At 46.7% G+C, this 118,859-nt stretch overlaps 1 protein-coding gene, 3 non-coding genes and 3 pseudogenes across 5 annotated transcripts; 6 read left to right on the forward strand and 1 right to left on the reverse strand.

Moving 5' to 3' along the window:
- Positions 1 to 32,677: 32,677 nt before the first annotated feature.
- TRNAL-CAA lies at positions 32,678 to 32,786 on the forward strand. The gene is made up of 2 exons: positions 32,678 to 32,715; positions 32,741 to 32,786. It is a non-coding gene; the product is annotated as a tRNA-Leu (tRNA).
- Positions 32,787 to 33,350: 564 nt separating this feature from the next.
- On the forward strand, positions 33,351 to 33,422 carry TRNAE-CUC. Its single transcript has one exon. It is a non-coding gene; the product is annotated as a tRNA-Glu (tRNA).
- A 3,279-nt stretch (positions 33,423 to 36,701) lies between these two features.
- Positions 36,702 to 82,571, forward strand: LOC102942718 (L-amino-acid oxidase). Of its 2 annotated transcripts, none has more exons than XM_037913562.2 (7): positions 36,702 to 37,155; positions 70,620 to 70,828; positions 72,280 to 72,392; positions 73,740 to 73,941; positions 74,687 to 74,755; positions 75,847 to 75,983; positions 78,167 to 81,672. In XM_037913562.2, exons 2-7 carry the CDS (start codon positions 70,826 to 70,828, stop codon positions 79,026 to 79,028), a joined length of 1,386 nt encoding a protein of 461 aa, XP_037769490.1. In that variant the 5' UTR covers positions 36,702 to 37,155; positions 70,620 to 70,825; the 3' UTR covers positions 79,029 to 81,672. The 2 variants fall into 2 exon arrangements, with proteins under 2 accessions (XP_037769490.1, XP_027676740.2); XM_027820939.3 differs by lacking the exon at positions 36,702 to 37,155 and adding an exon at positions 68,243 to 68,302 and having other exon boundaries at positions 78,167 to 82,571.
- Positions 47,618 to 47,726, forward strand: TRNAL-CAA. Its single transcript has 2 exons — positions 47,618 to 47,655; positions 47,681 to 47,726. It is a non-coding gene; the product is annotated as a tRNA-Leu (tRNA).
- Positions 82,572 to 99,183: 16,612 nt separating the features above from the next.
- LOC102942497 lies at positions 99,184 to 100,078 on the reverse strand (annotated as a pseudogene).
- Positions 100,079 to 105,824: 5,746 nt separating this feature from the next.
- On the forward strand, positions 105,825 to 107,736 carry LOC102942283 (annotated as a pseudogene).
- A 1,702-nt stretch (positions 107,737 to 109,438) lies between these two features.
- LOC102942058 lies at positions 109,439 to 118,011 on the forward strand (annotated as a pseudogene).
- Positions 118,012 to 118,859: the final 848 nt, after the last annotated feature.

Here is a 118,859-nt window from a genome sequence, read left to right on the forward strand (position 1 = left end):
AGGTTGTTAATCCTGTAGTTTAGGGTTGCCAATTTTGGTTGGATGTATTCCTGGAGATTTCATCACAGGACATAATCTTTAATTAAAGATTAATCTTTAATTCCTGGAGATTCCAGGCCAATCCTAGAGGCTTGGCAACCCTAAGTTTAATACTAGTAGTGTGTGCTACTGTGTTGAGAGTGCAACTCCTGATTCTTGGGCAACTCCATGGGAGGGAGCAGGAGGAAACAGCTCCACACTGCTGCAAACAGCAGTGAAGCGAGGAAGGGCACCCCTGCTTCAGAGGAGTGACCTGGCTGGTCCTGCTGCTCCATCCGTCTGACCTCTCCAGACACTGCTGAGCCACCTCTAAGCCCGCCGGCTGTCAGCGGGTCAGATGGGTGGGAGAGACCACCACAGAGCCCCTGACCACCAACACCCTGAACTATTGCCCAGCCCACAAGGGGGGCACCCAGCTCCGCTGGAAAGGAGCAGCTGCAGGAAGCTTGCACCAGGCCCCAGCTGCTGGAAGGGGCTTGGTTTTCTTTTTACCCTGCTTTCCTTCATTCCGGGGGGGGCGGCGGGGGGGGGTGAAAGCACGCCTCCGCACATCGCCAAGATATCTACCTACTAGTAGCCAGGTGCACCTTTCAGCCCTTGTCTTGGCCTCATTCAGGCAGCTGCCATTCCGTAAATGCCACAATGGTGGTCAAGGAGCAGCTGAAGTGATTCTGGTGGGATTTGAGCCCACAACTTTTGAATTATTGTTCCATGCGATACCATGTCTAAGGCTGCTTTTTAAAAGTCCCAGACACCTTCCACTGCGCCACAGTGCTCTCTGCGTGACAGAAAAGCTCCTCTCCACTCTCTACTTTGCAACCCTGCTATTGCTGTGGTAAAAGCAGGGAAAGATGCAAGGAAAACACTACGTTGGCTGGGAATTCAACCCAGACCAACTGCTTGGAATGCAGCCATGCTAACCGCGACACTACCAATGCTGCCCTGATGGGGCTCCTCATAACTCAAGAATGTGGACTATCTAGTGTCACACGCCATATGCCAAAGCAATACCCTGGCACCCCCATTTTTACCATGGGTGATATAGTTATGAAATGATTTGTACAAAATATGTCTTGTGAGGTATCATTCTAAAAGCCTTGATGAGATGGACATTAATGCCCTGCTGGATTGTCCAGCCGGTGGAGGAGGCGAGCAGGGCAAGGCTGCCAGGACGAGTGTCTGGCCACCTTCTCTATTCTCCTCTCTGTGGTCCTGGAATGAGCTGGTGGCCGAACGGGCCTGGGGCCCAGGGTCTGCCACTCTCCTCAGCTGCGTCCCTGACTCGTGGGAGCACCAGCCTGAGCTGCTGGGCCGGGGACTAAGGAGCAGGGCTGCCAGCTCAGCCCTCGGGACACAAGAGGTTGACCTGCTGGCCGCAAAACAGTGGGTTTTGCTTCAAGTGCTGAGGAAATCTGCTCAGGAACAAGAGCTAGTGCAAAACTTACACTGGTCAGACTTCTGAGCAGGGCAAGATGGTTCCAGCTCTGTGGTCCTAGGCTGGGGAGTTGGGGGAATTGGCTGCAGCCTCTCTAGTGTTGGTTCATGAGTGGCTGGCAAAAGCATTCATATAATGCAGCTGGATGTGTCCCTGCCTGTGGATGTGTGTGTAAGTGCAGGACATGGAGGGGTTTGTGGCTTGTCAAAACATCCCAGTGTGAGAGGGAGACAGGCTGGTAAGGCAGAGGGCTGAGCTGTACCCCATTTTCAGATTGCACCCCGGGGAACCTGTCACAATGTGTCCCCGCACCGCTGAGGCGCAGGCAGAAGCTTCGACCTACTGGTAACCAGATGCACCTTTCAGCCCTGGTCTTGGTCTCAATTGGCTGCCTATTGTGTAAAAGCCACAATGGTGGCCAGGGAGCAGCTAAAATGACTCTGGTGGGATGTGAACCCACAACCTTTGAATGACTGTCCCATGCAATACCCTACCAAAGGCAAGTGTTTAGAAGTCTAACACGCTTTCCATTGCACCACAGAGCCCTCAGCAGGATGACAGAGCTCTTCTCCTCTCCTCTCCCAACTTTGGAATAATGCAAGTCCTGTGGGAAAAGCAGGAGAAGACCTGAGAAAAGGATGACGCGGGCTGGAAATTGAAGCCAGACGAACTGGGTGACAAGTGTAGAACTGGTCAATGAAATTGCTTTTAATTGTTCACTTTATTAATACAACTTCATAAGTAAAGTATTATGAATGAAACTACATTCATTCAAAAAACCAGGTTCCCCAATAACTGGCTAATTGAGTTTCACTTTCAATCCAGTTGCTGCTTAAATCACTGAAACTTGCACTGCTTCAACATGGTAACTTCTGCTCACCGTTTGCCATTCCTAACACTTGTCCATGTTGTAACCCAAACTCCATTTTAACTTCTCCCAAACTCCATTTTAAAATGCTCACTTCATTTTTGCAAAACCCTGCTGTGATCTTATTAGTGTAGTTTAGATGTGTGAATGAGGTATGTATGGATGATGGAATCAACCTCCAGCCCCAGCCTGCCCTGATGAAATAAAGTGAAAACACCAACGGCTGAAGATGCAGACAACAGCCCTGACAAAGCAAAAGGAGTCCACCCTAAAAAGAAAAGAACAAAAGTACAATTGAAGAAACACCAAAGCCAGGTCCTAGGCTGAAAGTCATGTCTGCAATTGATGGGTGATCAATCACACCGAACCCAGAGGCAGCGTGACACAGCAAGACCTATAGACTCTGGATTCAAACTAAAGCCTACAAAAAGGATGGGTGAGATGGAAGACAATGCTAAGTCTAAGAGGTATGGTCCATGAAAGTACACACCCATCTAGGTTGCTGCTTTGCAAAGGTGCCCTTGAGGATGACACAGATCTTTCAGTGGCCCAAGTTGAATGGCATCTTAACCTGGCATGCACTGGTACTAGCAGTGTGTATACTCTGTGTATACTCAGCCAATTTAGACTAGACCTGCGTGAGATTTTTGGCACAAAACTTTTGTGTGTCTGAAAAATGTGGATTCATTGACAGAGAAATGTTTTGCAAAATTGTGCTGATTTTGCTAAATTATACTGGTTAAAAAGACCCCTACACCCAAAAAAAATATTTTGGGAGGAGTTTATTTGGCTTTATTTTTTCTTTTCAGTTCAAAACGACATTTCATTTCAAAATGTGCTTTAATTTTATTTTTAAAAAATCAAACATGTTTTACAATGGTGGAAATGGAAATGTTTTGCTATGAGTCAAACAAAGCATTTCCTTTGATCTGAAACAATGTTTTTCCCCGTGTGACTTGGGATGCTTGGGGCAGCAGCCCGCACTGAAAATGCCAAGGTCAGGGCAGGCTGCAAAAGGGAGAGCAGATACTCCCAAAACTGGTGGTTAACACTGAAGTTAAACTCACTGACCAGTCACAAACTGTGCTCCTGATCCCCCACACTAGAAGCTGAAAAAGAAATCACATAGTCACCTTTATTGCGTTCCAGTTCTCTGGCTCCCAGTCAGCACCTAGGTCCAGTACAGCGAGAAGTTATTTAAAAACTCTGCTCACTACACGAAATATTCTTCTGACCCCAAAGGGTCAGCCACATTACCAGCCAATATTAGTTTGGATCTCACCCAAAATACCACGCTGCCAGCCAATCCTTTAGTATCTAAAACTAAAGGTTTATTATAAGGAAAAAAGAAAGAACAAGAAGAAAGTTGTTAAATGGTCAAGCAATCAGATACATACAGAGACTTCAAAGTCCATATATCAGGTTCTTAGCAGTATTGGTGAGTTGCTGGCTTGAAAGTCCCCCTGGATTACGGTTACCATATTTGAACATTCAAAAAAGAGGACACTCCACCAGGGAGGAGGGGCGTATTTGATTGTGCCCCCCCGTCCCGGGCCCTGCCCCAACTCCACCCCTTCCCCGCCCCCATTCCAACCCCTTCCCCAAAGTCCCCGTCCCAACTCCACCCCTCCCTGCCCCATTGGACCCCTTCCCAAATCCCCGCCCCTGCTCCGCCTCCTCCCCTGAGCGCGCCGCGTTCCCCCTCCCAGCCACGCAAAACAGCTGTTTTGTGGTGCAAGCGCTGGGAGCTAGGGGGAAAAAGAGGACACTCACTCGGGTGATCGACATTCACTCTCTTTCTTGAATGATCAACTCTTCTTTGGGGAAAAATAATAATGGCAAAATCCCAGACGTTTTTAGATATTTTAAAATTCCTCCTGGATGGTGATTTAAGAACCAAAAAGCCAGACATGTCCGGGAGAATATGGACGTATGGTAACTCTACTCTGGAACACATCCACAGCTTGGATGGATCATTCAGTCCTTGTTCAGAGCTTCAGTTTGTAGAAAAGTTACTCCATAGGTAAGAAGTAGGAATGAACACAAAATGGAGATAATGCAGCTTCCTTTTATATTCCCTTTGCCATGTGGCTTGTATTTCCTGTGTCCCAAACATAGGCCTGGAAAAGCCTTAGAGTTCTGTCCATAGGCATGCCCTTACTTGCCTTGCTGAGTCATAAGGTGTAGTCCCTAGCTTTTCAATGGGTTCATTGTCCAGCTGATGATCCTTGATGGGCCATAGAATCATAGACGATTAGGGTTGGAAGAGACCTCAGGAGGTCATCTAGGCCAACCCCCTGCCCAAAACAGGACCAACACCAACTAAATCATCCCAGCCAGTGCTTTGTCAAGCTGGGCCTTAAAAACCTCTAAGGATGGAGATTCCACCACCTCCCTAGATAACCCATTCCAGTGCTTCACCACCCTCCTAGTGAAATAGTGTTTCCTAATAACCAAACTGGACCTCCCCCACTGCAACTTGAGACCATTGCTCCTTGTTCTGTCCTCTGCCACCACTGAGAACAGCCGAGTTCCATCTTCTTTGGAAACCCCCTTCAGATAGTTGAAGAGTTCTATCAAATCCCTCCCCACTCTTCTCTTCTGCAGACTAAACAAGCACAGTTCCCTCAGCCTTTCCTTGAAAGTCATGGGCCTCAGTCCCCTAATCATTTTCATTGCCTTCTGCTGGACTCTCTCCAATTTGTCCACATCCCTTCTGTAGTGGGAGCCCCAAAACTGGACACAATACTCCAGATGTGGCCTCACCAGTGCTGAATAGAGGGGAATAATCACGTCCCTTGATCTGCTGGCAGTGCTCCTACTAATGCAGCTCAATATGCCGTTGGCCTTCTTGGCAACAAGGGCACACTGCTGACTCATATCCAACTTCTCATCCACTGTAAGCCCCAGGTCCTTTCCTGCAGAACTGCTGCTTAGCCAGTTGGTCCCCAGCCTGTAGCGGTGCATGGGATTCTTCCTTCCTAAGTGCTAGACTCTGTACTTATCCTTGTTGAACCTCATCAGATTTTTTTTGGCCCAATCCTCCAATTTGGCTAGGTTACTCGGGACTCTATCCCTACCCTCCAGCGTATCTACCTCTCCCCCCAGCTTAGTGTCATCTGTGAACTTGCTGAGGGTGCAATCCATTCCATCCTCCAGATCATTAATAAAAATGTTGAACAAAAACGGCCCCAGGACCGACCCCTGGGGCACTCCGCTTGATACCAGCTGCCAACTAGACATCAAGCCGTTGATCACTACCCATTGACCCTAACAATCTAGCCAGCTTTCTATGCACCTTATCGTCCATTCATCCAATCCATACTTTTTTAACTTGCTGGCAAGAATACTGTGGGAGACCGTATCAAAAGCTTTGCTAAAGTCAAGATATATCACGCCCACTGCTTTCCCCATATCCACAGAGCCAATTATCTCATCATAGAAGGCAATCAGGTTGGTCAAGCATGACTTGCCCTTGGTGAATACACGTTGACTGTTCCTGATCACCATCATCTCCTCCAAGTGCTTCAAAATGGTTTCCTTGTGGACCAGCTCCATGATTTTTCCAGGGACTGAGGGGAAACTGACCAGTCTGTAGTTTCTTGGGTTCTTCTTCTTCCTATTTTTAAAGATGGGCACTATATTTGCCTTTTTCCAATCGTCTGGGACCTCCCTCGATCGCCACGAGTTTTCAAAGGTAATGGCCATTGGCTCTGCAATCACATCAGCCAACGCCCTCAGCACCCTTGGATGCATTAGATCTGGACCCATGGGTTTGTGCGTGTTCAGCTTTTCTAAATAGTCCTTAACCTGTTCTTTCACCACTGTGGGCTGCTCATCTCCTCCCCATACTGTGTTGCCCAGGACAGCAGTGTGGGAGCTGACCTTGTCTGTGAAGACCAAGGTAAAAAAAGCATTGAGTACTTCAGCTTTTTCCACATCATCTGTCACTAGGTTGCCTCCCCCATTCATTAAGGGTTCCACACTTTCTCTGACCTTTTTCTTGTTGCTAACATACCTGTAGAAACCCTTCTTGTTACCCTTCACATCCTTTGCTAGCTGCAACTCCAGTTGTGTTTTGGCCTTCCTGATTACACCCCTCCATACTCAAGCAATATTTTTATACTCCTTCCTAGACATCTGTCCAAGTTTCCATTTCTTGTAAGCTTCCTTTTTGTGTTTAAGCTCACCGAAGATTTCACTGTTAAGCCAAGCAGGTCGCTTGCCATATTTGCTATTTTTTCTGCACATTGGGATGGTTTGTTCCTGTGCCCTCAATAAGGCTTCTTTAAAATACAGCCAGATTTCCTGGCTTCCTTTCCCCCTCATATTAGCCTCCCAGGGGATCCTGCCCACCAGTTCCCTAAGGGAGTCAAAGTCTGCTTTTCTGAAGTCCAGGGTCTGTATTTTGCTGCTCTCCTTTCTTCCTTTTGTGAGGATCCTGAACTCAACCATCTCAGAGTCATTGCTGCCCAGGTTGCCACCCACTTCTAGTTCCCCTACCAATTCTTCCCCGTTTGTAAGCAGCAGGTCAAGAGGAGAATGGCCCATGGTTGGTTCCTGCAGTAGTTGCACCAGGAAGTTGTCCCCAACACTCTCCAAAAAGTGCTGATGCCAATCTGTCTGGGGGTGTCATCCAGATACACAGCACAAGTTTGGAAATACAGCTATACCCTACAGATCTATAACTCACAATACTAAGGGGATACAAACATATAAACAAGATTATCATACAGGGCAAATCATAGGATTTCCACAGATATCTTACACAGCATATCTGGTCAGATTCCTTGCAATTTTATAATATTGTTATTAACAATATTATAAAGTGTCTCCCATATTCCATACAGCGTTATACCCCAACTTTCCAATTCACCAAAACGTCAAACTAAAAATTCATTTTCTGTTCTCCTCAAAATGATTTTTTCCCCAATATTTCAGAATTGTGAGGAACCAGCAAATCCATTATTTGCTCAGATCTAATTTATACAGCCTCTGTATGGACAGCTTGGTTCTCCTCGGCAACTTTCCCCAGGAGCTATAAAGAGCTCTCTGACATAGGGAGATGTACTTCCCCTGGGTGGTGATGGAGTCCAGGGAAGAACACAGACAGACCTATACTGAGTATGGTGGAAGTCAGAAACTACACTGGGCAGAAAGCTAGCGGAGGTCTGAGCACCATTTTGTCCTTGTGGATATAATATATGGAAGATCATCCATCAGGGCTTGTGACTCATTAGTTCTCCCTTCATTTCTGATCTTATTGCAATGAAGAATGCCAATTAAAAAAAAATGTTTTCTAGGGATGTCTCTCCAGAGAGGCCCCATCAGCCATCTGAAAACTAAATTCCAGTCTCAGGATGGGGGAGGAAGGGTGATAGCTATGCTGCTTTGGAATTGGAATCAGTATGGGAGAATATATTTCTTCCCTGGGCAGGCTGGTGGGGAGCTGAGAGACTTGCATGATGAACCTTCAGTGGATTAATAGATAGCCCATGGGCCTTCACATGAAGCAGAGCCTCCAAGGTCGCTGGGATCCTTGCTTGTTTTCATTTTGCTTCAGGGAGAAAACCTTTTCCACTTTGGAAGGTAGCATTTCACTGTAAATTGTTTTCTGCACATAGATCACACCCTCTCTGAAAAGGAGCGCTTTCACCTTTGATGCTCAGCAATTTAGCCTGGTAAGGGGCACTGGCCCTTTAAGGCCAGAAGAGGTAGCTCAAGAGGCCAGTTACCTTGTCCCATGTGTGTGGAAAAAACAAAATGGACTGTGGGCAAGAGGTAGATGGTCCTGAGGAATAGTTATTGTCTGGGAAGGGGAAGGTATAGGCAAACCCCGTTATCGTTCCTATAAGGGCCCTCGTAGAGTGGATGGGGCAAAGTACCCTTTTTTCAGCCATCCCAGACAGGTATTTGGGGTTATTAAATCCACCTGAGCAGGAAAAAGGCAGTGGTCAGATGACTGGGCAGGTGGCTCTGCCGGACACAATCCCAGAAGGAGGGCTGTGGAGACCTGGACCTAGGGGTGGATAAAAAGGGGGCTCTTTTGGGAGCTGGACTATGCAAAATAAATCAGACCCCAAGAGAAGGGGAATATGGTTTTTAAAGACTTTTGGCTGTGAGTGGATTATTCCCAGGAACCAGAGGAGAAACAGAGGCAGGGGACTGCAGAGACGCACTATGCCACAAGGGGGCAAGCTTGGAGACTGCATCCTTCCTACTATCCTCAACACTGCCAGGTGAAGTGTCTCCAGGCTGGGGTGAAAGACTTGCCGGTTCCTCTAGGACAGGAGGTCTGGAGCTAGTGGCAGTAGGTATGCTGACCTTGATCCTGTAGGGAACCTGGTGTGAGCTACTGACTACAAAGCTGGTGCATGGGGACTGTGTACATGGAGATCATTGTGGATCTGGGGCCTTAGATTATAAAACCGCTGGGACAGGGACAAAAGCTTTCCATGTCTTAGGCACGTAGGCCAGGAAGGGTCATCAAGTCCAGTCTCCTGCCACCCCATTATATAATCCCATTCATAAATTTATCAAGCTCCATTTTTAGGTTGTTTGCCCTCAATACCCCTACTGAGATGATGTTCTGGAACCTGGCTCATCTGATGGTTAGACACCCTCTAAGTTCCAGACTAAATTTATTCATAGCTTGTTTATTCCCATTTGTTCTTCTGCCAAGATTGTTCTTTAGCTTGGACAGCTCTTCTCCCTCCCTGGTGTCCCCCGCCCCCCCCCCCCCCAGATGTATTTAGAGAGAGCAATCAGACCCTCTCTCAGGCTTCGGTTTGGTAGGCTAAACAAGCCATGCTCATTTAGTTTCATCTCATAAGATTTCCCTTGATCATCCAGGTAGCTCTTCTTTGCACCTGTTCCACTTTGAATGCATCTTATTTGAACATGGGTGACAAACATAGCGCACACATTGCTGCGAATTGCTTAGAATTGCTTGTGATGGGATCCCTGGGGTGCAGCCTGGGACTGTGGGACCACCGTGCCCCCTTAACTCTCTTCAGCCTGGGCTGTCTCTCACAGTGCCTTGCTAGTGACCAGCAGCCAACCCCTCCAGGTGCTATTATCACTCAGCACAACCGCATGTGTCACCCCCCACCCCCAAATAGATTGCATGAATCACACAGAGAAAGGCTCTGGCAGAATCCCCCCAGCTCCCTGCACTGTACCTCAGGAATATACCATCTGCACTGCTCAAGACGAGCAGTGAAAATTTATTAATTGGTTCACCACTTCATCAATGAAAAGTGGACATTCACCAGCCTTTGCAAACCTGAGCAGATTTGCCACACACTTCAGGCAAACTCACCGGTAAAGATAAACAGTTAAACAAATTTATTGACTACAAAAGATAGATTTTAAGTGATTATGAATGAGAGGCAAAAGGTCAGAGTTAGTTACCAAAAGAAATAAAATATAAGCACTCAGTCTAAACTCTCAACCTTATTAGATTGGGCAACAACTAGATTAAGCAGTTTTTCTCACCCCATTGGATATTGCAGTGCTTAGTATACAGAATTCACCCTTGAAATCTGGGCCAGTCTCCTCTGTTGGAGTCTCAAGTCTTCAGTGTCCTTGTTGCTTGCAGCATAGATGGGGGCAGGAGAAAGGTAAAGCATGGGCCTGCTGTGCTCTGTTTTACACCCTCAGTCCCATGTGCTTGGGGAACACACAAGTCTAGACATGTCTGGGGGCATTACTGAGGGCTTGTCTACACTGGCACTTTACAGCATTGCAACTTTCTCGCTCAGGGGTGTGAAAAAAAAGCCGTGCTTCCAGCGCTGGGAGCTACGCCTCTCGTGGAGGTGGGATTTTTAGAGCGCTGGGAGAGCTCTCTCCCAGCGCTCTGCCATGACTACACAAGCCACATTAAAGTGCTGCATTTGGCAGCGCTGCCTTGGAAGCGCTTTAACGTTGCAAGTGTAGACTAACCCTGAGTCTCCAGGCAAGGTTGAGCAATTCCCCTGTTGTGGCTTCATGCAGGTGAGTCATTGCATTATACCTCCCTTGCTGGACAATGGCTGTTGATGGGTTGTTTGACACCCTGCCTGGGTGTTGGTTACTTTCCTTGCTGTTGCCTCTGGGGAGCTAATATCTGGCTGATTCCCCAACTTACAGCTTGTTTTACTGACAACCATATAATACAATTCTCATAACTTCATAGACATTAATGATATACATGTATGGATAGAGAAATGACTTTCTGCAGATCATAACCTTTTCCCTGATACCTCACATGGCATGCTTTATATGCAATATCACAATTGTATACAGATGAGGAATATGGGGGTTACAAGCCGCTCCCCCAAGGTATGTCACAACACTTTTATAAAAGTGAATAATAAGGGAATAATAATGTGAAGCCTGAAAAGGGGGTGCAGTCTCCTAGGAACAGTTTGTAATGGACCTAGAACCAAAGGGAAAAAGCTTGATAAACCATATACATAAAAATAATGATTATAAATGGACTAAAATAAGAACAGCCAAATAAGAATGGACCAGTTGTAAATAACAATCAGCTAAAACATAGCTGGAATCTATTATAAAATAATAAAATAATAAAAATGAATAATTAATAAATATAATTAATAATAAAGCAATCTAATTGTCCTAACCAGCCTGCCACTGCCCAATCAGCAGGAGGCATATTACCATCCCTTTAATTTCCATAAGGGAGGAAATGGCCCAGGGTTGCCCATTATGAAATGCATAGGTCTGTACTGATATCATCCCATTGTGACCAGCTGGGGGCGTGGTTCCTGCCAGCCAATCACTGGACTCAGAGTCGGCCCCTCATTTGAATGTCTGTCACTGTATATGAGTACAGCAGGAGGGAGGTCAGCGGCATTTCCAGGCCAAGGGGCTGAGCTGAGCTAAGTGAAAGCAGAGCAGAGCAATGGCTGCTGCCCAGAGAGGGAGGAAAAAGGCCCAGACTTGTGGGAGACAGCACTATGGGAGGAAGTCCCAGGCCAAGCAGAGGAAGTCCCAGGACAAGCAAAGGAGGCAGGCCAGGCGGAAGCCAGTGGGGAAGTGTGGGAAAAGCCCCCATGGGAAGAAGCCCTCCCCCGCCTCGTACAACACCAAGATGCTGAGGCAGTTGCAACGGGACACCAGGCGCTTGTCAAACAAGGCCAAAGGGCTGATGATCTCCTTCATCAACAACATCTACAAAAAGGTGTCCACACAAGCTGAGCAGCTGAGGAAGCAGAGCCGTCGCCCCATGATCGGCCCTTCGCAGATGCAAGCCGCCCTGCAGCAGGTGATGCCGAGGAAACGGGTCAGGCGCTCGGCCACCCCAGTCTCGAAGAGGTGTCACTAGAGCAACATCCCTCCCCCTCTCCCTTGGGTGCCTCCTGGCTGGGATCAGAGAAAGAACAAGAGGGGAGAAGGGAGAGGAGCAAACACCAGCCTGAGACACCTCAGCACCCTCCTGATTAAAGAACTGATGTTGCTTTAGACATGCCAAAAAAACCCCAAACAACCTGCATTCTGCCAGAGGGACCAACCTCTCCCCCAGCAATTCTTCACGAGAGACTATGAGAGACTGAATCAGTGCGAGACTTTCCATACCGGAGCCTGATAGACCATTCCACTGCAGCCTGATTCAGTGAAACCATCACAGTTTGGAAGAGGAGACTCTTATCTCTGGACTGAGCCAGTGAGGCAATTTCCATCACTGGAAAAATAGAAACCAACACACTGGCTGTGGATTTAATGAACCAGACACTTTCCATCACTGTAAATGAGAGACTGGCTAGAAAGAGCCGGCCTCAGTTGAACTGAAAGGACTGTATGAGAGGCGCTGTCCTAAGGGAAATGAAATAATCGTCTTGGCGTTATAATAAAACAGGATTTTAGCAGCACTTTTTGGTGTCATGGGTTTCCTCTATCTTAAGGAGTAAGGATGGGATAGACTGCGCTTCCCAATTTAATATACAACTAATGACTAAGAATTGTGGGATTTTCTTGTGTTGAAACAAGGAACAATTTTATTAACTGCTTTAAGGCCTTTCTCTTTGCCACAGATTAACAGTGAATTAACCTGCATCTGACGAAGTGGGTATTCACCCACAAAAGCTTATGCTCCAATACGTCTGTTAGTCTATAAGGTGCCACAGGACTCTTGGCCGCTTTTACAGATCCAGACTAACACGGCTACTCCTCTGATACCTAGCTAAAATGTTAATCCATTTAGGCCACCACTTTCCCCTGGGAATTGAGGGTTTATTAAGGGACTAATAAAATACCCAGATTTTAAATTAATCAGACAAAGTGTGGGCACAACCAGTACATACACAGAACAGCTCCATATTTAATTTCCTTCCAGTATTTTCCTACTCATACCTGTATTAATCTGAAGCCAGGTGAAACTCACCCAGGATCCAATCTCTGCAAGAAAAGAAGGGCAAGGTCCTCAGTTCGATTTAATTGGAATAGGTCTATTAGCTTTAGTGATGCTCTGTTGATAAACCCCTTCATTTTCAGTTTTAACTGATTTTTACCACTACACCCAGAGAAGCTACCAGAGACAAAGAGGGTCCCCTCCCACTCCCCTGTCATGGAGGCCGGCAGGAACCCCTGCTCCAACAAGGTGCAGACAGTAAACCCATGGGCGTGGGGAAATTCCCAGGGAGAAAGGAATTCCCCAGCCCGCTGCTAAGAGGAAGCACAGAACCCACCAAGGCAGAGAAGGAGCTCTGCCACAGTATGTATATGCAAAGCTGCCTCTTGAAATAAGACTATGTATTAGTCTAGAAGATGCAACAATAAACAAACAGGCACTCACGCAAGCTCTGAAGTGTGCGCGCATCTGAACGTACTGATGAATTGCACGCCCACCATATCCACATTTCAAGCAGATAACAGATTAAAGTTTTGACACACTAAAATGGGAAGAAAATGAAAATCTGTCCTTCTGTCCATCAAAATAAACCCCGATGTTTACCCAGAAAAATTATGAATAGTTTTTGCCAGATTTTCACCTGTTTTTGTTGTTGTAGTAATAAACACAGATAAATTCCCCCCAAAATTAAACAAGATAAAAACCGAAAATGAAGGGTCCTATCTGTTGATTTACGCAAGCTGAGGACCTGATCCTGAGAGAACGAGGAGGAAGAAGAATTTTAGTTTGACCAACAGGAGAAGTAGAGTTGAGTATCTCTTGCATTCTGGCAGTTTGTTCAACCCCAAACATCTCCCAATTTCCTCTTCCGTCTTCATAGACTCATTAAATAAAAGGGGTCAGAACATGGATCCATGCTGGAGACCATGAAAGGGATGAGTTAGTTGCAATCCTGTGAGACCTCCCAGAAGGTAAAGAATGGAGCCATTGTCATTCAGTTCCCATTGCTGCTGCCGTGTCTCATGGAACAGTTCTAGTGATGCCTGGTCATCCATACGAAATGCTGCTGAGAGACTGAATGAAGTGGGTAGGGACACTTGACCTCTGTGCATCTCCAGGAGGAGATCATGAGCCAAAGACCTCATTGCAGGTCGTTGGCCATTCCTAGGACTAAAGCCAGACACATTAGCAGGCCAGACGTACAAAGGTATTTAGGTGCCGAAAGATGCAGACAGGCAAGTTCAAAAGCACCCAAGCAGGTCAGGGGCCTAATTCTCATTGATTTCAATATGAGTTAGGAACCTAAATGGCCTAGGTGCTTTTTCAAAATCCTATTGCGCACCTATCTTCATCGTGATGTGCCCGAACAGCTCTGAAAACCTGGCCCTTCGTCTCTCTGTGCTTCCTCTTCCTCATCTGTAAAATGAAGATTGTCATTGCCTTGTCCACTTAGATGGGAAGCTCTCTGAGGCAGAGATGTTCTTTTCCTGTGGACGTGTGCAATGTCCTGCACAATCTCGGTGAGGGTTTTGAGGTGCTAGTGAAGCACAAAGAAGATATGCTAGCAGCAAAAATCATCTCACAGTGTGTTGGAAGGAAAATGGTTTGGTCTCCAGCTATTTCGTCAGGAGGAATGCTAGGAATTTAGGCTAGGGCTACCAACTTTGTAATATTTAAAAACCAGACACTCCAGCAGGAGTGCTGGAACCACCCGAGCCCCGCCCCTTCCCCCTGAGGACCCACCCTGCTCCACCCCTTCCCCCGAGGCTCCACTCCTGCCCTGCCCTTTCCCCCTGAGGCCCTGCCCCCATTTGCTTCTCTTTCCCCCTCCCTCCATCTCTCACTACTTTTCCCCTCTCACCCCCTCCCTGGATGGGTCGGGAGGGACTCACCTGTAGAGCCGGGCCTGGGAGCTGCAGCCGCCCGATGCAGGTAGGAGGTGGCCGTGGCTGAGTAGTGGCTGGTGTGGATGATGACTCGATGCCTCCCACCTCTGCAGTAACTGGACTTTGGGTGTCCAGTGGGTAGATATGACCAGACACTATCAGGTCCCCTTTTCAACCAGACTTTCAGGTAGAAAACTGGACACCTGGCCATTCTAATTTAGGCCCAAATTTTCAAAGGTATTTAGGTGCTTAACTCCCACAAGTTAGGCTTCTAAATATCTTTGAGGATCCGGGTTTTAGTTAGCTTTAAACCGGAGGTGGAGTTTTTCTGAGGGTGTGACTTGCTCACTTGTTATGTATTTTGGGGGGATTACATTATGCATATATGCATTTTCACAGAGAGCTTTGATGGGTTCAATTGGGACATCAGAAATAAATTTACAATCCTCAACCCTGTGTCTTCCTTAATATTTTGCCACCCCTAACTATTGTGTCTCGCCAAAATTGTGGGCCCTGAGCTTGTAAGGAGCTCTCTGCAGAGAGGCTTCTGTGCCCATGCAGATCCCCGATGACTCTGCATGTTGCCAGGGCCTGCAGAAGTGGAGCTCAGTGCAAAATTAGTGTCTTCCACTGCAAGATCTTGGGGGCTTTCGGTGGATTACTTGGTACTCTTTCATAAAAGAACAGGGCATAAGTAATAAAAATCCTGAAGACCTGGCACAGTCCCTTAGGGATTTTTTAAAGCCAGTGGCACCAATGAAGAAAATATGTACTACCAATAATAGGCCAGGTTCTCAGTGGGTGGAAGTGTAGTTCCGATGGAATCAATGGAGCTGTGTCAATTTATAGAGACAAGGCGGTGGGAGGTAATATCTTTTATTGGACCAACTTCTGTTGGGGAGAGAGACAAGCTTTTGAGCTTACAGAGAGCTCTTCTTCACGTCTGGGAAACTAAGGCCAAGTCTACACTACAGACCTATAGTGGTATAACTATGTCACTCATGCGTGTGAAAAATCACACTGACAGCGTTGTCTACATGGGGTGGCTAAGGTCGGTAAAATTACGTCACTGAGGGGTGTGGATTTTTCACACCCCTGAGCGAAGTATATCGAAGAAAGTGTAGCGTACACCTGGCCTGTGACTGGAGGGGTGTTAACGGGCCATTTCACCTTGAATGGTCCCTTGAAATGTGTTAATTACTTATGCTAAACAATCTCTTTCGCCTTGCATTTAGCAGTGACAGTCTAACCCCAGATCTACACTACAAGCTTTCATCAGTATAACTACATTGCTCAAGAGTTTGAAAAATCCAAACCAATGAGCGATGTAGTTATACCGATCTAAACCTTGGTGTTGACAGCACTATGTCAACAGGAGAGCTTCTCCCATTGAAATAGCTATTGTTTCTTGCAGAGGTGGGTTAACTATGCCGGTGGGAGAAGCTCTCCTGTTGGCAGAGTAGTAAAATGCTACAGTCACAGCAATGCTGTACATGTAGACATGCCATGAGTTGTTTCCCAGACCTGAAGAAGATCTCTATGAAAACTTGTCTCTCTCACCAACAGGAGTTGGTCCAATAAAAGTTATTACCTCACCCACCTCGTCTTTCTAATATCCTGGGACCAACCTGGCGACAGCAACGCTGCATGTGTCAATTTATGTCAGTGGAGATCCTGGCTCAATAAATACACAGCAATGGCTCATAAAAATAATGCCATGATAAAAATGAATAAAGAAAAAATGTAATGATATTTATTGGTGGTAGTAAAATAATAACATTTACAGTAGAACCTCAGAGTTTTGAACACCTCAGAAATGGAGGTTGTTCGAAACTCTGAAATGTTTGAAACGCTGAACAAAAAGTTATATTTTTTCCCCAAAAAAGTTCACAACTGAACATTGACTTAATGCAGCTTTAAAACTTTACTATGCAGAATAAAAATGCTGCTTTCCCTGTATTTTTTTAGTAGTTTACATTTAACTCAGTATTGCACTGTATAGTATTTGGGCTTTTTTCATCTCTGTTGCCTGATTGTGTACTTCCACCTCCAAATGAGGTGTGTGGTTGACTGGTCAGTTCGTCACTCTGGGGTTTGTAACTCTGAGGTTCTACTGTAAATATTAAAATAATAAATTCTATTAAACAATCAGCTAATTGGCAGCTTGCCCCTAATATACTCCACAAAAATTGCCATAGCAACTTAATTGCCGTACTCATCCTACCAAAAGCCGGTGAGCACGTGGAATGCTACAATTTCCTTCATTTTCATATGAAAAGGAGTGAATTCGAGTCCCTCATTACGAGGATCACCATTACAGTGTGGCTAACAAGGCCATTGTCCTAACGAGCCAATCACTGGGCACAGGGTCAGTGCCTCATTTGAATGCCTGTCACTATATAGGAGTACAGCTGATGCGAAGCCACTGCAGGCTGAGAACTGAGCTAGAGAGACCAGGGTGGAGAGCAATGGCTGCTGCCCAGACAAGAAAGAAGAAGGCCCAGATCCGGAGGAGGCAGAAGACCCAGCAGACGATGCTTCAGAAGCCACAGCCCAAGCGGAAAACGTCCCAGCCCCAGCAAGGCAGGTGGAAGCCGGTGTTGAAGCGATTGAGGAAAAGCCGGGGGAAGAGGCGTTTTTCTGCTTTGTATATCTCTGAGATGATGGGTCGGCTGCAGCGGGGAAATCGGCGCATGTCGGCCAAAGCCAAGGGACTGATGAACTCCTCCATGTGCAGTCTCTACAGCGGAGTATTCACGGAGGCTGACCGCAGGAGAAAGAAGAGACGCGGGTCTTTCATCGGCACCTCAGAGGTGCAAGCCGCTCTGGAGAAGGTGATGAAGGGGAATGTTGCCAATTATTCCACCACCTCCATCCACAGCAAGTCTCGTTAGAGAAACATTCCCTTTCCTTTCGCCCTAAGGCCCTACACCATGGCAGGGGTAAGAGAAAGAGCAAGAAGGGAGAAGGGAGAGGACCAAACACCAGCCTGAGAGATCCTAATGCCTGCCTGATTAAAGATCTATCATTGCCTTCGAGATGACCAGAAAAGCTGCACTTTGCCCTTTGCTGAGGGACCAGCCCTGCGTACAGCAATTCTTCATGCAGGAAGCTGAGCTAGAGCAGAGATGGAATCAAAAGTGGAATCTCCATGATTATGAATGAGAGAGGGTCATGCAGCATCCTGACACAATGGGATCATCAAACATTGCGAAAAATACCGTTCTTCATCAAAAGAAAAGAGTTTATCCTGAACCAGCACCAAAGACTTTTCACACCTGGGAAAAAAAGATTCTCATGCTGCACCTTGAATTTGCAAGCGGTACTTTCCGTGATGGATGGAGACTGTCTTCTCTGCATTGCTTCGCTGAAAGAGTCTGAGGGAAGAGATTTGCGAACATTCTAAATGAAAGGATTGCCAATGAGATGTTATCCTAAGGGGAGAAATTAAGGTCATCTTGGCATTATAATAAACAGGATTTTAGCAGCAATTTCTGTTGCTAAATGTTTCCTTTATATGGGAATGGGGGGAGTGCTTTATGTTTTAGCTAACTGGCTTCAAGATGGAGCTTGCTACATTTATGGAGGGGATGGTATGATGGGACTATCTACAATGGCATGATGTAGCCAGTATGCGACTGCTAGGAGCAAATATCTCCAATGGCTGGTGATGGGACACTAGATGGGGAGTTCTGAATTACTGCAGAGAATTCTTTCCCAGGTGTCTGCCTGGCAGGTCTTGCCCACATGCTCAGTGTCTAACTGATTGCCATATTTGGGGTCAGGAAGGAATTTTCCCCTGGGTCAGATTGGCAGAGCCCCTCCCTGGGGGTTTTTCGCCTTCCTCTGCAGCACGGGGCATGGGTCACTTGCAGGTTTAAACTAGTGTAAATGGTGGATTCTCTTTAAATCATGATGTGAGGACTTCAGTAACTCAGCCAGAGGTTAGGGATCTATTACAGGGATGGGTGGGTGAGGTTTTGTGGCCTGCAATGTGCAGGAGGTCAGACTAGCTAGATGATCACGATGATCCCTTCTGACCTTAAAGTCTATGAGTCTATGAGCATTTAAGATAAAGTCTTAATGAGCTGTAGACTTCTGCTAGAGTGAACACAAAGGGCTTTCAATGCATCCTTTTTTTTTGATCAGTGCTTAAAATAAATATCCAGCCACAGATGATAAAGGCATATAGGCCTCCGTTTTCAGCTTGGAAGGATAAGAACTCAAGATAATAAACCATTAAGAAAAGAGTGGATATAGGCTAGCCTTTCAGCCTAGAGAACTGTAACAACCATCTCCAGTTCCTCCAGATTTATTCCTCTTCCCAACGACTTTAGTATTGTCCAAATTACGCAGAAGATGCTAAGATGTTATGTCTTACAGTCTCTCACCTCTAGGGTCTTCATGTGTACAATAAACAGGTCCCTTAAGGAGGATGTGTCATAGAATCATAGAATCATAGAATATCAGGGTTGGAAGGGACCTCAGGAGGTCATCTAGTACAACCCCCTGCTCAAAGCAGGACCAATCCCCAACTAAATCATCCCAGCCAGGGCTTTGTCAAGCCTGATCTTAAAAACTTCAAAGGAAGGAGATTCCACCACTTCCCTAGATTCATAGATATTAAGGTCAGAAGGGACCATTATGATCATCTAGTCTGACCTCCTGCACAACGCAGGCCACAGAATCTCACCCACCCACTCCTGCGATAAACCTCTCACCTATGTCTGAGCTATTGAAGTCCTGAAATCATGGTTTAAAGACTTCAAGGTGCAGAGAATCCTCCAGCAAGTGACCCGTGCCCCATGCTACAGAGGAAGGCGAAAAACCCCCAGAGCCTCTTCCAATCTGCCCTGGAGGAAAATTCCTTCCCGACCCCAAATAGGGCGGTCAGCTGAAGCCTGAGCATATGGGCAAGATTCACCAGCCAGATAACGCATTCCAGTGCTTCACCACCCTCCTAGGGAAAACGTTTTTCCTAATATCCAACCTAAACCGCCCCCACTGCAACTTGAGACCATTACTCCTCGTTCTGTCATCTGCTACCCTGACAACAGTCTAGATCCATCCTCTTTGGAACCCCCTTTCAGGTAGTTGAAAGCAGCTATCAAATCCCCCCTCATTCTTCTCTTCCGCAGACTAAACAATCCCAGTTCCCTCAGCCTCTCCTCATAACTCATGTGTTCCAGTCCCCTAATCATTTTTGTTGCCCTCCGCTGGACGCTTTCCAATTTTTTCACATCCTTGTTGTAGTGTGGGGCCCAAAACTGGACACAGTACTCCAGATGAAGCCTCACCAATGTCGAATAGAGGGGAACGATCACGTCCCTCGATCTGCTGGCAATGCCTCTATTTATACAGCCCAAAATGCCATTGGCCTTCTTGGCAACAAGGGCACACTGTTGACTCATATCCAGCTTCTCCTCCACTGTAACCCCTAGGTCCTTTTCTGCAGAACTGCTGCCGAGCCATTCAGTCCCTAGTCTGTAGTGGTGCATGGGATTCTTCTGCCCTAAGTGCAGGATTCTGCACTTGTCCTTGTTGAACCTCATCAGATTTCTTTTGGCCCAATCCTCTAATTTGTCTAGGTCCCCCTGTATCCTATCCCTACCCTCCAGCATATCTACCTCTCCTCCCAGTTTAGTGTCATCTGCAAACTTGCTGAGGGTGCAATCCACCCCATCCTCCAGATCATTAATGAAGATATTGAACAAAACCAGCCCCAGGACCGACCCTTGGGGCACCCCACTTGATACCGGCTGCCAACTAGACATGGAGTCATTGATCACTACCCGTTGAGCCCAACAATCTAGCCAGCTTTCTATCCACCTTATAGTCCATTCGTCCAGCCCATACTTCTTTAACTTGCTGGCAAGAATACTGTGGGAAACCGTGTCAAAAGCTTTGCTAAAGTCAAGGAACAACACGTCCACCGCTTTCCCTTAATCCACAGAGCCAGTTATCTCGTCATAGAAGGCAATTAGATTAGTCAGGCATGACTTTCCCTTGGTGAATCCATGCTGACTGTTCCTGATCACTTTCCTCTCCTCTAAGTGCTTCAGAATTGACTCCTAGAGGACCTGCTCCATAATTTTTCCAGGGACTGAGGTGAAGCTGACTGGCCTGTAGTTCCCCGGATCTTCCTTCTTCCCTTTTTTAAAGATGGGCACTACATTAGCCTTTTCCCAGTCATCTGGGACCTCCCCCGATCGCCATGAGTTTTCAAAGAATGGCCAGTGGCTCTGCAATCACATCCACCAACTCCTTTAGCACTCTCGGATGCAGCGCATCCGGCCCCATGGGCTTGTGCTCGTCCAGCTTTTCTAAATAGTCTCAAACCACTTCTTTCTCCACAGAGGGCTGGTCACCTCCTCCCCATTCTCTGCTGCCCAGTGCAGTAGTCTGGGAGCTGACCTTGTTCATGAAGACAGAGGCAAAAAAAGCATGGAGTACATTTGATTTTTCCACATCCTCTGTCACTAGGTTGCCTCCCTCATTCAGTAAGGGGCCCATACTTCCCTTGACTTTCTTTTTGTTGCTAACATACCTGAAGAAACCCTTCTTGTTACTCTTAACATCTCTTGCTAGCTGCAACTCCAAGTGTGGTTTGGCCTTCCTGATTTCACTCCTGCATGCCCGAGCAATATTTTTACACTCCTCCCTGGTTATTTGTCCAATCTTCCACTTTTTGTCAGCTTCTTTTTTGTGTTTAAGATCAGCAGCGATTTCACTGTTAAGCCAAGCTGGTTGCCTGCCATATTTATTATTCTTTCTATACATCAGGATGGTTTGTTCCTGTAACCTCAATAAGGATTCTTTAAAATACAGCCAGCTCTCCTGGACTCCTTTCCCCCTCATGTTATTCTCCCAGGGGATCCTGCCCATCAGTTCCCTGAGGGAGTCAAAGTCTGCTTTTCTGAAGCCCAGGGTCCGTATTCTGCTGCTCTCCTTTCTTCCTTGTGTCAGGATCCTGAACTTGACCATCTCATGGTCATTGCCTCCCAGGTTCCCATCCACTTTTGCTTCCCCTACTAATTCTTTCCGGTTTGTGAGCAGCAGATCAAGAGCAGCTCTGCCCCTAGTTGTTTCCTGCAGCACTTGCACCAGGAAATTGTCCCCTACACTTTCCAAAAACTTCCTGTATTGTCTGTGCACTGCTGTATTGCTCTCCCAGCAGATATCAGGGCGATTGTATTCTCCCATGAGAACTAGGGCCTGCGATCTAGTAACTTCTGCGAGTTGCCGGAAGAAAGCCTCGTCCACCTCATCCCCCTGGTCCGGTGGTCGATAGCAGACTCCCACCACGACATCACCCTTGTTGCTCACACTTCTAAACTTAATCCAGAGACTCTCAGGTTTTTCTGCAGTTTCATACCGGAGCTCTGAGCAGTCACACTGCTCCCTTACGTACAGTGCAACTCCCCCACCTTTTCTGCCCTGCCTGTCCTTCCTGAGCAGTTTATATCCATCCATGACAGTGCTCCAGTCATGTGAGTTATCCCACCAAGTCTCTGTTATTCCAGTCACATCATAATTCCTTGACTGTGCCAGGACTTCCAGTTCTCCCTGCTTGTTTCCCAGGCTTCTTGCATTTGTGTATAGGCACTTAAGATAACTCGCTGATCATCCCTCTTTCTCAGTATGAGGCAGGAGCCCTCCCCTCTCACGCTCTCCTGCTCGTGCTTCCTCCCGGTATCCCATTTCCCCACTTACCTCAGGGCTTTGGTCTCCTTCCCCCGGTGAACCTAGTTTAAAGCCCTCCTCACTAGGTTAGCCAGCCTGCTTGTGAAGATGCTCTTCCCTCTCTTTGTTAGGTGGAGCCCGTCTCTGCCTAGCACTCCTCCTTCTTGGAACACCATCCCATGGTCAAAGAATCCAAAGCCTTCTCTCCGACACCACCTGTGTAGCCATTCGTTGACTTCCACGATTCGACAGTCTCTACCCGGGCCTTTTCCTTCCATGGGGAGGATGGACGAGAACACCACTTGCGCCTCAAGCTCCTTTATCCTTCTTCCCAGAGCCACGTAGTCTACAGTGATCTGCTCAAGGTCATTCTTGGCAGTATCATTGGTGCCCACGTGGAGAAGCAGGAAGGGGTAGTGATCCGAGGGCTTGATGAGTCTCGGCAGTCTCTCCGTCACATCGTGAATCCTAGCTCCTGGCAAGCAGCAGACTTCTCAGTTTTCCCGATTGGGGTGGCAGATAGATGACTCAGTCCCCCTGAGGAGAGAGTCCCCGACGACCACCACCTGCCTCCTTCTCTTGGGAGTGGTGGTCGTGGAACCCTCATCCCCAGTACAGTGCATCTCATGCCTTCCAATTGGTGGAGTCTCCTTCTGTTCCCTTCCCTTAGATGTATCATCTAGTCCACTCTCTGCATTAGTATCTGTGGAGAGAAAATGAAAACGGTTGCTTACCTGTATCTGCATGGCTGATACATGGACGCTCCCCTTTCTTCTTCTGGAGGTCACATGCTGCCAAATTTCTTCACCATCCTTCCGTCCCCACTGCGCAGCCTGCTCTGAATCTTCAGAACGTTGTGTCCGTAGAAGCATATCCTGATGTCTGTCCAGGAAATCTTCAGTTTCTCTTATGCAACACAGGGTCAATCCTTGTTTCTCCAGACCTTGAACCTACTCTTCCAATATGGAAACCAGCTTGCACTTTGTCCAGACAAAGTCGCTTCTGTCCTGTGGAAGAAAGACAAACATGGCACATCCTGTGCAGGTCACAACAGCTGAACGCTCACCATCCATATTACCTTCCTTCTACGAGCTTCCTCAGGAGTTGTAGTAACTACTCAGAGAAGCCTGCAAGATGAAAGCCTCAGTGGGCTCTCCCCAGGCGAACTCCCAGGCAAACTCCCTCTGTTAGCCTCTCTGCTGTTCGCTGCTCAGCTGGTTCGCAGCTGACTGGCTTTTTATAACTGGCTTTTTATATCTGTCCAATACAACTCTGTGGAATCTCCAAGAAAGGAAAGAATGGAGTTGTTTTAAAGCAGTGGTTTTCAACCAGGGCTCCGAGGCCCCCTGGGAGGCTGCGAGCAGGTTTTAGGGGGTCCGCCAAGCAGGGCTGGCATAAGACTCACTGAAGCCCAGAAAGCCGAAGCCCTGGGCTCTGAGCCCCACCACCTGGGGCTGAAGCGGAAGCCTGAGCAAGTTGGCTTCGTGGGGGCCCCTGTGGTGTGGGGCCCTGGGAAATTGCCCTGCTTGCTACCCCCTAACACTGGCCCTGGCTTTAAAAGGCAGAAAAACAGTTGCTGTGGCACAGGTCGGCCATGGAGTTTTTATAGGATTTGGGGGGAGGGAAAGGTTGAGAACCCCAGCTCTAAAGCACAAATTTTAGTTCCTTTGGGTTTCCCCCCCTTATTTACAATTAGAAGTGACTCCATCTGCCTCTGCCAGGTCTCACAACACCTCATGATCAACCATATCAGAGGCTGATGGTAGACATGGTAAAGTCTAAAATGGACACCTGACCTTGGAGCTTCACTAGGAAGAGACCCTCAACAACCACAACACCTTATCCAGCACCAGGTCTATGTGACATTCCATTTCATATTATTTATGGAAATATGCTTATGATATGCCATAATGGAGATATACTTTATGCAAGATAGCTCATGTAAGATATCATTGGAAAAGTTATTATGTACTGAATGTGATTATCCAATGTGTATGCCTGTATCATTTCTGTATCTGAAGTTAGGAATATTGACTATGCATCTGTATTTCAAATGGGATACTTTGGGTGTCACCCCCAACTAGCCCTTCAGGTACAACAATGAAAAAGCCAGACAGGGCTGATGGCCCATTAGCAAAGACAATGGACTGTGAAAGAGCTTAGTCTTCCAGTGGATGCTCCAGACGCCCTGCTAGTAATGGCTGTCACAGCCCTGCAGAGACAGGGGTCCGAGTCACCTGGTATGGGACCCACCCACTTTTTGGAATGCTAGTGTTTTTCCACTGCAAGACAAAGGGTTCCCGCCTTACACAAGAGCTATATAAGGCAGGGAAGTGACATCATCGAGGTTCTCCTCTGCCTCCCCACCCAAAGAGAAACTGAAAAACACCTGGAAGCAAGAACTGAACTTGGGGGAGAAGGGTTGAGCCCAAGCTGGAAGGGTGTCCAGCTTGTGAGTAATATGGGACCCCTGCAACTAGTGTGTGCTGCGGACCTGTGGGATCGGTCGACGCTACGCATGGCTCATGCGGCGCCTCATGGTCTCGGACACCATCCGATGTCCAGGGACATCTACATCGAACACATCACCGGCCACCGACAGTACCAGGAGGGGTGAGCTGGTACGACATCATGCATCAACTATGGGAAAAGGACTGAGAGACTTTTTCCATTGGAGCATATGAACTGGAACCATAAACTCACTGAACATTAAATCCCACCAAATGAGGGTGAATCCATCCTCATCATCGTATCCACTCATTATACTCCACACCTGAACATAGCCATTATATGAACAACATACCCCCATATCTCAATGTCTGTACTTTGGCCCGTTAAACTTTTACCCCCAATCGGGGAGATTGCAGTTTATGTATTCCTTATGCCACCCGTTTCTAAACCGAATTTTGCACCCCTTGATAATCTGTAAAAGTAGGAAAAACTTTTTCACTAGGAGTGTGGTGAAACACTGGAATGCGTTACCTAGGGAGGTGGTAGAATCTCCTTCCTTAGAAGTTTTAAGGTCAGGCTTGACAAAGCCCTGGCTGGGATAATTTAATTGGGGATTGGTCCTGCTTTGAGCAGGGGGTTGGACTAGATGACCTCCTGAGGTCCCTTCCAACCCTGATATTCTATGATTCTGTGATTCTATACCTTATTCCCTGATAACCAGAGACTTCTATGCTTAAACTCTGTACCGTTTTCTTTTTACTTCAACATCATATTAATAAAATTATTATACCTGAGGTCTCAAGCGGCAGGCCAGTGCAGCTGCCTTTCAAGACTTTCTGTAATCTGCCTGCAGCAATATCTAGGGTGAGAAATTACTATTTGTAACCAGTTTCTTTAGTGAAACAAGATAGTTTGAGTGTTTTGTTTTATTTTCTTAGTAATATATTTTTGTTCTCTTTGCTATCTCTTTAACCACTTAAAATCTATCTTTTATAGTTAATAAATTTATTTCTTGTTTATAATATAACCCAGTTTGTGCAATTCATAATTGGGGGTGGGGGGCACATTGAGGGAGGTAGGCACCTGAGTGCTGGGGCAAGTCCCTTTAGCTGAGTCTTCCCAGAGCTGATCTCAGTGTCTGTGTCGTTCTGCAGTTGGGTGTGGCCCTGCCTGTGTGTGTTCTGGAGGATGCTTAAGAGCCTGGCTCAGCAAGACAGGTAAAAAGGGGACCTATGCTGGCAGAACAGGCGGGCTCAGTGGTATCGCAGCACATCAGGTGGCATCTTAAAGAGGGGTGACCTACCACAGACTAGACCGGGGTTGATAAGGCGTTCATAAAGAAGAAGTATTAGGTGTAGCTGAAGGTGGTTAATTAGAATCTGCTTGGTAACTGTTCTCAAAAGAGAGGGTAAAAATTGATGAGAATGTTAACAGGAAGAGATGGCTTCTTTGGCAGAACCTCGCTACTGCTTGCTTCCGGGGATTAAGCGACTGGGTCTATAAAGGGCAGTAGCATCATTTCCCATCAATAATAATAGCCCCAACACTTCCTTTTAATAACCACAATGGGCAGGTGTTCATCTTGTTGGTGGTTGTGAAATCTTATCCTAAAATTTGAGAACATCCAACAACACTGAGAATGGAAGGAACTCAACAGAGAGAAGTGGTCTGTTCAGACAGCCCAGCCCGTTTTGAGTTCCTGAGAGACTGTGACAGATCTGAGCAATCTTACCTGCAAAGCAGTTGGAAAACTACTGACAATGGACCAGATTTGCAAAGGTACTAAGGTGCCTAAAGATGCAGGTGTTCAAAAGCCCCTAAGCAAGTTAGGTTCCTAACTCCCATTGATTTCAATAGCAGTTAGGTGTCTAATATGTTGAAACACTTTTCAAAATCTTACTAGACCTGCTGGCATTGTGAGGGGCCTAAATACCTTTGAAAACTTGGTCCCAGAGTCCCTGATACATCAAAGCACTTAAGCACATGCATAACTTTAAGCACATGTGTAATTCCACTGATTTAAAGGGGACTATGGACTTGCTTAGGTGTTCTGCTGGATTGGGGCCAAGGAGACTGTCTTCCTGTCTTGTAGCATATAGGCTCTGATTCATCTCCCATAGCAGTCAATAGGAAACTCCAGTTGACTACAATGGGAAACTTCCATGATTCCAGAGGAAGTTGAATTAACCTATATGATCTAGTTTACAAAAATGCCAAGCGCCTAAAACTCCAGTTGAAGTCAATGGGAGCTACTAGTGCTAGGAACCTCTGAAAATCAGAGTCTATGTAATGTTTTGCACTATCTGAGGAATGAAAATATCTTGCCATTTCCAAGATCCTATATCATCCCAGATATTCTCCTGTCACACTCTGTTCCAGGCCTCTGTCAGCCTGGAATGGAAGACTGTATACAATAAGGGCCCGATCTCACCACCATTTACTACTGAGCAAAGCGCTTGTTTACTGCAGTTAATTGTCTTATTGACTTCAGTGACAATAAGCATTTCACTCGGTACGAAATGTTTGATTTGTTGAGTGTAAAGCATCAGATCCTGAAAGGTATTTACACACATTTCTGGAGAAAACTTGAGTTGGTTAAAACAGACATAAGCATCTCTCTGTGTCACATAACAAGGACTTTCCATTTCATTGCCAGCTATTTTCTTGTGGCGAATAGTCGGAAAGCAACTTGGCTTTGATCATGAGAGGGTCATTTCTGGAGTTAACAGTTATCCATTTGTTATGTGCATTGGCTTTAGAACATACATACAGTGCTTAGAGAGAACTCGGATGGGAAGGTTTTATACATTACAAATGAAAAAACGTACAAACCCTGAAGCAATAGCTCATTCTCTAGGGGCTTGTTAAGGCAAGGGAAGCCTTCACCATTGAAATCAAATAACAAAAACATGGGAAAATTCTGTCCAGTTGCTCTGCACTTAAACCAATGTTATGTGAGAGAGAAGAAGAAATAACAATGAAGGGTGGAACCTAAAAACAAAACAATGTGCCATCTTTTTGTGCTGTGTTTGTATAGCAGCTAGCACAATGGGGTCCTGGTCCATGGCTAGAGCTCCTCGATGCTACTGCAATAATAATAATAATAATAATTAATAATAAATAATGTATTATTAATACCACTGCCTCAATTACGATGTAATTCATAACGTGAAATAATAAAAAATGAATGAGAAAAATAAATCCAGCCCAATAAAATAAAAGATTGGTGCAATAATATTAATATGTGACTAATATAATTTTAATATGCAAAATCTCTAAGGGTCACCTCATTGGCCAGAATGACCAGCCAACAGCCAATAAACACCTAGGGTTTTAAAAGCCTGTCATTTGCATAAGGAAGGGAAAATGACATAGCCGCACACAAATGCACAGTGGGGCCTGTACAGCCCTAGTCATAATGCAATTGGCTGGAGTGGCAGCCCGGTTACCCAATCAGCAAGCCCAGGGTGGGCCCTCATTTGCATGCTAACTGTTATATGGGATCTCAGCTGGCGGGAGGCTGGTGGCATTTGGCTGGGGAGAGCTGAACTGAGCAGGAGCAGAGTGGAAAGATGGCAGCTGCCCAGAGAGGGAAGAGGAAGGTCCAGATTAAGAGGACACAGAAGGCCCAGCAAGATAAGCCATGGACCTCCCCCAAGCAGGGGAAGCGCCAGCCCCAGCTGGGGAATCAGATGAGGCAGAAGCAAGTGGCAAAGCAGCTGAAGAGCTGCCAGGGGAAGAAGGGCCTGGGGAGGAACGGTGTCCCCGCCCGCTACGCCTCCCGGATGCTGCAGCAGATGACAAAGGTGCGCATGTCGGCCAAGGCGAAGGGGCTGATGAAATCCTTCATGACTGATCTCTACAGCCAGGTATCCACCGAGGCCGAGCACTTGAGGAAGCAGAAACAGCTCCCCGCCCTGGGCTCCTCGGAGGTGCGAGCTGCCCTGCAGCAGGTGATGCCAAGGGAAGTGGCCAAACACTCGGCCACCCCCATCTGCAATGAGTCTGTGTAGAGAACTGTCCCTCCCTTCTCCCTGGGCACAAGCCCAGCTGGGGGGAGAGAAAGAACAAGAGGGGAGAAGGGAGAGAAGCAAGCACCAGCCTGAGAGACCCTGACACCTGCCTGATTGAAAATTGCTGGAAAGATGTCTAACAAACCTGCATTTTGCCCCCTACTGGTGGACCAACCTCACACTCTTCTGCATGCCAGATACTCAGATAAAGGAGAGAGACTCCATCCCATCACCTGAAACAAGGGACCATCATGCTGCAGCCTGAATCAATGAGAGCTCCTTAAGAGGCCTGTATGCTACAGCCTGAATTCCTGAGAGAATTTGCGTTATTTTAAAGAAGAGACCGTCATCTCCCGGCTGAATCAATGAGATAGGCTTTCTGTTATTGGCCACCAGGCGGCAGACCGAATGAAGCAGAGACTTGCCATCCTTGTAAACTCAGAGACAATCGAGACCGAGTAAAGAGATTGGCCACCATTAGAAATGAAAGAGTTGTAGGGGAAGTGGGAAAAATAAGAGACAGTAACATCACCTCGGCATTATAATAAAATTGGAATGTTAGGAGTGGTTTGTTGTGTGTTTCTTGTTTCCCAAAGAAAAAGAAGAATGGGATGGTTTGTGGTTTGGGATTTAATGTCTTTTAGACCTATTTTCAAAGGTATTTGGGCACCGAAGGATCCAGATAGGCATCACGTAGGGTTTTCAAAAACACCTGAAGCAGGTTAAGTGTAGACTCCATTTGATTTCAACGGGAGTTAGGTGCTTTTGAAAATCCCACTTAGTGCCTATCTGAATCTTTAGGCACCTAAATACCTTTGTAAGTCTGGCCCTGAGCTTGTTGTGCCAGCAGCTGTATTTTATTATATGTCTGTACAGCATAATCACACCCTGAGAGGGCTGAGACCTTTAGAAGTAGTTGTATCTGTCTTTCTACATAAAATAATAAAATAAAGTGCAGATAAAAGTTTTGCAATCATGGGTGGTGGGTGAACCACTCCTTTGGGGAGGCTAGCACACCAGCCCCGCCCCTTCTGCCAGAGGCCTCCCCCATCGCTAGAGGAGCCCTGCCCTGCCCACCCCAGCCGCTCTGGCTGGCCTGAGCTGCCGACTCCAGCGCTGGGCCACTGGCGGGCCCGAGCTCCAGGTCGCTGGCTGGAGCTGAGCCCTCGCGGGCTTCAGGGGAGGAAGGCGGGGCCTTGGGGCAGAATATGAGTGGGGCCATGGCCTGGGTTATGGGAGACTTAGCCTGCCCTGGCCTTTGATACTCGCCACCCATGGTTGTAGTTTCTGATATAGTGAGTGTAAATCAGAGTTGGCCAGATCTAAAGCCCACTGAAATCCCTGGAAATGTAACTGTATATGACAATGACTGTATTTAAAAACAAAACAAAAAAAACCAAAAAAAAGCAGCAAAGAAGGTTCTCTTTTAGGGATGTCAGATAACCCCCCCTAAACTCTTCCTACAGAGACAATTATGTTTTCTAATATAGGGCATGTACTTGCAGCCTAGAACAAGCATAAAAAATCCAAATCCTTCTGTTTATTCTTTTTGAACTGTTTACATTCTTAAAAGAGACAGCTAGTGAGTTTTCAATTAGTTTTGAAAATGAGAAGAGTGGGAGTGATCTGGAATGGGAGAGCTGCTGGGGAGTGTATGAGGGTTGAACTGAGATAGGTTCCCCAATTTCCCAACGTGACAATCATCTTGGCGTTACAATAAAAGTGGAATTTTAGGAGCAGCTTTTTGTGTGTTTCTTGTTTCTTGATGAATAAGAATGGGGTGTCTTTTGGCTTTAATCTGAGCTATTAAAGCTTTGAAAGAGACATACAGATGCCAGTGGTCTCCAGTCTGAGGTCTTCTCTACACTATAAACGCTTTGCCGGTATAGGCACACCGATCTAGCGATACTGGCAGAGCCCCCTAGTGTAGATGCAGCATATGGCGACAGAAGGAGTTTTTCTGTAGCCTCCCTGACTGACATTAGCTATGTTGGCAGAAATGCTCTTATGTTGGTGTAGCTGCACCTACAATGGGGGTTTTGTCGGCGTGGCTATCTCGCCTAGGGGTTTGTTTTTTTCACACCCCCTGATCAACATAGCTACGCCGACAAAACTTCATAACTGAGGCCTGCTCTGCACATAAAATGTAGAGATCTAAGTCACTTAGGGGCGTGAAAAATTCACACACTCCTGCGAGGCATAGTTAAGCCGACCTAAGCCCCAGCGTAGACTCCCTCTCAGAGAGGTGGATGTACTACAGTGATGGAAAAAACCCCACCGCTGGCTGTAGGAAGTGTCTACACCACAGCACTGCTGCTGTAGCGTTTCTCATGTAGATTTAGCCTAATTTTTATAACAAATCTCACAGAGACTGGGACGTGACATCACAATCACCTTGTTAAACTAGTCTAGCCACAGGACTGTTGATATCACATTCCTCTGTGGCTGACTCTGGCATCTAGCCCCTGTTGCACTTCAGTGTAGACACTAGCTATGCTGATAGGTAATCCACCTCCCCAAGAGGAGGTAGCTGGGTTGATGGAAGAATTCTTCTGTTGACCTAGTGTTGTTTACACCAGGGATTAGGTGGGTATAGCTATGTCTCTCAGGAATGTGGATTTTTCATGCCCCTGAGAGACGCAGCCATCCATGCATCTGATTAAGTGGGTTTTAGCTCACAAAAGCTTATGCCCAAATACATTTGTTAGTCTCTAAGGTGCCATAAGGACTCCTTGTTGTTTTTGCTGATACAGACTAACACAACTACCACTCTGAAACCAGCTATCCTGATGAAAGTTCCTTGTGTAGACAAACCTTCAGTCTCTCGTGATTTCAAAGGATTTACACCTGATTCACCCAGAGTGGCTGGGGCCAGGTCTACACTAAAGAGTTAGCTCGACCCAGGAGCACCAGGTGGGGGGGAAGCCCCCACCCCAACCCTATTTCCCCAACAGGAGCGTGGGGTGGGGCCCCCACTTGCTCTGGCCCCAGGCTTTACAATCCTCTAATCCACCTCTGCCTGTCGCTGTAATGAGTGTCCACACTGCACCCCTGTACTGGTTTAAAGGTATACCTAGCCTGACAAGGGAATCAAATGCAGTGATTCCCAGAGAGGAGTAGGGGGTGAGTGTGTGTGTGTAAGTAAGTCAATCCGGCCGAGCAACTCTAATCGATTGTGTGTAAGAGAGAAGAAGGAAGGAAGGAAGACTGTGGGCGCGACTTTGCTTTTCTGACTGGGCGTAAAGATGTGTACTATGCACCAGGCGGCAGCGGTTTGCACTGGGTTGAGGGTGTGGACTGGAAGGGAGACAGTGTAGCAGCAGCGAGTACTCTCGCCTTGCCACTGAGCAGGCGGCATAGGGAAGTGGATTGGATAGATTAAAGCATGATTGCAAACACCACCAATCAGGGATCACTGTTTCTCTCTTTTGAGCCAATGAGAGAGTTTAATCCGAGCCCAGGATATACTCAGGGCGGCTAGCTGAACGGTGAAGCCCACGCCTGGGTGGCTTTATACACTTTGACTCTGTCCTGGGGAAGGGAAACAAGTGAGAAGAGGGAGGCAGGAGAAACTGGGCAGGTTCCCTTGGAGAAGGGAGAGAGGGGATATGGGAAAAAAACGGGGCCGGGAAGACGGGCTGAACCCTGATAAACACTGTGCTAGCCCGTTCCTGGCAGGGAGCTGCTGTGTTGAGGACTGGGAGCGGGTAGCATTCAACCGGAGCAGCCGGTGTAGTCCAGTTTACAGCCTGCCTAAACCAGCGGGAGTAGTTAGGTGCGTCTGTGATCCTTTGTGTAGAGCAGCAGCAGTCGCGGGTCTGTGTGTGTCATGGAAGGTGAGACCTGAGGGCTCTGAGGACAGAAGAAAAACAGCGTGAGGGAGAGCGAAGGGCGGACACTTCTGCAGAGAGATTGTGAGGCGCTTGTTTCAAAGCTTGCCCCGCCAGTGTCAGGATGGCCGAGTGGTCTAAGGCGCCAGACTCAAGGCTCTGTCTTTCCCTCTCCTGGGTGTTCTGGTCTCCGTATGGAGGCGTGGGTTCAAATCCCACTCCTGACACGATCTTTTTAAGTAACAATAAATTAATTTTGCTATCTCTCAAAGGAAGTTTTAATCTCATTAGATTAAAATGGGAAAATAAGCCAAGGATTCTTTCCTTCCTTCCCTTCTTTCCATTCACAGTATATTTAAAAACATGTATGTGTTTTGTTTCCAGGGCTCTTTTCCATCAGATCTTTATTTGCCCTGTATTATGGAGGGGCTCTAAGGGGTAAAGGGGAGATTTGGGGGTGGATCAGCTACCGCTCTGATTTTAGCATTGTTCAGACAGCCTTGAGAAGAGCCGTAAAACCTATAACCCGCCGCACAGACAGCTCTTTCAAAGTTTAAATTAACTGCGGGGGGGGGGAGCAAACCAGTCTCTGCTGATTTGCACAAGATTTGTGTCTGCTGCAGAGTTCCGTGTGCAGTCTAGGTGCTTTGCTCAATTCAGGGACGTGAAATGATTGTGTGTGATTGCAGTGAAGGCTTTTGCGTTTCCGCTTTGGTCAGAACTAGTGGGGAAAATACTAGCTCTGTACCTGCGAGCAGGAGTACAGCCTACAGTAGGTTTCTATCAGCTCTTCCCTGGTGGTCTAGTGGTTAGGATTCGGCGCTCTCACCGCCGCGGCCCGGGTTCGATTCCCGGTCAGGGAATGACATTTTTAAATTAAAATATCTGTAATTTTCACATGGAAGGGGCGGGGAAGAGAAAGAGATTCTCCCATTCTGAATATGGATTCGGTATTTTTTTTAAAGTTTGTGCTATAGTTTCAGAAGGACAGATTTTTACACTCTACTGCAACCTGGGAAGAGAAATTAACATTGTTTTTATGCTTGTGAATGATTCAATTGCTTCCTCAGCCCTAGGGGGCTTAGAAATCTGCTAGATAGATGAGGATCTGGGAGAGACATTTGTGAAGGCTGATTGCAGGAAGCACAAATGCCCCTGAGTAACTTTACCCACAGAAAGAAAAGGAGTACTTGTGGCACCTTAGAGACTAACTAAGACTTACCCACAGAGTAAGCCATTGAAACCATGGGGATAGTGGTGAATGAAATTACTCATGTGTGCAGAGAAACCTTACTGTTTCTCTTAGCGAAGTTAGGAGCCATAGGGTATATTTCTTAGGGCGTCACCAAATAATCAGATGCTAACACTTTTTGTCACTTTCTGATTTTATTGACTAGTAGAAGGACCTTCAGCAACACTGTATCTGGGAGGCTGGGGAACAAGCTGACTTTTCTCTCTCCTTTATTTGGCAGCATGGCCTTGGAGTAGCGCTGAAGACAGCTAGATTCCAGTCTTGGCTCTCCTGAGTGACCTGGAGCAAAGTCCCTGCTCCGTGCCTCAGTTTCCCCATCTCAAAAATGGAGATAATGCTGGTGCCTTCCTTTGCAAAGTGCTTGGAGTTATGCTGAGGAATGGTACTATATGAGAGCTAAGTATTATGAGTCATTCTACAGCCCTCCAAAATCTCAGCCTGAAAGCAGGTGCTTCCTGTCCCAGCCATAAGCAAAGTTATTTGGGGCCAGATTCTGCCACATGAGTGGCCCCATTGAAATCACAGGGTAAATTGTGTGGTAAGGCACCACTTTGTATGTAAACGAGAGAAATAAAACTCAATTCTTAGTTTAAAGGGGCAAAGTGTGCTGATAAAAAAAATCTGCACTATTCCAGCAGAGTAAGGGGGGTATTTTGTAAGGTGCAGCCAATCTGGGATCAAACTTTTTTTTAAAAGACTAACCAAATAAAGAGTCCCCTTTATTTATAGTAAATATTGCCTTACTCTCTGAATGGTCCCACTAAGAACCAGGAAGCTGATGGAAGGTTAAAGTACTAATCAGCTGGAGTAAGCGTGTCAGAATCTAACCCTTGCTAATTATTATTGATTAGTATCATAATTATCATCTCCCCAAACTGGAAATCCATTAGGAATTGAGGCTTTACCGTTATTGTGCTCATCAAAGCTTGCTTTATTTTTGTTTTAAAAATAAGTGTCAGGTTTATGGGAAAGAAACAAAGGATGAAAGCAATTATCATGGTTTAGTAGCTAGATCACTGCACTGAGAGTCACAAGACCTGGGTTTCATTCCCAGTTCTGGCACTGACCTGCTGATTAACCCTACACAAGTCACGTCACTTCTTCGTGCCTCAGTTTCTCCATTTGTGACAGTGACCGCCGTTATAAAGTGCTTTGAGATCTACTCATGAAAAATGCTGTAGAAGAGCGAGGCAGTCTTAAGCACAAATCCCCACGTGACAACAAGAGCTCTTACAGTTACCAGGCCGTGTTTACGGAACCTGTTAGAACCTTTCCAGCATTTAAACACGTATTGCTTTACACTGATGAGCAATCTTAAAGTCCCTTATAGTATTAAAATGTACTGATACAGCCAGAGTCCCACCAGTGCCACAACAAGCAGGGCAGTTGCCTGGGGCCCCATGCCAAAGGGGCCTCCACAAAGCTACATTGCTCAGGCTTCAGCTTCAGCCCTGGGTGGCAGGGCTCAGGGCCCCGGGCTTCAGCCCCAGGCGGTGGGGCTTTGCTTTCTACCTTGGACCCCAGCAAGTCTAATTCTAGCCCTGCTTGGTGGACCCCCTGAAACCTGCTCGCAGCCGTCAGTGGGAGAAGCTCTCCCATTGAGATAGCGCCATCCACACCAGGGGCTAGTTCAGTCTCTCAGAGGTGTGGATTTTTCACACCCCTGAATGATGTAGTGACACCGATGTCAGTTTGCAGTGTACACCTGGCATCAGTCACAATCCTAATCTAGGTTTCAGAGTAACAGCCGTGTTAGTCTGTATTCGCAAAAAGAAAAGGAGTACTTGTGGCACCTTAGAGACTAACCAATTTATTTGAGCATGAGCTTTCGTGAGCTACAGCTCACTTCATCCTAATCTAGGCAAGGTCTAGATACGTATTTCCATTTTTGATACTTACAGCTGTCTTGTTTATGTCTTTGATCTGCATTTGCGAAAAGCTAGTAACTAAGGGTGCACAAAGAAGTGTGTTCTTAACTTGGGTTAAAATAGCAGTGAAGACACAGTAGCTCTGTTTTTAACTTGGGTTAGCAGTTAAGCAGTTAGCAGGGAGCCTGGTGGTTGAACTCCAGATGCTAACCTAAGTTAAAGTGTCTTCACTGCTCCTTTAACCCAAACTAACTAACCTGAGTTAAGAACAGGTTTCAGAGTAGCAGCCATGTTAGTCTGTATCCACAAAAAGAAAAGGAGGACTTGTGGCACCTTAGAGACTAACAAATTTATTTGAGCGTAAGCTTAGTGTACAGTAGAAGTACCCTGAAAGCCAAAGCATACAGACACTAGCCTATGTAGTGCTAGCTAGTGTGAATAGCCCCTGGATTTCAACAGGGCGATGCACAGAAGTCAGAAATGTGCTTAACAGGAAATTCCTGGCCCTGTATTCTGAACAGTATTTGTTTGTGGTGAAGTATCTTGCCGGCAGGTATGAATGAAAACCAAGGCTGAGAATTGCTGTAGTGGAAAAATCCACTCTTCTCTAAGTGTCTGGGTGAGGAAGGCAGCCTGCTCTGTATGGGCCTGAACCAAAGCCCATGGAAATCAGTGGGAAGACTCCAGTGACTTGGTGGGAGTTGGATCAGACAGAAGCGATTGCAAAAAGAAAAGGAGTACTTGTGGCACCTTAGAGATTAACAAATTTATTTGAGCATAAGCTTTTGTGAGCTACAGCTCACTTCATCGGATGCATCCGATGAAGTGAGCTGTGTAGCTCACAAAAGCTTATGCTCAAATAAAATTGTTAGTCTCTAAGGTGCCACAAGTACTCCTTTTCTTTTTGCGAATACAGACTAACACGGCTGGTACTCTGAAAGAAGGGATTGGGAAGCTAATTGAAATATATTTGCTCCGAAAAGTCTGCCCCCACAGTAGGGCTTGCTGATTATAGCCTTTAAATGGCAATACACAGGAGGCCTCTTGTTTTCTTGGGAAAAGTGGCAGTTACAAGGAAAAAATGGATTTGGATTTGTAACCCTCCCCCCCAACCCCCTTTTTTTTTTTCTTTTTCTTTTTTCTTTTGCTTCTTTATGATGGATGAAGAAAATCCACAAGGTTTGTTTCTTCCTGCTTGACTTTTGCATTCTGAATTCAGGCCTCTCTTGTGTTCCTGGAAGATTTGTTGGCCACATGTACATACAATGAGAGCTTGATGAGATTCCCCTTTGTTACCAGAGTACCAGTGGCGGGAGAACAAAGGCTATCACCAGGCCCTCTAACCCTGCTAAGAGCAGGTGTTATCAACACAGCAGTAAAGCCCTCTTTATCTTAAAACTGCTATCGGGCAGATCCGGCCCCTTCTGATTTAACAAAGACTGGATTCTGGGTGAAAGCCACATGACTTCAGATCAGGTAAGACTGGAGTAATATTGGAAGGAACAGGTCTAACTAGAGAGTGCGGTGACTTGTCTGCATATGTAGTGGCTTTGCCCATCTTTTGGCTGATTGATTTAAAATCTGGGTCTCTTATTGGTCCCTTAAACTATTCCTCAATTCTCAGGTGGTCTAAAGGGTTAGTGCTGACTCCGTGGGTGCTCTGGGGGCTGGCGCACCCATGAAAAAATAATACTGGGTGCTCAGCACTCACCAGCCACCCTTCGATCAGCTGCTTGGTGGGCGCTGCTGATCGGCAGTTGGGCGGCGGGTGGGAGGTGCTAGGGGGAGGCTGGGGAGTGGGGGTGGGAAGAGGCATGGCAGGGGCGGGGCCCTGGGGCAGGTGGTGTGGCAGGGGTGGAAAGAGGTGGGGCGAGGGTGGGGCCTTGGGGGAAAGGGCAGAATGGGGGTGGGGCCTTGGGGCGGAGCAGGGGTGGAGAATCCACCTGGAAAGGAGAAAGTTGGTGGCTGTGGTCTAAAATGTTTTAACATTTGAGACAGGGACGTTCACTTTTAGTCTGTGAGAAGGAAGAATGATTGGCGGTGGTGGATAAACATCCCCCTTTCTTCAGTAAAGCAAAATCCAAAACTTCTAGTCAAAAGTTTTTTGGGGCAGAGATTGTCTTTTTGTTCTGTGTTTACACACAATGGGTTCCTGATCCATGATTAGAACTTCTAGGCACTATACCAGTGGTTCTCAATCGGGGTACACATACCCCTGTCTGGGGGAACGCAGAGGTCTTCCGGGGGGGGAACATCAACTCATCTAGATATTTGCCTACTTTTGCAACAGGCTACATAAAAAGCACTACTGAAGTCAGGACAAACTAAAATATCATACTGACAATGACTTGTTTATACTGCTCTATATACACTGAAATGTAAGTGCAGTATTTATATTCCAGTTTATTTATAATTCTGTGGTAAAAATGAGAAAGTCAGCAATTTTTCAGTCATAGTGTGGCTGTGACACTTCTGTATTTTTATGTCTGATTTTGTAAGCATGTCGCTTTTAAGTGAGGTGAAACTTGGGGGGAGGCAAGACAAACCCCCTACCTTGGGGGTAGGCAAGACAAACCAGTCGTCTGGAAAGATTCACACCCACTGCACTATACTACTACTAATTTTATATTAAATTGTGAAGCACAATCCACCCCATCATTGCCCACTACACTAAAGGAAACATAACACCAGAAATGCTGCTAAAATCCTGTTTTAATATAATGCCAAGATGACAATTTTATTTCCCTTAGGAAAGCACCCAGTCCTTTCTATAGTTTCTCATTTGCAGTGATGAAAAGTGTCTGGTTCATTAAGTCCACAGCCAGCAGGTCTCTTTTTAACTAGGATGCAAATTCTTTCTCACTGGCTTAGTCCAGAGATGATGGTCTCCTCTTCCCACCAGTGATGGTCTTACTGAAGCAGGCTGCAGTGTGGAACGGTCTATCAGGCTTGGGCATGGAAAGTCTCTCACTGATTCAGTCTCTCATAGTCTCTCGTGAAGAATTGCTGGGGGAGAAGCTGGTCCTTCTGGCAGAGTACAGGTTGGGGTTTTGTGTATGTGTGTGTGTTTTTTTTTGGCATGTCTAAAGCAACATCAGTTCTTTAATCAGGAGGGTGCTGAAGTGTCTCAGGCTGGCGTTTCCTCCTTTCTCTTCTCCCCTCTTGTTCTTCCTCTGATCCCAGCCAGGAGGCACCCTGGGGAGAAGGGGAGGGATGTTGCTCTAGTGAGATCTCTTCGAGACCGGGGTGGTCGAGCGCCTGACCCGTTTTCTCGGCATCACCTGCTGCAGGGCGGCTTGCATCTGCGAAGGGCCGATCATGGGGCGGCGGCTCTGCTTCCTCAGGCGTTCAGCCTCGGTGGACACCTTTTTGTAGATGTCGTTCACAAAGGAAAACATCAGCCCTTTGGCCTTGGGTGATAGGAGCTTGTTATCCCGTTGCAGCTGCCTCAGCATCGTGGCGTCGTATGGGGCGGGGGAGGGCTTCTTCCCCTGGGGGCTCTTCCCACGCTTCCCCGCTGGCTTCCGCCTGGCTTGCCTCCTTTGCTTGTCCTGGGACTTCCTCTGCTTGGCCTGGGACTTCCTCCCATAGTGCTTTTGTCTCCTTCGAGTCTGGGCCTTCTTCCTCCCTCTCTGGGAAGCAGCCATTGCTCTGCTCTCACACAGGTCAGCCTAACCCTTTTGCCTGCAAATGCCGCTGGCCTTCCCCCTGCTGTACTCATATATAGTGGCAGGCATTCAAATGAGGGGTCATCTCTGAGCCTGGTGATTGGCTGACTGGAACAATGCCCTGGCTAGTCACAATGTGATGATGTCGGTACAGACCCATGTGCCTCATAATGGGCAACCATGGGCTGTTCCCTCTCAGGGAAATGTAAGGGTTGGTAACATCCCTGCTGCTGACTGGCTCGTGGTGGGATGAGTAGGGGTGTTTCCCCACCCCCGTGTTTCCCCATTGGCACCTAGTCCAAGTTTCCTTGCCCAGTCAGTACCAGTCTCCACCCCGCATACATCTCCCTATCTCAGTCTGCCCCCCAGCTCTTGTCAGGTCTCCTGTCCAAACTTCTCCCACAGCTCCTTGTCATCCCCCCCACACTCGCCACATCACCTGATCAGATCAAGGTCTGGCCCCCTCAGCATTCTAGTTAATGGCTTCTATCTCCATGCTGCTTTGGTACCCAGGGAGGGTTGAGTGCACAGGATCAGCAGGCCAGAGGAGCAAAGTGCATGGAGAAGTCCTGTTCAGCCCCTGCAGCTCCAGGCTGGAGAATGCTCAGTGCAAGTGGAACCATAGCAGATATTAGCTGCCAAACTCTTATCAGTTCTCTACTGAGCAAGTCAAATGGCAACGTGTTGAAGGCTTCAAACTTAGCCAGTTTTGTGTGTGTGTGTATAGGGGAGTTCCACATGGACGGGAAAAGGAACATCCCTGATGGGGCCACACTGCCTGTCCATTTCAGGTCCCTGCTCCAAAACACTCGAGCTTTTCAACCAAATGCACTGTGCGAATTTTTTTTAGCCTGGGTAAATCCACATATTGTCCCCTAATCTTGCTCTCACAACAGCTTACCTGTTTTTGCTGACACTTATCGAAAAAAGACATCCTAAGGCAGGCACCCGAATGGAGAATGTCAGCCCAAACACCAAAAGTTTGCGAAAGTTTTAAGCAACTGAAAACAGGGTCTTATGATGGGATGTGTCTAGAAACGTTATCTACATTTACCTCTACTGGGTCCAACTATAATTCTTGAGCACCATCTATTGGCACCTTATCTACTAACCAACTAACTAACTGTATGTACATAGATAGCCTGTAGGGACTACCACAGTACAAATACATAAAATAAGAATACTGTGGACAGTGGAGACTAAGTAGTGTCTCTACTCCTATTGCACCTATTTGACTCAAATTATTATTCTTAATCATGTTTATTACAGTAGTGCATTAGGAGCCACCAAGAGTGTGGCCCCCTTGTGGTAGGTGCTGGTACAGACTCAAAGTAGTCAACAGTCCCCCCCAGGAAGAGCTTACAATGTAAATGACCAGCTAGACCAGTGGCTCTCAACCTTTCCAGACTACTGTCCCCCTTTCAGGAGGCTGATTTGTCTTGCATACCCCAAGTTTCACTTCACTTAAAAATGGCTTGCATACAAAATCAGACATAAAAATACAAAAATGTCACAGTCACACTGTTACTGAAAAATTGCTTCCTTTCTCATTTTTGCCCTATGTCAAGGTTCCTTCCCCACTCTGAACTCTAGGGTACAGATGTGGGGACCTGCATGAAAACCTCCTAAGTTTACTTTTACCAGCTTAGGTTAAAACTTCCCCAAGGTACAAGCCATTTTACCCTTGGACTTCCACTGCCACCACCAAACTTTATCTGGGTTCCTGAAAAAACGTAGTTTGGAAACGTCTTTCCCCCCCAAATCCTCCCAACCCTTGCACCCCACTTCCTGGGGAAGGTTTGGTAAAAATCCTCACCAATTTGCACAGGTGACCGCAGACCCAAACCCTTGGATCTTAGAACAATGAAAAAGCATTCAGTTTCCTTACAAGAAGACTTTTAATAGAAGTAAAAACAAGAATCACCTCTGTAAAATCAGGATGGTGAATACCTTACAGGGTAATTAGATTCAAAACATAGAGAATCCCTCTAGGCAAAACCTTAAGTGACAAAAAGGACACACAGACAGGAATATTCATTCTATTCAGCGCAGCTATTTTCTCAGCCATTTAAAGAAAGCATAATCTAACACATACCTAGCTAGATTACTTACTAAATTCTAAGACTCCGTTCCTGTTCTGTCCCCAGCAAAAGCATCATACGGACAAACACAGACCCTTTGTTTTTCTCCCTCCTCCCAGCTTTTGAAAGTGTCGTCTCTTCATTGGTCATTTTGGTCAGGTGCCAGCGAGGTTACCTTTAGCTTCTTAACCCTTTACAGGTGAGAGGATTTTTCCTCTGGCCAGGAGGGATTTTAAAGGGGTTTACTCTTCCCTTTATATTTATGACATCCTATAATTATAAAATAAATCACTTGGAATATAAATATTGTACTCACATTTCAGTGTATAGCATATAGAACAGTATAAAGAAGTCATTGTCAGTATGAAATTTTAGTTTGCACTGACTTTGCGAGTGCTTTTTATGTAGCCTGGTGTAAAACTAGACAAGTTGATGTACTAGATGAGTTGATGTACCCCCGGAAGACCTCTGAGTACCCCCAGGGGTACATATAGCCCTGGCTGAGAACCGCTGAGCTAGACACATGGTGGGGGAAGGGGTAGAACACACCCGCAGAGTGAACAAGGTGACGGCAGCAATGTGATGGGAGTTGCACCTTTTTTTGGATGGGATTAATTAGGAGGGGATCAGCTAAAGGGAAGGGAAAGAGGGTGAGGGGGACAGAGCAGGGGCGAGGAGGATAAGAGGGGAAGGGGGGTATGACAGCTATGGCAATTTCCTGCCATGGCCTTGGGAGATCTTACTGAATTAAGTGTAAGTCTCGCTGGAGTCCATTGTATTAAATGCAAAGCTGTGGGCTGGGATGGTTTGTAACCTCTCCAAGGGGGAGATGTGCTGTGAACCCTGGGAAGTGTTGTGGATTTCAAAGGATAAGGATGGACTTTGGGGACAAACAGTGTCAAGAGGTTTACCAGGGGAATCTCTAGGGAGAGGCACAGGTGCCGACTTTCCAAAGTGCTGGGGGGTGCCCGATCCCCGGCTCTGCCCCAGGTCCTGCCCCCACTCCACCCCTTCCCCCAAGGCCTCACCCCCGCCCCACTTCTCCCCGCCCTCGCTCCGTCCCCACCCTGCCTCTTCCTGCCCAGTTCTGCCCCCTCCCCTGAGTGTGCTGCCTCACTCCTCTCACCTCCCCCTTCACCCCAGCCTCCTGCACACTGCAAAACAGCTGATTGCAGTGGGCAGGAGGCGCAGGGAGGGCGAGGGAGGTGCTAATCTGCAGGGCCCGCCATTGGGCGGGAGGGGGAGGTTGACAGGGAGACTGCCGGTGGGTGCTGAGCACCCACCATTTTTTCCCCGTGGGTGCTCCAGCCTCGGGGCACCCATGGAGTCGGCACCTATGGGGGGAGGGGAATGCCAATTCCCCACCTCCGGTGACGCAAAAACCCGTCCTTTTCCACCTGTGTCCCAAGGAGTGGGGCTTTGCTGCCATGAGGCCAAGACCCAAGCTGTAAAAGGAAAGACTAACCTATTAATGGGTGTGCGCTCTCTGAGCTAAGCCTGTTAACCAACTTGTAATCACAAAAAATCCCCTTGGTGGAGGCTGGAGGACTGACTCCGACCAGAGGCCTTGTTGGAGTTGGGGGGTGATCTCTGGTATGTTATTGCAATCGAGGAAGGTTTTAAAATTGTTTTTAATGTGGTTTCTCTGTAACGCTTGCACCGTAAGACTAAATGCGCTGGCCTAGGAAGGGCTGTGTGGTAACTCGTAGGTGTGGGCAGTTACAGCCTTTGGAGGGAAAGCAAAGTGCAGAGCCTGGCCTGGAGAGGCAGTCTGATTTGTGGGATTATCACTGTGCAGCCTGGAAAACCCCCTGGTCAGGGAGGAGAGAGCTGCGAGTCTCTGCCTAAGAGAGGTGCGGGCTGAGGAGCCGGGAGCCAGAGGGAGTGCCCTGGAGGGTTGATGGGACGGGAATACAGGGCCAGTTGCTCTGAGCTGCGATGGTGAGGAGTAATGCAGAGGTGATGAGAAAGGGGGAGTGGGAGGAACATAAGAACGGCCACACTGGGTCAGACCAAAGGTCCATCCAGCCTTCCCCCGGTGCCCCCCACCAGTGGCCAGTGCCAGGTGCCCCAGAGGGAACGAACAGAACAGGCAATCATCAAGTGATCCATCCCCTGTTGCTCACTCCCCGCTACTGACAAACAGAGGCTAGGGACACCATCCCTGCCCATCCTGGCTAATAGCCATTGATGGGCCCATCCGCCATGAACTTACCTAGTTCTTTTTTGAACCCTGCTATACTCTTGGCCTTCACAACATCCTCTGGCAATAATTTCCACAGGGGTTGACTGTGCTTTGTGTGAAGAAATACTTCCTTTTATTTGTTTTAATCCTGCTTCCTGTTAATTTCATTTGGTCCCCCCTAGTTCTTGTTATGAGAAGGAGTAAATAACACTTCCTTATTTACTTTCTTCACACCAGTCATGATTTTATAGGCCTCTATCATATCCCCCCTTAGTCGTCCCTTTTCCAAGCTGAAAAGTCCCAGTTTTATTAATCTCTCCTCCCCCTCCTCCTCCTCCTCCTCCTCCCAGTTTTATTAATCTCTCCTCCTATGTTCCATACCCCTAAACATTTTTGTTGCCCTTTTCTGAACATTTTCCAGTTCCAATAAATCTTTTTTTGAGATGGGGTGACCACAGCTGCACGCATTCAAGATGGGGGTGTACCATGGATTGATAGTTTTATAGATTTATACCATGGCTGGAGAAACAGCCCATCAACACAGGTCAGAGAAAGGCCTGTTGAAACTGTAGCATGTTCTCTGAATGTCCAAAAGACCAGAGGTCCCTGCTTCTGCTCTCATTGGCTGGAGCAGATTGGCCATCCTCTATTCTGTCCACACCTGGGTAGGGGAGGCAGTACCTGGGCGGCAGTGGCCTCTTAGTGTGTGGAGGCGGGGGAGTGTCTCCGCAGCACAGTTCTGCATCTGGGAGTTACTCAAGGGCGGGGTGGCTATGGCTGGGCCCTATTTTACCCCCTTTCTCCCCACTCTGGCTGAGTAAATGCTTGGGAGAAAAGGAGACTTGGTTAGAAATTCAGCACCCCCCAAACCCATCGATCAAGGAGGGACAGCACCTGACGCCACTGCAGCTGACAGCTCTGGAGTCCCCCCATGGTGGCTCGGAGCTCCAGGTCCTCCTGTTGCCCATGGCAACTGAGAGCTGTGCTCTTCCCCCCCCCCCGCCACGCCCACAGTGGCTCAGAGCTCCAGGTTCCACCACTACCCATGGCAGCTGGGAGCTGTGCTCTCCCCTCCTCCCCCCCGCCCACGGTGGCTTGGAGCTCTAGGTTCCCCCCACTACCCATGGCAGCTGGGAGCTGTGCTCTCCCCCCCACACCCACCCGCGGTGGCTCGGAGCTCCAGGTTCCCCCCACTACCCATGGCAACTGAGAGCTGCGGGGGACCCCTGCTGCCCATGGCAGTTTGGGGCTCCAGATCCCCCTCCCCCCGCTGCCTCTGGGTGGAAGTGGAAAATGTCGCAGAGGTCTCTGGACGTCACAGAATCCGTGACATAATCTTATCCTTCATCATGAAGAGGTGAAAGAGGGCGCAGAGATAACTGCATTGTCTTCACCTTTCCATTGCACCCTTAACACATGCAAAAAAAAGGCAGAGTTTGTGTCTGCCTATTCACGGGCCTGCAAGAGTGTTTGAAGAGAGGCTGCCTGGGTGATTTTTGTTGTTATTATTTGTATTGTGTTAGTTGCAAGGTCATAGGCATTGGAACAGTTTGTACAGTGGGGGTGCTGAGAGCCATTGAACCAAACTGTAAACCCTGTATAGGATGGAAACTACTTCAAACCAAGGGGTGCTGCCACACTTCCAGCACCCCTAGTTCCAGCACCTATGTGCAAGGAGCCTCAGGCATGGACCAGGACCCTGCCGTGCTAGGTGCCATTCAAACACAGAACAGATGAGAGGTGAAAGCTGGCTGTGCATATGTGACCTGCCTGGAGAGATTTCAACAATGGATTTCTCATGTCCTTTGGTGGGGGAAGGGAAAGGTGTGGTGGGGAGGCAGAGATGAAGAAAAATGGTGGAAGCTGGGAAAGGGGAAAGAGAAGGAGCATGGGGTTCTGTAGCTAATGTGTGTCATAAACTTTATTCCTCAGGAAACTGATTTTCATCAAAGCACTGGGGATAGCCACAGATCTCTCTCTATACAGCTAGTCCTTGAGTCTGTCTGTTGGCATAGCTCATGTCATTTGGGGAGATGATGTTACTACACCAGCAGAAAAACTCCCTCTGTTAGCATAAGTTGTGTCTACACTAGGGGTTCTGCTGGTTTAGCCGTAACAGAATAGCTCCATCGGCAAAACATTTGTAGTGTAGATAAGGCCTAAGTGTGAGAAAGAGCAGCCTCCTCCCTGATCTGGAGCTGTGTGCCTGGACCTATCAAAATAGCTGATTGCAGTATCACTAACCCAGCGTTTGAAAATCATAAATCAGAGCCCCCAGTCATGACTGGCTTAAAATTCATGAGATCCCCCTCTCCCCCGCCAAATAATAACTTTTTTCTTTTTCTTTGGCTTCTGGTCTTTCGATTGCACTTGCTTCACATTTCAAAGGTCTTTTCTTCCCCCGAGAGAGCTACACTTTTTTTTCCCCCCATGAAAGCTGAGATTCTCATTCCATCTCTTGGTTCCAGCAGCTGGGCCTTCGAGTAAACCGCCAGCTATTGTGAGACGCGTGATGTAAATTGTGAGAGATAGCGCTGCTTTGATTCTTTTCCTGATCTTAGCCGTCCTCTTCTTCCCCTCGTGGCGATCACTTGACTGTGAGCATTAAGAAATCAAAGTGTTCTAGCTGAAGAACTAGATCATCCTCTCTCTAATGGGACAGAGAGATGCAGTAACACTAAAGCCTGGCATTCAAAGGCCTCAAAAAATCATTAGGGGGGCTTAAAAATCATGATATTGCATTGCATAGTACATTTGGGGTTCTTTTTCTTTGCCTTCTGGTTTTTGAGCCATTAGAATTCATTCAGGGCATGTTTTCAAGCTTTTCTTTGCACTGGGGACTAGAAACTTCTTAAAAAACAAAACAAAGCTGAAGGTCATAATCATATGACTCCTGGAGCTGGAACTTTAAGAAAAACACCAGCTATCGCAAGAGTTGACAACACTGAGGGCTTGTCTACATTTGAAAGTTAATGCAAATTAAGAGAGATTGTGAACGTAAAGCGCAGTAGCTGCTCCTGGACAGTGGACACTCGTATTCTTGAACAAGAGTGTCTTGTTTTGGCATAGTTTAACTCTGACAGTTGGTTAAACACAAACCAGGCATTCTTGTTCTGGAATAAGAATCTCCACACACACTGCTGATCAGGAACAACTCTAAGGGCTTGTTTTCAGTGTAACAGTTAGTGAGAGTTAACACACTCAAGGTACTGCGTACTTGACCTAGCCTAGTTGGAGTGAAAGCGACTGACCACACTTCAGCACAGCACTCTGGCTGCACAGGGTGATATGGCATTAGCAGGGGGATTGGATTAGCTGTTACATCCCCCCCGCCCCGCATTACTTGCTTCAACCCACCCTCCCAATAGGCTAGCGAGTTCAAATTTAAAGCACCACTTAACTTGAGCTACAGATTGTTATGTATGGACAGGAATCAAATTAGGGGTAATACTCAAGTTATAACTCGAGCTAACTGTGCTGTGAAAACACATCCTAGTGTAGGCAAGCCCTGAGCCTGCTGAAGGTAGAAGAATCGTTCCCAAAGCTATCTGCTTTGCGACAGGTTTCAGCCAGATGTCCACCAGGGGTAGGGTTAAAGACGACAGGGAGTTGGGGGTGGCGGCGGCTTGTAAAAGGGAGGTGGATCTTTGGCCTTGGTGTTTTCCCGGCTTGCTATATTATTGATCAGTAACTGGCTGCATCCGTTTTCCAAGCGGTGCGCTCACCTCTGCCTGATTTGTAGCGTAAACACCAAACGTGGACGCAGAGAAGCGGAACCCCAGACTGGAGTGAGTCTGACCCACTCCCCTTTCCCTCACCAACACAGCGGGAGCGGCTGGCTCCATTGCGCTCTGTCTGCCTGTGGGTCTGGGTGTTTTGCGGGGCAGGTTTTAGGGGTGTGTGAACAACAGGAAGAGAAAACAAACTGCAGAAGCAAAATGAATTAGAAACATGCATTGTCAGAGAAATGAGGATACATTTGTTTGAAATATTAGACCATCAGTGTCAGGATGGCCGAGTGGTCTAAGGCGCCAGACTCAAGGCTCTGTCTTCCCCTCTGCTGGGTGTTCTGGTCTCTGTATAGAGGCGTGGGTTCAAATCCCACTTCTGACACATCTTTTTTTCCTTTCCTGTTTGAGCTTTTCTTTCAAGAAGGGAGATTTAAGTTACACTGAATTAAAAAATGGGAAAACACAGACAAGGGAATCATTTCTCTCTCTAAAAAAGAACAGGAGTACTTGTGGCACCTTATATAATGACAGGTTTCAGAGTAACAGCCGTGTTAGTCTGTATTCGCAAAAAGAAAAGGAGGACAACAGCTCACTTCACGAAAGCTTATGCTCAAATAAATTGGTTAGTCTCTAAGGTGCCACAAGTACTCCTTTTCTTTTTGTGGCATCTTAGAGACTAAGAAATATATTTGAGCATAAGCTTTCGTGAGCTACAGCTCACTTCATCGGATGCATGCAGACTCTCTCTCTCACATCTCTCTCTCACTTCTAATTGTTTCTTTCTTTCCATGTAGGATGTGATGTTTTGGAGAGAAGTCACCATTATATTCTTTTACGCTGCAAAATAAAAATCCTGTAAATACAACATATTAGAATAATTAACCTAAGAATAATCCAGGCAATTGTCCCTCGCCTCTGTTTGCCAGAAGCTGGGAATGGGCGACAGGGGATGGATCACTTGATGTTTACCTGTTTTGTTCATTCCCTCTGGGGCACCTGGCATTGGCCACTGTCGGAAGACAGGATACTGGGCTAGATGGACTTTTGGGCTGACCCAGTCTGGCCGTTCTTATAAGAATTCTGGAAAAAAATGGTTAGTCACAGGTATAATACGTTTTCTTTGGGACATGACATTATAATTGTCAAAAAAAAAAACCCACAAAAATCTTCACTGGTTTGCATAGGATTTTGCCTTGAAGAGTCAGTACTGCAGACCTGGTGTCAGCGACAAAGTGTGCCCCTGTGTCCACACCTTACACATGATTGCCATAATCTTTGTATAAAGTATGTCTTGTAAGGTATTGTTTGAAAATTCATAATTTGCTGCTCATTACTGTCCTGCTAAAATGTGTGTGGCGATATTGTATTTGAAGTTATAAGATTCCACTGTATGGTGTTATTAACACATGTTCCAAGCTGACCATGGCAAACAGCCCTGGAATGTGTGCCCTGCTTAATTGGTACTGAAGCAGTAAACAGAATCATCAAGGAGGAAGGGTAGACAAAGAAACCTCAAACAGGTGAGGAAAGCAGCAGGGAACACCCTTTCTTATAGACTCTGTCTACTGAATCTCATCTGGAAATGTTTTCCAAGGCGGGGACTGACACTATAAAAAGGGGGACAAACACCCTAAGGCACTCCCACCTCTTCCCCTCTCTGTCCATTGATTCACTACACCAGAAGGAACAAAGGAAGGAACCATTAAAGAAGAGCAGAGGTCCAAACCTAAGGACTGCTGAGAGCTTTAGGTGAGAAAACCTCTGCTTTGAATTTAATGTAGTTTGTTAAGTTAGGCACCAGTTGCGTTTTATCTTTATTTTTCTGGTAACCATTTCTGACTTTGTATGTCTCATTACTTGTATTCGCTTAGCATCTCGCTCTTTGTGCTTAATAAACTTCTTTTGTTGTTTTCACTAATCCAGTGTGTTTAAATCAAAGTGTCCATATCATTTCTCTTAATAAAATAATGGATTTTATATAAGCTTGTATTGCTCAGGAGAGGGCAGTGCAGTACAAGTCATATATTTTTTGGGGGAAATCTAGGACTGGGGGTGCATTGGCATCAACTTCTTCCAATATAACCAAGGCTGGTGAGAGCCAGGGTGTGGCTGGTTGGTTGCAACACGCACACAGACATAGCTGGGAGTGACTTGCATCCTGGAGGCTGTCTGTGAGCAGTCCAGCAAAGCTGTGTAATTGTCACCCCAGGTTAGATGGCAGGGGACAGAGCGAGGAGCTGGCGGCTCTGCGGAGCTGGCGGCCCTGCCTCTTAGGCTATGTTTACAGTACACAGCTTTTAGCGACACGATTGTGTCACTACAGCCATGCCGCTGAAAGTTGCGCAGTGTAGCTCTCCTGCCGACAAAAACCTTGCACCCCCAACGAGCGGGGTTAGCTCTGTCACAGGAGAGCACTCCTGCTGCCAAAGCACTGTTCACACTGGCGCTTCTCCTGTAGAGAATTAAGGCAAAAATGGGGAGGAGAAAAAAAACAAAACAAAGTCACCTTCCAATGGCTGAGGCCTGGTACAAGCCTTCTGCGGCAGCTCCTTTCTGGTCCATCTGGATGCCCCCTTCTGGCCTTACTGGGATTTGGGCACTACTCCTGAGCGGTGGGCAGATGGGGTCCAGCAATCCCTGGCCTGGCACTGAAGAGGTCAACGTTTAAGCCTCTCCCCTAATGGGATGTGTCGACTCTTAAGCCTCCCCACCTTCTGCTGCAGCTGCAGTCTTAAACCTTCTTGTGTGGCTTCTCCTGCAGGGGACCATGGGCCCCGCTGGGCTCCACCTGAGGAGGAAACCTCGGCTGGAAAGAATTGCAGCCGGCGGGTCAGTGTCTTGCGTCCAAAGGGCAGAGCTGGTGGGCCTGCCCCTTAGTCCCCGACCCAGCAGTTCAGGCCAGTGCTCCCATGAGTGGGGGAGGAAGCTGAGGAGGGTGGCAGGCTACCTTTAGCCTTTCGGCTCCACGGAAGATTTCTGTCCACCCTCAGCTGGCCTTTATATACTTGGGCTAAGATTTGTCTGGTGTAGCACCCCAGTCAAAGTCCCCATGTGATGCTGTCCCCAGAGTGGGAGGCAGCCGGGCTGCATCAATTACTTCGAGCCAGCCATCAGAGCCCCACAGGGCTTGCCCCTGGCCTGAGGGAGGAAGTGAAAAAAACAGCAGAGTTGATGACTCAACCCCCCTGGCTGAAGACAGGTTCCAGCAAACGTATATTCTTGTTTCTTGAGGACCAAATGATTGTGGTGGAACTGCTAGGCAAGGCTAAGAGCTTCTTAACGAGGCTTTGATACGTAAGTCCTTTATCACCCATCAACCCTTAACCAAGGGGTAGGGCTACTCAGGAAGACCAGGGCTTTAAAAAGCCTGCCCCTAAGCAACCAGAGGAGCTAGGGAACAGGGAAGTTTTGTGATGGAGTTTACAGGGCTGGTGTGTGTGTGTGTGTGTGTGTGTGTGGGGGGGGGGGCGGTTAGATAAACTTAACATTCTTTAAACTTAAAGACAAAAACACCCCCTGATAAAAACAAAACAACAACCAAGGAATGAGCTTCACGAGTAAAAAGATAACACAGGCAGAAGTCAAGCAACAGAGTGGGGGCTATCCAGTTTATTGCACCCAATGCAGCATGTATGATTACCTGCCCTATGGGCAGGTGGTGTATGTATGCATTCGGTGCAAGGAGCTCCTGGCCCTCAGAGACCATGTATGGGCCTTGGAGATCAGAGTGCTGAATTGGAGGAGCTAAGGGAGACAGAGAGGTACGTAGATGAGACTTTCCGGGACACAGTAGAACAGTCCTACCCCCAGTCTCACAGCCTCTGTGCTGTTGAGGGGAATGAAAGCCTCAGGGAAGGAGCATCCAACTGGAGCAGAGGGAAACGATTGCATAGTTGGGACCCCCTGTGATGGGTTCAGTCACAGAGACCCCCTTGGGTCTGACACCTGACATGCTGAGCCCGTTTTCCCTGCCAGCTTGGGACTCCAGAACCCTGCCTTATTGAGCCAGACACGCTAGCCTGCTGCAACACACACCCAGGTCTGGTCTATGCCCCCAAAGCTGCAGATTTTAACTGAAAACTGCTCAGCAGGTCACCTATCTCCAGCTCCCAATGGGATCCAAATCCCAAATAAATCCGTTTTACTCTGCATAAAGCTTATACAGGGTAAACTCATAAATTGTCCACCCTCTATAACGCTGATAGAGAGATATGCACAGCTGTTTGCCCCCAGGTATTAAGCACTTACTCTGGGTTAATTAATAAACAAAAGTGATTTTATTAAGTATAAAAAGTAGGATTTAAGTGGTTTCAAGTAATAACACACAGAACAAAGTAAGTTACCAAGCAAAATAAAACAAAAACATGCAAGTCTAAGCCTAATACATTAAGAAACTAATTACAGGTAAAATCTCATCCTCAGAGATGTTCCAATAAGCTTCTTTCACAGACTAGACTCCTTTCTAGTCTGGGCCCAATCTTTTCCCCTGGTACAGTCCTTGTTAGTTCCAGCAGACATCTTAGGTGGAAACTAGGGGTTTTTTCATGACTGGCAGCCCCTTTTGTTCTGTTCCACCCTGTTTTATAGCTTTGGCACAAGGTGGGAATCTTTTGTTTCTCTGGGTCCCCACCCCTACTGCTAAATTGAAAAGTTTAAGATTGATTCACTATCAGGTGACACGTTCACATGTTCTGAGACCCCAGCCTCCATTCTTCCAGGGCTGGCCTGCAGGTACCCAGGAAGGCTTGCAAATAAACAGAGCCATTTACAGGTCATTGATTCTGAAGCACCCGTAATGGCTTCCACTTAATATGTTTACATCAGTAATACAAGTTTATATCTTATTCTCCTAACTGCAGACATAGAAATAATGCATTGCAAACAAATAGGATGAACACACTCAGTAGATCATAAGCTTTGTAATGATACCGTACAAGAGACTTTTTGCATAAAGCATATTTCAGTTACATCATATTCACACTCATAAGCATATTTCTATAAAACATTAAGGAGTGCAACGTCACACCCTCCTTCCAGATGATGTTGTGGTAATCTCTCACACTGAGGATCTCTCTCCAGGGGAGAGAGATGCATCCGATGAAGTGAGCTGTAGCTCACAAAAGCTTATGCTCAAATAAATTGGTTAGTCTCTAAGGTGCCAGAAATAGAATCATAGAATATCAAGTACTCCTTTTCTTTCTCCAGGGGAGGGAACTCCAGTTATTAGGAAGAGACAGGTATTAGTAATGAGTGAGTCAATTATTAGAAACATAGATAGCTGGGTTTGCGATGACTGGGAGAACCGCATGGTGACTTTCCTGCCTGGTGCGAAGGTTGCGGATCTCTTTAGACATCTAGATAGACTTATGTGTAGTGCTGTGGAGGAGCTGGTGGTCATGGTACATGTAGGTACCAAAGACATAGGAAAGGATAAGAGAGAGGTCCTGGAGGCCAAATTTAGGCTCCTAGGTAAGAGATTGATGTCCAGGACTTCCATGGTAGCATTCTCTGAAATGTTTCCAGTTCGACATGCGGGGCCAGTTAGACAGGCAGAACTGCAGCATTTCAATGTATGGATGGGACGATGGTGTAGGGAGGAGGAGTTTAGATTTATTAGGAACTGGGGAAACTTTTGGGAAAGGGGGAGCCTATACAAGAAGGATGGGCTCCACCTAAACCAAAATGGAACCAGATTGCTAGCACTTAAAATTAAAAAGGTCATAGAAAAGTTTTTAAACTAAGGGCAGGGGGAAAGCCGACGGGTGTGGAGGAGCACGTGGTTTGGACAGCCCTTAGGGGAGGATCTATTAATGGAACTTCTCTATGTCCTAGTAAGGAGGAGAGGATGGAAGATGATAAAATACAGGTAGGATCTGATGAGAAACAGTCAAATGAAAAAAGTCCCGTTCAATTACATCATGTAGTGGCAGACAGCTAAAAAGTGACAAGTTTTTAAAATGCTTGTATACTAATGCTAGAAGTCTAAATAATAAGATGGGTGAACTGGAGTGCCTTGTATTAAATGAGGATGTTGATATAATAGGCATCACAGAAACTTGGTGGAATGAGGATAATCAATGGGACACAGTAATACCAGGGTGCAAAATATATCAGAAGGACAGAACAGGTCGTGCTGGTGGGGGAGTGACACTATATGTGAAAGAAAACATAGAATCAAATGAAGTAAAAATCTTAAATGAACCAAACTGTACAATAGAATCTCTATGGATAGTAATTCCTTGCTCTAATAATAAGAATATAGCAGCAGGGATATATAACTGACCACCTGACCAAGATGGTGATAGTGACTGTGAAATGCTCAGGGGGATTAGAGAGGCTATTAAAATAAAAAACTCAATAGTAATAGGGGAATTCAACTATCCCCATATTGACTGGGTATGTGTCACCTCAGGACGGGATGCAGAGATAAAGTTTCTTGACACCTTAAATGACTGTTTCTTGGAGCAGCTAATCCTGGAACCCACAAGAGGAGAGGCAATTCTTGATTTAGTCCTAAGTGGAGCACACGATCTGGTCCAAGAAGTGAATATAGCTGGACTGCTTGGTAATATTCACCATAATATAATGAAATTTAACATCCCTGTGGTGGGGGAAACACCACAGCAGCCCAACTCTGTAGCATTTAATTTCAGAAAGGGGAACTACACAAGAATGAGGAAGTTAGTTAAACAGAAATTAAAAGATACAGCACCAAAAATGAAATCCCTGCAAGCTGTAGGGAAACTTTTTAAAGACACCATAATAGAGGCTCAACTTAAATGTATATCCCAATTTAAAAACCTAGTAAGAGAACCATAAAAGTGCCACCGTGGCTAAACAACAAAGTAAAAGAAGCAGTGAGAGGCAAAAAGGCATCCTTTAAGAAGTGGAAGTTAAATCCTAATGAGGAAAGTAGAAAGGCGCATAAACTCTGGCAAATGAAGTGTAAAAATACAATGAGGGAGGCCAAAAAAGAATTTGAAGAACAGCTAGCCAAAGACTCCAAAAGTAATAGCAAAAATCGTTTTAAGTACATCAGAAGCAGGAAGCCTGCGAAACAACCAGTGGAGCCACTGGACGATCGAGATGCTAAAGGAGCACTCAAGGACGATAAGGCCACTGCAGAGAAACTAAATTAATTCTTTGCATTGCTCTTCATGGTTGAGAATGTGAGGGAGATTTCCAAACCTGAGCCATTCTTTTTAAGTGACAAAGCTAAGGACCTGTCCCAGATTGAAGTGTCATTAGAGGAGGTTTTGGTACAAATTGATAAACTAAACAGTAATAAGTCACCAGGACCAGATGGTATTCACTCAAGAGTTCTTAAGGAACTCAGATGTGAAATTGCATAACTATTAACTGTAGTCTGTAACCTCCCATTTAAATCAGCTTCTGTACCAAATGACTGGAGGACAGATAATGTGACACCAATTTTTAAAAAGGGCTCCAGCAGTGATCCCGGCAATTACAGGCCTGCAAGCCTGACATCAGTACCGGGCAAACTGGTTGAAACTATAGTAATGAACAAAATTGTCTGACACATAGATGAACATAATTTATTGGGGAAGAGTCAACATGGTTTCTGTAAAGGGAAATCATGCCCCACCAATCTACTAGAATTCTTTGAGTGGGTCAACAAGCATGTGGACAAGGGGGATCCAGTGGATATAGTGTACTTCAATTTTCAGAAAGCCTTTGACAAGGTCCCTCACCAAAGGCTCTTAAGCAAAGTAAGCTGTCATGCAATCAGAGGGAAGGTCCTCTCATGGATTGGTAATTGGTTAAAAGATAGAAAACAAAGAGTAGGAACAAATGCTCAGTTTTCAGAATGGAGAGAGGTAAATAGTGGTGTCCCCCAGGTGTCGATACTGCTACCAGACCTATTCAACGTGTTCATAAATGATCTGGAAAAAGGGGTAAACAGTGAAGTGGCAAAATTTGCAGATGATACAAAACTACTCAAGATAGTTAAGTCCCAGGCAGACAGCGAAGAGCTACAAAAGGATCTCTCAGAAATAGATGGCTTGGCAACAAAATGGCAGATGAAATTCAATGTTGATAAATGCAAAGTAATGCACATTGAAAAACATAATCCCAACTATACATATAAAATGATGGGGTCTAGATTAGCTGTTACCACTCAAGAAAGATCTTGGAGTCATTGTGGATAGTTCTCTGAAAACATCCACTCAGTGTGCAGCAGCAGTCAAAAAAGCAAACAGAATGTTGGGAATCTTAGGAAAGGGATAGATTATAAAACAGAAAATATCATGCCTCTATATAAATCTATGGCACGCGCACATCTTGAATACTGCATGCAGATGTGGTTGCCTCATCACAAAAAAGATATATTGGAATTGGAAAAGGTACAGAAAATGACAACAAAAATGATTAGGGGTATGGAATGGCTTCCGTATGAGGTGAGATTAATAAGACTGGGACTTTTCAGCTTGGAAAAGAGACAACTAAGGGGGGATATGATAGAGGTCTATAAAGTCAAGACTGGTGTGGAGAAAGTAAATAAGCACGTGTTATTTACTCCTTCTCCTAACACAAGAACTAGGGATCACCAAATGAAATTAATAGGCCGCAGGTTTAAAACAAACAAAAGGAAGTATTTCTTCACACAGTGCACAGTCAACCTGTGGAACTCTTTGCCAGAGGATGTTGTGAAGGCCAAGACTATGTCAGGGTTCTAAAAAGAACTAGATAAATTCATGGAGGATAGGTCCATCGATGGCTATTAGTCAGGATGGGCAGGGATGGTGTCCCTAGCCTCTGTTTGCCTGAAGCTGGGAATGAGCAACTGGGAAAGGATCACTTGATGATTACCTGTTCTGTTCATTCTCTCTAGGGCACCTGGCATTGGCCACTGTCAGAAGACAGGGTACTGGGTTAGATGGACCTTTGGTCTGACCCAGTATGGCTGTTCTTATGTTAGCATGGCTGTTTTCTAAGCAGTCATTGAGTGTTGAATACCAAACCACCTCTTTCCCTTCTCTTTCTTGAGCAATGCTGTCTTTCAAAGTAGAGAAAGCTGTGAGATATAGCTTTGAGGGGCTCTTTGGTGATCAGAGAGTTTATTGGCTTTCTAGAAGGCAAAAGTTACCCTTGTTTGGTTGTTTTAAATTCTAGACTTTGAAAGGTTGCTTGTTCCAATACCACCATCCCCTCTTTGGCTGTTCACTGTGTGAAAATAGAGGAGATTCTTAATGTACAATCTTGTGGCTTGGGTGCCTTCTGTTTCAAGCATCAGTGATGTAGTGGGTATACACCACTGTGAAAAAGTACTGTAATGCTGGCCATTATAGGCAAAAAGGCATCCTTAAAAACATGGCAGTAAAATCCTAATTAGAATTATAGGGAGTGGCCCAAACTCTGGCAGGTTGAGTGTAAAAGTATAATAAGGAACGGCATGCAAGAATTTGAGAAGCAACCTGCTAAAAATGCAAAAACTAACAGTAAGGTGATTTTTAAGTACAGCGGAAGAAGGGAGCCTGCAAGCAGGCTACTAGATGCACATGTTGTAAAAAGGAAGACAAAGCTATTGCAAAAAGAAAAGGAGTACTTGTGGCACCTTAGAGACTAACCAAGGTGCCACAAGTACTCCTTTTCTTTTTGCGAATACAGACTAACACGGCTGTTACTCTGAAAGCTATTGCAGAGAGGCTAAATGAAGTCTTTGAATAGGTCTTCACTGCAGAGAACTTGGAGGAAATAGCCCCATCAGAGCTATCCTGCTTAGGTAACGAATGTGAAGTACTTTCCCACAGTGATGTGTCAGAAGAAGAGATTTTAGAAGAAATTGAAAAATTAAACAATAAAAAGTCACCAGGACCAGATGGCCTTCACCCAAGAGTTCTGATGGAATGCAAGTATGAAAGTGCAGGGCTACTAACTGTGGTATTTAACCTACTGTTGAAACAAGCCTCTATACAAGTGTCAATAGCGCAGCCCAGTTGCACATTTGCAGAATCTGATCAAGTACGGGTGTGTTTTAGCAGGTCAGAGGGGGTGATTTTGAGTCATTGTCAGCCCTGTGAGTTGGATTGAATTGCAAATTTTGCAGAGCTTGTTCTGACTCTAGACTTTGCCTTTCCAAATTCCAAGTTGCTTCTTAGGCTGTGTCTGCACTCGTGAACTTACAGCGGCACAGCTGCGCTGCGGTAAGGTCTCCTGTGCAGCTGCTATGCCAACGGGCGAGAGCTCTCCCGTCGGCATAATTAAACCACCCCCAATGAGCGGCGGTAGCTGTGTTGGCGGGAGAGCATCTCTCGCCGACACAGCGCTGTCCTCACCGGCGCTTGTGTTGGTGTAACTTATGTCGGTCACGGGGGTGTTTTTTTCATAGACCTGAGGGACTTAAGTTTTACCGACATAAGTGCTAGTGTAGACATAGCCTTAGACTCCTTGCTAATGGCACTACTGTTTCTAAAGTTGAGTCTACATTACCTAATTATGGTGACCTAAGTTACAGTGTTGTACAGCCACCGCAGTAATTAAATCACTTTTGCACGTCCATACTACACTCCTTGTGCTGGCAGTGCACGTTCTCACCAAGAGTGCTTGCACCGATTTAACTGCCAGGGTGGGGCATTGTGGGAAGGCTTCTCAAAGCCAGCGACAGTCAATGTAAGCAACGCAGTGTCTACACTGACACTGCGTCCACTTAACTGCATCGACCTAGTGCTACGTCTCTCGCAGAGGTGCAGTTATTACATCGGAATAACAGGCGAGTTACATCGGCAGGAGTGACATTTTTGTGTAGATGCTTAGAGTCAGGTTGGCGGAAGATGCCTTGTCCCAGGGCAAGTGGAATGGATGTTCCCACCCTACAAAACCTATGTAGGTGAAAAAAGTGTTAGCACCTATGTCCTTACTCCAGAGATGCACCAAAGTTTGTTTACCATCCAGCTCCAGTTCCAAAGCACGATTGGAGCGGTGCCTGCTCTCCATTCCTCTCCCCTTCATCTCACCCCCCACTTGGAGCAAAAGCCACTCAGCATCACACCACTCCTGGACCTCAAGCGCCTCCCAGGATCAGGGTTCCCTCTTCATTCTCAAGGAAGAGTGCCTGTACTCCACTCTGCTGCAGCAGTGTGACTGAGGAAGTAGATTGGGTGGACGCTACCCCAGTGGACGGGCCTGGCCCATCTACTTTTTGTCGGGGCAGTAACCGTTTTTTTCTTCCTCTTGATTCTGGTTCAGGTTCAGTAGATAGACCAAAATTATGGTGCAGGTTTGGTTCTGGTTCAAGTAAAAAATACCGGTTTGAACTGGATCTCCAGTTTTGTTCTGGTTCACGTAGAAGACTTTTCCTTTTCAACAAAATTACCCTCTCTCTTCTCTCACTCTCAGAATTGTCCAAGCGTTTATTGAACAATTTAATCTTCTGCTAAACAAGTTCTCACAGAGTAACAGCAGCTGATATTTGGTTACTGGTGCCAGCGAGAGAGCAGGAAATGTCAAACAAAGTCCTGATATCTTGAATTACCCCATGGTCGACTCAAAGAAAGGCAGATCTGCTGAAGACCTATTTTATGCGACACGGAGCAAGGTATGCAGGTTGTTGTGTTGTATAAAACGGCCTGATGCTGCCAGGTGTTGAGAGCTTCCTGGAGCTGCCGCTGATCTCAGGTTGGACTCAGATCAATAGGAGCAGAGCATGCTCAGCACCTAGCAGCAGCAAACCTGTAGAGAGGGCTAATTATGCCGCAGGTACACCGGCTTTGCATCCAGGACGTGCCCCAAAGCTGTCAACGTGTCTCAGTCAATCTGGCCCACACCACACCTGTCGTGAATCTCTAATAGGGACTGAATGTGCTTTCATGGTACTCACAGTGCTTTTACACTGACATAACTCTAACGAGCTCTGGGTAGTTCGAAAGCTTGTCTCTTTCACCAAGAGAAGTTGGTCCAGTAAAAGCTATTCCCTCACCCACCTTGTCTCTGCAATACCCTAGGACCGACACAGCTACGACTACACTGCAAATAACTCCAGTGGGTTTTGAGCACTTCAGCTGAGTCTGAGGACTCATCAGCCCAGTCTCCAAGCAGATTAATGAGCTCCGCTGAGTTGCAGTAGGGTCACCGGACAGGCTGCCTGATTGGCTAGGGGGAGCAAACAGGCTTGCTTTTAAGCTCAGCAGCAGCAGCAGATTGCTGGCTGGGCAATGCTTTGGCTTCTACCTCTGATGGCTCTTGCCTCTGTCCTGCATCAGCTCAGGTTGTGCTCCTTGTTCTTATTGCTCACACGGTGTGACTCTTTGCCCCCCCTCTACATATTGCTTGGATGAGTTGGCTGATAGCTTTGATCTAACAGAGCTGGTTCTTTTAGCCACTGCAGTGGGATTACTTGCTAAATTGCTACTCATTGTGAGAGAGGCTGATAGAATTTGTCCCATGATGAAGGAGTGGTTCCATGCTTGGACCTCATGAATGCCTGGAGCCTGGGTTACGGATGGAGGTTGAGGGGTACCATTAATTAGGCACAGCAGTTTCAGTTACTCTGCTCCTGCACTTGGCGCATGGATTGATGAAGACAGTGGGGTTCAAGAAACCTTTGTGCTCCTCATACTTTTGGGCATGATTGCTTCTCCCATCAGCTTAGATGTGACATTCTCCAGGGTACAGTCTGGACAGTTAAACAGCTGTATCCCCTAAATTCTTCAGCCCAGGGTGCCTCTTATACGGCTTCACTGTGAGAACAACCCCAGCATGTAAATCACTCCCAGATATATTGTATGAGTGTTATAGCCAACAACTCACAAGTTATATTGTACAGCAACATCAGCAAACTCCCAGTCCCAGATTTCCCCCCAGAAATGTACATCTTGTACTGCCCAGCTCTCTCCTTCTGGACAATACAAGCCCATTAATAGAAAATGATATGCACGAATCCTGTTATCCCAAATAGAGGTTCCCAGATAGATCAATCCAAATACACTGATTTAGATAAAACAACCAAACAAGTTTATTAACTAGAGAAAGAAAGATTTTAAGTGTTCACAAGTAATGAGGCTAAAAGTCAGAATGGGTTACAAAGAAATAAAAGGTAAAACACTACTACTACCTAACTTAACAAGCGAAATGAATTCAAAGCAAAGATTTCTCTCACCACATGTTTTGCAGTGTTATTTGCTGGATGCCTTTCAGTCAGGACCTTTCCCCCAGTCCAATGCTCCTTGCCTTTTCCTTCAGGTGTTGTTGATGCTGTGAGCTTAGAGAAAGGGAGGAAAAGTACCTTTGGGATGTTTGCCTTCCCCTCTTATAGTCATTTCTTTTTAGCAAGAATCATCTCCAGCTGAGGTTCAAGAGAGAGAACGTCTGAGGGGACAGAAAGCCCCAGCTGCTTATTTGTCAAAATGTAGATTTCTCACGCATACCCTTCTTCTTGCCAAAGAATGGCCACTTGACCATGTGATAGACCATTTGATCTTGTTGATACCTGACTGAGGCATAAGTCTGGCTCTTGTTTCTGAGCAACTGGTTTGTTGCTGTCTCCCCAGATTTGGAATATGTCTTAGTAACAACATACAGTAGTGTTGTTACATACAATGTTGTTACATATAATGTTACATACAATGTTGCTATGCATATTTTACCAGGACAATAATTATCAGCAAATTATGAGTTTTCAAATGATACCTCACAAGGCATACTTTGTACAAAGTTTATCATAGCCTTGTACATAGGTGAACATAAGGGTACAGACTGTCACAGTAGTTAATCCACCTCTCGGAGAGGCGGTAGATATGGGCAAGTCTATACTTATAATGGCTTCATTGGTGCAGCTGTGCCGCTGTATCGCTTTAGTGAAGTCGCTCTGTGCTGACAGGAGAGAGCTCTCCCGCTGGCGTAGTTAATCCACCTCCCTGAGAAGTGGTAGGTATGTCAGTGGGAGAAGCTCTACACCTGGGGTTAGGTTGGTATAACTACTTCGCTCAGGGGTGTGGATTTTTCACACCCCTGAGAGACACTGTTATACTGATATAAGTTTGTAGTGTAGACCTTATTCTGTTTCCCATGCCCCATTATAGGCTCTTGGCAGGAGAGATAGGCATAGTGTTGTGCATTCTGCATCACATCACTGTCAATATCTCCAACATGCTCCCTTCACTTGTAGGGCCAATGTAAATCTCTTAAACCAGGTCACTACCAGTTGAGAAGTCTCCTGTGCAGGGGACTATTCTCAGAGGGGCATTTACAACCACTTCAAGCTCCCTTTACCCTACTGGAGTAGTGTGAAGGGACCTGAGGCCATGGGCGCCAATCCCGTGGGTGCTCCGGGGCTGGAGCACCCACAGAAAAAAAACAGTGGGTGCTCATCACCCACCAGTCACAGCTGTTTGGTGACACGCCAGATCAGCTAATCCAGGGTGCTGCCAAACAGCTGATAGGCTGTTTGGCAGCTTGGGGAGTGCTTTGGGGGAGGGCGGCGAGCGGCGAGCAGGCGGGGCCTCGGGGAGGGAGCACAGTGGGGGCGGGATGAGACAGAGCGAGGGTGGGGTCTTGGGGGAAGGGACGGAGTGAGGGCGGGGCAGGGGTAGAGCACCCTCAGGGGAAAAGTAAAAGTTGGCGCCTATGCCTGATGTTGTGTCTTCACTGCAGCTGGGAGATGCTATTACCAGTTCACATACATGTGCTAGTTCTGCTCTGTGAATTCTTCACAACTGTGTTCAAACATGCTAAAAACTTGTAACATACACAAGGCCAGAATGGGAACCACCCCTCAGTGAGGTCATGGTAGTTTAGGAGAAACTACTGAGACAGTCACAGGGCTAGTGGAAACCACACAGGAAAGGAAACTTTCAAAATTACTAGCACTCCAGATTGTTTTACGAGCCTGCGTGCTCACTCTTGTGTTTCACTGGCATAAATGGGAAGCAAAGAGGTCTGGGAGGTGCTCAGACTCATAAACTCAGAAGGCAAGTGATGTAATTTGGTTGTTATGAGTCTATGTAATCTCTTCTTTGGGCCATGTGATTCTAAGCTGATTTTTTAGAAATAAAAGTAGTAGAAGAACTGAAAGTAGTTGAAGGAGGAAGTGGGGCCCAGGCAAGGGGAGAAACACCAGCGATTACAACATATATAAATATTCCAGTAAAGTGAAATTCTGACTGTGATTGCAGATCAGCAGGTTGAGAGCATGTTACATTTCAAGAATCTTAGGACCAAAAAAAAAAAAATCCAAACAGCCTCGCAAAACCTTGAAACAAAACATTTAAAAATCTGGGGAGTGCCAATTTAAAGTTACACTTCTCAGATGAAGTGAACCTTAAATTACTTATTTAGTAGCATGGGCGGCGTGTGAATCTTCCCTTCGGGGAGTCTAGCCCCGAAGGCCCCACCCCTTCTGCCCGAGGCCCCACCCCTACACCCCTTCTACCCCCCTTCACCCACCAGAGCCCCAAGCCCCCACCCACCCACCGCACCCTGGCCTGAGCTCCGGCTAGCCCACCCCAGCTGCCCTGAGTCCCAGGCCACCGACCGCCTTGAGTCCCGGCCCGCCAGCCGGCCTGGGCACCAGCCCACCCGCTCCAGCAGCCCTGAGCTAGAGGCCCCTGGGTCAAGCTAAGCCTCTGCTAGCTTCAGGGGAGAGGGGGAATGAGGGCGGGGCCTTGGTTGGGGTGGAACGTGGGAGGGGTCCCAGCCTGGGTTAGGGGAGGTTTAGCCACTCCTGGCCCATTATATCTGCCACCCATGATTTCCTTGGGGGGAAGGGGGTGGGGAAGAAAAACAGTGAGTAAACCAGGCTCATCAAGGACAAAGACCAAGATCCTCAAAGGTATTTAGGCTTCTAGCTCCCATTGATTTCAGTGAAAGTTAGGACCCGAAATACCTTTGAGGAACCTGCACCAAACCCAATGAGGGCTTGTCTACAAAGGAACCTACATAAACTAAAGTGTGAATTTAAACTGATCTATTGATATCAATATAACTGCCCCATAGTCACTCTTATTACAGAATAAGGTAACCCTATCCAGTTTAGTGCTTTGGAAGGGGTTTAAACTAAACCATAACAAGCCATTCTGATTCTGGACTCAGTGTGTCCACTTGAGAAGTTATACCAGTATTACTATTTTGATTTAAACTATACTGGTATAAATACATTGGTATAACTGGCCAAACTTTCCCATACCTACAAGCCCTACGCATCATGTGAGGAAGACTGAATTTGTGATTAACGCTTCTATGTGTACGTGTATACTGTAGCTGGAAAGTGCAATTCACAGCTTGGGAGACATTCCCCCTCTGGCTGGCCACCTGAGTACAGTTCCTCCTGACACCTGGATATTTATGTGGGTAGCTAGTCCAAGCTGCTGCCTTTGCTGCTGTGGCCACACAAGTGCAGAGATAGAGAATGTATGTCTACCCAAACTGGGAATGATGCCTTCCAGCTGCTGTGCGGACGTACCCCAAGATTCAAAGGCTGATGGCCCCCAGTGATACTAAGGCCAGGTCTACCATAGTAGGAAGGCTTGGCTGGTATAATTATACCTGCATAGCTTTCCTAGCGTGGAGACAGGTCTACTGTCATAACACCACTTACGAAGGGCCTTGGTGGATTGGAACAATTTACCAAGGATCATGGGCGATTCTCCATCACAGATGATTTTTAAATGAACTTTGTGTGTTTTTCTAAAAGGTAGGCTCTAGGAATTATTTTGGCGAAGTTCTGTGTCCTGTATTATACAGGAAGGCAGTGGTCCCTTCTGGCCTCAGAATCCTGAATCTATGAATTTCAGCGTAAGAGCAGTTATGCCAATATAATTGAGTTTACTCTAGGGTTTGTGCAGACATATAGCTATGTTGGTAAAAAAATATCACATAGTTAGAATAGAATAGCCCCACTGACTTCCATGGGAGTTCAAATTAAGCATATTCTATAAAACTTTGCAAGATCACAGTAGAGGCAGCTGAATTTCAATGCTGGATGTAAATGGCCCCTAAATGTAGAGTGACATAGTTCAGGGCAACTGCACCTATATCTCCCCTTAGTGGTTCAGTGAGGGCACCCACTTCAGGCTCTCTTGGGTGGAGACACACGGCTCTCTCCCTTCTGACTGGGGTATCTCCAGGCTGAACAGTTCCCTGCCTTCACTGTGTTATCCCCAGATGGCCTGAGCAAGCTTCTCTTGCCATCTCTTCTGAGACTACTAACAACACCCTAGTGAGACTGTGAATTCACCAGCAAAGTCCGACTGCTGAAACAGGGCTGCTTGCTTTCTCCTCTGTCAAGGTTCCTTCCCCACTCTGAACTCTAGGGTGCAGATGTGGGGACGTGCATGAAAAACCCCCTAAGCTTATTTTTACCAGCTTAGGTTAAAACTTCCCCAAGGTACAAACTATTTTACCTTTTGTCCCTGGACTTTATTGCTGCCACCACCAAGCGTCTAACAAAATATAACCGGGAAAGAGCCCACTTTGAAACGTCTTTCCCCCCAAAATCCCCCCCAAGCTCTACACCCCCTTTCCTGGGGAAGGCTTGATAAAAATCCTCATCAATTTGCGTAGGTGAACACAGACCCAAACCCTTGGATCTTAAGAACAAGGAAAAAGCAATCAGGTTCTTAAAAGAAGAATTTTAATTAAAGAAAAGTAAAAGAATCACCTCTGTAAAATCAGGATGGTAAATACCTTACAGGGTAATCAGATTCAAAACATAGAGAATCCCTCTAGGCTAAACCTTAAGATACAAAAAGACACAAAAACAGGAATATACATTCCATTCAGCACAACTTATTTTATCAGCCATTTAAACAAAACACAATCTAACGCATATCTAACTAGATTGCTTATTAATCCTTTACAGGAGTTCTGACCTGCATTCCTGCTCTGGTCCCAGCAAAAGCAACAACAGAGAAAAGGAGTACCAGTGGCACCTTAGAGACTAACCAATTTATTTGAGCATAAGCTTTCATGAGCTACGACATCCGATGAAGTGAGCTGTAGCTCACGAAAGCTTATGCGCAAATAAATTGGTTAGTCTCTAAGGTGCCACTAGTACTCCTTTTCTTTTTGCGAAAACAGACTAACACGGCTGCTACTCTGAAACAGACAGAGAGAACCCTTTGTTTTCCCCCCTCCAGCTTTGAAAGTATCTTGTCTCCTCATTGGTCATTTTGGTCAGGTGCCAGCGAGGTTATCTTTAGCTTCTTAATCTTTTACAGGTGAAAGGGTTTTTCCTCTGGCCAGGAGGGATTTAAAGGTGGTTAGCCTTCCCTTTATATTTATGACATCCTCAGAGGCTGTTCTAAGGTACCACACAGCACTTCCTAGGCAAGTCTATTTTGTTCTTATGGTAAAAGCACTACTGAGAACACATGTTAAAAACAATAAAAGAACCTACACGCCTGCTAATAAGATTACCAGAGATTACCCCAACTCTAACATGGGTTCTGGCAGGAGCAGTCCTTCAAAACCCCACAAAGGGGTCTCTTTTAATGTCACAAGTTCATAACGGCCTCAGATGAGAACTTGCACCCAGTCTTATATGGTCTCCATAGGCTAAGCCCTTCCAAGCCTTCCCTAGGTACTGAGGCCCTCTGTGGACCAAAGGTCCTGTCTCTTTGCTGCACAAGGGAAAAAGGCCCTGAGCCTGTTTAAAACTAGGCTATTTAGCCAAAAAATCCTTTCTTTGTCTGTTGGTCTTTGGAGAATCCAGTTTGAACTAGTGGCACCGGAACAGGGGAGGGGAGACAGGGGGCCATGGCCCCTCCACTTTTTACCGGCTGTAAGGGTAAGCAGTGGGGGGAGGGGGCAGGGTCTTGGGGGGAAGGGGCGATGCAGGGGCAGGTCCTCGGGGGAAGGGGTGGGGTGGGGGTGGGGCCTCAGGGGGAAGGGGTGCTGCAAGGGCAGGGGCTCGAGGGAAAAGGGTGGTGCAAGGGGGTGGGGCCACAGTTTGGGCACCGGCGGCTCTCCCACTGGAATTACATTAACATAACTCTTTCCTCCTAGAGAAGTTACATGCAATCTCACAGAAACAATTGCATTTTTAATACAATGAACTCCAAAGATGTTGAACTTAATTTAATGAGGTTTAACTTAATTCATTAAAGTTTGCCCAGGATATTGCAGGGTGTTGTCCTCTGTCACACAAAGCATGTGTCCTTTCTCCTGCGAGTGGTCCCTACCCAGATGAATAGTTTCACTGAAGCCGAAGAGATGGTTCACATGAATAACGAGTACTAGACGGGAACCAGTCATGGGATTAAGGGTTGCAGATATTAGTTATAGTCTGTGAAGGGTTCTGAGATCCTTTGGAATGAAAGTTGTTATGGTGGTTGGGTTGGCTTTTTTTTTTTAATTCTTAAGTGCTAACAAACATTTTCATGGACATTTTGAATTTCCATGAAAAGATGAGGGCAAAAGATCTTATGAAATTTTCTTGAAAATTCTCCCAGCTGTAAACCTGGCTGAAAATATTTCAGTGGAAAATGTCCTGGATTTTTTGAATTTCAACCTAATTTTCATGAAATTCCCCTCTGCCTTCTCCCAGGTTTTGTCCATCTGTAATAAGTATTGAATACTGTTAATGATAATTTTAAAAAAATGTAAATTAAGACCTTGATCCTGCAAACACTTACAGTCGGGTGTAACTTGAATTTAGTGGGACTACTCACATGCGTAAAGTTATGCACATATTACTGTTGCTGTAGTGCATAGAGGGCTAGTCAGAGACTCATAGATTTAAAGGCCAGAAGGGCAGGGCTTGATTTACATCTTACGCACCCCTAGGCACAGCATCTTCAGCGCCCTCCCCCACCTGCCTACAGCTGACCTTCATGTTTTCCATTAAAAATGAAACAAAAAGAAATATAAGCACAGCCTCTTCGGGAAGGCACGAGACCATCCACCACGCATGGCGCTCCCAGCCCAAGCTGGGGCGCAGCTGTGGATTATAGAGAGCTGTGGTGATATCTAAATGTCAGCACGCGGCTCTGACCGACCCATGATACCAGCCTCCTTGCCTACTTGTTTTCAGAGAAGCACCTGTGTGCTTTTTCCCATTCTGCTCCTTGTGTTTGGTAGCAGCTCCTCAAAAACATCCACAGGGCTATCTCATTATCCTCTTTCAAAACCCTCCTTACAAATTTCCTTTGCTGTAATGCCTAAAAAAAAAAAAAAGCTGACAATGGTTAGACAGCAGCCTGACATGCTGACCAGTTCCCTTATTTTCTTGCATAATGACAGGTTTCAGAGTAGCAGCAGTGTTAGTCTGTATTTGCAAAAAGAAAAGGAGTACTTGTGGAACCTTAGAGACAAACAAATTTATTTGAGCATAAGCTTTCTTGAGCTACAGCTCACTTCATCGGATGCATAAGCTTTCGTAGGCTAGAACCCACTTCATCAGATGCATAGAGTGGAAAATACAGTAACAGGTATATATACATAGTACATGAAAAGATGGGAATTCTTTTAAAGTACTATGTATATATACCTGCTACTGTATTCTCCACTCCGTGCATCTGATGAAGTGGGTTCTAGCCTACAAAAGCTTATGCCCAAATAAATGTGTTAGTCACTAAGGTACCACAAGGACTCCCCCTGTGCCTTGCACAGATTTCTTCAGATTTAGGGGGGCAATAGGCAGAAAAATCCAAATTACAGAATTACAGAATTAGGCATTGTACTATGTCTGCTGAAAGGAAGACAGATAGATGTATGACCTGCATGTATACATGTGTGGGACTTACCAGAACAATAAGTAACTTGTGTTGCAGTCAGTTGGTGTCTCCTGATCAAAGGGTGGGACAGAAAGATACACATAATTGTGTCAGACTGGAAATTCTTTTCCCCTAGAATAATTAATTACATCTCTCTCAGTATTTGGAACATACTGATTGGCTGGAAGTTTTGAACCACTTTTTTTTTCTGAGACCAGCTGGTTCAGGCTATAAAATGAAAGTGCTCACTAGATGACTAGTGCTGCTGGTGGAAACATGAACAGATTCTGTAAGTGACACTGCTGTGCTGGGAGAATTGCTTTGGGGCTAGGAAAGGATGTGTGTTAGTCCATCTTCAGCTGCTTTCTTGTTTTGCATCTTTCTCTTTATTTTAACCTCTCACTTTTTTTTGCTCTTTTTTAGATGAATGTGTCTTGGGCTTTGTTTTTCAGTACCCCTTTCTGCTCCCTTGAAGTTGATTCCCACTGATTTCCATGAGCCTTGGATCACGCCTTCTTGGTGGCAATGTGATTTTTAAAAAAGAGAATCCATACCCACCTTTGTGGGTATTTTATGGGAAAATTTGGTCACACTCAGGGCTTGATCCTGAATGATTGAAAGCAATGGGAATTTTGCCTTTAACTTCAATGGCAGCAGGATTAGACTGTAGGACTCTAAATGCATCGATTGCTGTTAATACTGTGTAACCCTCTGAGAAAGTGCCATCCAATAATATGCTGGGGGTGGGGTGTGGGGGGTCCCACTTACAACTGTTCAAGGCTGGGGCATGGATCAGGGACACTGTTCCAGTGCCAACAATGATTCCATGAGATTCCTCGTGTGAGTCAGGCTTGTAGGATCAGGGTTTAAAGCAAGTCACGTTGTCCAAAGGAAATTTTTGGTACTGTTTAGTTTGTTGAGTGAAACTGATGCCTGTTTGAGAAGGGAAGAGAAAAAACATCTTATTCTGTGGTTCTTTGGGTAATAGCTTCCACCTGAAACTAGAAACTCTTGAATTGTGTTTCTCATCACTGAGAACTGAATTTATATGCATTGGTGATGCATCTGTTTATAGTTTAAAGGATTGTCCTGAATGGGCTCGGCTCTACCCTGCTGTTTCTCAGGGCATTTCTAGAAAACTAAATTTATTTGAGGAGCACAGAGAGGTCTAATCACCAATATTTCCAAAAGAGCCAATGGAGTAAAAGCACTGTAGAGGTGTGGAGATTCAATTACTTTAGTGGGAGCAAATTTAGGTCAACACTGAGCGCTTTTGAAAATCTCACCCACTGCGCCTTAAAGTTTTATTTAAATGGCTTTAATATTCCTTGTTATAAAGTTCCTTTTGAACTTTAAAGTTAAGTAGCACCCTTCACTACAATTTTGTCCACACTGGGGAAATGTATTAAAAGATTCAAACTGGTTTTAAAATCAGTTTGAACCTAGTTAGAACCCCAATGTAGACAAGGCTCAAGCAGCCAGCATCATTCTTACAACTGGTTTTCTTAAGCCTCCTGATAGCCAAATTATTTAAACTGGTTATAAATATGATTTTGGCCAACAACAAACTTATCGACTCTGTGGCTCCAACTGAAACTGGTTTGAATTTTTTGGGAAAAGATCTGCAGTGTGGACAAGACCTTAAAGTTAACAAAGGCTGTGATCTTCCAGTCTGACTCCTGCCTAATGCAAGACACAGAATTTCATCTTGTAATTCCTGCATCAAGCCCATGTCTTGTGGTTTAGCTACAGGGTAAAGAGCAATTTCAGTGTGCCCCAGCTGAGGCGTCTTAAAGGGGCTTCATTTTTCAGAAAAGGCTGGACACCTGCTTTCTGAAAATCAGCCCTCTTTCAAGTGTCCCAAGTTGGTCACACAACAGCACTTCTGAAACTCTTGCCCATTATGTTCATTACATTGCAGCTCCTCTCCCCAGGTTGCTACCCTGTCCCTAGGGCTCGGGTATGGCACATCACGGGTGGGACTGACACACACTCTGCCAGAGATGAGTTATATGTTTGAGCTTCTCTACCTAGGCTGTCAACGATTCCATGTGCGGTGGATCTAAGAGGTCTCACCCAGGCCTCTCACCTTCATTGTGCTAGGCACTGTGCAAAGATGTTTTAAATGACAGCCCATTCCCCAAAGATTTTATAATCTGAGGGTAGCCATGGTGGTGTGAGCAGCAGGAAGGGGTACCTGCCCCTAATATGGTTCTGTCCAAGATCCTAGGAATATACTCTTCCCCGCCCCATGCTTCCACTGCTGTGGATACCATTCTATTTTTAGCATGCTAGCTCAATAAGAGGGAGCACAGGTCTGTCTACTCAAGCTGGAAATGACACATGCATCTCCAGTGTAGACATACCTTAAAATGATCGTCTCTGTACACTGGTAATGTTAGGAGCTGGTTTGCTCTTATGTATCGTCTGGCAATACTCAGGGCTGGTTTGCTGCGCACACTTTTATGGATTTTAGCTCTGCTGTGGGTTGATTGGTGTCATTTCAGGGATGCTACCTGCCATCTGGGTTTCAGAAAATGAATTTGCTTCCCTGACTGCATCATTCATTAACTACACCTCACTTCTCTTTGTCCATATGTCCCCAGTGCTTTACAGGCTGTGTTTCCTTGTGGCTGTATTACGGCCTGAGAGTTTCTCTAGCTTGCCTTGCCTTGATGATCCCGACTACAATGACCTAGTGAAGATTGCTGAAAATGGGCTCGGAAAGGCAACTCATCCAGTGGAGGTGGTCATTGTGGGGGCAGGCATAAGTGGACTCACTGCTGCCAAACTGCTCACAGATGCTGGTCACATGGTAATTCTATGCACAGAGAGATGTCAGAGCAAGGCAGGGAGTCAGTGCTGGCTTGAGTATTTTTCATTATTTCTTGTCTGAGGAATAAAGGTTATTAGGCTAAAGAATGGATAATAATGAAACAAGGGGAATTTCCAAGAAAGAAAGAAAAGGCTTGCTGACAAAGGAAGAGATTTTTCAAAGGCAATAATGGGACTTTAGGTGCCCAACTCCCATTGTATTTTAATAAGATTTAGGCTCCCCTGTTCTCATTTCTGTCCTGGAACATTTCCCTGAAACTTCATTAATTTAAAGCTGGAGAAGTTACAGTAACTATCATCAGAAATAGAAAGGGGAACTAACACCCCAAAAGCTACAGTTTCAAAATAACCCTATCCATTAGAAAGTGGCAAGTTACAGTTATCTACTTTCAAATGTCAATATCTGTACAGGGCATACATTCTTTTGCAGAAATCTAAGCATGTGAAAATTGATATGCTATTGGTAGCCTTCACTCTGCCTTCTTTTTATGTTCTTTGCATGCCACAAACAACAGAGGTGAATTTCAGCCCAGTGGAGGCATACCTTTAAATGATCTTCATTTCTGTGTACAGGGGAGTCAGTGCAAGACTTCTGAACTATTTAACTCCCACATAAATCCATTTGTCTTTCAGGCATAGAAGCCTAGGGAGTTGAAAATCCCAGTCTACGGTCTTTGTGAATTCTGAGGACCCTGATGCTTTGGAAAACATACAGACAAAATGTTCAAACTTGGGTGCTTAAAGTTAAGCACCTACAGGAAGGTTTTCAAAAGCACAATGATAGTTAAATGCAGCTAGAGAAAATCTTCCCTCAAAATCCTTATGCCAGCATGTAAGGCTCAGACCTTGCCTACACTACAAATTCTTTGCCAGGATAGCTATTCCAGCAGAGCTGCCTAGTTTAGATGCAGCTTATGATGACAGACTGAGTTTTGTCTGTCAGTATGGTAACTCCACGTCCCCAAATGACATTAGTTGTGTCAACAGAAGCACTCTTGTGTTGTCCTAGCCATGTTTACACTGGGGGTTTTGCCAGCATTCTTATGTTGCCTGGGATGTGTGGTTTTTTTTCATACCCCTGACAACACAACTAGGCCAACAAACCTTGGGAGTGTAGAACTGGCTCTCAGATTTTCAGGTGCACTCAAATTTGGCATCAGTCTCCTCCCATTGACTGCAGTGGGTGCAGTTCAACCAAGACGGAGTGCTTTTGAAAATCCCACCTTAAATGGGTGCAATTTTCAGAGGTGCAATGTACATAATGTTAGGAACTGGTGGGTGCAGAGCCATCAGGACACTTATTCAGGTGCCTGAATGTAGATTCAGTTACCTAATTTTAGTCACCAAGGTTTGAAAGTTTTGTCCTTTGCGCCTAAAATTGTGCATGTGCCACATAAGTGAGTGGAAATGATGTTCCATGCTGGTTCCTAGGTTACAGTTCTGGAAATCAGTGGTCGTGTGGGAGGACGAATCAGGACCTATCGAGATGAGACACAAGATTGGTATGTGGAGTTGGGAGCCATGCGTTTGCCAAGCACCCACAGGTAATACAGTTTCCACTCCTCAGCCATGTAAGTAGTTTGGTAAAGGAACAGCCCAGTTTTGCAGAATTCTGCTGTGGTTAGGGATGAGATCAAACACCCTGAAAGAACTTGCTGCTAGATGTAATATTTCCTGCCATGACTAGTCTCAATGACCTGGGTGGGATTATGGCCAATAGTAAACAATGAACTGAGCAATAAGTTTTTTCAGGATCGGGGCCTAGTTATGGAACTGGCAGCTTGTGAGTGAATGGTCAAACTTCCAATGGAAACCAATGGAAAAATTCCAATTTATGTTAACGGAAGTTGTATCAGGCTCTGAGTCAAAGGAAAGCCAGACAATAGATATGGGCTCTTCATTAGCCAAAGTGATTTGAAATGAGTTGCATTGTTTCATAAAACACTGCACCCAATTGTTTTGTGAGGAAGTATAAGAACTAGAATAGAATAGAATAGAATCTTTTTCAGCACAATTATATGGAGCAAAAGCTTATTAAAACAAACAAACAAACAAACAAACACAAAAACAGTACCATAAATGTACCCTAACTTCAAAGGAAACTACCATGAACTGAGACTACAATTTAGAAGCAGAACAACAGATGAGGTTATTATATACAACATCTGTGGTAACCAGTCAATATTCCAAGCCCTCAGCTACTATATAGCTGGTAGTCCCCTTGTAGTCAATGGAACTACATCAGTTTACATCAGGATCTATCTATCTATCATATTCCTACAGCAGGGGTGGCCAACCTGTGGCTCCAGACCACATGCGACTCTTCAGAAGTTAATATGCGGTTCCTTGTATAGGGACTGATTCTGGGGCTGGAGCTACAGATGCCAACTTTCCAATGTGCCGGGGGGTGCTCACTGCTCAACCCCTGGCTCTGCCACAGGGCCTGCCCCGACTCCACCCATTCCTGCCCCCTCCCCTGAGCCTGCCGTGCCCTCGCTCCTCCCCCCACCCCACCCCCAGAGCCTCCTGCATGCCATGAAACATCTGATTGGGAGGTGCGGGGAGGGAGGGGTAGGCGCAGATCGGCGGGGCTACTGGTGGGTGGGAGGCGCTCAGAGCAGGGGTGGGGAGCTGATGGGGGGTGCTGACGTATTACTGTGGCTCTTCGGCAATCTACATTGGTAAATTCTGCCTCCTTGTCAGGCTCAGGTTGGCCACCCCTGTCCTACAGCATTAATCACATTAGTTGGAATCAGGAAAGTTCAAAAAGGGAATGACATAAATAACATACTTAGAACCGTATTATTTGTATAGCCAGTAGAGCGTATAATTTATTTTCTTATTTTTCACTCTCTCCTTTCCCCTTTCCCTCCCCTTTCTTTCTTTTGCAGTATTGTTCGTGAATTTATTAGACAATTTGACCTTAAGCTAAACAAGTTCTCTGAGACGGATGACAACGCCTGGTATTTGGTTAATGGTGTCAGGACAACAGCTGGGAAGGTCAAACAGAACCCTGATATCTTGAATTATACTGTGGCTCCCTCAGAGAGAGGCAAATCTGCGAAGGAACTTTATGTAGGAATTCTGAAGAAGGTATGTTTATTGGTTGATTGTATAAAAGAAAATAAATCACCAGGCCTGATTCTGAGAAATGGCCCTAACTTGTACTGCAGTACAGGAGGTCTCTTCTTCTGCAGTATGTGCTGGTCTCCCCTGCTCCTTTCCCAACACATCCCTTCCCAACACCGTTCCAACCCAGAATACATCCTGTGTCAGGGGAATCTTAGACTGCTGCCTGCATGTAGCTATAATACTCCTTGTGGGGGATTTACCACAAGATCTGGCCCCGGTTTTCCTTTCACTTTTATTCATGTGATCCCCCCAGAGCTGTGGGTGCTCAGCACCTCTGAAAAGAAACATCTGTTTTTGTTTCCTAAACAGTGAACTCGGGATCAACTCCTGCCATTTAACAACAGCAGGGCTGGAGACTATGCCATGCACCTCAGTTACATTCAGTGGGGTTTCATGGCTATACAGAGGAATTAGGGTCTAGTAGATAGGGCATTGCAGTAGGACTCAAGAGATTTGGGTTCAGTTGCTGCCATAGCTATGTGCTCTGTAAAATGGAGCTGATTCTTCCCTACCTCAAAGGAGTATTTTGGGAATAAAATCCATCGGCAATTATGAAGCCGGCAGATATCATGGCGAGGAGGGTCATGCAAGTATAGGTACTTGCATAGATGGTTAGTTAGATAGGAGAACAGAATTTGGTCCAGTGTTTTTGTGAACATATTTCTCTTTCTGGCTCTGAATGTTTCCATGCATGGTTCCAACACAGACCCTAAAACGGTTCCAGAGTTCAGGTTGTGAAGAGCTGCTGGATCAGTATGACTCCTTTTCCACCAAGGTAATGGATATGGACCTTTGAGTACCTTTAAATCCAAATGTTTATGGAAAGCCTGAAATAATTGCTCTGAGAGAGGTGTAAAACGCGCCTGTTTATCCTGATGAAACCTAATGATGCCAGTTTTCATGTTGAGGTTGTCCTTTATTCAAAGCACCAGTAAAGGAATGAGGGAAAACATCATATTATGAAGCTCTGCACAGCCTATTGGGATTGCCTTCTCCTTTTGGCAGCCTGAGTGGGCAGGGATTTAGTTGTGGCCAAGAGTATGGAAAATAAAGGACCGAGAGCCAGACATATGTCATACTTCCTTCAATTATTATTGTAATGTTGTTGTGCTGGAAGGTGTTAATGGTTGCAATCAAGCATATCTTTAATACATACATTATCCACAGACCTGGTTAAAGTGGATGGGCATGCTAACCACCCTTCATTCAGGATATATGGAAGAAGCAATTAAGCTCCTTTCTGGAGTAAGATAGCTAGTGGCAGTGTAAGCCACTGCCCAAGGCACTACAAGGCCAATCAGAAGCTAAGCTGTGTGGACTGAGGGGTTTCCCTATGGTTGATTGCAAACACAGGGGCTAGAGGTTGAATGTCTGCAGCTGAGTCTGTGTATGTGAGAGAAAGGAAGCAAGAAGAAAGAGAGAGTTGCAGTGGTGAATATGGGCCCGAGAGGAAACAAGGGAGGGAGCTTCTTTTGGTCACGGTATTTTCTGGAAAGGCAGACTTGGATTGCTGAGCAGGGACATTGCTTCCTGTTAATTGTTACTACTGTGTTCAGGGAAACAGGATGTTATGTCCATTCTTTTTAAATAGACAGGATTGAACCAAAGAAAGACCTGACTCACATCCTCAATCTCTCCTTCAAACAGAAAGAACCAGGCAAGGCCTTGGATATTGGCAATGGCTCAGGCCAAAAAGGGGCAACAATATCATCACAATATAAAACTTGAAAATAACCCTTTATCTTCTCCTTCCTCATGGAAGTCAAATCTTTCCCCAATGATGCCTCCATGCCTCTTATTTCCAGCATAAATGTCCTTCTTGTGCCTAAAGAGAGAACAACTTTACTCACTTTCCTCCCCTCCCAGGAGTACTTGATTAAAGAAGGGAAATTAAGCCATGGGGCTGTACAGATGATCGGAGACTTGATGAATGAGGATGCTGGATTCCACATGTCATTTCTTAACTCTCTCATGGAGTTTAATATCTTCTCTCATGAAGACGGGTGAGAAACGAATGTACTTAAATTGCAAGGTCTCTGGGGCGTGGCTATATCTTTTCATTCTGCATGTATGTACTTTACCTAGGACTATGGGGCCTTTGATTGTTGGCCTCTAGGGGTATGTCTGCATTACCAGTAGGCTGCCCATGACAGTGAGTCTCCTAGGCCAGGTTGAGAGACTTAGGCTAGTGGGGATTTTACTAGCACTGTACAAATAGCTGTGTAGACAGAACTCCGAAATTGCAGCTTGGGCTGGAGCTCAGGCTCTGTAGGCTAGGGAGATGGGTGGGCTTGAGAGCCCGAGTTCCAGCCCAAGCCACAACCTCAAAGCACTGTCTACACAGCTATTTCTACAGTGCTCCTGCGAGACCCGCTAACCCAAGTCTCTCAACCTGGGCTCAGAGTCTTTCTGCCGCCAGCAGTGTATATGTACCCTTTGTGTGACTGCAATGCTAGTAAATAAATAATACTATCCTTCTTCTCGCAGCTGAGAGGGGAAGAGACAGACACTCCATCTTAGCAATGTGAAACTCCTCTGGTGGAAGTTAGAATGTGCAGAGAGAAGCAATCTCTATTAGCGAATGGGTCGTATTGTCAGCAGGATATATTCCTGTTTTACTTAATCTGGGCCATAATTTCGACTCACCTTGTGCAGCTCAATCGGAATTCCCCAGTATTGGCTGAAATTCACCTCCGGGCCCCAGGCCTGTGGGTCACTTAAGCCCTATTTTGAGAGATTTCTGTGGGGCTCTTATTGACTTATGTGACTATCATCAATTGCAGCTATAATTTGCTCTTTCTGAAATGGTCACACTCTGTGCTGTGTTCTGGCAGGGCTTGGGTTCAAACCTACAGCGGGGAGGGATTGTTTGCTATCTTTCTCTTGAGATACATAGGATCCGTTGTTAAAACCATGGCTTGGGTCTTAGGAGATCTGGATTCAGTACCCAGCTGTATGACAGATTTCATGTGTCACCTTGGGCATGTCACTTGCTTTCTCCATGCCTCAGCTCCCCCTTCTGTAAAATGGCAATTATAAACCTTTCTTAATAGGGGCGTATACGGGGGGGGGGCAAGCAGGGGCATGCCCCCCCAGTAATTGTTGGGGGCACAGAACTTCTCTGGCCCTGGGGGCAGGGAAGAGTAAGCTCCTCCCAGGGCCAGCATAGGGGGAGGAAGAGAAGAGAGAGTTCCTGCTGGGTTAGAGGGAAGAGCAAGATCCTGCCAGGGACAGGGACAGGGGCAGGAGAACGAGCTCCTCCTGGGGTCGTGGTGGGGGGAGGCACAGAACCTGCCCCACCAAAAGGGGTCAGATTTAAATTCCTGCTCAATTCTCCTCATGGGCAGCACATGTAATGGGCAGGGGAAGGCTGAGCCTGCCCAAACAACCCCCCTGGCCCCGCCCACACTCTGTCCAGAGGCTCCCCTCCCCTCTTGTTGCTAATTGACCCCAGCCCAGGTAGGCTGCTCCTCTTAGGAAAGGAAGCCTGCTGGGGCTGGGGCTTGGGTGGCTGGGACTTGGGGTAGCTGGGCCTGCCAAGTGCCAGGGGTGCCCTGGCACTGGGACAGCGCCACTCAGTACTCCAGGGCAGAGGGGCGAGGGGGGGGGTCTGTGTGTCACCCACCACTCCAGGGCTGCGGGGGTCCACGTGCCTCCTGCCCGCCTGGGGCTTGGAGCCATGCACTGTTTGGTGCTCCAAAGCTGGGAGAGGGGGCTTGCGCCTGCCCGGTGCTCTGGGAGGCTGGAGGCTGCGCACTGCCCACCCGCCTGCCTGAGACTGGGAGGTGGGGGAGCTGCGCACCGCCTGCCCACCCACCCAGTGCTCCGGGGTTCGGGGGGGGGGGTGCACGCATGTCCAGTGCTCTGGGGGTGGGGAGGCTCATGGCTGGGGGGGGTGGGGTGAGATCTGGGCTTGGGAGGGAAAGGGGGAGGAGGGAGGTTTTGGGGCCTCAAGCAGAAGGGGTGGGCCGGGGACTAGCCTCCTCAAGTGGGTGGTTCACCCACCACCCACGATGCCCCTGTTTCTTGGTCTGTCTTGTCTAGCTGGAGTGTAATCTCTTTGAGGCAGGGTCTGTCAGACACAGCCCCTACCTCAAAGGGGCCCCACTTTATTGTTGTCCCTAAAAGCAATCGTGATACTGCTACTAATGTAATTCTTTCACTCGTCACTTCTTGTTTCTTTCAGTTTTGATGAGATCACAGGGGGATTCGACCAATTGCCCCAGGCCTTCTACCGGTCTATGCCTGGAGTTGTCCAGCTGAACTGCACAGTAGAGCAGATAATATCCAATGGTAACAAGGTCCGAGTGTTTTATCGTGCACCCAACACACTGAGCCCCTCCTTAGTGACGGCTGACTATGTCCTTGTCACAGCCTCAGCAAAAGCCACGAGACATATCAAATTTCTGCCACCGCTTTCCTCCCATAAGAGCCATGCCCTGCGCTCCATTCACTATGCCACCGCCACCAAGGTTGCCTTGGCCTGCACCGAAAAGTTCTGGGAGAAGGAGGGGATTCGAGGTGGGCCGTCAGTCACAGATCGCCCTTCCAGATTCATCTACTATCCCAACCACAACTTCTCTAGTGGGGTGGGGGTGATTGTGGCTTCCTACACGTGGAACGACGACGCTGACTTCTTTCTTCCCCTGAGTGATGAGAAGTGCATTGATGTGGTGTTGGAGGACCTGGCAGAAATCCACAAGGTATCTAATGTATCTAAGGACGATCTCCGGTTCATCTGTGATAAACACGTGATACAGAGATGGAACCTGGACAAGCATTCCATGGGAGCATTTGCCTCGTTCACCCCCTACCAGTTTGCTGACTATTCTGGGCCTTTGTTTCAGAATGAAGGGAGGGTCCACTTTGCAGGAGAACACACAGCCCAGCCTCATGCCTGGATTGACACCGCTATGAAATCTGCTGTGAGAGCAGCAAGGAACATCCACGGGGATAGCTATCTGTCATGGGGGCAACATCAGCTGCAGAAGCAGCAAGAACAACAGGAGCAGGAAAGGGTTAACTGGGTTCAAAAAGTTGAACTTTAATTGCTTCATGGGTATTTAGGGAAGGCACAACTGTACTGGACACTGAGGGCTGGTCTACACTAAAGCTGTAAGTCGAGCTAAGTTATGCTACTTCAATTACGTAAGTTATTAACTGAAGTCGACATGAGTTAGGTCAACTTACAGTGGTTTCTACACCGCACTGTGTCAATGGGAGACGGTCTCCCGCCGACTTACTTTACGCTTCTCAAGGAGCTGGAGTACAGTCGTCAATGGGAGAATGCTCTGACATCGACTCAGTGGGGCTTCACCAGACCCGCTAAATCGACACTGCTGCATTGACTGCAGCAGTGCCCATTTAGCCATAAGTATAGACATGCCCTCTGAGTAGGGAATTAGAAACTGCACTGCTAATCTCCTTCACTGGGACAGATCCTCAGCTAGTGTAAATTGGTCTATTTCCATTGAAGTCAATAGAGCTACACCAATCAACACCAGTAGTGGATTTGGCCCCATATCTGTTGTAAGTAAACTGAGATTGTACTTCTCCTTTGAAATATTAGATAGATAGATCTATTACAGTATAGGAACCTCCATAGAAATAGTTTGTTTCATTAATCAAAGTTATTACTGATCAAATACACTGCACTAACCTGATCTTTATAAAGAGAAAAACAATTGTTCTGTAGCATCCTATCAATAAAGGAAGAGATGGAAATAATTAAATATTGCTCAGTTTCAATGAATTGCTTTTATCTTGTTTATAAGTTGTAAACCATGATATTTTGCAGTGGTGATGCTATGGAACAGGGAAGGCTGAGAGAACAGCTTATTCCGAAACAAACTCCAATCAGTTACACTTTTCTAAACATGTTTCTGACAATGCAAATAAACAAAACCAGGCATGCGCTGATGGCCTTAAATCCTAGGCCCTGACTAGACTAGAATTATTGGTCATGTTGTCACTCAGGTTGATTGACATGTTGGGTGAACTCACATGATGCTGAATGCAAATGTAGATACTCCACAAATGTTTGTTGTTGGTCACGGGTTCAAGTTAGGGCTCAGGAACCAGATTGGGAAGCAATATTTGTGCCACTGAACAAACAAGGGCAAAAATTTTGGTCTTGGCAGGGCCCTGTGTGATTTCTTTTCAAAGAAAATGTGAATTAAACATTTTCAGATATTGCTGAAGTACATAAGGGTGAAATAAGCTGTTTCTCTGCCACTGTGGGATTTGTTTTGAGGGTGTCTTTGTTGGTGACACTGGGCACTACTCTAGATAACTCGGGAGGGTGGAAGACCACAAGTGTCAATAAAGCCCTCTTGCTCTAGGCCCAAATAAACTAAAGCCCCTCTGCTCCTTAAACTTTCTGTGACCCTGCACAACTATGAGGAAGCTAGCACACAAACAGACAGGTTTGCATACGGCTCGCCAGCCAAGGCCAGCTTCGGCCTGGAAAACATATAAATAAGGCAAAAATGTTTAGCAAAAACCAGTAACAAATAAACCAAATAAGGCAAGGCTTGGGCAATGCTACTGAGGAAAAACACAACTGGCTGCTTTAGCTAATTGGCTACGGTATTGTACGGGGCAACAGGTAATTGGTTGCATAAGCTTGTGTAGTAAAGTAGGCAAAGGTATAAAATGTATACTGTAACCTGCATTCGGGGCTGCAGGATTGGAGACAGCTCAGTCTCCCTGCGCCCTATTTGGAGCTCCAAATAAATCTCTCTGCTTCTCCACCCCGTTGTGGTCACTGGTGCGACGCATACCGGGCAACGAACCCAGCTGTTGCTTGCCGCGGGCACTCTATGCCGGCAACATGTTCATCCTGAAACTGGGCATGTGATTTGGCCACTCATCCTCACTTGGAATAGTACTTCACTCTGGGCCTGATTCTACCACACTTCCTTATTTTATGTAATACCTAAGTCCTGGTCTGCTCTAGAAAATTAGGTCATCATAACTAAGTCACTCAGGCAAGTGAAAAATCTACACTCCTGATTGGCCTAGTTAAGCCAACCCAAGTCCCCGAGTAGACAGCGCCAGGGTGACTGAGGAATTCTTCTGTTGACCTAGTTACCGCCTCTCGGGGAGGGGGTTTACCTACACCAATGGGAGAATCCTCCCGCAGGCGTAAATTGTGTCTACATAGAAGAGGTAAAGAGATGCTGCTGTAGCGTTTCAAGTCCAGACAAGCCCTTTAGCTCTGATTAGCCCCATGGGGTACAAGAATGAGCAGTTACTTACATTGGACAATGGGATGTTCTGATAATGGGCTCTCTCAATCTCTCCTGTTGAAGCTGTTCCATTTTAATTAAATATTAAGTGGGCCAGAGAAAGAGTGAGAATCATGAGTATTGGTAAACAAGTATTTAGGGCACTCACCTGAGAGGTGTGAGACCCCTCTTCAAACCTATTTTTCTCATCAGGCCAAAAGGGGAATTGAACAGGGTTTTCCCACATCCTGGTGAGCGTGCTAACCACTGGGCTAAAAGTTGGGAAAAAGCTCTCCCCCAGCCTAGCTGTTTTGTTTGGATTTGTGTGTGGTTGGAGCACACCTATTGGATTGAGGAATGCCTATGTTCTTAGTAAAAAGAAAAGGAGGACTTGTGGCACCTTAGAGACTAACAAGTTTATTTGAGCATAAGCTTTTGTGAACTACAGCTCACTTCATCGGATACATGTAGTGGAAAATACAGTGGGGAGATTTTATATACACAGAGAACATGAAACAATGGGTGCTACCATACACACTGTAACAAGAGTGATCAGGTAAGGTGAGCTATTACCAGCAGGAGAGTGGGGGGAGGGAAGGGGAGGAAAGCTTTTGTAGTGATAATCAAGGTGGGCCATTTCCAGCAGTTGACAAGAATGTGTGAAAAACTGTGTGTGTGTGAAATAAACATGGGGAAATAATTTTACTTTGTGTAATGACACATCCACTCCCAGTCTTTATTCAAGCCTAAGTTAATTGTATCCAGTTTGCAAATTAATTCCAATTCAGCAGTCTCTCGTTGGAATCTGTTTTTGAAGTTTTTTTTGTTGAAGAATTGCCACTTTTAGGTCTGTAATCGAGTGACCTAAGAGATTGAAGTGTTCTCCAACTGGTTTTTGAATATTATAATTCTTGATGTTTGATTTGTGTCCATTTATTCTTTTATGTAGAGACTGTCCAGTTTGACCAATGTACATGGCAGAGGGGCATTGCTGGCATTGTTGGTCACTCGATTACAGACCTAAAAGTGGATACAGACTTAGTCATACTTCTTGTTCAGCCAGTGGCTGAGTGGACTTGTAGGTGCTAAAGTTTTACATTGTTTTGTTTGAGTGCAGTTATGTAACAACAAAAAACTACATTTGTAAGTTGCACTTTCATGATAAAGAGATTGTTTGTACAGTACTTGTATGAGGTGAATTGAAAAATACTCTTGTTTATTTTTACAGTGCAAATATTTGTAATAAAATATAAAGTGAGCACTGTACACTTTGTATTCTGTGTTGCAGCTGAAATCGATATATTTGAAAATGTAGAAAAACATCCAAAATATTTAATAAATTTCAATTGGTATTCTATTGTTTAACAGTGCGATTAATTGCAATTAATTGTTTTAATCATGATTAATTTTTTTGAGTTAATTGCATGAGTTAACTGTGATTAATCTACAGCCCTATAAAGAATTTAAAGAGGGAAATATAATTAATGCCAGTCAACCTGGGTTTATGGAAAACAGATCCTGTCAAGCTAACTTGATATTTTTTTTGATGAGATTGCAAGTTTGGTTGATAAAGGTAATAATATTCCTGTAATATACGTAGAGGTCTGTAAGGCATTTGACTTGGTACCGTACAAGATTTTGATTTTAAAACTAAGATTAGACAAAATCAACACAGCACACATTAAATGGATTAAAAACAGGCTACCTGACAGGTTTCTAAATGTTGCTTGTGCTATTGTTGCAGCCGGGTGAGTCCCAGGATATTAGAGAAACAAGGTGGGTGAGGTAATATCTTATGTCAAACCAACTTCTGTTGAGGAGAGAGACATGCTTTCAAGCTTACACAGGACCTGAAGAAGAGCTCTGTATAGGTTGAAAGCGTGTCTCTTTCATCAACAGCAGCTAGTCCAATAAAAGATATTACCTCACCCACCAGTTGTCAAAATGTAAGTGTAAATGGGGAATCATCATGAAGCGGGTGTGTTTCTAGTGGGGTCTTGCAGGGATCAATTCTTGGCAGTACACTACTTAACATTTTTATCAGCAACCTGAAGGAAAATGTAAAATTATCACTGCTAGATGTTAGGGGGCTTATTCCTTCACCCACTTACTTCCCTGGTCCTTCTCGCATGAACAGAGAGCAACAATACCCGAAGTCCAAAGGTGCAAACAATTCGATGTTTATTGGGGTGAACTTCCAGCAAGCATGATTCCAGTTTCCTTCCTTAGTATCCTCCTTCCCAGCTCTGACACCACAGAGCTTTACACCTCTGTCCCTGTTCCCATTCCTGCCCTTAGCCAAATATGATTCTAATTTCCTTACCCCCATTCCCTGTTCCCATCTCCCCCTTTAGCAAAACATGATTCCAATTTCCTTACCCCCATTCCCTGTTCCCATCTCTCTCTCTCTCTCTCTCTCACACACACACACTTCCTCATTGACTACAGATTATATAGTAAAACTTGAGTTCTGCTTAGCTATACCTTAACCAATCATTTTCCTGAAATTTAACTAACCAATCCTAACATATTGTAACATGATTATGTAACCAATTATATCCCACCACCTTAATTAGTATACAGCAGACAGGAACAATCACAGAACCAGACAGAGATTATACAGACAAACAATAGCAAAGTGGGAACTATAATGACAAAACAATACAGAAGTGAGGATTTCACATCCCAGCTATTGATAAGTGAGTTCTTGCCAGACAGGATGCCACCAAACTAAGTTTCCTTTTACATTTTCTAGGCACTTCCCTTTCTCTGGAGGTGATAGGCACTATCAGGACAGGATTGTATTCCTAACAGCCCAATAGCACCTTCTTTCAATGTGACTAGTTTGGAATGTGAGGATGTGACTGGTCGATTCCCGGCTTATGGCTGCCTCTGCTGCTTAGCCAAAGGCCTGAGCCTAAGAACAGGGCCTCAGACGGTCACAGTAAGAGAAGGCCCTTACACTGGCAGACAGTGATTTTGATTCTTTCTTTTATACCTCTATAACTAGCCAAGTGATAAGAATACACGTAAATTCTTAGAGTACAAGGCCTTTACAGACAGGTCTGAATATCTATATCCTAACACTAAAGTTTGCAGATGACACAAAGATTGGGGGACCAGTAATTAATGAAGAGGACAGGTCACTCTTACAGAGCGATCTGGATTGCTTATTAAGTTGGTCCCCAGCAAACAATTTGCACTTCAGTATGACCAAATGTAAACTCATACAATTAGGCAAAGAATGCAGGCCATAGTTATAGGATGATCACCCAGTGGGATTTGTGCCAGGGAGAGGCCTTCATAAAAGCTCCCTCTGTGGCCAGCTGAGGTGTGGACTTTCTCTGTTGGCTGGAACTAGCCCCTTAAGACAGCCTGGGCTCTGTCAACATCAACTCATGAACCAGAGACTCACAGGCACCAACTCTTCCTTTTCCCCAGGGGTGCTCTACCCCCGCTCTGCCCCAAGGCCCTGCCCCCACTGTGCCCCTTACCCCAAGGCCTTGCCCTCACTCTGCCTCTTCCTGCCCCTGCTCCACCCCCTCCCCTGAGGCCCCACCCTCACCCTGCCCCCTCCCTCAGGGCCCTGCTCTCACTCCATATCTTCCCACCCCCACTCCGCTCCCTCCCCGAAGCTCTCCCCCAGGCCCCTCCCTGAGCTGCCAAACAGCTATTTGGTGCCACCCCCCCATCAGCTGATGAACGGGGGCAGCGAACAGCTGTGGTTGGTGGGTGTTGAGCACCCACTTTTTTTTTCCCATGGGTGCTCCAGCCCCAGAGCACCCATGGAGTTGGCCAATACGCAGAGACTCCAGGGGATGAAAGAGACCCAGGGGAAAGGGCTGGGGCTGGGCAGGGAAGTGACTGTGTACATACGGCCCCTCCTTGTCCCAGCTCTGCTCCCGGAGCTGCTGCCCTCACTAGCATACATGGGCTCTCACACTGCCATTGGGTCTTGCAGGAGCTGATCTAGCTATGGGACAGCAAATCCCCTCAGTCTCCTGGATAGAGGGGAAGGAAATAGAAAGGGATGCAGGGAGGGGGAGAGAGAGAGAGAGACTGGCAGGGGCAGAAGGAGCAGTAAATGGGGAGGGAAGTTCCAGGGTCCCAGCCCTGCCCAGCTCCATTTGTGCATCTTCCTAGGCAGATTCACTTTCCTAGGAACAAGGTGCGGAACAGAGAGGAAAAGCCAGGTCCTGCCTCTGCCAAGTCCCTGTATTGCTGAGTCAACCTGCTGCCCTCTGGGACAAAGTCAGGGGAATCCCCCAAAGCAGCTCCTTTGGCGCTACACTTTTCTAGCATTTGGTTCAGAGGGTTTAAAAATATCTTTGTGGTTTAATACTGGTGGGAGGGACCTTGTGCTGTAGTAAAGTGACCGAGCATTTTTGCTGCATCACAGAATCTAGAACGGGGTAATCAATTATTTTTTGTCAAGGTCCAGACTTCAGAGAAAGTAATACAAAAACTATAAACAATCATGATAATAAGTCAATAAAAAGATTTTGCAATCCGTTCAAAAGCATCTGGCAGTCTGGATTTGGCCCACAATCGGCCTGTTGACTACCCTGATCTAGAATCTGTCTGCCAGGAAAGATCCTGGGGGGTACTGGGGTGTGAAATGGATGGAAGCCCCTTCTGAAGTCTCCCTGGTTGCCCTTCCTGCCATGATGGGCTGCAGAGTAACGTTCACACTTCGCTCCAGATCATCCCAGCCTCCCAGGGGATGGAGAAGGGAAATGGCTGCCTGGGAGCTGGTGACCTCTGAGGAGGTGTCTGTATTTCACCAAGAGGCTGGGGACTCTGTTGGACCTGGGTCAGGGAGCCTTCTACAGGGATGTCAGACAGCAGAATTATGAGGCTGTGACTTCACTGGGTAAGGGATTCCTGTCTCCTCAGGTATTAGAAGTTGGGTGGTTTCTGAAGCATCTGGGTCAGATTCTGTGCAGTGTTCTTCACTGGACCCCCAGATTTCAGGGGGATCAGCCCCTATATTCCCCAGATACTGTGTAAGAGAGACTGTCCTCTCTGCATACCCTCCCATGGGAGAGGAGATTCAGGGATATAATGATGGAGCTGTTCTTGCCATAACCAAGGCTTTCAACTGGAACAAACTCGCTGTCTGCCCCCATGTCCTTCCCAGGGCAGGTTCCAGCCTCTGACCGCTCTGCTGTCTCAGACAAGCGTCTCATGGCTCAATTCTGCCTATGTCCCTAGTGGCCAGATTTGCAAATGCGCTTCACCTCCATCTTCCCAAATTCCACCTTGGCCAGCTGTGTTCGTGGGAGGCCCCAGATGTTTTTGATTCTCTTCCACCAGCCAGGAAAGGCATGGACCAGGGAAATGGGCCTGGGTCTCCTTACTGTTAGTGCCTTCTTGGCTACCCCTTGTGCCAATGTTCTGGATTCTTGGAAGGAGGGTGTTTTTCCTGGTTTCTCTTCCTAGCCTCTGTGATGTGATGGTTCCTCACAGTGAGAGGGGCCGGGTTCTGGGGCTGAGTGAGAGTTTATGAGGTAGTTGGCTGAGACTGCAAAGGCCTTCAAGTCAACTTGAGGTCATTTCTGTCTGTAATGCCACATCCAATCAATTTCAGAAAATATTCTAGGTAGGCATCAGTGGTCAGAACCTTATTGATTGTGGGAAACACTGGAAAAATATGAAACAGAAAATGGGGACAGATGCAGCTCAGGCCATGTGTTTAGCACAGCCTGATTTTCATGCACCTCTGCAAATATCTGTAGATCATATAGCTGTCTAAGAGCGGCCTGGGCACTTTTCAGGATAACAATATCTCATCTTTGTTCATCCTTCCAATAGCTTTTAACACAACACTCTGAATGACTTATCCCACAGACAGAATAGAAATAAACAGGGTGGGATGAAGAGGGAAATTGGAGGTTATGACACTATGCATCCCTGTAGTCACAACCTACATACTACTGTAATAATCTTTGTACCAAATATGCCTTGTGAGGTATTACTTGAAAACTAATAACTCACTGATCATTAATATTCTTGTGTGATGTTTGAATGCAGGGTGTATTAAGCATAATGGTATCTGCTAAAATTATACCTGAACTGTATGTAAACCAGGTATGTTGGGGAGAGTTAAACAGGTCTGTTTAGACAAAGGAATGGGTCTGTGATTCTGTGACCAGCCCAGCCATAAGGCAGAGACAATGAAGGTCCATTTTTAGATACAAGGTAAACAAAGCTATCAAGCTAAGAAGGGGGGGTGGGGGGGGGGGGGGAGAGAAACAGTGTGGTTTCACCCTAGCAGAGAAGAGAAACTTTATCTGACCTATAAAGACAGGGGGAGGGGTCTGAACCCCAAATAATAAGCAACTGAATCAGCTGATTAAATACAACATTAATGCATCATGTAAGGTCTTTTATGACCACATAACATACTGGTGATTAATATCATTGTGAAGAGTATGTATACACACTATGGGAAGAATTATGAATTGATATTATGTTTTAAACATGGGCATAGTTTCAGGGGACAAAGGGGTGTTGACCCCCCAAACTTAGTCTCAGGCAGGCACAGAATTCACCGCCACCCCATGTACGGCCATTTTGGCCTGACTGGAGCTGATCCCCCAAATATAGAAGTCAAACTACACCTATGGTTATGCACGATAGGTGTAATAGACCCCTTCCCTGAGGCCGCCACCATCGTCGCTGCCTGGCTGAGTCCCTCCTCTCCAAACCCTTCTCCCAGAAGTCCCTGCTGCTCGCTGCATTCCTCCTCCCCACCTTCCCTGAGACTTGCATCGCCGCCAGTTGCTGCTGCGCCGCCAGTTGCTGCCACAGCTGCATCTGCTGTTGTGCAGCCTGTTGCTTCTGGTTTTCCAGCAGCCATTTTAGGAGCTTGTCCATCTCATACATAGGGGTCCTTCTAGCAGGCCCTGGTTGTTCCGGCATTCTCCACCACTTGTGACAGGGTTAGGACTCACCACTGCTGGCGCCTCCCACTGGTTGCTCCAGGAATTAGCTCTGTCCAGTCATGGAGCATCTTATTCACCTGGTGTCTTGCCCCTCATCTACTCTGCTGCTTCGGGGACCCTCATTGCTCCCCGCTCAGCTGCATCCTCTTCAGGACACTGCCCTCCAGCAGTGCCTACTACCCCGGTCTCACCCCCTTCCCAGGGGTGTGGGGTTATCAGCAGACCACAATCTGCACTTGTTGTAGTGGCCAGCTGCAGCCTCTAAGTCTAGCCCCTTATCGCAGGGCCCAGCCACAGCCTGGATCGGGCCACACTCCTCTTCTGCCCAGTGTAGCACAAGGGGAAGGGGGGGGGACCCAGACCCACCCACTACTCTGGGTCCTAACCAAGGAACCCTCTAGCAGCAGCCCCTCTGCCCTCCTTCTCTCCCCTTACCCTGCTATTGTCCCTGGGCCACTTCCCCTTCAGCCCTATGCATCTGCCTGGCCTAGGCCAGCAGCCTGGGGTTTTCCTTTGCCGGAGCTCCCCAGCTCCTTCTAGCCTTCCCCAGCACTGCTCTGTCCAAGGTGCTTCCTTCCAGCAGAGGAATCAGTCCTCCTCCCTTGCCCACCAGGGAGAGACTACCCACTCCCTTCCTGGGCAGTCTTTATATATGGCTGAGTCTGGCTCTGATTGGCTGTCTCTAATGCAGCCTCTGATTGGCTCCCTCGCAGTCACTCTCTGATTGGCCACCTGTACCGCCTCCCTGGCCCGCTGAAGCCCCATCTAGGATAGGAATGGGGCAGCCACTCCACTACAGTGGTGGCTCCATGCTTGGTCCTGTACCCTGTCCAACTCCTCATAAAAGGGTCGGGATGATGATGAGCTCCCAGTGGTGCGGTTCTCATCCCCAGCTTTCCAGTAGTCAGTCTTCCCTTTTCTGCTCCCTGTGCTGGTCACCAGTCCAGTGACTCCCCAAGCTGCCAGCTTGTACCAGCGAATAGCAAACACGTGGTCAGTCCTGAAACTCTCCCTAAAGTCAAACTGTTTGCTCACCTTGCACAAGAGATTCACCAAAATCTGGCTGCACTCCCCTGTGTTTGCCAGCAGTGCATTTGCCATGGCCACTGACATGAAGACATCCTTTGCCAAATATGGGAGAAGTTTCACGGTGTTTGCAGCTCAGAGGTCAAAATAAAATGGAAAGGTTACATATCCAGCTCCAGGACTTGAACAAGGGGGCTTGCTTCCTTTACCTGGGAGTCAATTGTTAGTTTGTCCTGGGATAGAGAGGACAAAGAACACTGGCCCATGGGATTATGGGACAGCATTGGTGGACTTTCAGAGTCTGACTCTGGAGCTGTGTCCACACTGCAAAACAATGGAGTTTGGACCCAAGTCCCAGCAGGGCCCTGGCTCAGGCCCAAGTCAGATTTGTGTGTAGACAGAAGGTTGGTTTGGGCTCAAGTCTAAGTCTGACCCTGGGTTTACACTGCAATGTAAATATACCCTATGGGTATATAAGCCCAGGGTTTCTGGGTTTGAAAACCCAGGGCTTGGGATCTACACTGATTGCCAACCCTAGGGTAAGAATTTGTTAACCCAGGCTCAAAACTGGGCTGTGGTGTCCACACTGCAGTATGCCCCAAACTTCTTAGCACCCTGGCAAAATGTTGCTGCTCTAGCCCTTTGTTCATGGTGCAATGTGGAAAAACTTGACTATCCACTGCACACGTGACAAGAAGTTTGACCAGTCTGCCAACATCCTGCCAAGCCATCATTTTGCTCTGTGACCTCCCAGCAACCGGAGGCAGCAACATGGAAGAGGCGTGATTGGAAGAACTTCTTGCTTGCTCAGTAATGTATTAGCTGGGTCCTGAGGCATGCGTTCCCCGAGGAGGTGCTAATGTAAATGGGGCACCCAAAGATATGGTCTCCCTCCTAATACAATGCAGAACCTCAGCTGCACTCTAACACTTCTCTGCCAACATATACCATGCTGCATCTGGACACACATCAAAGCTGGTGTTGCTGGGGCTGTGATAAAATATTTGGATTGTACTAAGAGGAGATTAATGTACTCTGTGTGTCTGGATCCATGACCATGCAGAGTCTGACTATCAGTGCAAACATGCTGAGTGGGTATTATAATGTGGCTAGAGTTGTCTTGAGAGCAAATTCTGTCTTCCCTTTTCTTGTGTGCTTTGTTTCTCAGTGGGTGTGTGGGTTCAAATCCCGCTCCTTACATGTTACTAGAAAGCAGTGACTCTGAAAAGGTTTCAGGGGTCATAATGGACAAGCAGCTCAACAATTTTTATCCCTCCTCCTTGTAACAATCTTTTATGTACTTGAAAACTGTTATCATGTCCCCTCTCAGTCTTCTCTTTTCCAGACTAAACAAACCCAATTTTTTCTGTCTTCCCTCACAGATCATGTTTTCTAGACCTTTAATTATTTTTGTTGCTCTTCTCTGGACTTTCTCCAATTTGTCCACATCTTTTTCTGAAATGATCTTCCAATTGAGGCCTAATCAGCGTGGAGTAGAGCAGAAGAATTATTTCTTATGTCTTGCTTGTGATTCACTGTTACTGCCAGATCCCTTTCTGCAGTACTTCTCCCTAGGCGGTCATTTCCAATTTTGAGTGTGTGTAACTGATAGTTCCTTCCTAAGTGGAGTACTTTGCATTTGTCCTTGTTGAATTTCATCCTATTTACTTCAAACCATTTCATCAGTTTGTCCAGATCATTTTGAATTTTAATCCTAACCTCCAAAGCACTTGCAACCCCTCCCAGCTTGGTATCGTCCGCAAACTTTATAAGTGTGCTCTCTATGCCATTATCTAAATCATCGATGAAGATATTGAACAGAACTGTACCCAGAACTGATCCCTGCAGGACCCCACTTGATATGCTTGACTGTGAACCACCGATAACTGCTCTCTGGGAATGGTTTTCTAAGCTGTTATGCACCCACCTTATAGGAGCTCCATCTAAGTTGTATTTCCCTAGTTTGTTTATGAGAAGGTCATGCAAGACAGCATCAAAAGCCTTACTAAAGTCAAGATATATCACATATACTGCTACCCCCCTATCCACAGGGCTTGTTACCTTGTGGAAAGCAAAGGGGGAAAAGTTTCTTCCTTTGTGGAGGGTGGAGGTGGAATGGCTGCCTGCTGATTTTGATCGGCAAGATATCAAGGCTATAAGAAGACCTCAATGGGGAGTTATGCGGCTCAGGAACTATTTAAATACTAAGCCACAGTAATGTGTGTTGCTATAGTGTACTCTGCCTGGCATTGTTTTTTTTGCACCATGGTATGAATCTTGTAAAGAACGATGTGTGTAGTACTATAACATTGCAAATGCACCTATTGCTATTATCTGTGAATGATGCTAGCCGCAGCCAGCATACATTGTGAACTAATAAAGATGAATTAAGTTTCCATAAATAGACTTTTATTCCAAACCCAGGCAAACAGACATATTTATAACTGAATGAAACTTTATAAATACAGGAAAAAGAACCTTTGGAGGGGAAAGAACTTTCCTTTCCATGTCGCAAACACATATACCAACCGTGTCTCTCACAGGTCAGTGTATGTGTGCCTGTATTGTGGGTGGAGGGTAGGGGTAGTGCAGCAGTCCCGGATGCCATGTGGAATGGCAGGGGTGGGTTTAGGGAGGTCCCAAAATGCAGTTTTCTAGACAAGAGTCTCCAGAATATCTGTTTGCTGCTTGAGAAGTGCTATCAACTCCTGCTGCACATCTCTCTCCTTTTCCTGTGCTTTTCTCCTCTGCACACTATCCCTGTCCATTCTATCCACATGGATGATCCTCCAAGCCCTGTGCTCAGTATCTGATGCACCAGAGGGTTGCAGGATCTCTTGGAACATGTCATTCCGCGTCCTCTTCCTTCTCCTCTTGATCTGGCTGAGGCGCCCTGCAGATGTGGATGGAGAGACCCGCAAGGCCACATTTCCAACTGCAAAAGATATAATGCACAGCGATACTACTGTGAGTGTTCACAAGATCAATGGAAACTTCATATGCTGAACTCACTCCCCTTTAATGTTTTATCAGTGGAGGTAGTAGACAATAACCCTACTGATATGCTAATTGGCAATTATGTCTTCCATGTAGCTTGGGCTGTTAAGGGGTCTGCTTGCAGCAAGAAGGAGTATTATACTGGGACCCTAGAGCGAAAGGGTAAAGTCCCAGGAACTGATGAGGGAATGGGAAAAAGTTTTCTTGATTCTTCTTCAGCAGTGGGAAGCTGCATGCTTCCGGGGGGGTGGGGGGGGGGGGGTGATTGAGACCAGCTTCTGCCCTGCAACTGAAGGCAGGTCTCCTCAAGGGTGGGAGGAGAGTGTATTGCCTGTTAGGGAGAAAACTGTCCATGTTGTTTCCTGACAGCTGGTTGCAGATAGATCAAGGACAAGCCCCACTCTAGGGAGCATAGGGAGATGTGTCACCAGATCACCAGAGAAGGGTGATGGAACCACTGAGGAGGTGGGTGAGGGTTCCTTTACCGCTGCAGTTGGGGGCAACACCACCTCAGGAAGGGAGGGGGGTGTAGCGCCTGGCTGTGAGACAACTGTCTAAACTGTCAGCTGTGAGCCCTTCATGGCTGAACAGGGGATAGATCCCACTCTAGAGAGCATAGGGGTATGTGCCTTAGAGGGGGTCCAGAGGAGGAAACTGGGGAAGAAATAGTGGGAGTACAGGAATGTCTCCTCACTGATCACAAGGGGGAGGATGCCCAAAACAGAATGGCTGATTCAGCATCTGTGCACCCAGGCACCCAACCTGTGGCTCAGGTTTTGAGAGGCAACTGTGTAACTGACTTCCCGGCGGGGAGTAGTCACACAACTGACCTCTCGGGAATAGAGAGAGGGGTGACGGACGGTACCCCAATCTAGGTCCCAATTTTTCAGGACTTTGTTCCTGACATGCTTGTGGCAACTAACTCTGTCTCTCTGAGACAAGATGCAGATCCTACTGAAGAGATGGTTGTCTGTGAAAATGCTGATGACCCACTTAACAGAGGGGAGGAGGAAATTCTCTGTGCTGGTAAGACACAGGAAGCAGCTGTGAAAGAACTGCTGGGAGAAGACACACCTCTTAGCCCAGGGAGCACAGATCACAACCCTCTAGGAAAGGGAGTGGGGAAGGTCCCAGTGCTGGGAGTGTGGGTCTCAGGGAAACCCCAATGGGTAGTGGTGGAATTTTTGCATGGGCATAACCCTGGGGTTGGGAAGTAGCTCCACAGAGGGCTAGTCAACATGCAAAGTCCCCTTACATCCTTACCTCACCAGACCCTGGAATACCAAGACCCCAAAGATGACCTTAGACTGGGATCCCATTGTGACACTATACCCAATATTCTTCATAGAGATATTGTTATGATATGAATATGTTATAACTATTAGATGTTTTATGTAAGATGGTCATGTGAGATATCATTGGAAAGGTTATTATTTACTAAATGTGATTATCCTATTTGTATGCCTGTATCATTTCTGTATATGAAGTTAGGAATATTGACTATGTAACAATTGCAAAAGTGTTTGCACCTGGGGAATGCCCACCAAACAGTAGGCAATCAGCCTGAATGGGCCATTAGGGAGAACAATAAGACTTGGAAGATGCTAATCTCCCACTTTCCTGAGAAGTTTCATGAGATGCTGCTTTGACACTTCAGGGTCATGTGATCATGTCACCTGGTACTGGACACAATCTTGGACTGCTGATATTATTCCACTAGTAGGGGGTGGGAATCAAAGGATTCCTGCCATATGTAAATGCTATTTAAGCCTGGAGAGTGAGTTAATCAGGGTCGTTTTTTCACTGAATCCCTGCTGAGGATGACTGCTAAAAACACCTAAGACTGAGCTGGGGAAGAACTGGACCAAGGCTAGAAGGTGTCTGGCCTGTGAAAGGAATATCTGGAACTCTAAGCTGCAAGCAAAAGAAGCTGGTCTTCAACAATCACTGCAACCTGCTTAACCCAACATTTAAGGTGAGAAATTACTACTTGTAACCAGTTTCTTTAGCGTATTAAATTTAGTTTGCATGTTTCCTTTATTTGATCAGTAATCCCTTATAATCACTTAAAATCTATCTTTTGTAGTTAATAAACTTGTTTTGTTTTCTTGTACAATTCATAACGGGGATGGAGGTGGGAGGTGGGGGAAGCTGTGCATATCTTCCTCCACATTGAGGGAGGGAGAAAATTGCATGAGCTTATGCTGTACACTCCAGGGGGGTGTGCACTTGCGTACTGGGCAATCCCTGAGCTGAGTCTTCCCACACAGAGCTGATCTCAGTGTCTGTGTCTTTTTGAAGCTGTGTGTAGCCCTACCTGTGTGTGTGTGTGCTAGAGGAGGCTTGCGCGCCAGGACAGGATGAGGAAGCCCAGGCTGGTAGAACTCAGTGGGACCCCAGGACATCAGGTGGCACTCTGGAGAGGGTGGCAACCCAGCACATCCACACTGAAAGGGACACTGAGGGGAAAGGAAAACCAGTAACTGAACACATGCTAAGGTTCAGGGAGGAGTTGAAAGACACAATGGGTATTGAACAAACCAAACTGTCCAAGCAGAAGGCGTGGTATAATAAAAACACTTGGAAACGCCTACCTGTCATAAAAGATTTGGTGTTATTGTTAAATCTCATGATACAAAGTTTGTTGCTAATGGTAAGTCTTATAACAAAGAATTTGGTACTGATGATAAATCCTATGAAAAGGTGTAACATGCATGATTTTTGGGAAAAGCTTTTGGACATTCTAGGACTGGTATCTAGGAAGCCCTATAATAATACTGCTTCTCAGTAAATACTGAGCTCAACCCACACACACCCTGTCCACCGCTTGCTGTCGCCACTCGCTCCTCTAGTCTGCCAGGAGAGGAGCAACTCAGCAAGTGGCGGGGAGTGTGGGCTTCAGGGGAGGGGGTGGAGTGGGGGCAGGAAGAGGAGCAGTGTGGGCAGGGCCATGGGGGAAGAGCAGGAGTGGGCCCTCATGGCGGAGTGCAGGTGGGGCCAGAGGCCAGGCATCCATTCTCTCAAAGGTGGCAGATCGGCGGCTGTTTGGGGAGGCTTAGCCTCCCCTACCCTGTTATACCGGCTGCCCATGGGTGCCTGGCCTAACTCTGCCTTGATGTGTGGCATGGGAAAGTGTCCTACTGCAGTGGAAGGAATAAAGCAGCCCTCCCCAGAAACCTTCAGCAGAGGATTACAGACTACCTTCCAAGAAAGTTTCCTTGAGATCTGTACGGAGGATTCACGGGACAATCCTGCGCACATAAACAAACTTTTCTGCAGGGCCCCCTCGGCCTAGTTGTAGAGGAGAATGAGAAGCAGATAGCAAGTGTACCTCTATTGTTTTTTTCACTACCTCTTCTACCCTGATTAAAAGAGAGTAAATGAACAGATGTGTCCCTGCAACATCAAAGCAAACTGCATACTTACCAGAGGTTTCTTCCCCTGCATCAGGCTCGTTTGTCCTGGACTGTAGGAACAGGCCTGAGGTGACCCATATATAGGGCCCCTAGATTAGGAATCCCCAGATTCTAGTTCATTGAGTGGACCCTCCATGGGACCAAGGTGCGTAAAGGTATATTTGTGGTTATGTCGTTGCAGGATCGGGGCAGAGGATCTGATGCGATGCAATAGGAGAACGAGATGCACTGGGGCCTCGAAAGAGCAGGCTGAGTTCTGTTTTCAGGAGTGCTGTGTTTTCCATAGGCCTGCTGGGAAGCGGGGAACAGCTGCACCGCATTGGCCATGACTGCCCTACACCCAGCCCCATCTATCTCACTGCCTCCTCCAGCCCACCGCTGTGACGTGATGGGGGATGGGAGCTGGGTGGAGTGCAGTCCTTCTGTCAAGACTTCTGTCAGTCCTTCTGTCAAGGATTCCACTGGGGCATGAGCCTTGGTTTCCCATCTGTAAAATGGGGATAACAATCCTGATCTCTGTCCTAAAGCACTTTGAGAGATGGCTATTATTGCAGGCGGTCCACAGATGCTGTGGGACAACTGTGAAATCGCTGCTGCCCTTTCCTGGATAGAGTCAGAACTGCTCACCTGTGTACCACAACCCCTCCCCAGCAATTCCTTACCTCCAGCATCTGGGCTATTGGAGCGGGAGGGTCTGGGGTTGAAACTTTCCTCTATTAAATTCTGAACAACTATGGCAATGGCAATCATGAAGACCTTGCTGGCTGCGGGTGGGGCATGCCCTGAGTAGGCATAAATTTTAGCACCTGCTGACTGGGGAGGGGGCATTATTTAAGAAGATGATTGAAGTAGGGAAGGTGGCTTTGTCACCATGGGCTCATGGACCTGCTGTTTTGCTCCAGCAAAGGAATTGCATCATCAGCAGGGATCCACTCAGGGATCTTCAGTCCCAGTGGCGAGGCCCTTCACTACCTGAGCTATAGGAGCAGCTCACTCCACTGTGCTGTGATAGTAAGCTGTTGTAGTTACAGTGGCTGGCTGCTGACTCAAGGAGTGTTTGAGAGAAGCTTTGCAAAAGTGGCCGGTGATTTGGTGCTGAGTGTGACGCGATTGTCTCCTGATATTTGGTTTTCTGAGAGCCACAGCTTCTGGACGCATATGGTTACAAGAGGATCCTGGCTATCATTTCAAAAAGGAAATGTCTGGCTTTAGTGGATATGGAGATAGCCTGAGAACATGGCCCGAGTCTGGCTTCAAGGGTCAGAAACCAGAAGGAGAAGAAAAAGAATGCACAGGTCTCAGGGGCAACAAATTCTTCTTAAAAGTGTGTGTGTGGGGACCCAGCCCCTCTGTGGCCCTGCCCCTGCCCCTCTTCTTCTCCCCAAGGCCCTGCACCAGCCAAGCCAGAAGCTGGGCCGGGGAGCCTGGGCCCCTCCACCTGCCCGGGGTGCGGGGCCTGAGAGCAGCCCCCAGCCCATGTTCTCACCCACTGGACTCCCACCCAGGGCAGGTGGAGAACCCTCAGCTCCTCCCAGCTGTCCACATGACTCTTACCCCGACCTGGCTCTGACTTCCAGGGGCCAAAGAGCCACAGCTGGGTTATGGTAAGAGGTGAGGAGTCATGCACCCTTCACCTGCCCTGGACAGGGAGCCCAGAGGGGTGGGGACATGGGCCAGGTGCTGCTCTCAGGCCCTCCCACCCTGGGCAGGTGGAGGGTCCACATCTCCCCATAGCTGGTGGAGCTCCCCAGGCCTCTCTTACCTGGGCTGGGCTCCAGCTTCGGGCGTGGCTAGGGGGTGGGGCCTCAGGGGGAAGAAGAGGGACAAGGGGCCAGGCCAGTGATGAAAAGTGGGGGTCCATGGCCACTTCACCCCACCCCCCGCTCCGGCACCCCTTACAGGTATAGCCCATAGGGCTAGTTTAGCCTTCATCATATTCAGCTGTAATACAAGGACCCTACAGATTTGTATCCTGTAAATCATTAGCTTAAGTAAGTTAGCATAAGTATAGTCAAGTATAGTAGCCCGTGAACTCTGGCATAGCTAAATGGTCTGACAGTTATCCTCAGATTCTGGGGAACTCAGACTAGCTTGCTCAGTGGCAGGAGTTGGAACATAGCGGTGAACGGCAATGGCAGGAACATGGAAGTAATAACTGCAAACTGGCGTAAGCAAGAAGTGACAGATATGATAATCAGTTAAAATGGCATTAACATGTTAACCTATAGGATAAGAACACCTCAATATTATGTGGGTGAGGAAGTTAGATTTGGGCATGGAAGGCTGAGCAGTAACATGAATATTCATGATGGTGCGTAGGCCCTATAATAGGGCAAACCACCAGGTGGAAATAAGTTTTTGGTTTTAGCTTAGCTTGGCTTCTTCCATCATTTAACCCTTCAGCTCTACCATCAATCTAGAGCCTTGAGGAACCTGGACCATTGGACTCATTTGGCATGCCAGAGATAGGGCTGGTCCTTTGTCTTTTACCACCAGGTCCTCAAGGAAGGGTGTAAGAAGGCAGATTTAAGCATTTATGCCAAGAATGATACCACAGATATTTCCAGTACTGTGTTATTCCTATCTGTTTCTGTGGCTTGGAGCTTTCCTGGCTTTGTTCATTATTTTAATAAAGATCTCTAAACTTTTACGTTGTCCTCATTGTGTCATGCACCACAAGCCTGCCGATAAGGTATGACTCATTGGCTTTAATGATATGTAGCCTGGTTTGGGGACTAGAACCATATGACCTTCTGATCGATTGGCAAACCATCCAAATGTTATTAACCTTTAAAAGGGTCAGGCAACATTGGTTATAATTTAATAACGTCTCATGTAATCTCATGGCTCCAGGAGCTGTAAAGAAAATGACAAATATTGTGAGCCTGATGGTAAAATCTTGTGGGCAGTACTGCGTTGGGCCCATGAAGGGGGACACAGAAGATTGAGGTTCTATTCCCAGCATTCTGCTAACTTCCTGTGTGAATTACAGCAAGTCACTTCACTTCTCCGTGTCTCAGTTTCCCCTCTCAACTTTTCTCTATTTGGACCATGAGCTCTTTGGGGCAGGGACTATCTCTCACTGTGTGTCTGTGAAGCTCCTGGCACAACCCTGATCTCAACTGCTACCTCTTTCCAATCAAAATATAAATAGATAAAAATAATCTCTTTGGCCAGGAGAACAGGGATTGTTCCTAGAGGTCCAGCTAGGATGGTGTTGGCTGCATTGGAAAGCAGAGGGAAGGGGTATTGTGTGGGCTGACAGAAAGAGTTATGTGGCGTGGGAGAGGGCAGGCAGGTTGTTTGTGTGGGTGGGTAGGGCACATTTATTCTGTGGGGTGGTATAAGGGTTGCATGCGGTAGGAGAGGGAAGGCAGGTTGTATGTGGGATGGGAGAGGGGTTGCATGGGGTAGGAGAGGGAAGGCAGGTTGTGGGGCAGATTTTCTTTGTAGAGTGGGTGAGGACAGAGATTGTGTGTGTGGAGAGGTCTGGAGCTGTGGGGAGGGCAGAAGGCTCCACATGGGCAGAAAAGAGGTTACAGTAGCCATGAGAGGTACAGATGATTCTGTGCCATTTGCTCACCCAGCTCAGGTCCCCTTAGCAGTCGGGTTCCTCCCTCGCATCCTATGCAGGGCCCTGTGCACCTCCTTGTTCCTCAGTGTGTAGATGAGGGGTTGAGCATGGGGTAGAAGAGGGAGACCATCTTGTCCCGGTCCTGGGAGTCACTGGATGGAGGCTGTAGATACATGGAAATGCCCATGCCGTAAAAGAGCAACACCACGGCTAGGTGGGAGGTGCAGGTGTTGAAGTCCTTGAACCTGCCCTCCGCTGACCGAATCCTCAGCACAGCAGTGCCAATGTAACTGTAAGAGACCAGGATGAGGCCTAGTGGCACCAGCAGGAAGATCACCGAGCTGGCAAAGATCTTGGCCATGTTGGCAGAGGTGTCGACACAGGCCAGCTTGAGCAAGGCTGGCACCTCACAAAAGAGGTGGTCTATCTGGTTTTGCCCGCACCAGGGCAGCCTCAGCATCAGGATGGTATGAACGGTGGAGTTGCTGAAGCCACAGAACAAGGTGGTGGCCACCATCTGCAGGCAAAGGTGGTGGCTCATGATCTCTGTGTAGCGCAGCGGCTGGCAGACAGTGGCATAGTGGTCATAGGCCATGATGGCCAGCAGGAGGCACTCGGTGCAACCCAGCGAGAGGGAGATGTAGAGCTGGGCCACACAACCGGCCCTGGAGATGGATTTGTGGGCGTGTGGAAGTTTACCAGCATCTGGGGTCCAATGCTAGTGGTGTAGCAGAGGTCCAGGAAAGAAAGGTTGCTGAGGAAGAAATACATGGGCATATGGAGATGGGGGTCTAGCCATGAGACCACGATGATGGTGTTGTTTCTAAGCAAGGTCATGGTGTAGCAGATTAAGATGAGCACAAAAAGCAGCATCTCCAACTGCAGCCGGTCAGACACCCCTAGCAGGATGAATTCCCCCAGGAGCTTTGGTTTCCATCTTCCCATGCCCCTTTGCCATACATCACCTGTAGAGGCATGGGAAGATGGAGAGGTGTAGGGTGAAAGAGTTAGGGTGAAAAATAACCCGCAGCAAGGAGACTTGTGATAATAGGTGTTAGCATTGGGGTTGGCAGTGGGTTTTTTTGGAATGATAATCTTGAGTCCTACAAGACAGGTAAGTGTTAAGTGAATGGGTTTGGGAAAGACTGGAAGACTGGAATGTAGGATCTGTGAGTATTGGTGGCAGTCCTGGGATCCATGATAGCATTGGTAGGAAATGTGGGATCCACCACAAGTATTTGGGCGGGGGCGGGTCTATGTGAGAATTACATAATTAGCTGTTTAAAACAATTAATGTTTAGGTATGTTCCAAAGAGCGCAGAACCAGGATGGTCCGGGGACATAAGGATTTGGGGAATCAGGCAAACATCAAGAAAGCTGACTTGGGAGAAGTTATCATGATGGATTGGTGCCAATCTGTGTTAGCAATGGATCCAGAATAGCTGTTTTGGATTGGTAACCAATAATCCAAAGTGGTGTGTGAGAGATGAGTGTCCAGGGGCTAGAGGGGAGAGAGGATTGGTGAGAGGCTGGACTGATGGGTTTGTGGGTGCTGGTGGGAAGAGTGGGATCCACGATAGGTTTGGTGACAATAGCGAGATACCGGACAAGTCTTTTAGATCCTATGTGAGAAACATCTGTTCAGAAGAGTGAGTGCTTCAAGATGCCAAAAATCTAAATAATAGTATGGTAGCTATGAATAAGGGTAGTGGACAGAGCTGATAGTTCATGGGTAAGCCACACACACAGTGGATTCAGATGGGACTGGGATGATGGATTTGGAACAACTGATGTTAACAGTGGGAATACATTAGTTATTTTTCTTTGGTCACTGTGAATCCTGGATGGTTGGGGAGAGGGAACAGTCAGGGCCTAGGTACATAGAGAGAGAAAGGATTTGGAGAGGTTGGGATAGTGGGTTTGTGAGCATGGGGTCCACAGCAGGGTTTCACAAGAAGTAAAGATCGGCGAAAACCAATGAAGCTTTAAGTGTATTCCAAAGCTGTATGAAAATTTGGCCACCATGAATCCTGCAAGGGCAAGCTAGCTGGGGAAATAGGGGCTAGGTACTTAGGGACAAAATGGATTTGGGAGAGGCCAGGACAGTGTATTTGGGATAATTGGTGTGAGTGTGGGCTCTGTAAGGGTTGGCATGTAGTCAAAACCAACAAAGCAGCCAGAATTCAGACCAAATAATCTGGAGTGGATTTTGTAGCTGAGGAATGACACTGATGCAAATTAGAAAGGCAAGGGCGTGAGGTAATATCTGTTACTGGACCAACTTCTGTGGGTTAGAGAGACAACAACACTGCGTACAATGACTAAACATATTAAACTTTGCTATCTGAAATGGAAATGCCACAACATGAAGAAAGAGGAAGCAAAGCTTAACAGCAACTTTGTCTCTCTTGCCAACAGAAATTGGGTTCAGCTGATGGCCATATTTGAGGTCAGGAAGGAATTTTCCTCCAGGGCAGATTGGAAGAGGCCCTGGGGGTTTTTCGCCTTCCTCTGTAGCATGGGGCACGGGTCACTTGCTGGAGGATTCTCTGCACCTTGAAGTCTTTAAACCATGATTTGAGGACTTCAATAGCTCAGTCATAGGTGAGAGGTTTATCGCAGGAGCGGGTGGGTGAGATTCTGTGGCCTGCATTGTGCAGGAGGTCAGACTAGATGATCATAATGGTCTCTTCTGACCTTAATATCTATGAATCTATGGTCCAATACAAGATATTTCCTCACCCACCTCGTCTCTCTAATATCCTGGGATTGACCTGGCTTCAACACTACATAGAATCATAGAAGATTAGAGTTGGAAGAGATCTCAGGAGGTCACCTTGTCCAACAGTCTGCTCAAAGCAGGACTAACCCCAACTAAATCATCCCAGCCAGGGCTTTGTCAAGCCGGGACTTAAAAACCTCTAAGGATGGAGATTCCACCACCTCCCTAGGTAACCCATTCCAGTGCTTCACCACCCTCCTAGTGAAATAGTTTTTCCTAATAGCCAACCTAAATCTTCCCCTTGCAACTTGAGACCATTGCTCCTTGTTCTGTCATCTGCCACCATTGAGAACAGCCTAGCTTCATCCTCTTTGGCACCCCACTTCAGCTAGTTGAAGGCTGGTATCAAATCCCCCCTCAATCTTCTCTTCTCTTGGCAAGATTGGGGGCTTGTTTGAAGGCCAGAAGAGGGGGTTCAGGAAAGATTTCTTTCAAGATGTGGTCCCCATCAAGTATGCATTGTAAATTCATAACATTGCTAGACACTAAAAAATTATGAACTGGACAGAGCCACTGGATTTATTACTTATTACAACAATCTGTAACCCACTACACTAACCCTCACCCCCAGTTGCTCTCACACCCATCCCTCCTTTCCCCACCATAATGGGAGAGGTGTTAACTGGCCATTTCACCTTGAATGGTCCCTTGAAATATGTGTTAACTGCTTTTTGGACCAGTTACTCCTGGAACCCACCAGAGGAGAGGCAATTCTTGATTTAGTCCTAAGTGGAGCACAGGATCTGGCCCAAGAGGTGAATATAGCTGAACCCCTTGGTAATAGTGACTATAACATAATAAAATTTAACATCCCTCTGAGGGGTAAAACACCACAGAAGCCCACCATGGTAGTTTTTAACTTCAGAAAGGTGAACACACAAAAATTAGTAGGTTAATTGACCAGAAATTAAAAGGTAGAGTGCCAAAAGTGAAGTCCCTGCAAACTGTATGGAGGTTTTGGAAGAAATTGATAAATTAAACAGTAATAAGTCACCAGGACCAGATGGAATTCACCAGGAGTTCTGAAGGATCTCAAATGTGAAATTGCACAACTAATAAATCAGCTTCTGTACCAAATGACTGGAGGATAGCTAATCTGATGCCAATTTCTAAAAAAGGCTCCAGAGGTGATCCTGGCAAGTACAGGCTGGTAAGCTTAACTTCAGTACGAGGCAAATTGGTTGAAACTATAGTAAAGAACAGACATGTTGATGAACATAATTTCTTGGGGGAAGAGTCAACATGGTTTTTGTAAAGGGAAATCATGCCTCACCAATCTACTAGAATTCTTTGAGGGGGATCAACAAGCATGCGGACCAGGTGTTCCAGTGGATACAGTGTACTTAAATTTTCAGAAAGCCTTTGACAGGGTCCCTCACCAAAGGCTCTTAAGTAAGCAGTCATGGGATAAGAAGGAAGGCCTTCTCATGGATCAGTAACTGGTTAAAAGGTAGGAAACAAAGGGTAGGAATATTTATTTGGAGATATAAAAGCCTCAGTATGTGCCCATGCTATTGTCAGGAAGTCCAATTTATTTGTAAAATTCTTAGCCCTTTTGGGTGACACTGATAGAGTTAGAGGAGGGAAGGAGAGTGATGGGAGAACAGGAATGAAGGTGAAAGTGAGGATGGGGGAAAAGTTGAAAATGTACAATCTGGGGGGAGAAGAGACTGAATGAGGATGTGATGAATGCTAGCTATGTACAGTGCTTGGTATCATATTGACCGGTGTCTTAGAACTACAGCCAGACAAGGTGGGTGACCTGATATCTTTTATTGGAGCAACTTCTGTTGGTGAGGGAGACAAGGTTTTGATCTTACACAGAGCAGGGAAAGGTACTCTGAGTGTCACAGCTAAGTACAGAGAGGAACAGAAGCCCAAATAGTTAACACATATTTCAAGGGACCATTCAAGGTAAAGTTGCCAATTAACACCTCTCCCATCATGTAGGGAAGGGGCAGGGGGAGAAGCTCTAGGAGGGGGCTCAGTGGGTCACAGATTGTTGTAATAAGCCACAAATCCAGTATCTCTGTTTGGTCCATGATTTTTAGTGTCTAGGAACATTATGAATTTACAACACACACACTTGATGGGGTCCACATCCTGGAAGAAATCTTTCCTGAGCCCCTACTTCTGGCGCTCAGCCCCGTCCCCACCAACCTCGCCAAGCTCAGCTTGAGAAGCAAGCTCCCCACAGACTTTGACACATCAACTCACAGCAGCACCAGACCCTGCCAGAGCAACAGACACAAAACCTGCAGCCCTATCTCCACTACTATGATGATCAACACCACCCACAACACATCCTTCAAAACCCATGGGTCTTACACACACCTATCACAACATGTGCTGTATGTCATCCTGTGCACTAAATGCCCCAACAACAGCTTGGTGGGTGAAAGCAGACAATCACTATGCTCTTGAATGAACTCGCACAGAAAAACAATAAAAGACAAAAACACCCTGTCACTGGTCGGTGAACACGTGATCACTCTATATCTGACCTCTCAGTCCTCATCCTCAACAGAAACCTGCACAATACTTTCAGAAGATGAGCCTGGATTTATAACTTGGCTAGACACCAGAAATGATGGACTAAATAGAAACAAAACCTATATCCCACTAACTGCACCCCCTTTCGCTTATTTCTCCCCCTACTTTCCCCTCATGACTGGAGGCATGTTACAGGGCACTTCACCTTTAATGGTTCTTTGAAATACGTTTTAACTTCTTGTGCTAAACAATCTGTTCCACCTTGTATTTAGCTGTGACACTCTGAGTACATTTCCCAGACCTGAAGAAGAGCTCTGGGTAAGCTCGAAAGCTTGTTTGTCTCACAAATGGAAACTGGTGTGTTAGCATGGATTTGAGGGGTGCGTGTATCCCAGAATGTGATCAAGCTAATTGCAACCATATTATGTGCATTCAGCCACTCTGAATTAATAAAATAGAAAACCACATAGTTAAGTGTTAATTGGAAAACAGGCTTTTAGAGGCAAGATCAAAACTAACTGGTAGTTTCTTCTAATCAGAATGATAGGAGGGGAAAGAAAAGTCAAGAAGTGAGACTCAAAACTTCGTTGGATGGAAGATCTGGAGTCCGGGCACCTCTGATATTAGAAGTTTATTGAAAGTTAGGAAAAGTGATGATTTTGTAGAGGCCATTATGACCTATGCGTTTTGTAGAAGTTAGTTATAAAAGACTCGTGAATACAGTGTATTCTGGAGCAGTCCTCTGAAGCCATTTTGAGAGATGTTTTTCTTGACACCTTTTCTCCCCAGTGGATGAGCAACTGGCCACTGAGAACCCGCTGCTGATTACTCAGTACCGTTCCAGATTTTAGGAAAATATCTGGGATGCTATAAACCTATTGCTTATGGCTGTGTGTGCTTAAATCTAATAAACTGCAGTTTTAGATAGAGCCCACTTACTTGTATTAATCTTTCATCAGGCAGAAATGCCGTGTTCCCATTGATTTATCCTTGACACCGCCTGGAGTGAAACAGTTAAGTTGCCCCTGCCGTGAGTTCTGAAAACTGTTGGTAACAGGTCCAATAAAAGATATTACCTCATCCGCTTCATCTCTCCAATATCCTGGGACCAACCCGGTTACAACAACACTGCAGACATAGAGATGAGAGATTTCCCTGACCTTTGCATAAATGTATGCAGTGCTGTGGCTGGGACAGCCCCAGGTTATTAGAGATTCCAGCCTTTCCCTAATCCATTCACTGAACACTAACCTGTCTTTTAGGACTCAAGGCTACCATTCCAAAAATACCCACTGCCAATCCCAGTGCTAGCACCTATTATCACAAATCTCCTTGCTCTGGGATAGTTTTCACCCTTATTCTTTCTGGGCCCTACAGATGATGCATGGCAAAGGGGAACGGGAAGATGGAAACCAAAGCTCCTTGCGGGAATTCATCCTGCTAGGGGTGTCTGACCGGCCGCAGTTGGAGCTGCTGCTCTTTGTGCTCATCTTAATCTGCTACACCATGACCTTGCTTGGAAACACCACCATCATCGTGGTCTCATGGGTAGACCCCCATCTCCACACGCCCATGTATTTCTTCCTCAGCAACTTCTCTTTCCTGGACGTCTGCTACACCACCAGCGTTGGCCCCCAGATGCTGGTGAACTTCCGCAGCACCCGAAAATCCATCTCCTGGGCTGGCTGTGTGGCCCAGCTCTACATCTCCCTCTCTCTGGGTTGCACCAAGTGCCTCCTGCTGGCCGTCATGGCCTACGACCGCTATGCCGCCAGCTGCCAGCTGCTGCGCCACACGGCCATCATGAGCCGCCGCCTGGTTGTGCAGCTTCGGCAACTCCATGCTGCAGACCATCCTGACCCTGCAGCTGCCCCGGTGTGGGTGGAACCAAATCAAGCATTTCCTCTGCGAGTTGCCAGCCCGGCTCAAGCTGGCCTGTGTCGATACCTCTGCCAACAAGGCCGAGCTCCTCGCCAGTATGGTTTTCTTTCTGTTGGTGCCACTTGGCCTCATCCTGATCTCCTACGGCTACATCAGCACCTCCATGCTGAGGATTTGCTTGGCCCAGGGCAGGCTCAAGGCCTTCAACACTTGTACCTCCCATCTAGCCGTGGTGTCACTCTTCTATGGCACGGCCATTTCCATGTATCTGCAGCCTCCATTCAGCTACTCCCAGGACCGAGGCAAGATGGTCTCCCTCTTCTATACCATGGTGACCCCCAGGCTCAACCCCCTCATCTACACACTGAGGAACAAGGAGGTGCACAGGGTCCTGTGTAGGGTGCTGGGGAGGATCCCGACTGCCCAGGGGACCTGAGCTGGGTGAACAATTGGCACAGAACCATCTGTACCTCTCATGGCTACTGTAACCTCTTCTGTGCCCATGTGGAGTCTTCTGCCTTCCCTACAGCACCGGGCCTCTACATCCACACAAACCCGCTGCCCTCTCCCACTCTACAGAACAAACCTGCCCTAATCTACCCCACAACCTGCCTTCCTTTTCCTATCCCACACAACCCTTCTCCCACCCCACAGAACAAACCTGCCCTAACCCCACACCCAACCTGCCTGGCCTCTCCCACCCCACAGAACCCATCTGTCACCCCTCATGGCCCCCTTGTCCACTCCTTTGCAATACAACCAAGCACCATCCTAGTTGCACCTCTAGGAACAATCCCTGCTCTCTTGCCCAAAGAGATTATTCTTATTGCTTTCTACTGCAGTAGCAAAGAGGATCCGACTGAGATTAGGGTTGTACCAAGAGCTGCACAGACACACAGCGAGAGGCAGTCCCTGCCTCAGCTGAGATCAGGGCCCCATTGTACCTGGCGCTGCACACACAGTGAGAATCAGTCACTGCCCTAGCTGAGATCCAGGCCATGTTCCATGAGACAGGAAGATATATGAGTTCAGTGCCTTCTGAACAAAATTACTGGACATTACAATCAAAGACTGGATTGAGTCAGTGAAGGCAGCTCTATGGGTGTTGAGAGTACCTGAAGAAGATCAGGTGGATTTTGTGGAAGAGCATCTCAAAGTCCAGGCCAGATCCACAGTGAAGTTCATGGCAACAGCTGACAAGCCAGATGTAGAGAAGACATTTCAGCTTCTCTTAGAAGTGTATGAAAACAAAGTGCCCTTTGGAACCAGACTCAAAGAATTCTATGAGTTGACACAGAATCCAGGTGGGACCATTCGGGCCTACTCATATGAGCTCCAAGAGAGAATGAGCCAGGTGAAGCGCTGGGACCCACAAAAACTTCCGGACACGGATATGGTCCTGAAAGCGTAGTCAGTGCTGGGGCTCCGGGATGATTCCCTCCACTGTGAGATGAAGAAGAGGTTTAAATAAGAGCCCAGTAAGAATTTCCATGAACTCCTGCCAGCTGCCATTACATGGTCTGAATTAGAGCAGGTTCCTGTGGAAGAGATGGCCAAGCCCAACCCCTGTATGCAAAGTGTAGGCCTAGGTAATGCAGCTACCAGGAAGAAGATTCTCCCCAAACACAGTTAACTCTGGAAAGTTTAAAAGAAGCTGTCCAGAAACTGGCCGGCCAACAGCGGGAGATGCTGAAAGTGATGACTGAGGTGATGAAAGGTAAAATCTCCCCTAGTATGCCAAAATATCCAAGGGTATTGGGATCCTGAAAATCTCCACCTTAAAGGCACCTGATTTTCGGAAGGCAAATGTTCAGGGCTCCCTGAAAACCAAGCATTTAAAAACCATGTATCATGCTCCAAAAATTTTGAGATTGTCTTTAAAATCGTGAGATTTAATTAAATTATAACTGTCAGATTCTTTTTCTTTACCTTCCAGTTTCTGAGATTTAGATCACATTTGTATCATGTTCTGGGGTTTTTCTCCATCTCCATGAGGGCTAGAAATGTTTCTTTTTAAAGCTATTTTTTAATTGTAAACACATTCTTCCAGGTGCTGCAGCTTTCAGCAGAAGATCTAGCACTGCGAGACTTTCGTTGGCAACACTGCATCAAATCACATACCTAAAATCACCAGTCACTTTTGTAAACCTTGGTCCATATGCCTCTCTAGTGGCCTGACCCTCACTAATTAGAACAGTTTGTTCCTGAAGCACAGCCAAGGAAGTTGCTCTTTTGGTTCAATCTTCCCTTTATGCCCTGATGCCTCCGGGTAGAATTGTCATTCAGTGACTTTGCTCTATAGCGGCCAACCTTACCTCTGCAACCTGAAGGCTGAGTGCCTGAGTTAATAAATATGCCCCCAGCTTCACTTCATTCTCTGGGCTCTCTGTATTGACTGAAGTTTTAGATAGCTAGACCAGTGGGCTAGGAGGCTGGATAGGTAGATATATTTTAGTGAGACAAGGTTCATGAGGTAATATCTTTTATTGGACCAAGTTCTGTTGAGCTACATGGAGAAGTTAGTCCAATAAAAGATATTACCTCACCACTTTCTCTCTGTAACATCCTGACACCAACATGGCTACAACAAAACTGCAAACAACAGGTAGGTAGGTAGATAGATAGATAGAACGGTGTACGGGGATAGATAGATAGATAGATAGATAGATAGATAGATAGATAGATAGATAGATAGCATTAGGATTTAGACAGATAGGTTGTCAGTTTATTTTTAAGTCTGAAAAGTGCCCAGTTATTTGCCCAGCACAGACACCTAAATGGAATAGAATGCCAGGATATAGACACATGTCTGAGCCAGTCCCCTCAACCTGGGGCTGGATCGGAGCCGGAGCCCCCTAGAGAAAAAGAGACCCCATATTGCATTCCTAGATCACTGCTGAGTTCATGGTTTTGAAAACTCTTGGCAGGAGGAGACTCAGCACCATTGCCTGATGGTTTTATCCCTGGTTTACACTGGAGGTGAGGGAGGGAAAGATCAGTTACAATGGACAGCATGGGCATGTTTTTGTAGAGGTGTCATTCCCTAAGGTGTAAGTGAATTGCAGACTGACAGGGGTTAGTAAGAAATTTCCCAGCTGTCCATAAAGCGTGTGATGACACTTCCTCTGAAGCTGGGACTGGCCACCATTGAAGATGGGGACTGGAAGGACCCGGGTGGGATCCAGCCTGCGGACTGGTATGTTCCTGTTAGCTGTCTTTGTGCTGTGCTTCTTCCCAGCACGTGTAACGCTCCCGGAGGTTGGATCTCTCTTGATACACTTTGATTCACTTCTGAACCTGGCATAGAAAAAAATGTTAATGGCCTGTCTGGCCCCACTGTGGGCTCGTCAGCATTGTGTCACAAATAGCAAGTGTCTTTAATAAGACCCAGAGTCCCCTCTTGATGCAGCCCCCAGCTGTGAGTGGGAGCCGACATGCTAACAAAGCCCGGCATGCTGCCTCCCAACACCTAACGAAGAGCCCTGGAGCAACAGCACCCTGCGCGGGGGGCCTAACTCCTCAGGTAGTGCGCGGCACCAAATGGCTCCCAGACCTTCCCCTGTAGCAGGCAGGGGCTGGGTGTCTCTGCACAGAGGTGCCACGGAACTGATCGAGGTGACACAGTGGAGAGTCCAGGGCTCACCAGCTAAGGGCCAGGACAGGAAGGAAAGAGGCTTGACTGAGATCAGAGAAATGACCCACTGGGGCAAAAGTTCTGCCCTCTGCCTGTGCCAGACAGATCACTGGCCAGTTACTCTGGTACCCCTTACAGCCCTGCCCCAGATCACTGGCCAGCTAGTTCATTTCCTCTGCAGTGAATGAGGTCATTGTCCCTTCTGGTTCTATAGGTCAGCTTCCTCCATCCTCCACACAAATTCACAGGTTCACAAACCCCTCCCCATAAAAACAGATCAAATTTGTTCTCCACTTGCTGTCTGAGAGTGCCTGATGAAGGAATATGCAAATATTCTGCTCTCCATTGTACAGCTGGGGAAACTGAGGCTAGGGGGCAGATGAGACTTGCCCAAAGTCAGGGGTGGAAGTGGGAAGAGAACCATGGGGCCCTCATGCCTAGTCCAGCGGCCTAACCACTAGACCACACTGCCTTTCAGAAGGGCATACTTATCGGACTCAGGCCTGGACTATCCAATGTGCACTAGATACACTTGCCCAGGGCCACCTGAAACTCCATGCACCGAGTTGCAACATCACTCACTCAAATATGGCCCATCCATCCCACCCTCCATCACCCCTGTCACAATGGAGGGTTTGGCATGGGATCATGTGAGTGAGGGCTGGGTGATGGGAGTGAGTGGAGTTGGGCGGCCAGGCTCGGGAGAACCTCCCTTCTCTTGGGATGGGAGCAGACTGCTGAGCTGGGGATGAGCCGGTGAGTGGCCAGGAGGGTCCTGGTGGTGTTGAGTGAGGAGCTGGGGGTGAGTTTTGGGGTGAGTTGGGAGTGTTGGGGAGGTGCAGGGATGAGTGGGGATTGCTGGGGGCTGTGAGGGGAGTTGTGGGGGTTGTGTGGGGAATGGGGGATGCTGGTAATAATGGGGAATGTTGGGAAGTGGGATGAGTTGGGGAGGAATGGGGGTTTTGGGGGGTGGGTTGGGGGGCTGGGATTGTGGAGACTGTGCCCGGGGAGGGGGCTGAGATGTTGGGGGCTGCGGTGAATGGGATGCATGTCAGGGCTGCTGGGTGTTGACAACAGGGGGTGCTATGACCCCTGAAATGGGTCTTTACTGGCTCCCGGTGGAGCAGATTACTGTCATACCAATGAAAAAGGTCCACAGTAATTATCTTCAATACACAGCAGTTTATTGAGAAGTAATTACACAAGCGGTAAAGGGTTATATTAAGCACCTAACTCCTATGTTAGACATTAAGAGTTATGCATTAAGAGCTATACATTCCCCTTAACGAGTCTCTCTTTCACAAACAAACACAAACAGGCCCAGCGCTAGCCTCACGCAGTTCCTGCCTAGCAAACAGGGAAGGTGGTTACCAATTTTATAGATGGCTTCTTCTCTCCTTGTCTGTTCTTCTCAGCCCTCTGGCCTGTCTCGGATTCCCTCGAGGCAAGGCCTTGGCTGCCTTGAGACCCCTCTGGTTCACAGTCCTACTCGAGCCCACGGAGCAGAGTTTTGGCTACTCTGTCTGGCAGCGTTGCTTCTTCAAGGTGGCTGTCAGGGTAAGCAGGGTCTGGTGGAGGTCTGTTGGGATATATGTGGGGTAGGAGGGGAACTTGGGGTTATTTCTGTGGGGAGGAGTATGTGAGGGGAGGGGAGGAAGGGGCATCTGGGGGTCTGAGTGGAGTGAGGTCTGTATCAGGCAGTGCGGGGGGGGCATCCGGGGGTCTGTGTTTGGTGGGGTATGTATGATGTATGGGGAGGGGGCCCCTTGCTCTCTAGTTTATGGAAGGTGGGGGGAGCCCACAATTTCCATGGTGCTCAGAGCCCCAAAATTCTTCAGTCCAGGCCTGCTTGGACTCCAATCCAAATGGCCCTTCTCAGTTTCAGCCTATTCACAGTTTTCCCAGGCACTGGCGCCCCCCACCAAATTCCTTTCCCACTTTGGGGGGGGGGGACGGGACTGGTGGCTTTCAGACACCTATAAATGGTCCTCCACGTTCTCATACCTGTTAGCGAAGGGAATTCTGGGTGCCTGGGGATGCTTTGACCCCACCCACTCACTTCTGGGCCTGATATTAAGTTACCAAGTATTACTCAAAATTGATAGCTGAAGAGAAGCCAGGAGTCGTGGCTCCCAGCCCCCTGCTCTAACCCAATCCCCTCCCAGAGGTGGGAAGAGAACCCAGGTGTCCTGGGGGTCAGAGGTGTAACTTCAAGATGCTGCTGCTGAGCACTAACCCCAGAATCCTGCTGTCAGCACTGACTCACTCTGAGAACTGTCTCTGCTTGACTCAGATGGGAAGGGACAATCCCTGCTCCATGGCCCTGCAACCTTGGCTGCCTCACAATGTTTTGCTGTTGTAGCTTCCAACATGGGTCGCTCACAAGCAGCCTGCCAGCATGTGCGTCTGGGTCACACCCTGAGTGTCTGTGTGTAGCCACAGCCCTGGTCCAGCAACTCTTACACCAGCAGCGTGTTTCACTGCAAGTTCTATTTTGTTTAGGCACTTTGCCATTTTGTTTGTAGAGTTATTTTTTGTCCACCATGTTGGTGACCTTCTTCTTAAGACAATTGGCACATTTTTCTCTCTAAGGTGGGAAAAAGCAATGGTCACATGGCCTATGTTCTGCCTAGTAACAGGAGAGCATAAAAGACTGCTACACCCGAGAGGAGAGACTGTCCTTCCTAGTGGCAGCTCAGTACATGTCCTAGCCAAGACTTTAAGGGATCTGTAGTCAGAAGAAGAACCAAACTCCATAGTTCCAGCTATCAGTTTCTGATTGATTCCTATCTTACCTGAATCCTGAACTCCTGTGTCCTCACCTTGCTGTCCTGGTGTATTCCATCCATGATGTCCTCTATCATGGGTCCATTCTTCTGAGCCCTGCGTAGTATGCTGTGTACCTCTGTACTTTACCTGTAGTAAATTTACCTTTGTCCTTATGGGTTTGGGACCTTGACTGTATGTCAATTTGTTGTGCCAACCTGTACCTGTATGCCCTTTGTGTATTGTTTTGCCGGGGGTCCTATAAGTTACTGTTTCCTGTTTGAGTCACTGTTTAATAAACCAGTTTGCTTTATAGTTAATCCTGTCCTTAGTTTTCTCTCCATTGATAGATGGGGTTTGGGGGAACGAGTCTGCTGGGTGGGAACTCTGAGGTGTGGAACCTAGAGCACATCCAGTTAACCATAGGCAAGATCTGAGTTCCTCGTTAACAGGGTGACCACAACGCATTCCTAGTCCAAAATTCCCCCCTGCCCCCCACAAGATGTTTGTTCTGCACTGCCCAGCCCTCTCATGGACAGTTCAGATATTTTAGGTCCGCTGTCCTGTGAGGGGAGCAATATCCAACAGTTTGCTACTTCAAATGGAGTTACTCATACAATTCAGTTTAAATGCAGTAATGGATCAGTTTGGATTATGAAATAAAACACCTTTATTTCACTACAAAGAGAGAGATTTTAAGTGAGTACAAGTATAAGGTATTAAAGTCAGATTGGTTACAAGAGAAATAAAGATAAATCGCTTCCTAGTACTAAACCTTAGCAAAGCAGACTTGGCTCAAGGTGAAATCCCTTACCACATGCTCCGAGTAACATTGCTGAGCCAATTCTCAGGCCAAAATCTGCTCCCAAAGTCCAAAGGCTGTTTCTTTTGTCTTCTTAGGGGAAAGAGAGAGAGATGACTAGGGAGAGATACCTTGGGGTGTTTCTGCCCCTCACTTTTATTGTCCAGTCCCCCTTTGAAATGAATTTTATTGAGGGTTATGCCTAGATGAAGTACATTCCTGCTGTGAGGACAGAGACAAGGAGTCTCATGGTGAAAGATGTGCCAGGCTGTTGTTTGTTTAAATGCAGATAGGGTTGTTCCTGTCCCGCTTCCTTGTCTAAGACTGGCCACTTGATAGGTGGTTACCCATCAACTCTGATGACACCTGGCTAGACTCCTTTGTGTTCAAGAAACTGCTTTACCCAGACTTGTTTGGTAAATGTATTTCAGACCTAATTTCAGCTTATGTTTATTACTTTAAGTAGAATGTTGCTACACACATTTCGTCATGATAGTATTGACAAGTGAGTTATTGGTTTTCAAAGCTCTCTCCAATAGGCTTAGAGCAGCTGAGCCAATGCAGCGTTTTAAGTTTAGACTTTCCCTTAGAAGGTTTTCTTAATAGCTAACCTGAATCACCGTTAGTACAGGCTAAGGCCATTACTTCTTGTCCCACCCTGTGTGGACATGGAGAACCACTGATCAGCATCCTCTTTATAACAACTTTTCACACATTTGAACACTGTTTCCAGGTCCCCCTTCAGCCTTTTGTCCTCTAGACTAAACATGCCCAGTTCTTTCAGCCTTTCCTCATAGGTCATGTTTTCTAACCCTTTGATAGTTTTTGTTGATGTCCTCTGGACTCTCTCCAATTTGTCCATAACTTTCTTAATGCATAATATATTATATTAGTTATTAATATTATTTATTATTTACTAATATTATTAATTAATTAATTAATTAATCGAGATAATGACTTAGACAACCTACACAAATTAAATTCTTTCCATCTTTCCATATAATTAACTCCTTTCAGCCATAGATTGTAGACACATAGGTTGGTAGATTTCAGTTTATCAGCCAGTTTTTCAAAGTGATCTAAAATGGAGACAAATAGGTAGATTACCCTGTAATTTTCTGTGCCACATCAGGAGCAGAGTGCAGTTAGAAGTGCAAATTTGGGGTTTGGTCATGAGGATCCTGACATACATCCTCCTGCAAAAAATTACCACTTAAGAATTGCCAATGCTTATAATGTTTTACTGAGCAGATCTGGGGAACAAACCAGTTGCAGAAACCACATGAAATGGACACCACTGGACTTTCCCTGGTTTCATCTAGTGTCTGGCACCAAAAACCAGATGCAAAATTGAATGGTTACAAAGTTATTGGGTTTGGATTCTGGGTCTGTAGATTGGTAGGGATGGTAGATGAAACCTCTGACATCCAGGAAACGCAGTGTTAAATGAATGCCTCTAGGTGTCACCATAGCAATCATTAATGGTTAGTTGTTAAAGTTTGATAATTAATTGACAACTCCAATAAACTAAAAGGCAACAAAGGTAACACAGATAAATAGAAATACTTTTTAACATGACCCAAATTTAACCTGTGTTACTCATACTCCATGACATTACCCAGGGAAAGATTAGGCATTTATGCTAGACGTCGCTTCCTCACCGAGGTTGGTCTGGAGCTCCATGGTAAATTAGAAGTTAACTTAATGACATGCAATGTTTCTATGACTGCTACAAAAATTATTAATAAGATGCATGACAGTTAATGAGAGTTATTCAAAAATTTTCTAACAGATACAAAATTTGCAAATTATTTTAAGGGTCAGAGTTCAGGTTAAAATTGACTTAAAAGCATTTTTCTTTGAAGTTTCTGAGATGGGCATTGCATGTTGAAATGACCTTATCATATACACTATCAAAGATTCAAATGTTTAAAGAATATATGTTCCCATGATCCAGGGTATAAGTCAGCCTCTAACTGTCTGCACTGAGGAAGAAATTTCTGTTATGGGTAGGTTGTCTCATTGCCTATCTCCTAGCATACATATCCTAGAACTGCCACCAACTGCCACAGCTGCACTTTACCATGACAACTTGTTTGAAGTATTGTTGTAGTCAGGTTGGTCCCAGGTTACGAGCAATGCAAAGTAGGTGAGGTAATCTCTTTTATTGGACCAACTTATATTGGAGGCTTCAAAAGAAAGTTGCACAACATCTTCGAAAGATGCCATTGAAGAATTTAAATTCATAAGTCTTCTGGACACTGAAAACCCTGGACTTAAGAGAGACTCTGGTTTTATGGCCCATTACAACAATTTGTAACACACCCTGCTGCTTACTAACCTTCCATTGTCTGACAACTGCAGAGGTGTTAATTTCCTACTTCATATTTATTGCCCACTTCATTTTACATGGGCACCTGCAACATGCTTAACCATCTGTCCCGTCTTGTATTTAACTTGAACACTCTGGTTACCATCTCCAGAGTTCTGTGAAGCTCGAAAGTTTGTCCCTTCCATCCACATAAGTTGGTTCAATAAATGATATTATCTCATCTACCTTGTCTCTCAACTCTGTTTCTTGGCATTCAGATGTGTCACAGGGTGGACTGAGCCCTTTATGAGGGAACTACTCCCACTCACCTCTGGCTCATTAACAGCCTGTTCCTGATAAAGAGCCAGCAGGGAAGGGAACAGGAGGTGGAAGCTGTGAAGTTGAGCTCCAGCTCGGAAGGGCTGGGAGTGGTGGCTTCATGAAGTGGTGACTGGGACAGAAGAAGAGCCCGGGTGTGGTAGAAGACCGCAAAGCTGAATATAAACTTTTGTGTTGTTGTGATGGGTTTTCTTTTTGGACCTGGAGGATTCTTTTGAACTGTTTCTGTTATTGCATGAGCCCCAGGCAGGGCTGCTGTTAGTCATGAGACAGACTGTGTGGATTTCTTAAGGAGTCCTGAAGAGGAGAAAGAGAGGCTAGCCACCACAGAGCTAACCTGGCCATGAGGGGGCTCTCGGGAGGCAGGGGAGCCCTGTTACTGTATCTTATGACTGCCATCAATTGCCACAGATCCACTACTCTATGCTTTAATTTCTTGGCATATTATTATTACGGATAAGAATAAAACTGGAGTCATAGTTAGGAGACACAGTCACAACCAGGACCTGCACAAATAAAGAACACAAAAGATCCCTGTTGCAAACAGCTTACAATCTAAGCATCCATTTTCAATGACAGATGCATTTCTTAGCACATGTATCCTATTACTCCCACCAGCTGCCACAGATCCAGTTTTCTAGGACACTTTGATTCCCTGGCATATGGATCCTCCTTTGTCACTAAGTGCCACAGAATCACTTTTCTGAGACAAAGCCATTCCCTGGCAGAAGGATCCTACCTGTCACCCAGTTGGCCCAGATTTTCTATGACAAAGTCACAAGTGGGAATGGTTCATTCAGAGTAAATGGGGCTGCCCTTGAATGTGACCCTGCTGTGTATGCCTGTTGGGGCACCTTTCATCTTTATCTTTGTCCCTTCTCCCTGCAGGAGGAAAGAGGGAACGGGAGCTCCCAGTGGGAGTTCATCCTACAGGGGGTCTCTGACCAGCCATGCCTGGAGATGCTGCTTTTCCTGGTTTTCCTGGTCTTGTACATCCTGAAACTGGTGGGGAACGTGGCCATCATCGTCACCTTGTGTCTGGAACCCAGTCTCCACACCCCTATGTTTTTCTTCTTCAGCAACCTCTCTTTCCTGGACCTTTGCTACACCATCAGCACTGTATTCCTCAGATGCTGGTGAACTTCCGCAGCACCCACAAGTCCATCACCTGGGCTAGCTGCATATCCCAGCTCTACATCTTCCTCTAGCTGGCTGGCACCGAGTGCCTCCTGCTGACCATCATGGCCTATGACTGCTACGTCTCAATCTGCCAGCCGCTGCACTACACAATCGTCATGAGTCGCCGCCTCTACCAGCACATGGCAGCCACCGTCTGGTTGTGCAGCTTCTGCAACTCCATCCTGCAGACCATCCTGACGGTGCGGCTGCCCCGGTGCGTCCGGAACTGGGTCGGCCACTTCTTCTGTGAGGTGCCGGCCCTGCTCAAGCCGGCCTGTGTCGACACCTCTGCCAATAAGGCCCTGGCATTTGCTGTCAGTGGTCTCTTCCTGATGGTGCTGCCTGGCCTCATCCTGGTCTCCTACAGCTACATTGTCACCGCCGTTCTGAGGATTCTCTCGGCCCAGGGCAGGCTCAAGGCCTTCAACACCTACTCCTCCCACCCGGCCGTGGTGTCGCTCTTCTACGGCACACCCATTTCCACATATCCACAGCCTCCGTCCAGCTACTCCCAGACCGGGTCAAGATGGTCTCCCTCTTCTATCCCGTCATCGATCCCATGCTTAACCCCCTGATCTACACGCTGAGGAACAAGGAGGTGCACAGGGCCCTAAGGAGGGTGCTGGGGAGGCTATTCTGGAGAAAGAGAACATGAGCCAGAGAAATGAATTGGGACTGGCTGGCTTGTCTGCATTTTAATCTCTCTGATCATGTCCACACATGGTGCTGGGACTGGGAAACCAGAGGTCACTCACTATGAGCCCCAGAAGTCAGAAGAGCATGAAAAAGATGGTGTTGGTCACCACACTGTGTCCTTCCTTGGATCCATCCACGAACAAAGCTGGCTCTGCATGGAGAAGAGTGAGCGATGTGGGCATCTGAGAGTCATCTCTCTGCACCAGATCCAGCCAGCGCAGACCAGAAATACACCTACTGTACAATCCCTCCGATTCTCTCTTATTGAATATTGATCTAAAAACCCCACCAACATTGCCCCCTCTCTATTTAATTCTCAGATATGGATCGTTTTGGTGCTTCTTCCCTCTTCCCATGTCAAACTGCAGCTACTTCGCCACCTGGGCTGGATGTTCACCAGAGTCACCATCCTGAATCAGGTGCTTCTGCTCTCATCAGTGCTCCTGCTCTTCTGGCTGTGTTGGTGGTACGGCACCGTGCCATCCACTCCTGGCAGGACCCATGTGCTCCTCCTCTCCAGCTGGCACTCGGGCTCCACCTTCACAGGCCAGCTGTTCAGCCAGCATCCTGAAGTCTTCCACCTGATGGAGCCAGCCAAGCATATCTGCCACCGCCTTCCTGGAGGCAGCCCGGAGCTGCTGCAGGGGCCCGCCTGGGACCTGCTCCATTCCCTCTTCCGGTGTGAGGCAGCCACGCTACAGGACTTCATGCTGCAGGCCTGCTGGATGTCCCAGGTCTTACAGCACGTGGACATCGAGAGGCCTGTGGGGTGGAGGCACCAGCTTAGCTTCCACCAGGTGCAGGAGA

This window comes from Chelonia mydas, chromosome 14 (genome assembly GCF_015237465.2).
Source record: "Chelonia mydas isolate rCheMyd1 chromosome 14, rCheMyd1.pri.v2, whole genome shotgun sequence".
Taxonomy (NCBI): Eukaryota; Metazoa; Chordata; order Testudines; family Cheloniidae; genus Chelonia; species Chelonia mydas.

What these genes read in the sequence shown, in the direction of transcription:
- LOC102942718 (XM_027820939.3), top strand. Translation starts at nt 68,266, where the DNA reads ATGACTAGTGCTGCTGGTGGAAACATGAACAGATTCT. An exon ending in TCACAGATGCTGGTCACATG is followed by an intron (nt 70,829 to 72,279) that starts GTAATTCTATGC and finishes GCTGGTTCCTAG; the next exon opens with GTTACAGTTCTGGAAATCAG. An exon ending in ATGTAGGAATTCTGAAGAAG is followed by an intron (nt 73,942 to 74,686) that starts GTATGTTTATTG and finishes GTTCCAACACAG; the next exon opens with ACCCTAAAACGGTTCCAGAG.